This window comes from Dendropsophus ebraccatus, chromosome 12, assembly GCF_027789765.1.
Source record: "Dendropsophus ebraccatus isolate aDenEbr1 chromosome 12, aDenEbr1.pat, whole genome shotgun sequence".
Taxonomy (NCBI): Eukaryota; Metazoa; Chordata; class Amphibia; order Anura; family Hylidae; genus Dendropsophus; species Dendropsophus ebraccatus.
In genome coordinates, this window is record NC_091465.1 from 84975009 (window position 1) to 85119187 (window position 144179).

Sequence of the window (144179 nt, forward strand, 5' to 3'; positions counted from 1 at the left end):
AGAACTCCAACCTACAGCCACCCAACATATAGAGCTCAGACCTACAGCCATCCAACGTATAGATCTCAGACCTTCAGCCATCCAACGTATAGAACTCCAACCTACAGCCACCCAACATATAGAGCTCCAACCTAAAACCACTTAACGTACAGACACTGACCTATGGCCACCCAAAGTATAGAGCTCCGACCAATAGCCACCCAACGTATAGAACTCCGACCTACAGCCAGCCAACATATAGAGCTGTGGCCTACAGGGACCCAACGTACAGAGTTCCAACCTACAGCCTGCTAATGTATAAAGCTCTGACCACATAACATAAAGAGCTCCGACCTACAGCCACCTAAAGTAAAGAGCTCTGACCTACTAACATGCCCAACCAGTAGAGCTCTAACCCGCAGCACACACAGCCAGCGGACTGGATACTAAACACCTGCAAAGCTTTGAGAGGCAGATATTTTACACCTGTGGAACTCAGAGAACCAGGGAACCAAGGACTCTAAAGAGTCCTAAAGACACGCGGAGACTGTGAGGAGCAAACGAGTTCTGTCAGCGCTCGTTTGCTCCTCATTCCCCACTCGCTGCCGCTATTACTTGTGGTGGCAGCAAGCAGCGGAGGCTGCAGGGGATCTGCCTGGGTGATCACTAGATAGTCTGGGCAGCCCATAGAGGATATTCTACGGAGCGACAGCAGCAGATCACTGCTATCATTGTCGTTTGTCTTTCAGCATGTTGAAAGACAAACGACAGCAACAATCAGCCGACATAACAATGTCGGCTGATCGTTGCCTTCCATTACACGGGATGATTATTGGCCGAATACGGCTGATAATCGTTCTGTGTAGTAGGGCCTTTACTCTACATCTGTAGAGCTCTGATGGGTACCTGACATCTGCAGCGAGGAGGATACTCGACACCTGTCTGGAAGGTGAATACTGAACACCTGGTTGAGGAGAAGCAGTTACATGACACCTGTGGAGCTCCGAGAGAGTTGTGCTCCACACCTGCAGCACTCCGAGTGATGAGTATTTCACACCTGTTGAGATCTGAGGCATAAGTACTCCATACCCGTAAACCTATGAGTGATGAGTGCACCGAATAAGTGAAGCCACGAGAGATGAGTACTCCACAATTGCAGAGCGATGACACATAGGTACTTTATGTCTTTATAGCTATTATAAATGAGTACATGACACCCACACAGCTCTGGGAGGACATTATTCTGTAGTGCTCCTGAGAAGCAGGTATTACACACCTACAGAGCATAGCAATAGGTAGTCTATGTTACACCTGGAGAGCTCTGACATCCCACTACTCCTCACCTGTAGAGGTCTGTGGGACAACTACTCCTCACTTGTAGAGATCTGTGGGACAACTACTCCTCACTTGTAGAGATCTGTGGGACAACTACTCCTCACTTGTAGAGATCTGTGGGACAACTACTCCTAACCTGTAGAGATCTGTGGGACAACTACTCCTAACCTGTAGAGATCTGTGGGACAACTACTCCTAACCTGTAGAGGTGTGTTGGGTGACAACTCCTTACCTTCAGTGTTGAGCAGTGGGCACGTCACACCTGTAGAGGTGTGTGGGGTGAATCCTTCTCACCTGCAGAGATTTTTTGGGTGACTACTCCTCACCTGTAGAAATCTGTGGGGTGACTGCTCCTGACCTGTAGAAATCTGTGGGGTGACTGCTCCTGACCTGTACAGATATTTGGGGTGACTGCTCCTCCAGTTATTTGGGGTGACTTCTCACCTGCAGAGAACTTTGGTGTGACTGCTCTTCACCTGCAGAGATATTTGGGGTGACCTCTCACCTGCAGGGATATTTGGGGTGACTCCTCACCTGCAGGGATATTTGGGGTGACTTCTCACCTGCAGAGATATTTGGGGTGACCTCTCACCTGCAGGGATATTTGGGGTGACTCCTCACCTGCAGGGATATTTGGGGTGACTTCTCACCTGCAGAGATATTTGGGGTGACTTCTCACCTGCAGGGATATTTGGGGTGACTTCTTACCTGCAGGGATATTTGGGGTGACTTCTCATCTGCAGGGATCTTTGAGGTGACTGCTCCTCACCTGCAGGGATATTTGGGGTGACTCCTCACCTGCAGGGATATTTGGGGTGACTTCTCACCTGCAGAGATATTTGGGGTGACTTCTCACCTGCAGGGATATTTGGGGTGACTTCTTACCTGCAGGGATCTTTGAGGTGAGTTCTCACCTGCAGGGATCTTTGGGGTGACTGCTCCTTACCTGCAGTGATATTTGGGGTGACTTCTAGCATGCAGAGATCTTTGGGGTGACTGCTCCTCACCTGCAGGGATCTTTGGTGTGACTGCTCACCTGCAGAGATATTTGGGGTGACTTCTCACCTGCAGGGATATTTGCGGCGACTTTTTACCTGCAGCAATATTTGGGGTGACCTCTCACCTGCAGGGATATTTGGAGTGACTTTTCACCTGCAGGGATATTTGGGGTGACTGCTCCTCACCTACAGAGATATTTGGGGTGACTTCTCACCTGCTGGGATATTTGGAGTGACTTTTCACCTGCAGGGATATTTGGGGTGACTGATCCTCACCTGCAGGGATATTTGGGGTGACTGATCCTCACCTGCAGGGATATTTGGGGTGACTTCTCACCTGCAGCGATATTTGCGGTGACTGCTCCTCACCTGCAGGGATTTTTGGGGTGACCTCTCACCTGCAGGGATATTTGGGGTGACTTCTCACCTGCAGGGATATTTGGGGTGACTTCTCACCTGCAGCGATATTTGGGGTGACTGCTCCTCACCTGCAGGGATTTTTGGGGTGACCTCTCACCTGCAGGGATATTCTGGGTGACTTCTCACCTGCAGCGATATTTAGGGTGACTGCTCCTCACCTAAAGGGATATTTGGGGTTACCTCTCACCTGCAGCGATATTTGGGGTGACTTTTCCTCACCTGCAGAGATATTTGGGGTGACTTCTCACCTGCAGGGATCTTTGGGGGTGACTGCTCCTCACATGCAGGGATATTTGGGGTGACTTCTCACCTGCAGGGATATTTGGGGTGACCTCTCACCTGCAGGGATATTTGGGGTGACTTCTCACCTGCAGGGATCTTTGGGGTGACTGCTCCTCACCTGCAGGGATATTTGGGGTGACCTCTTACCTGCAGGGATATTTGGGGTGACTCCTCACCTGCAGAGATATTTGGGGTGACTCCTCACCTGCAGAAATATTTGGGGTGACTTCTCACCTGCAGGGATATTTGGGGTGACTTCTCACCTGCAGGAATATTTGGGATGACTTCTCACCTGCAGGGATATTTGGGGTTACCTTCCACCTGCAGGGATATTTGGGGTGACTCCACCTGCAGAGATATTTGGGGTGACTACTCACCTGCAGGGATATTTGGGGTGACTTCTCACCTGCAGGGATATTTGGGGTTACCTCTCACCTGCAGGGATATTTGGGGTGACTACTCACCTGCAGGGATATTTGGGGTTACCTCTCACCTGCAGGGATATTTGGGGTGACTCCTCCTCACCTGCAGAGATATTTGGGGTGACTTCTCACCTGCAGGGATATTTGGGGTGACTTCTCACCTGCAGGGATATTTGATGTAACTTCTCACCTGCAGGGATATTTGGGGTGACTCCTCCTCACCTGCAAAGATATTTGGGGTGACTCCTCCTCACCTGCAGAAATATTTGGGGTGACTTCTCACCTGCAGGGATATTTGGGGTGACTTCTCACCTGCAGGGATATTTGGGGTGACTTCTCACCTGCAGGGATATTTGGGGTGACTTCTCCTAACGTGCAGGGATATTTGGGGTGACTGATCCTCACCTGCAGGGATATTTGGGGTGACTGATCCTCACCTGCAGAGATATTTGGGGTGACCTCTCACCTGCAGGGATATTTGGGGTGACTTCTCACCTGCAGCGATATTTGGGGTGACTGCTCCTCACCTGCAGGGATTTTTGGGGTGACCTCTCACCTGCAGGGATATTTGGGGTGACTTCTCACCTGCAGGGATATTTGGGGTGACTTCTCACCTGCAGTGATATTTGGGGTGACTGCTCCTCACCTGCAGGGATTTTTGGGGTGACCTCTCACCTGCAGGGATATTTAGGGTGACTGCTCCTCACCTAAAGGGATATTTGGGGTTACCTCTCACCTGCAGAGATATTTGGGGTGACTTCTCACCTGCAGGGATCTTTGGGGGTGACTGCTCCTCACATGCAGGGATATTTGGGGTGACTTCTCACCTGCAGGGATATTTGGGGTGACCTCTCACCTGCAGGGATATTTGGGGTGACTGCTCCTCACCTGCAGGGATATTTGGGGTGACCTCTTACCTGCAGGGATATTTGGGGTGACTTCTCACCTGCAGAGATATTTGGGGTGACTCCTCACCTGCAGAAATATTTGGGGTGACTTCTCACCTGCAGGGATATTTGGGGTGACTTCTCACCTGCAGGAATATTTGGGGTGACTTCTCACCTGCAGGGATATTTGGGGTGACTGCTCCTCAGGTGGTTGGTGGTCCTGCACCCTCTGCTCCTCTATGTGCTGGTCCCTACCACACAGACCCCAGATGAAGGGCCCGTAGTTTGGGGTCCGGACCCCTCTATGCCAGGAAGCAGCTGCTCTATGGGGACACGTTTGGGATTAGATATGTTTGCCAAGTCTTTTCTGCGTCTTGTAAGATTCAGTATTTGTTCTGCAAGATGAAGGAAAATGACATCAAATAAGGTCTGAGCCGAAGAGGGAAGAGAAGAGGGAGATGGGGGCTCCTCCACCGCCTTCCTGGGGCCACAGAGCACGACCTCTGCCCCGCACAGGGGTCCCCGGTGGGCTCACATACTACTTCATCCCACTTCAATGCTGCTGTCAGCCGATTCCCAGGGGTTCACAAACTTCTGACACTCAGAAAATAAAGCAGCAAAATGACTCAAATGTCCCCATAATGTCTCATATCTACAAATTACTAATCCATAAATGTGTAAAAATCCCAAAACGGCGACTATTATAGGTACAAAATACAGGACAGACTGTAACTATGCTGTATAACCTCTTATATATAACACTACGGTACATTATAACCCCATACATATAACACTACAATACATTATATCCTTATATATAACACTACAATACATTATATCCTTATATATAACACTACAGTACATTATAACCTCATATATAACACTACAGTACATTGTATCCTTATATATAACACTACAATATATTATATCCTTATATATAACACTACAGTACATTATAACCTCATATATAACACTACAATACATTGTATCCTTATATATAACACTACAATACATTATATCCTTATATATAACACTACAGTACATTATAACCTCATATATAACACTACAGTACATTGTATCCTTATATATAACACTACAATATATTATATCCTTATATATAACACTACAATATATTATATCCTTATGTATAACACTACAATACATTATATCCTTATATAACACTACAGTACATTATATCCTTATATAACACTACAGTACATTATAACCTCATATATAACACTACAATACATTATATCCTTATCTAACACTACAGTACATTATAACCTCTTATATACAACACTACAGTGCATTCTATATAACACTACAGTACATTATATCCTCTTATATATAACACTACAGTACATGATATCCTTATATAACACTGCAGTACAGTATAACATCCTATATATAACACTGCAGTACATTATATCCTTGTATATAACACTACAATACATTATATCCTTATATATAACACTACAATACATTATATCCTTATGTATAACACTACAGTACATTATATCCTTGTATATAACACTACAATACATTATATCCTTATATATAACACTACAATATATTATATCCTTATATAACACTACAGTACATTATAACCTCATATATAACACTACAATACATTATATCCTTATGTATAACACTACAGTACATTACATCCTTATCTAACACTACAGTACATTATAACCTCTTATATACAACACTACAGTACATTATATCCTTATATAACACTACAATACATTATATCCTTATATAACACTACAGTACATTATAACCTCTTATATACAACACTACAGTGCATTCTATATAACACTACAGTACATTATATCCTCTTATATATAACACTACAGTACATGATATCCTTATATAACACTGCAGTACATTATAACATCCTATATATAACACTGCAGGACATTATAACTTCTTGTATATAACACTACAATACATTATATCCTTATATAACACTGTAGTACATTATAACATCTTATATATAACACTACAATACATTATAATATCTTATATATAACACTACAATACATTATCCTTATATAACAATGCTGTACATTATATCCTTATATATAACACTACATTATATCCTTATATAACACTACAATACATTATAATATCTTATATATAACACTACAATACATTATCCTTATATAACACTACAGTACACTATATCCTCATATATAACAGTACAGTACCAGCAGGTTGGTATCATTAGGCTGGGGAGTCTCCGTTCAGCCAATCAGCAGCTGTAGTAGTGCCCAGCCTCAGTCACTGATCGACTGGTTACAGATGAAAAAAGAAGACACCCCATGCCGAGAGCCCAGGATGGTAAGTACAATCTCCCCCAATGGGTAAGGGCTATGGGAATACATTATGTATTTCCACAGCCATACAGCCTTTTAACAAGCTTTTCCAAAAATGAGAACCAGGGCACCACCAAGTACTCAAGCACTGACCGTGCTCACTCAACCCTAATTATAACCTCTCGTGTATAACAATACATTATAACCTCTGATATATAACATTACTGTACATTATAACCTCCCATATAGAACATATGTACATAATAACAATCCATATTCTATCTCTCCTTTTAGTAATCAGAATTCCTTAATAGAAGAAGAGAAGTGCTTGGTGGCGACTCCTCTCCAGTCACTCAGATGTAGCACAGTGTCCAGCCTGAGGGTGTAGATCCTCAAAATGTGCAGCGTCTAGGCCTGAGGCCTGGCCCAGGGCTGTGAGGTCCTTGTCCACATCTCTGCTTACAGGCCATACAGACATTCTCCAGCGCCTCATTAGTACTGACTAACTTCCTCCTAAAGAGAGGCCAGGCTAGGGCTAAGCTCCGCCTCCCCTCCAGTAGGTTTCCACAGTTGTAATATATACTGCCAATCTATGACTGTGGATGGTGAGCTGTCCTGCTGACTGTCTCCTTCTGCCATAAGAGAAACAACCGCAATGGACAGATAAACCTGTACAGCTGCAAGAGGAGCTTGCAGGAACCTGGGTAGGTAAGTATCACTTTTTATCATATAAAACATTTTTACAGCAGAATACCCCTTTAAATTACACTACATACAACGCATTTTGCCTACAAATTGGATTCTTTGCCTGGTAAATGCATAATAAAAAAAAGAGAAAACAAATCACACAGACAGTAAGCATATTAAAGGAACTGGCTGAGTGATGCCGGGGGTCAAGGGTCGGGGGTCACAGCATTGATTGAGCGTTCATGGTAAGGAATAAACATGATGTGTAACGGATCGATAAATAAATAAAATGGATCATCCATAAATGATGAGAAAACCGCACATGGAGGAGTAACACATTTATAAGTCCTCACAGCGGCGGCAGCCATGAATCCCATTATACAGAGGCGACACTAACATACACCTCTATAAATCATCATCAGAGATTTGGACCCCTATATAATACCTATAGGAATAATTGGGGTCAGCTATGGAGGTGCCGTATGAGATCCAATGGTGGTCAATGCCGGAGGGGGGACCCCCACAGATATAACAGTTATAGAGATGTCAGGGGTTATGAGAAGTCGTCCGTAATACAAGATTATCCGGGGGGAGCACAGACTGCAGTGTCCCATTCCCCGTTACACAGCTGCTGTTGAGTTAAAGGGGTACTCCGGCCGGGGGGGGGGGGCTATTTCCACTATAGTCGGGGAGGGGGTAGATGAAAGAAACAACATTCCAGTGCTGGGTCCCCCAACGCGCTTCTCCGGTCTATGGTCCTACTCTATGAGACATGACGTTTCAAGCCAACTCAGCTATTCGGCGGCAGAGGCGGTGATTTTGGGAGAGGTAATTGTTGGCGTGTATGTATGGGCAGTGATTTCGGGAGAGGTTACTGTTGGCGTGTATGTATGGGCAGTGATTTCGGGAGAGGTTACTGTTGGCGTGTATGTATGGGCAGTGATTTCGGGAGAGGTTACTGTTGGCGTGTATGTATGGGCAGTGATTTCGGGAGAGGTAATTGTTGGCGTGTATGTATGGGCAGTGATTTCGGGAGAGGTTACTGTTGGCGTGTATGTATGAGCAGTGATTTTGGGAGAGGTTACTGTTGGCGTGTATGTATGGGCAGTGATTTCGGGAGAGGTTACTGTTGGCGTGTATGTATAGGCAGTGATTTCGGGAGAGGTAATTGTTGGCGTGTATGTATGGGCAGTGATTTCTGGAGAGGTAACTGTTGGCGTGTATGTATGGGCAGTGATTTCGGGAGAGGTTACTGTTGGCGTGTATGTATGGGCAGTGATTTCTGGAGAGGTAACTGTTGGCGTGTATGTATGGGCAGTGATTTCGGGAGAGGTTACTGTTGGCGAGTTTGTATGGGCAGTAATTTCGGGAGAGGTTACTGTTGGCGTGTATGTATGGGCGGTGATTTCGGGAGAGGTTACTGTTGGCGTGTATGTATGGGCAGTGATTTCGGGAGAGGTAACTGTTGGCGTGTATGTATGGGCAGTGATTTCTGGAGAGGTAACTGTTGGCGTGTATGTATGGGCAGTGATTTCTGGAGAGGTAACTGTTGGTGTCTATGAATGGGCAGTGATTTCGGGAGAGGTTACTGTTGGCGTGTATGTATGGGCAGTGATTTCAGAATGTTTGTTGGCGTGTATGTATAGGCAGTGGTTACTGCACTTATCAAGGTTATTGCCATGTGAAGTTGAACCTCATGCATCTCTGCTTGCTGCCAATAAGTAAAAAGACAATGTGAAATCCCATGCTGGCTTATCTTGCTGAGACAATGGATAGGCTTGGTTCAGTGCATCATGGTGTTGGTCAGGTGTCAGGTGTCGGCCCTCAACATCCAGCACAATGCCTGCCGCTAAGAAGGACAATCAGACGTCCCAGTAACAACCTTCCCTGCCCCCCACAACGACACCTGAAGAGCTGCCGCATTGCCTTTGGCTAATAAAGGATCTCATTTCGGCTTCAGTGACAGAGGAGCCGCCATCTGAAAAGAACTTCTCAGGTTTAGCGGATAAAAGAACATGAATCCCTTTAATATCTGACAATCATTCATGAAATAGCGCCGTCTCTCTGCGCCTCGTTCTAATGAGAAGTGCCCAGACGGTAAAGGGCTGCTTAGCATTTCAATACATTTCATATCCTTGCAGATAAGGGACCCCGGGATAGAACCAAAGTCTTCAAAAACTGAGACTCCTCTTCAGACTGCACCTTGTTGGCTGGACGGGCGCACTGAATTCCAATTCTGAAACATTGTCCTCGTTGTGATAAGACGATGTAAGCAGACCGGCTGCTTCCGATGAAAGGCACTCACTTGGCCACAAGAACTATAAAAATTCTATGGGATCCAAACACTTTCATATAGGCCCACCCTGTAGACTGACATCCGAGGGGGTAGGTAAGGGCTCTTGGGCTTGGGTTCAGCTTCGGCTCCCTCGCCATGAGGCATCTGTAACTTGCTGTATCACTGGGTCTCTTAAAGGCACCTAAACTTTTATATAACTTTTGAAATGTCAGGACATGTGATCAGTGCAGAACAAAGGGACAGAAGCACTTGGCTTTTTTGTCCTTTTATTTTTCCAGAGAGTTGAGTGTGGATGCCATGACAATCTCATATGTATATTAAAGACCTATACACCTTCAATAACTGATGCTCCAACGATTGGTCGGCTGTCAGATATACATCCTGCCCGCCCCCTTTCCTCCCCATAGACAAGAAAGTTCAGCGCAGCCGAGCGTTTCTCTCTTCTCTATGAGGAGGGGTGGAGAGCTCTTACTGTTGCTTATCTCTCTCTGAACAAAGGGGTCAGTTGTGATTTTCCATTACGGCAAACCCCTATCATCATCTGTTGATGGTTATTCAGGACAGCCCCATACCTGCTAGATTGATGGCCGAACCCACCGCGAGCCGCAGGTATCACTGACAATAATCTAAAATGTATGAGGACCTCAAGACTCTCATGGCGTCCAAATTCTATGAGCTTGACTTTCCATGAAGAAGAATCGACAAGGTGTTAGCTGATCACTTCTGCCTCCATCCAATCACAACTTCTGATATATTTAAAGGCCCTATTCCACAGAACGATTATAGGCCATATTTAGCCGATAACCCCGCCTGTGGAATAGAAGGCAATGATCAGCCGACATTGTTCATGTCGGGTGATTGTTGCAGTCGTTTGTCTTTCAATCATATTAAAAAACAAACGACTGTGATAGCAGCAATCTGCTGTCGTCGCTCAGTGGAATAGCAGCGGCAGCAGCAGACCGCCACTATCCTCTATGGGCTGCCCGGATCACCTGGGCAGCCCCCCCGCACTCACTCGCTCGCTGCTGCCGCGTGTGATAGCGGGGGATGCTGACAGAGTTTGTTTGCTCCTCACAGTCGGCCCGTGGAATAGGGCATTAAATGTAGCAGTGTTCACGCATGCTCTGCTGCTCTAACTCACTATGTATCCAGACCCAGATGTCCATGCCAACTTGAGTAAAAACTCCCCATTCCAATGCAATTCCTCATGTGCCCTGAGCAACGATAGAGGACAGGGGTTTTCTATTTGTATATACTGTATATAACATACTATTGAAACTGTAATGTACCAAATATGACCGTATGCTACGTTTACACGGAACGATAATTCGCCTGATCGTACGATTAACGCCTTCGAAGTAACGATTTTTCTTTTATAACGATCAGCGTTTAGACGGAACAATATATTATACAGAAAATTATTTTTTTGATCGTTTTGCGATCGCTTAAGCCTATCTCGCACATAGGTAAAATAGGTGAACTACTGTTTACACGGAACGATCTGCGTTTTTTTTACGAACGACGATTTAAGAACAGGTTCAAAGATTAAAATGAACGTCGTTTGATCGTTGCGTTTACATGTACGATTATCGTTCAAATTCAATCGTTATCGTGCAAATTTGCGCGATAATCGTTCCGTGTAAACGCAGCATTAACCTGTCACACAACTAGGAATCCTTCAAGGGAAGGTCCAACCAAGAGAGGAAGGGAACAGTAAAAGTGCCTACACACCTGATGTGTAAAATCTCCGCCAACAGCAGGTTTGGCTCATGGTATAAGGCATATGGTGGCCTTTCGAAAGGAGAGACCAAGAGACTTTAGTGCAGATCATTCTGTGCCCAGCTCTTTGCAGCAGTTCTTCAGGAAGGGAAACCTGCAGGCCGCTTTGTAGCATTTGACTGTGACAAGGCTGTGATACCACAAAGATCAGCCGAGGAACCTAGTCCTGCAAAATGGTATTCTACCTGAGCTCCATACAGATGGGCTACCTCTCCTCCTCTGAGGTCTCATTGACTCTGGAGTCTGCACCTCCACATCTTTTGTGTCCTACACTCTTGGGTCTCCTGACTCCTCCTCCCTGGTACCATTCATTTTGGGGTCTTCTCCTCCTCTTTTCTCTCCTCCTTTATGGGTTCTTGTTCCTCCTTCTGCCTGGTTTGCTTAACTCTGGAGTCTCCTCCTCCTTCTTATTTCTACTCCATTACACCACTAAACCTAAACACTACTGGTCCGTTTTCAGTAACTTCTGTTATCAGGCTTGTGGACGTGTGCCAAATGAGCAGGGCCCTTCCACACCATGGTTCAATTTGCAAATGGCGAGATGAACAGGACAAACAAATGGGACCCTTCAAAAACATGGACACCCAGTGCTGTCAGCTGTGGGCTTTGCCTTACTCAGCAACAGGCTGGACATATCCAAAAAAAGCATGTGGGAATGATCCCTCAAGAACAAGTGTGGGATAGGCTCTCCTGATGACCATGATGAATGCTTCAGATTGTGTCCTATCACCCTTGGTCCTAGCATGATAGCGACTGGAGTGACAGGACACAATTCTATGCCCCCCTCCCCAACAATGAAGTTCTTACTATTCCTTGTTTATGTCTTTTTTAACCCATGGACTACATACCCTGTAATCAGTGATGCCTTGGGAGGCCGCCTACTCCGCTGAGCCTTCATCCTAGCCTTGAACAACAACGAGGCCTCATGCAAAGTGGTGGAGCGTTCACTTACGATTACAGGGAAGGTTCTGTATGTGGATTACACATGACTTTGGACTTACGCTACGATAATTTCCTTTCACCTGTTGTTGGCCCTCCCAGCCTCTCATCTATAACTAGAGTCAGTGGGATGATTGCAGGGATGCATCCCCTTGGCCTCCTCCGTCTGTGACCTGCATCTTAATGGCTGTTTTCATTTTGCGATGCGTTCCTTTAAGTTATCAGTCAGTGAATTATTCAGAGACAAGATGAGATAATTCCTGTCTGGGAAGCGTCTGCTGCGTCTCATTATGACAATGCTCAGAGGTAACGCTCGCGTGTTCTCCAACCTCCAGCTGCTAATGGACAATCCTCTTTTTAATATCCGGCTAGGCGTTGGATATGACATGGCTACGTGACAAAGGACTGGATCCTCTCTGGAAACCTGGGATTTACATCATGCTGAAAGTTCGTTCTGGAAGTCGGCTGAGAGCCATTGACTGCTGGATGAGAATATAAATGACTGAAAACATCTATAAGTGGAAAATGAAATGTGGATTCAGGCATAGGGCCCTGACCTTCCACCTGAGAAGAGAAGAGGAATGGTACGGTAAAAACCTCCCAAGTGAGTGGAGAAGAAGCCTGGTAGGAGGTCAATCTTTCATCTAAGCAGAAGAGGCCTGGTATGGGGCCAACCACACACCTGAGCAGAAAAGAGGCCGATACAGGACCCTCCCTCACCTCAGAATAAAAGAGGCCTGTATAGGGCCAACCTCCTGAGCAGAGAAGAGGCCTGATATGGGACCCTCCCTCACCTGAGCATTGAAGAGGCCTGGTATGGGGCCAACCACCCACCTGTGCCTCACATCAGCATAGAAGAGACCTGGTATGGGGCCCAAGATCTCCTCAAGATAGAAGAGGCCTGGTATAGGGCCAAAATCCCACCTGAGCAGAGAAGAGGCCTGTAATAGAAACAACTTACCACCTGCATAAAGCAGGTTCTTAATATAGGGGCAACATCCCAACTGCGCAAAGAAGAGGCCACCCTCATCTGAGCATAGAAGAAGCCTGGTATGGGGCCACGTCTCAACTGCGCAGATAATAGTCCACCCTCATCTGAGCATAGAAGACGCCTGGTAGCTTTCCTCTTGAGAAAACAAGAGACCTGATATAGGTTTAACCTCCCAACTTGGCAAAGAAGAAACCTTGTATAGGCTGTGACCTCCCACCTGAAAAAAGAAAAGTCTGGTATGGGCCATGGCCTCCCAGTTAAGCAGAGACAAGGCCCTCTATGAGTAGTCCTGGTATGGGGCCAACTATCCACTAGAGCAGAAAAGAAGCCTAGTAAGGGTCCACCCATCTGAGCACAGAAGAAGCATGGTAAGAGATCACCATAACCTGTTGATACTCCGGATCATGGCACAAAACCCGTTGATACTCCCAAAAAAGGTTTCTTTTTGGATCATTTAGTTCAAAACCCTAACCAAAAAGAGATATGATCTGGACTTTTTAAAAAGTATTTAAAAAAATACCCCGGTTTACTTATCTTGACTGAGATGGTTAAGGCTCCAAGCAAAGGAGGTGATGGAGGTGTCAAGCATGTATAAAGATGGTGGCTACCGGCATGTAAGATGATAGAAGTGTCCAGCACATGAAATGAGGAAAGATCACAGCTCATGGGAAAAAGAAGGTGTCTGGCATATAAAACAGCCGTGTCAAACTCAGGCCCTCCAGCTGGTTTAAAACTACAATTCCCATCATGCCTGGACAGCCAAAGCTAAAGCTTTGGCTGTCCAGGCATAATGGGACTTGTAGTTTTGCAATAATGGTGGCTCCCAGCACATGAGATGAAGGGCCTCTACAGCATATAAAATGATGGTGGCTCCCAGCACATATGATGGGGGTGTTCAGTGTGTAAAGTGAAGGAAGCTCCTGGCACATGAGATGATGGAGGCCTCCAAAACATGGGATGATGGAGGCTCCCAGCACATGAGATGAAGGTTTCCATAATATGAAATGAAGAAAGCTCCCAGCACATGAGATGATGGGGGTGTTCAGTATATGAAGTGAAGGAAACTCCTGGCACATAAGATTATGGGGGCCTCCAGAACGTGGGACGATGGAGGCTGCCAGCACCTGAGATGAGGGTGTCCACAATATGAAGTGACAGAAGCTTCCAGCACATAAGATGATAAAGGTATAAAGAATATGAAGTAAAAGAGGCTCCCAGCACATGAGAAGGAGGTATAATACGGCAAATGAGTAGATGCAGTTTTCCATTAAACAAGATGATAGTGGTTTCTGGTACATTACATGATGGAAGTCTTCAGTATCTTCTCCTTGTATTAGTCTATGGCAGGAGCACATGGACGCATCTGGCTCTGCACATGTATAAGACTTTATTATGGTACTTATACCAAGGCACACAGATGTTATTGTCCTGGAGGCCACCAATCAGTCGCCGCATATTAAGGCCAGCTGGTGGAGAAAGACCTCTGTGGACAATCTTCATGAACCTCTAAGGATCCAATAAAAGGTTCTACAACTTTCTACTATATTATCAGCTGCTGTGACAAAATAGGAACCTTCATTGTATACTCACTGAGGCTCAAACCAACCCTGCCGAGCCAAGACTTATCCAGACCACAGCCCGGACATCAGACTGATCCAGACCACAGCCCGGACATCAGACTAATCCAGACCACAGCCCGGACATCAGACTGATCCAGACCACAGCCAGGACATCAGACTGATCCAGACCACAGCCAGGACATCAGACTGATCCAGACCACAGCCAGGACATCAGACTGATCCAGACCACAGCCAGGACATCAGACTGATCCAGACCAAAGCCAGGACATCACACCGATACAGACCAAAGCCAGGACATCAGACCGATACAGACCACAGCCAGGACATCAGACTGATCCAGACCACAGCCAGGACATCCGACTGATCCAGACCAAAGCCAGGACATCCGACTGATCCAGACCAAAGCCAGGACATCCGACTGATCCAGACCAAAGCCAGGACATCCGACTGATCCAGACCACAGTCCGTACATCCGACTGATCCAGACCAAAGCCAGGACATCAGACTGATCCAGACCACAGCCAGGACGTCAGACTGATCCAGACCACAGCCAGGACATCAGACTGATCCAGACCAAAGCCAGGACATCAGACCGATACAGACCACAGCCAGGACATCAGACCGATACAGACCACAGCCAGGACATCAGACTGATCCAGACCACAGCCAGGACATCAGACTGATCCAGACCAAAGCCAGGACATCCGACTGATCCAGACCAAAGCCAGGACATCAGACTGATCCAGACCACAGCCAGGACATCAGACTGATCCAGACCACAGCCAGGACATCAGACTGATCCAGACCAAAGCCAGGACATCAGACTGATCCAGACCACAGCCAGGACATCAGACTGATCCAGACCACAGCCAGGACATCAGACTGATCCAGACCACAGCCAGGACATCAGACTGATCCAGACCACAGCCAGCACATCAAAGTGATACAGTCCATAGCACATCAGTGTGGTGTCCCAGCAAAGGGTGCTGTCTATGGCACCTTAGTAAGTAACTCCCTCAGGTTCACACAAGTGGGAGATGGTGTGTTGTTGTGTTTTCCCCCACTAGGAGTCACTACTGTTTTAGTTATTCTGTACTATGCACAGTTGAAGGAGTAGAAGGGTTAACTGTTTTGTGTCACGTTATATATTGACCAGTCACAGGTGCGAGTGCTTCTCTGTCCTATCCTATCTTCTCTCTAACACACACACTCTGGTCTGTCTTAACCTAGTCTTTAGTGTGAGAGGAAGTTAGCTGAAGAGTCTTTGGAGAAGTTAAGCCAGGGCCTGGCTTTGGCAAGTCCCCTTACAGGGACGCAGAAACTGAACCGTAAGAACTTTTTCTTGAAACAAGCAACCACTTAACTATGCAGTGCTAAGCTCTACAAGGGGGAGAGAAGCCATACAGGGAACACCTTGCCCATGAACCTCTCTAAAACATGCAGGGCAGTTACATGAAGCAATAGAAACTGACCCAAGTGGGAGAAAGCTACAATACGTCTACGTATCACACTGTGTAGGACGACTGGGTAATCCTGGGAGTCCGCTTTACCCAGATAACCGACGACTGGGACTCGTGTTACCCACCTAGGACAGGTAGCCGGCAACTGGGGGCATAAGGTGGTTTAAGATTAGAACAGACATCTGTGAGTACGAGTATTCTCTTTCACTTCTTCTGTTACTTCACCTGTTCCAGCAGAGCACACTTAATACATTGGGCAAGGACCCTCTGGCTAATCTTCTTCTTTAATCTCTCTACTACAAAGCGCCTACTACTACAAGCACTGGTTCTAACTCAGCCGTCAGCACTAGTGATGAGCGAGTACTAAAATGCTCGGGTGCTCAATACTCAAGTCAAATATTTCCCGATGCTCGGGTTCTCGTTTCGAGTAACTAACCCCATTGAAGTCAATGGGAGACTCAAGCATTTTTGCAGCGGACCCAAGCTCGGCCCAGGGAAGGTTGTGTGAGAACCTGTCAACCTCAGAAAATGATGGAAACACGACAAAAATGGACAGGAAACAGCAGGGGCAGCATGTATGGATGTCTCTGAGGCTGCCTAAATGCACCATTACACCAAATTCTGGGCAACAGCCTGGTGGTCAACCTCAAGACAATAGTGCTGACCCAGACAAAGATGGGCAAGGCACATGCGACCAAGGTCAAAGGCCTGAAGGTCACTTTGAAGGACAAAGGCCTTGGAGAGTGTTCCCCTGCCAGTGCCTGACAAGCTGACTGCTCCCCTCCCCTCCCCCTTAATAACTTGTCTTTTTAATTTACTAGACTGACCAGGGCTGGGGCATGACACCCTCTGACTACTTTAGCAATTGGGGTAATTTTACCAGTATCATGTCACTCACCACTTCTCCCCACTGCTTCTGTTTTGGCGACCGAATTTAAAATATATATATTTTTTTTAAGTTTGAATTATAATTTGATTTTGAGTTTGAATTAAAATTTGAGTTTGAATTCGAATTAGTTTAAATTTTGAGTTTAAAGTTTGATTTTTTTAAAATGAATACACCTTTAATCCTTTAAAGAGTATCTAAGAAAGGGCAAGTGCAGTAGTAGTGGGTGGACTTTTTCCACCATTTTCACTGTGTTCCTTTTAGCTGTGGCGTGTACCTTGGGGATACAATAGATGACCTGACAGCCCTGCAAAATAGCATTTGAATTGAAGTTGATTTGATTTGAAAATTGAAATTTAAGATTTAAAAAACAGGCCATAAAGTGGCCTATACCGAGCTGCTGACTACTGCCTTTGAAACAGCTACAAAATAAAAGGACAGCAGAGGACACCCGCAAGTTTACATCCACCCACCAATTGTTCGGTTCGAAATGGACAACACAAGGATCCAAAATTAGGATCCACTATTTTCACTGTTTGTTCCTTTTAGCTAAGGCATGTATCTTGGAGATACAATAGATGACCTGACAGAACTGCAAAATAGCATTTGAATTGAAGTCGATTTTAATTTGAAAATTGAAATTGAAGATTAAAAAAAACAGGCCATAAAGTGGCCTTTACCAAGATGCTGACTACTGCCTTTGAAACAGCTACAAAATGAAAGGACAGCAGAGGACAACCGCAAGTCATCCACCAATTGTATGGTTCGAAATGGACAACACAAGGATCCTAAATTAGGATCCACCATTTTCAATGTCTGTTCCTTTTAGCTGTGGCATGTATCTTGGAGATACAATAGATGACCTGACAAAATAGCACCTCACTTGAAGTTGATTTGATTTGAAATTTGAAATCGAAGATATTGATTCACTCTCTTACTCGGTTCCTCGGCAAGTTCTGCTTGTACTGAGGGTCCAGGAGGGTGAACAGCCAGTAATTGGTATTGTCAAAAAAACATTTAACCCGAGGGTCACAGGAAAGACAGCCTAACATGAAGTCAGCCATGTGCGCCAGGGTCCCAACACACAAGAATTCCCGCTCCTCAATAGGCTGACTCTCAATTTCTTCCTCCTCCATTAATTCCTCCTCTTCAGGCCATACACGCTCAACAGCTAAGGATTGAGCATGGGTACCCTGGGTGGTGGATAAGTTAGTGGACACATTATCCGCTATCCACATCATCACCTGTTCACACTGCGGCGGTTTCAATAGGGGTGCACCCTGAGACCCCGTAAGTTGCGAGAATATGGTAGGGAAAGAATGTCTGCGGTGTGCCACTGCTCCCTCCTCAATAGGTGCTGTGTCACCCTGCCCAGAACCACGGCCTCTGCTCGCTGCATTGCTTGGAACCCCACGCCCTCGACCCTTTCCCCTGGGCTTCACCATTTTATGGACACTGCACAGTCAAGACTGAGATAGTTGCACTACAGATCACAGCAAGCCAAGAAAATATATTACTCAGACTACTTTTGGAGGTAGTCATATAGAGTTTGTGTGTAAGTGGTGCTCTATGGTGTATGCCACCCTCTTACACAGGACAATGAGCAGTAAGATTAGATATGGCTGCACCTAAAAAGGAAGCAACCCTGCAGACTGGCTGCAGATGACAAAAGATACTGGTCACACTAGTTTTTGGAGGTTGTCGTATAGTCTGTGTATAAGTGGTGCTTTATGGTGTATGCCACCTCTTACACAGGACAATGAGCAGTGAGGTTAGATATGGCTGCACTTAATAAAGAAGCAACCCTGCAGACTGGCTGCAGATGACAAAATATACTGGTCACACTAGTTTTTGGAGGTTGTCGTATAGTCTGTGTGTAAGTGGTGGTATATGGTGTATGCCACATGTTACACAGGACAATGAGCAGTTAGGTTCTATTCAGGTGTACTACGAATCACAGCAATACAATGAACAGCAGCAGCAGCACCAGCCACAAAAAAAAATAATAATATTAAATAATAGTACTGAGGACTTCTTTGGGATCTGAATGCACCACCTGCTGTCCCCTTTCTGCCAGCAGCCAATCACCACAGTGTGCAGCTAAGATCGTGGTAGCTGCACTGCAAGTCCCAGCCAGCAATCAGGAGTACTCCAAAAAAAGATTTTAAGCCCTTACAAGGGCTGTTGGGTTCTGTATATAGTATTCCCTGCCTACAGGAACGCTAATTCCCTTCCTAACATTCTTCCTGACAATCAGCAGCTCTGTCCCTAATCACTTCCAGCATGCATGTTAAAGCAAGATAAACGACCTCCTCTCCAAACCAGGGTACTTACCCTGGTTTGGAGAGGAGCTCGTTTATCTTGCTTTGAAATACCCATCTTGGATGGTTTACCTGGGAGTGGCAGCGGTCTAAGTCCATACGTTTGTTGAGTGTTGTGCCTCTCCATTGCACAACCGCATCAGGTGAGAGTCTTATATACTATCCTCTCACCGCTCGTTCATACCTCCTGATCTGTGCTATGGAGCGCTGTTCTATTTTCTCTTCTTAGCATGCATGTTAGGCGAGCACCGTCGGCCCAGATTCTTATATGCCCGGGTCATCTGATCTGGCCAATCAATCGCTGATATTGACATGTATGGGTCTCCTGCATGTTGATTGGCTGAGAAATTGCGCCAAACTTACAGGAAAAGGTATATGCCATTTTCTCGAGTATCGAGATAAGCTACCCAAGTAACGATCCGAGTAACGAGCACCTTAATACTCGAACGAGTACCAAGCTCAGATGAGCATGCTCGCTCACCACTAGTCAGCACCTCTGTTCTCTGTAAAGATTTGTACTGTTTGTACATAATGTGTATTGTTTGCACTGAGTTACTCTCCAGTAAAGTATTTTATTTTTGCACTAGACTCTGGTTTACACTTTTCTGTAGCGGTGCCAACAGTCCGGTTGGGTCTAACACTACTGTGACAAGTGCCCAAGTGACCCTAAACACCCCTGGCTACTGCCCCCCCCCCCCATTTAGGCATACCACTACCTAGCCCCCTCCCCCCATGTAGGCATCCCCTGTCAGTGACCCTGCTGAAATATCAGCTCATCTGCCTTCCAGCCATACTATAATAGGTGGGACCATTAACAGACAGACAGAAGGGCCACATCCAGTCTTTATGAGGGTCATCCTAGACCGCAACCTACACTTGGGTCCTGTAGTCTCATATTCGCCTTTTATGATGTTGGGTAAGAATCCATTGGCCCTTCATGCACGCATGACATCTGGGCACACAAGACATGGGGCACACAAGACAAGACATGGGGGCACATGAGACAAGACATAGGGCACACAAGACAAGACATAGGACACACAAGGCATTAGGACATAAAAGACATGGGGCACTTATGAAAATGGGGCACACATGAAACCTGGGCACACAAAACAAGACATTGGGGTACAAAAGACATGGGGCACATTTGAAATTGAGGCATACAAGACATCTGGACACAAAAGACATCGGGACACAAAGACATCGGGGCACACAACACTTTGGCACTTATTGCATCACAAAGAATTTTGCTGGTGCTCTCGATTTCTAATGGCCACCAGAAGCTCCTGCATCCTGTCACTGTACTATTCCACACACATGAAGTCAGATGGGACCATAAGAGCAGGCTCTGGTAATGTAGATGACCGGCACCAGCATCGATTCCCCTTCCCAATGTTATCATATACACTCTGGTTTCTGAGAGGTGAGAAAGTGTCTGCTCCGCTGAGCTGTCTGTACGTGGTGGGGGGTGCAGCAGATGTGGGATGGAGAGGGGGGTTTCCGTACAATTGGCTGCTAGGATTTGACAGGCAGCCTGCCCCCTCCTTCTCCTTGCAGCCTGCCTATGTGTATGTGAGAAAATGGGTTTAAAGTGCTCTAGGATTTGCTGGCGTCTATATCGCAGTGATCCTGCGAGCTTCTAAAGAGAGAGACGGCCAAAGATCCAGGCAGGAGTGCTCGCTTCCAATGGCACAGGCACCCCGGATTGCTTGCATGCTGTGTATCGGGTTCTCTGTGGTCTCCTATGTCTCTGCTGGTGGCAGTGAAGGTAAGAGTCACTTTGCTCCGGTCTGACACTTTCATCGCTTTGCCACCACTTTATGTTCTGGTCCATGTAGATTGATTTTATTTTATTTTCTTCTCTTCGGATGAGGGACTCTTCATTTTCTGTATATATCTATTATGCTGCCAAAATCTGTCAGAACCTGCCAGGGGACATGGATAATGCTCTGCCATTCTAAAGTTGCAGCTGTCATTGATCCGAGGTTGCTTTGAAGGTGCATAAAATACTCTGAGGTCCTCCGGATAACGCCGGCTCATTCTTTGCCTGGGGCGACAAGGTGGGACGGGTCCTTTGAAGTGTGGACAATGGCTGGGGAGCTGCCAAACTTGATATCTCTATCAGATGACTGACACCATCACAGCTGTGCCGAGTTACTCCGTTCTCCATGTCGCTCCCTCTCTGTCACATCCAACTTGTCCCAAGTCAGATAGACCTACGTCAGCTAGGTAAAACCGGAGACTGATGGCGTCTACCAAATCCTGTTCTTATATATGATCAGTCCATTCCGCTGCCCGCACTAAACATCACATATCCTACATATAAACGTCCATTTAACCAATTCCCGGCCTTACGCCAAGAGCATTGATGTATATCTCAGTTCTAATGACTGTCTAAGGTGTAGGGTTGCAGCCGACAATCATTTACAATGTTGGGTTCTTGGTATGTCTTTCCCCAGGAGATACGTCAGATCAGAGATGTCCGCAGCCGCTTTTCCCCCTATGGCAGTAAACATGCATGCCTAGCCGCACACACTGTTCATGCCAGAACTGAGAGAGATAGCTGTCGGCCAAACAAGTATTCTGCTGATAGTCATCTACAATGTATGGCCGGCTTTATATACTGTGAACGGGAGACTGTGCAGGAGATCACAACTACCAGGATCCAGTACACAGGATCCAGCTCCAGAAGTGGTGAATGTGACTGATCCCACCACCATACGCATCCAGACCACTAAGGGTTGCCCCTTGTGCCCCATTCATGGTGTGAATAAAGTCCCAAAGATCCCACATGATGGTTGTCACCCACTGGCAGGACTCTTGTATACAGTGTAGAGCAAGTATCAGGGACTTCAGTGTATACCAGCCTTCACCCGGAGCGCCTTACCTACAGGTCCCATCGTGTCACCCCAATGCTAACACTTATTTATTCCTAATTTAGGGAAGTAAATAGTAAAGACTTATGGTTCTCTGTGTACACAATCTCCATGGCCTCACCACCCCTCTACCTGATCACCATGTCTAGCTCTTCAGCTGCCCATACATCTGCGACAGCTCTCAGATGACTGCTCATTCACCTGACAGCTATTCCTCCTATCTCCCCATATAGGAGCGCTCATTCAACGTGTCTGAATATACATTTGTTTTTGATAAGGGACAAGGGCGTAAGCTGCTGCCAGATCCTGCCTGTTCTCCTTCAATACCCTTTGACCTTCTTCCAAACCCCTCTGTTTTCTTCTAGCCTCCTCTGTCCTGACCAGATTTCTCAGATTCCTCTGCTTTATTCAGACCCCTCTGTTCTTCTTCAGATCTATTAGTCTTCTCCAGGCTCCTCCAGACCCCTCTGTTCTCCTCCAGATCCATCAGTCTCCTCCAGACCCCTCTGTTCTCCTCCAAAACCATCAGTCTTCTCCAGTCTCCTCCAGACCCCTCTGTTCTCCTCCAGATCCATCAGTCTCCTCCAGACCAATCTGTTCTCCAGATTCATCAGTCTTCTCCAGTCTTCTTCAGTCTCTTTCAGACCGCTCTGTTCTCCCCCAGATCCCCCAGTTTCCTCCAGAACCCTCTGTTTTCCTCCAGATCCATCAGTCTTCTCCAGTCTCCTCTAGACACCTCTGTTCTTCTCCAGATCCACCAGTTTCCTCCAGTCTCCTCTAGGCCCCTGTAACTTTCTCCAGACTCCCCTTACCCTTCTAGACCCCCTAGTCCTTGTCTGCACTCTTCTGTCACCTCTAAACCACTCTATACTCCACCTAGACTTCTCTGACCTCTCCAAGCCCATGCCCTCTTAGATCCAACTTTGTCCGCTCAAGGCCCATCTGTACTCCTCAAGACTCCTCTGTCCCCCTTTATTCTTTCCTCTGTCCCGCTGCCCTTTCCCATACTGTTGTCACCAGACCCCTGTGTGCCTTCAAGACCTCACTGTCCCATCAAGACTGCTTTGCCTCCTCCAGATAAAATATTTCCTCTCCAGACTATTATTTCTTCCTTCAGTGCCTTCTGTCTCCTCCTCCAGACATAGTTGTACCCTTTAGACCTTACTGCCCTGCACTAGGCCCATCTGTGCCTTCAGACTCCATTGTCCCCATCCAGACCCCTCGATAGCCCTCCACATTCATCAATCCCCCTTTAGACTCCTCTAGCAGTGACTTGTCTACCATGGGAAAAAAATCTGACATGTTTATATCCAACATACCCTATCCTATACTTCACCATCTGTCATCAAGAGAGAGTGAGGATAACCCCATACAAATACGATTTCTTCACTTCCATCTAAAGATTTTGGAAACCAGACATGCTCCAGGCCAAGTGGAGTATATAGATCCTTCAGTATCCTGTGCTATCACAGGATATCACAGTATTTACTATGACCAATATTTGATCGGAATGAATGTAATCCAGTGTGTGGGGGTGTATGTCATACAAAATCCTGTGTGTGTGTGTAATGTCTCCTGAGTGGGGGTCTCGTTATGTTAGGTCCTATGTGTAGAGGTTTCCATCATGTGATGTCCTGTGTGTGCAGCTCCATGTATATAAAGGGTTCAATCGTGTATTATCCCACATGTAGATGTACTGATCATGTAATATCCTATATGTGGAGGTCTCGGCTATGTCCTCTGTGTAGATATAATGCCCATTATGTAGAGGTTTTGGTCATGTAGGACCCCAAGTGTTCCATGTAATTTCCTCTAGGTCGTTTTGTGTACTACCTTGTTTACGGGTGTCTTCATTATGAAAGATCTCATGTTCTTTCCTAAGCGGAGTTCTTGGTCACATTATGTCCTCTGTGTTTAGGCCATGTAAGGCCTTGTGTGCCCATTTAATCTCAGTCATGTAAGGTCTCCTTTAAAGGGGTCTCAGTCATATAATGTGTTATATGTGCAGGTCTCATTCATGTAGTGACCTATGTGTGGAGGCTTTGATCACATAGGAAGGTCCTCCAAGTGGTGGTCCAAGATCATGTAAGGGTAAGGGTAAATGTAGAGGTTATGATCATGTAATAACTCTATATGCAATGGTCTTGGCCATATAACATCCTATATTTAGAGGGTTTTAATGTTATAGTCCATATGTGGCAGTCTAGGTTATAGGTTAAAGGTTATGTTATGTCTTCATTGTAAACGTCTAGATCATGTAATACTTACTTTGTGGTGTTCTTTGGTCATGTAAGGCCTTATGTGTACACTCTTTGCCTATGTAATGTTCTGTGTGTTGGGGTCTTGGTTGTGTAATGTTCTGAGTTTGGAGGTCTCAGCCACGCAATGTCTTATGAGTGGAGGTCTCAGTCACGTATTGTCCTGTGTGTGGAGGTCTCAGCCATGTTATGTCCTATGAGTGGAGGCTCGGTCATGTAATGTTACATGTGTGGAGGTCTCGGTCATGCAATGTCCTGTATCTCAAGGTTTCGGTCACGTGTTATGTAATGTTCCGCGTGTCACATAATGTCCTGTATGTGGAGGTTTCAGTCATGTAATGTCCTCTGTGTGGATGTCATTTAATGTCCTGTGTGTGCGGATTTTGGTCATGTAATGTTCCAAGTGTGGAGGTCACCTTCAAGTAATGTCCTGTGTGTAGAGGACTCTGTCACATAATATCCTGCGTGTGGAGGTCTCGGTCATGTAATATCCTGTATGTGGAGGTCTCGGTCATGTAATGTCCAGTGTGTTTATCTCAGTCATGTAATGTCCCATGTGTGAGGACTCGATCATGTAATGTTCTGTGTGTGGAGGTCTCGGTCAAGTAATGTCCTATATCTGGAGGTTTCAGTCAAGTAATGTCTTGTGTGTGGAGGTTTCGGTCAAGTAATGTCCTATATCTGGAGGTTCAGTCGAGTAATGTCCTGTGTGTGGAGGTGTCGGTCATCTGATGTCCTGTGCTTTGAGGTCTTGGTCATGTAATGTCCTGTGTTGAGGTCTCGGTCATATAATGTCCTATGTGTTGAGGTCTCGGTCATGTAATGTCCTGTGCTTTGATATCTCGGTCACGTAATGTCCTGTATGTGGAGGTCTTGGTCACATAATGTCCTGAGTGTGATGTAATGTCCTCCTGTTACCACATCTTGTCACCTCCACATAGTGCACAGATTTCCAGGTAGTCCCTGATACTTGCTCTCCATCATGCACCGGGCCCTGAGTTACATCAGGCTTAGGTGGAATCTCCTGTAAAGTCATCAGCCAGGACATACTTGGCTCTTGCCACTGGCCGTGTTCAGGTCATGAGCTCCTTGTCTTTTTGGTAGATGTGCCCATGCCCTCCTCCGCACAGTTCTTAGTCATGTAATGTTCTGTGTGTGGAGGTTTTGGCCATGTCATGTCCCCTGTGTGGAGGTCTCTGTCATGTAATGTCCTGTGTGTGGAGGTCTCAGACATAATGTCCTGTGTGGGGAGGTCTTGGTCACATAATGTCCTGTGTGTGGAGGTCTCAGACATAATGTCCTGTGTGGGGAGGTCTTGGTCACATAATGTCCTGTGTGTGGAGGTCTCAGACATAATGTCCTGTGTGGGGAGGTCTTGGTCACATAATGTCCTGTGTGTGGAGGTCTCAGACATAATGTCCTGTGTGGGGAGGTCTTGGTCACATAATGTCCTGTGTGTGGAGGTCTCAGACATAATGTTCCGTGTGTGGAGGTCTCTGTCACGCAATGTCCTCTGTGTTTAAGTTTTGGTCATACAATGTCCCATGTGTGGATGTCTCAATCATATAATGTTCTGTATGTGGAGTTCTTGGTCAAGTAATATTCTGTATGTGGAGGTGTCGGTCACAAAATGTTCTGTGTGTGTGTGTGTGTGTGGGGGGGGGTCTCGTTCACGTAATATTGTCCTGTGTTGTAGGTCTCTGTCATGTTCTGTGTGTGGAGGTTTCGATCATGAAATGTCCTGTGTGTGAAGGTGTTAGGTATGTAATGTCCAGTGTGTGGAAGTCTCTATCATGCAATATACTTTCTGTGGAGGTCTCGGTCATGTAATGTCCTGTGTGTTAAGGTCTCAGTCATGGTCTGTGTGTGGAAGTCTCGGCAATGTAATGTCCTGTGTAAGGAGGTCTCGGTCAAGTAATGTCCTATGTGTGGGGGTCTCAGTCACAATATTTCTTGTGTGTGGAGGTTTCAGCCATGTAAAGCCCTGTATGTGGAGGTGTCAATCATATAATGTCCTGTGTGTGAAGATCTCTGTTGTGTAATATCCTTTGGGTGGAGGTCTCAGTCATGTACTGTGTGTGGAAGTCTTGGCCATGTAATGTCCCGTGTGTTGAGGTCTCGGTCATGTAATGTCCCATGTGTGGACGTCTCGGTCATGTAATGTCCTGTTTGTGTGGAGGTCTCAGTCACGTAAAGCACTGTATGTGGAGGTTTCGGTCACGTAATATCCTGTGTATGGAGATATTGGTCATGTTCTGTGTGTGGAGGCCTCGGTCATGTAATGTCCTGTATGTGAAAGTTTCGGTCATGTTCTGTGTGTGAAGGTCTTGACCACGTAATGTCCTATATATTGAGTTCTCGGTTATGTTCTGTGTGTGGAGGTCTTGGCCACGTAATGTCCTGTGTATGGAGGTCTTGGTCATGTAATGTTCCCTGTATGCATGTTTCAGTCACGTAATGTCCTGTATGTGGAGGCCTCTGTCATGTAATATCCTTTAGTGTAGAGGTCTTTGGTCAAATAATTTTCTGGGTGTTAAGATCGTGGCACCTTCTTTGTGTGAAGGCCTCGGTCACGTAATGTCCTGTGTGTGGAGGTCTCGGTCACGTAATGTCCTGTGTGTTGGAGGTCTCGGTCACGTAATGTCCTGTGTGTTGGAGGTCTTGGTCATCTTCTGTGTGTGGAGGTCTCGGTCACATAATGTCCTGTGTGTGGAGGTCTCAGCCATGTAATGTCCAGTGTGTGAAGGTGTCGGTCACATAATGTCCTGTGTGTGGAGCTCTCGGTCACATAATGTCCTGTGTGTGGAGCTCTCGGTCACGTAATGTCCTGTGTGTGGAGGTCTCGGTCACGTAATATCCTGTGTGTTGGAGGTCTTGGTCATCTTCTGTGTGTGGAGGTCTCGGGCACATAATGTCCTGTGTGTGGAGGTCTCAGCCATGTAATGTCCCATGTGTGGACGTCTCGGTCATGTAATGTCCTGTTTGTGTGGAGGTCTCAGTCACGTAAAGCCCTGTATGTGGAGGTTTCGGTCACGTAATATCCTGTGTATGGAGATATTGGTCATGTTCTGTGTGTGGAGGCCTCGGTCATGTAATGTCCTGTATGTGAAAGTTTCGGTCATGTTCTGTGTGTGGAGGTCTCAGCCATGTAATGTCCAGTGTGTGAAGGTGTCGGTCACATAATGTCCTGTGTGTGGAGATGTTGGTCACATAATATCCTGTGTGTGGAGGTCTCGGTCACATAATGTCCTGTGTGTGGAGGTCTCGGTCACATAATATCCTGTGTGTGGAGGTCTGGGACACATAATGTCCTGTGGGTGGAGGTCTCGGTCACATAATGTCCTGTTTGTGGAGGTCTCGGACACATAATGTCCTGTGGGTGGAGGTCTCAGACACATAATGTACTGTGTGTAAAGGTCTCGGTCACATAATGTCATAACGTCCCTCACATATTGAATAGTTTTCGGGATAGTCCCTGATTCTTGCATCATGCAGCAGCCCTGAGTTACACCCGGTTTAGGGTCCTGTAACATCATCTGGCCGTGTTGTCCGCTAGCATCACATGGACTATAGCGCTATATATCTGAGTAATTTAATAGTGGTCTGCAGCAAAATTTTAACCTATACACCATATGTCTTTTCAAAAATTAATAAAAGTTGAATTTTATTGCCACTGGGGAAAGAAGGATATATAAATAAATGGTGTGTGGCAGTATTATAGAGAAGGGGCACAGTGTGTAGCAGTATTATATAGAAGGGGCAAAGTGCGTGGCACTATTATATTGAGTGTAAACAGTGTGTGGCAGTATTATATTCAAGGGCACAGTGTGTGGCAGTATTATAATCAGAGGGAACAGTGTGTGGCAGTATTACATTCAGGGGTATAGTGTGTGGCAGTATTATATTCAGGGGCTAAGTATATGGCAGTATTATACAGAAGGGGCACAGTGTGTGGCAGTATTATACAGAAGGGGCACAGTGTGTGGCAGTATTATATAGAAAGGGCACAATGTGTGGCAATATTGTATAGAAGAGACACAGTGTGGCAGTATTACATTTAGGGGTATAGTGTGTGGCAGTATTATATTCAGGGACACAGTGTGTAGCAGTATTATATTCAGGGACACTGTGTGTGGCAGTATTATATAGAAGGGGCACAGTGTGTGGCAGTATTATATAGAAGGGGCACAGTGTGTGGCAGTATTATATAGAAGGGGCACAGTGTGTGGCAGTATTATATAGAAGGGGTAAAGTGTGTGGCAGTATTATATTCAAGGGCACAGTGCGTGGCAGTATTATATTCAGAGGGAACAGTGTGTGGCAGTATTATATAGAAGGGACACAGTGTGTGGCAGTATTATATAGAAAGGACTCTGTGTGGCAGTATTATATAGAGGAGGCACAGTGTGCAGCAGTATTATACTCAGAGGGCACAGTGTGTGGCAGTATTATATTTCGGGGCCATAGCATGTGGGAGTATTATATTCACTGCTCTGAACAACCCCCTCCCTGCCCTAGTCATCTGGGTATACTGGGATTTTCTACTACAGTATATTCCCCTAGACCACCATGGACCAATTATTAACCCCATGACCATATGGATCACCAGGGATTTTTAGCCCCTTCACTGCCCTAGACCCCCAGGGATGTCGACCATACCACAATGCTAGACCTATAGCTTATTTGGGTGCTGTATGTTAATATTCATGTGATGATGTTCTGTATTACCCGGAACAGCGACGGTGATGTAGCTGAAAATTATGGCAGGCCACGGCTGGAACAGTGTAATAATACATGGAATAGCGTGTACAATACAGAGATCCTGTGTATAAGAGATAGCAGAGCTGGAGCGGTGTAGAGAGCACCACAGTAATCCATAGAATCAAGTGTATAATACAAAGAACCTGTGTATAAGAGATAGCAGAGCTGGAGCGGTGTAGAGAGCACCACAGTAATCCATAGAATAGTGTGTACAATACAGAGATCCTGTGTATAAGAGATAGCAGAGCTGGAGCGGTGTAGAGAGCACCACAGTAATCCATAGAATCAAGTGTATAATACAAAGAACCTGTGTATAAGAGATAGCAGAGCTGGAGCGGTGTAGAGAGCACCACAGTAATCCATAGAATAGCGTGTACAATACAGAGATCCTGTGTATAAGAGATAGCAGAGCTGGAGCGGTGTAGAGAGCACCACAGTAATCCATAGAATCAAGTGTATAATACAAAGAACCTGTGTATAAGAGATAGCAGAGCTGGAGCGGTGTAGAGAGCACCACAGTAATCCATAGAATAGTGTGTACAATACAGAGATCCTGTGTATAAGAGATAGCAGAGCTGGAGCGGTGTAGAGAGCACCACAGTAATCCATAGAATCAAGTGTATAATACAAAGAACCTGTGTATAAGAGATAGCAGAGCTGGAGCGGTGTAGAAGGCACCACAGTAATCCATAGAATAGTGTGTACAATACAGAGATCCTGTGTATAAGAGATAGCAGAGCTGGAGCGGTGTAGAGAGCACCACAGTAATCCATAGAATCAAGTGTATAATACAAAGAACCTGTGTATAAGAGATAGCAGAGCTGGAGCGGTGTAGAGAGCACCACAGTAATCCATAGAATAGTGTGTACAATACAGAGATCCTGTGTATAAGAGATAGCAGAGCTGGAGCGATGTAGAGAGCACCACAGTAATCCATAGAATCACATGTACAATACAGAGATCTTGTGTATAAGAGATAGCAGAGTTAGCGTTACATCCAGAATTATGGTTGGGTTCGGGTAACCTCTATAAATAAAACCTATATAACCTCTATAACCTATAAATAAAATTAAGGTCGGGGTCTAGTCCCCTTGAGAGTTATATATAAAATAAGGGTCGGGGTATGGTCACCTCTAGGACTACGTATAGTATAATAGTCAGTGTCTGGTCACCTCTAGGACTATGTACATTATAATAGTCAGAGTCTGGTCACCTCTAGGACTATATATAGTATAATAGTCAGTGTCTGGTCACCTCTAGGACTATATATAGTATAATAGTCAGTGTCTGGTCACCTCTAGGACTATATATAGTATAATAGTCAGTGTCTGGTCACCTCTAGGACTATGTACTGTATAATAGTCAGAGTCTGGTCACCTCTAGGACTATATATAGTATAATAGTCAGTGTCTGGTCACCTCTAGGACTATGTACTGTATAATAGTAAGTGTCTGGTCACCTCTAGGACTATATATAGTATAATAGTCAGTGTCTGGTCACCTCTAGGACTATATATAGTATAATAGTCAGTGTCTGGTCACCTCTAGGACTATATATAGTATAATAGTCAGTGTCTGGTCACCTCTAGGACTATATATAGTATAATAGTCAGTGTCTGGTCACCTCTAGGACTATATATAGTATAATAGTCAGTGTCTGGTCACCTCTAGGACTATATATAGTATAATAGTCAGTGTCTGGTCACCTCTAGGACTATATATAGTATAATAGTCAGTGTCTGGTCACCTCTAGGACTATATATAGTATAATAGTCAGTGTCTGGTCACCTCTAGGACTATGTACTGTATAATAGTCAGAGTCTGGTCACCTCTAGGACTATATATAGTATAATAGTCAGTGTCTGGTCACCTCTAGGACTATGTACAGTATAATAGTCAGTGTCTGGTCACCTCTAGGACTATATAGTATAATAGTCAGTGTCTGGTCACCTCTAGGACTATATATAGTATAATAGTCAGTGTCTGGTCACCTCTAGGACTATACTATATAGTATAATAGTCAGTGTCTGGTCACCTCTAGGACTATATATAGTATAATAGTCAGTGTCTGGTCACCTCTAGGACTATATATAGTATAATAGTCAGTGTCTGGTCACCTCTAGGACTATATAGTATAATAGTCAGTGTCTGGTCACCTCTAGGACTATATATAGTATAATAGTCAGTGTCTGGTCACCTCTAGGACTATGTACAGTATAATAGTCAGTGTCTGGTCACCTCTAGGACTATACTATATAGTATAATAGTCAGTGTCTGGTCACCTCTAGGACTATATAGTATAATAGTCAGTGTCTGGTCACCTCTAGGACTATGTACTGTATAATAGTCAGAGTCTGGTCACCTCTAGGACTATATATAGTATAATAGTCAGTGTCTGGTCACCTCTAGGACTATATATAGTATAATAGTCAGTGTCTGGTCACCTCTAGGACTATACACTGTATAATAGTCAGTGTCTGGTCACCTCTAGGACTATGTACAGTATAATAGTCAGTGTCTGGTCACCTCTAGGACTATGTACAGTATAATAGTCAGTGTCTGGTCACCTCTAGGACTATACTATATATAGTATAATAGTCAGTGTCTGGTCACCTCTAGGACTATATATAGTATAATAGTCAGTGTCTGGTCACCTCTAGGACTATGTACAGTATAATAGTCAGTGTCTGCTCGCCTCTAGGACTATATATAGTATAATAGTCAGTGTCTGGTCACCTCTAGGACTATATACTGTATAATAGTCAGTGTCTGGTCACCTCTAGGACTATATATAGTATAATAGTCAGTGTCTGGTCACCTCTAGGACTATATATAGTATAATAGTCAGTGTCTGGTCACCTCTAGGACTATACACTGTATAATAGTCAGTGTCTGGTCACCTCTAGGACTATATACTGTATAATAGTCAGTGTCTGGTCACCTCTAGGACTATATATAGTATAATAGTCAGTGTCTGGTCACCTCTAGGACTATATATAGTATAATAGTCAGTGTCTGGTCACCTCTAGGACTATACACTGTATAATAGTCAGTGTCTGGTCACCTCTAGGACTATACTATATATAGTATAATAGTCAGTGTCTGGTCACCTCTAGGACTATGTACAGTATAATAGTCAGTGTCTGGTCACCTCTAGGACTATATATAGTATAATAGTCAGTGTCTGGTCACCTCTAGGACTATACACTGTATAATAGTCAGTGTCTGGTCACCTCTAGGACTATACTATATACTATACACACAGCACATAACAGACAGGAAGCTGCAAATACTGGAGATGCTACATACAGCACAGAAAACCCCCAGGTCTAGCTCTGCAGCTGATCATTGCATGGGCTCCAGGCTCAGACCAGGCCATGGGGGTCTGGGGAAACCCCTGGTGGGCCCCTGATCTGGAGTGGGCCCCCTCTGCCCCAGCTGTCAGAATCCCTGCTGCAGGTCTAGTCATGTTCTGTATATAGTTTACAGTTATACAGATATACAGGATCTGTACTTACCTTCTGTGTCTCTCCTGCAGCAGCGAGGCCCGTCTCTACGCCCCGCCCCCTGGTCTATCTAGGCCCCACCCATTGTCTCTATCTAGGCCCCGCCCCCTCTGCTCACAGCCCAGGAGCCGCCAGGGATGGGACCAGGCCGCACAGGGACAGTGGAGCTGGATGGGGAGCAGTCTGGTCCCTGAGCTCCTGGGTTTCCTACAGCTGTCTGCAAATGGCCTGGTCAGAGAGGAAGAGGAGGAAACCCAGCAGCCTGCAGAGGAGGCACAGCATGGGATCAGTAGGGATCTGTATCTGCAGAGCTGTGTATGCTGTGTCCCCGCCTGTACATATAACTGTGTTGGTATAAATGTGTGTGTGTGTTGTGTATAAATGTGTCTATTAGTGTGTGTGCTGTATATAAATTTGTATTTAAGTGTGTGTTTGTGTGTGTGTGTGTCTGTATATATATGCTGTGTATAAGTGTGTGTATGTTGTGGATAAGTGTGTGTGTGTGTGGTGTATAAGTATGTGTGTATGCTGTGTAACTGTGTTGGTATAAATGTGTGTGTGTTGTGTATAAATGTGTGTGGTGTATTAGTGTGTGTGCTGTATATAAATGTGTATTTAAGTGTGTGTGTGTATATATATGTATGCTGTGTATAAGTGTGTGTATGTTGTGGATACGTGTGTGTGTGTGTATGTTGTGGATAAGTATGTGTGTATGCTGTGTAACTGTGTTGGTATAAATGTGTGTTGTCTATTAGTATGTGTGCTGTATAGAAATGTGTGTATTTAAGAGTGTGTTTTGTGTATGTGTGTATGTTGTGTATAAGTGTGAGTGTATGTTGTGTATAAGTGTGTTTGTACGTTGTGTATAAGTGTGTGTGTGTGTGTGTGTGTGTAGGCGTAAGGAGTAGCACTCAGTATATTAATTCCAAGTGGAAAGTAGAGGTATTCTTATTAGAACATTATCCACTGTGTAGACAATGATCATAGAAGAAATGCTCATAGTTTTGATGCAAGTGCTCTTGTGCACAATTTTTATTTTGCATAAAGTGTAATCACAGACATAAATCCGACGTTTCGGTGGTGACACCTTTATTAGGGGTCTGTGTAAGTGAACAACTGTATATAGATAGCAGGGTAGTGTCCCGTAGGTCTGCTGGTTGGTAACAGGAGATCCGAATGATGACCTCACAGCTTCACATCACAGCGCGACTCTGCTCCGCCGGATCCCGGATAACGCCTGCCGTGGTTTCACTGTCCGACGCCTGCCTCCACCGAGCCTACTCGGGCCCCAGCCTCATTCGGATCTCCTGTTACCAACCAGCAGACCTACGGGACACTACCCTGCCATCTATATACAGTTGTTCACTTACACAGACCCCTAATAAAGGTGTCACCACCGAAACGTCGGATTTATGTCTGTGATTACACTTTATGCAAAATAAAATGGTGCACAAGAGCACTTGCATCAAAACTATGAGCATTTCTTCTATGATCATTGTCTACACAGTGGATAATGTTCTAATAAGTGTGTGTGTGTGTGTGTGTGTGTAGGGCCCTATTACACCAGAAGATGTCTGATTTTTTTCAGCCAAAGTCAGGAATGGACTATAAACAGAGAAAAGGTCGTAAAGATAAGACCTAATTCACACATCCGTTGAAACCAATGTTATCCTATGGCCTCGTTCACATGTCCGTACGTGTATACGGGCTACGATCCGTGCTGCAAAAAATCGACATGTAATGCGGACCGTTTTTTTTTGCGGCACGGATCGCTGGGGTAATGATGTGTGAACGTAGTGCTCCGTGAAGCACGGAGCACTACGGACTGCACTACGGGTGTGTGAATGTGGCCTAAGACTAAGGGTACTATTACACGGAACGATAATCGGCCGAATCAGCCCGATTCGGCCGATTATCGTTCCGTGTACTAAAGACACCGATCAGCCGATGATCGTTGTCATCGTCTGATCGTTGATATAAGTTCAGACCTATAATCATCGGGCGCCGACCGTGCACCGCTACGTGTAATAGCAGTGCGCGGCCGACGCTGACGATTAGCAAAGAAGAATACATACCTAATCCATGGTCCAGGGTTCCTCTTCCTCAGAACTTCTTACCGGGTCCCGTGCGCTCCGGCTTCTCAGCGGCCTGTGTCAGCCGACAGGCCCCTCGGCCAATCACAGGCCGGAACCGCCGCAGCCAGTGATTGGCCGAGCGGCCTGTCAGCAGAGACAAGCCGCTGTGAAGCTGAAGTGCGCGGACCTGGGGAGAAGTTAAGAAGAAGAGGAACCCTGAACCATGGATTAGGTATGTATACAGTTTAAACAAAGGCTGCAAGGACATCGGTAACGATGTCCCTGCAGCCATTGTTTAACGATTATCGGGCCGTGTAATAGGCCAAGTAAACGAGCAATGATCTAGCAGATCGCTGCTCGTTTACAGGTATTATCGGGCCCCCATCCGTCCGTGTAATAGGACCCTAAGAGATCGCTCCTCTTTTCAAATACATTCCTGGCTTTGGTTGAAAAAATCTGTAAGATAATCTGTCAGATATCTTTTGGTGTAATAGGGACCGACGTGTGTGTACGTTGTGTATAAGTGTGTGTGTGTATGTTGTGTATAAGTGTGTGCTGTGTATAAAGGCCCTATTACACCAACAGATCTGACGACAGATTATCAGCCAAAGATTTGAAGCCAAAGCCAGAAACAGACTATAAACAGAGAACAGGTCATGAAGGAAAGACTGGATTTCTCCTCTTTTTAAATCCATTCCTGGGTTTGGCTTCAAATCTTTGGCAGATAATCTGTCGTCAGATCTGTTTGTGTAATAGGGCCTTTAGTGTGTGTGTGTGTGTGTGTGTGTGTGTATATGTTGTGGATGTGTCTGTGTATGCTGTGTATAAGTGTGTGTGTTTGTGTATGTTGTATATAAGTATGTTTGTGTGTGTTCTGTATAAGTGTGTGTGTGTATGTTATGCATAAGTGTGTGTGTGTGTGTGTGTGTGTGTGTGTGTGTGTATGTTTGGATGTGTCTGTGTATGGTGTGTATAAGTGTGTGTGTGTGTATGTGTATGTTGTGGATAAGTGTGTGTGTGTGTGTGTGTGTGTATGTTGTGCATGTGTCTGTGTATGCTGTGTATAAGTGTGTGTGTTTGTGTATGTTGTATATAAGTATGTTTGTGTATGTTCTGTATAAGTGTGTGTGTGTGTGTGTATGTTCTGTATAAGTGTGTGTGTGTGTGTGTGTTCTGTATAAGTGTGTGTGTGTGTATGTTTGGATGTGTCTCTGTATGGTGTGTATAAGTGTGTGTATGTATGTGTATGTTGTGGATAAGTGTGTGTGTGTGCTGTGTATAAGTGTGTGTGTGTGTGTGTGAATGTTGTGTATTAGTGTGCGTATGTTGTGTATGAGTGTGTGTATGTTGTGAACAAGTGTGTATGTATGCTGTGTATAAGTGTGTGTTGTGTATAGGTATGTGTGTATGCTGTTTAACTTGGTATAAATGTGTGTTGTCTATTAGTGTGTGTGCTGTATATAAATGTGTGTTTTGTGTATGTTGTGTATAATTGTGTATGTATGCTGTGTATAAGTGTGTGTGTGTGTATGCTGTGTATAAATGTCTGTGTATACTGTGTATAAAGGTGTTTGTGTGCATGCTGTGTATAAGTTACATAGTTACATAGTTAATATGGTTAAAAAAAGACACATGCCCATCAAGTGTGTGTGTGTGTGTGTACAAGTACACTGTGTATAAGTGTGTGTGTATGGTGTGTATACATGTCAGTGTATACTGTGTATAAGGGTGTTTGTGTGTGTGTTCTGTATTAGTGTGTGTATACGTGTGTGTGTGTGTGTGTGTGTATATGTTGTGTACATAATTGCCAACATTTGAAATTTTTTTCCAGAGACACTTTAGTGTTGACAACAAGGGGTGTGGGATATTAGGGGTGTAGTAGTACAGGAACAGAAGAGGGGCATGGGTGTAGCTAGGAGTCATGGGGCCCCACAAAACCTTGAAAACTGGGTAGCTGGGGGGGACTGGGGCAGAATGAGGGTGACTGGAGGAGACTGAGGGTGACTGGAGCAGACTGGGGGTGACTGGAGGAGACTGAGGGTGACTGGAGCAGACTGGGGGTGACTGGAGCAGACTGAGGGTGACTGGAGCAGACTGAGGGTGACTGGGGCAGACTGGGGGTGACTGGAGCTATCTGGGGGTGACAAGAGCACACTGAGGGTGACTGGAGCAGACTGGGGGTGACTGGAGCAGACTGGGGGTGACTGGAGCAGACTGAGGGTGACTGGAGCAGACTGGGGGTAGCTGGGGCAGACTGGGGGTGACTGGAGCAGACTGGGGGTGACTAGGGGAGCTTGGGGCAGACTGAGGGTGACTGGAGCAGACTGAGGGTGACTGGGGCAGACTGAGGGTGACTGGGGCAGACTGAGGGTGACTGGGGCAGACTGGGGGTGACTGGAGCAGACTGGGGGTGACTGGAGCAGACTGGGGGTGACTGGAGCAGACTGGGGGTGACTGGAGCAGACTAAGAGTTACTAGGCAGACAGGAGGTGACTGGAGCAGACAAAGGGAAACTTGGGCAGACTGGGGGTAGCTGGGGCAGACTGGGGGGTGACTGGGAGAAACTGGAGGTAACTGGGGGAGATTGGGGAAGACTGGGAGTGGCTGGAGCAGACTGGGGTGACTGGGAGAGATTGGGGGTAACTGGGGCAGACTTGGGGCTGACTGGGAGAGACTGGGGGTAGCTGGAGCAGACTGGGGCTTTATTACCTTTAGCATAATCCTCCATCTGTGGGCCCCTCAGTATAACAGCAGTCTCACAGCACTGTATAATACTGGTGGTATAATGAGGAGCCCTCATGAGGGGTATTATAAACTATACATTGGTGTGAGAGGCTAGTATACTGGAAGACTGGTAAATCAGGGCTGTGACTGTTATACAGTGTATACTGGTCACTGGTATACACTGTATACCAGTCCTTCAGCATAATCCCCCTCATGTGGTTACCCTAATACCTGGCTCCCTGCTGCATACGGCCATCTTGTTCCTTAAAGTGACTGTACCACCAGGCTGAAGCACTGGAGGCGGCCGACCCACCCCCAGTGGGAAGAAACCCCCGCCCCTCCATGACGTGACTCCATTAGAATCAATGTAACCCTATCATAGAGGGGCGGGGGTTTCCTCCCACTAAGGGTGGGTCAGCTGCCTCCAGTGCTTCTGCCTGGGCCTGGTGGTACAGTCACTTTAAGGTTCTTCTATCCCAGAGGCAGGAGTGAGTGACCTTACTGTCAGGTCCTGTAGCTGGGAGGAAAGAGCGGCCTCTGGTGGCTGGAGGCAGAATATACAGCCTCCAGCCAAAAAGCCTATGTGTGTGTGTTATGTATAAGTATGTGTGTATGCTGTGTAACTGTTGGTATAAATGTGTGTTGTCTATTAGTGTGTGTGCTGTATATAAATGTGTGTATTTATGTGTGTGTTTTGTGTATAAGTGTGTATGTTGTGTATAAGTGTTTGTATGTTAGGTATAGGTGTGTGTTTATGCTGTGTATAAGTGTGTATATGTTGTGTATAAGTGTGTGTTTGTGTAGGCTGTGTATAAGTGTGTGTGTGTATGCTCTGTATAAGTGTGTTTGTGTGCATGCTGTGTATAAGTGTGTGTATATGTTGTGTATTAGTGTGTGTGTGTATGTTGTGTATTAGTGTGTGTGTGTGTGTGTGTATGCTGTGTATAAGTGTGTGTGTGTATGCTGTGTATAAGTGTGTGTATATGTTGTGTATTAGTGTGTGTATGCTGTGTATAAGTGTGTGTATATGTTGTGTATTAGTGTGTGTATGCTGTGTGTAAGTGTGTGTATGCTGTGTATAAGTGTGTGTATATGTTGTGTATAAGTGTGTGTTGTATGCTGTGTATAAGTGTGTGTGTGTGTATGCTGTGTATAAGTGTGTGCGTATGCTGTGTATAAGTGTGTGTGTATGCTGTGTATAAGTGTGTGTATATGTTGTGTATAAGTGTGTGTATATGTTGTGTATAAGTGTGTGTTGTATGCTGTGTATAAGTGTGTGTATGCTGTGTATAAGTGTGTGTATGTTGTGTATAAGTGTGTGTATATGTTATGTATAAGTGTGTGTTGTATGCTGTGTATAAGTGTGTGTATGCTGTGTATAAGTGTGTGTATATGTTGTGTATAAGTGTGTGTTGTATGCTGTGTATAAGTGTGTGTGTGTGTGTATGCTGTGTATAAGTGTGTGCGTATGCTGTGTATAAGTGTGTGTGTATGCTGTGTATAAGTGTGTGTATGCTGTGTATAAGTGTGTGTATGTTGTGTATAAGTGTGTGTATATGTTATGTATAAGTGTGTGTTGTATGCTGTGTATAAGTGTGTGTATGCTGTGTATAAGTGTGTGTATATGTTGTGTATAAGTGTGTGTTGTATGCTGTGTATAAGTGTGTGTGTGTGTATGCTGTGTATAAGTGTGTGTGTATGCTGTGTATAAGTGTGTGCGTATGCTGTGTATAAGTGTGTGTGTATGCTGTGTATAAGTGTGTGTGTATGCTGTGTATAAGTGTGTGTATATGTTGTGTATAAGTGTGTGTATGTTGCGTACACCCCCTGATATCTGTTATAATGTACACCATCATGGCCGGATATCCTTTATAATACACACCGTCACCCCCTGATATCCATTATAATACACACCATCATGCCCTGAAATTTACTATAATACACATTGGGACCCTTTGAAATCCATTATAATACACACCATCACCCCCTGAAATCCATTATAACACACACTGTCATCCCCTGATATCCATTATAATACACACCATCATGCCCTGATATCCATTATAATACACACTGTCACCTCTTGAAATCCTTTATAATACACATCATCATGCCCCCAAATTTACTACAATACACATCGTGAACCCCTGAAATCCATTATAATACACCCTGCGATGCCCTGAATTTCATTATATTACACACAATGACCCCTGAAATAGACACTGTGGGGGAGATTTATCACACTTGTGTAAAGTGAAACTGGCCCCGTGGCCCCTAGCAACCAATCAGATTCCTACTTTCATTCCTTACAGACTTTTTACAAAATAAAAGGTGGAATCTGATTGGTTGCCACTAGGCCAGTTTCACTTTACACCATGTTTGATAAATCTCCCCCTGTGTCCCATAATATGAAAAAAAAACCTCTCTCTTCCTGTTGATGACACCGGACGAGCATTCTCATACGTCCTATCCTGGGGCCCGGAAGTGGCCGCACAGCAATATACATCCTGGGGCCCGGAAGTGGCCGCACAGTAATATACATCCTGGGGCCCGGAAGTGGCCGCACAGCAATATACATCCTGGGGCCTGGAAGTGGCCGCACAGCAATATACATCCTGGGGCCCGGAAGTGGCCGCACAGCAATATACATCCTGGGGCCCAGAAGTGGCCGCACAGTAATATACATCCTGGGGACCGGAAGTGGCCGCACAGCAATATACATCCTGGGGCCCGGAAGTGGCCGCACAGTAATATACATCCTGGGGACCGGAAGTGGCCGCACAGCAATATACATCCTGGGGCCCGGAAGTGACCGCACAGCAATATACATCCTGGGGACCGGAAGTGGCCGCACAGCAATATACATCCTGGGGCCCGGAAGTGGCCGCACAGCAATATACATCCTGGGGCCCGGAAGTGGCCGCACAGCAATATACATCCCGGGGCCCAGAAGTGGCCGCACAGCAATATACATCCTGGGGCCCGGAAGTGGCCGCACAGCAATATACATCCTGGGGCCCGGAAGTGGCCGCACAGCAATATACATCCTGGGGCCCGGAAGTGGCCGCAGAGTAATATACATCCTGGGGCCCGGAAGTGGCCGCACAGCAATATACATCCTGGGGCCCGGAAGTGGCCGCACAGCAATATACATCCTGGGGCCCGGAAGTGGCCGCACAACAATATACATCCTGGGGCCCAGAAGTGGCCGCACAGCAATATACATCCTGGGGCCCGGAAGTGGCCGCACAGCAATATACATCCTGGGGCCCGGAAGTGGCCGCACAGCAATATACATCCTGGGGCCCGGAAGTGGCCGCACAGCAATATACATCCTGGGGCCCGGAAGTGGCCGCACAGCAATATACATCCTGGGGCCCGGAAGTGGCCGCACAGCAATATATATCCTGGGGCCCGGAAGTGGCTGCACACCAATATACATCCTGGGGCCCGGAAGTGGCCGCACAGCAATATACATCCTGGGGCCCGGAAGTGGCCGCACAGCAATATATATCCTGGGGCCCGGAAGTGGCCGCACAGCAATATACATCCTGGGGCCCGGAACTGGCCGCTCAGCAATATACATCCTGGGGCCCGGAAGTGGCCGCACAGCAATATACATCCTGGTGTCCGGAAGTGGCCGCACAGCAATATACATCCTGGGGCCCGAAAGTGGCCGCACAGCAATATACATCCCGGGGCCCGGAAGTGGCCGCACAGCAATATACATCCTGGGGCCCGGAAGTGGCCGCACAGCAATATACATCCTGGGGCCCGGAAGTGGCCGCACAGTAACATCCATCCCTCAGTCACTCACCACACTATCCAGGGAATAAGTCCTATTAAGGTTTATGAGATGAAAAAGTGTTAAGGTTATATTATCATGTACAGTAACTGTAAGGTGGCCCCAGAATCCCTTCGACTGGTGGGCCCTAGGCACCCCTATCTGACACTGATGGGCTCACCTACTATATCACTGCTGTCCTGGTCTCTTAGGATAGAAATGATCTCCTTAGCACCACTCAATATATGGAGGCACATAGAGCGGGACAGGGAGGGTTAAGCTTAGTGCGGAGGGGGTCTCAAAGCTGCCAGGAGGGATGTGATAGGTGATTATGTAACCCTGTAGTTCAGAAAAATATAGAAAGACTGATATCCTGCCTACACAGTACAGCATGTACAGTGCTGGGAGAGTGTGAGTGGTGATCACAGTAAAGGCTCAGTATGTATGGATGCTGCCGAGTTGGGATGAAACAAGAGACAATGCAGGAATAATGACGGTTTTATTTGTACAAAATTATTCTTTAAAAAGGTATAAAAAAGGTATATAGGTTTATGGGTTAATAGTAAAAGTAAATGCACCATACTCACCTACCCCAGTCCCTGCATTGATTTCACATTCACAGACTTGTTTCAGCTTTTGAGATCCAGTCGGATCAGCCCATAACTGGTGGCAGCAGCATCTCGTCTCTGTCAGTGACTGGCTGAGCAGGTGTGTGGCCACAATTAGGGAAATGGAAGTTATTGGAATGAAAGTGTGAGAGTCTGGGGTGGGTGAGTATGACTTACAGCTCCCCATATCCTACACTAGAACACCCCTTTAAGCCCATAGTAAGGTGCAGCACAGAGTTCTGGCAGAAACAGGTTTGCCACATTGAGTGTTACATGTTACTTGTCCTGCAGGGGGCGCTCTCATCAGAGTTACCATAATCATAGGACTGCAAAGTGAATAGAAAAAGGAGGGCATTGTGGGAAATCCAGGAACCAGACAACAAGGACCATAAAACAAGAAGCCAAAACTTCCTACTGCCATCCTCTGTGTACATCATTACCACAACCATTAAAGGGGAGATCCAGTGTTAGAAACATGGCCGCTTTTTCCAGAGACAGCACCGCTCTTGTCTCCAGTTGCGGTTTATAATTAAGCTTTATTCACTACAATGGAACTAAATGATAAAACCTGAACCCAACCTGGAGACAAGAGCGGTGCTGTCTCTGGAAGAAAGTGGCCATGTTTTTGTAGATGGATAACCTCTATAGCATCATCACTATCACCACTATTATTATATATCATCACCATAATCATCATCGTCACCCTCATCATTATCACTACTCTCATCATCACCCTCATTATCATCACCACTATCATCATCATCATCAGCCTCATCATTATCACTTCTATCAACATCAGCATCATTGTTATCATTATCTCCATCATTATCATCGCTATCATCATCAGCACCATCATCATCTCTGTTATCATCACCACCCTCATCACTATCACCACTATTATCATCACCACCCTCATCACTATCACCACTATCATCATCACCACCCTCATCACTATCACCACTATCATCATCACCACCCTCATCACTATCACCACTATTATCATCACCACCCTCATCACTATGACCACTATTATCATCACCACCCTCATCACTATCACCACTATCATCATCACCACCCTCATCACTATCACCACCCTCATCACTATCACCACTATCATCATCACTATCACCACTATCATCATCACCACCCTCATCACTATGACCACTATCATCATCACCACCCTCATCACTATCACCACTATTATCATCACCACCCTCATCACTATCACCACTATCATCATCACCACCCTCATCACTATCACCATTATCATCATCACCACTATCATTATCTTCACTATTATCACCACTATCATTATCACCACTGCAAACAGCTATCAGGTGCCTCTGCAAACTTCTCCCAGTTCCCCAGGACTGGATCCAGTTCTTCCAGACACCCGGGGTGGAGCAGCATGGACTTCAAAGGCAGCCGGCTGATAGGCAGATTGCCAAGCTAACAAAGCGTTTTGCTTTGTTTGTACTGTAAATTCCCTTATCTCTAATCACCACCCTGATCATCATCACCAATATTATCATTATCATCTTCATCATCACCATCATTGTCATCATTATCATCATCACCACCATCATCATTATAATCACTCTCATCATCACTATAATAATCATCATCACTTTAATCATCATTATCATCACCATAATCATCACTATAACCATTATCACCCTCATCATTATCATCACTATACTCATCATCAGTATCATCACCATCATCATCTCCATCACTATAATCATCACCACTCTTTTTTCAACCGTATAAACTATCATCATCGCTATAATCATCATCATTTTCATTACCATCATCATCACTATTGTCTCTTTCGTCATCACCACACTTTTACCACTATCAACATCATAATTATCACCACTATCATCATCAACGTCCCCATTATTATCACTTTTATCATCACCACCATCATCATCATTATCACAATCTTCGTCATCACCACTATCATCACCATCATCACCACTTTAATCATTATCACCACTATCATCATCACCCTCATCATCATCACCACTATCATCACCGCCACCCTCATTATTATCACCATCATCCACTTTACTCCTGATAACTGACCTACTGGCACAGACTATGCGGCCGTGTTACATCCAGAATGTTCCCCCTATGATACAATAATGTGGAGCAGGTGAGGGGAGCCGGGGTGGCCCTGAGTGGCGGAGGCCATGAGTGTAGAAGGCCCTGAGTGGAGGAGGCCCTCAGTGGAGGAGGCCCTGAGTGGAGGAGGCCACGAGTGGAGGAGGCCACGAGTGGAGGAGGTCCTGAGTGGAGGAGGCCCTGAGTGGAGGAGGCCATGAGCGGCCCCCTCAGTGTGGTGGGATGGCCTCCTGTACTCACACACATACACACTGCTGACATCACACATGAACCCGCTGTGAACTCGGTCACTGGGAGGGAAAGTTCCGCATTCACATTCTGCATTATTCCTGGAACACGGACCGATAAGGGTTTAATTATCAATGTGAAGGGAATTGTTCCAAAGGAATTGGAGCCGGCCAAGAAATCTCTCGGGAACCCTTTGAAGTTTTAATCGTGAGCAATTGTAGCCGGAGGGGACAGTTCCTACATCATTGACCGGAGAGCTGCGGGTATAAAGATGCTATAATTATACGGACGTGAGATCCGACTACAGCCGCTATTAACCCTTATAGCCAGCACCTAGGGAAGGGTCGGATGGAAGGATAGATAGATAGATAGATAGATAGATAGATAGGAGATAGATAGGATATAGATAGATAGGAGATAGATAGAGACAGATAGATAGATAGGAGATGGATAGATAGGAGATAGATAGATAGATAGATAGATAGATAGATAGATAGATAGATAGGAGATAGATAGATAGATAGGAGATATATAGGAGATAGATAGATAGATAGGAGATAGATAGATAGATAGATAGATAGATAGATAGATAGATAGGAGATAGATAGATAGATAGGAGATAGATAGATAGATAGATAGATATATAGGAGATAGATAGATAGATAGGAGATAGATAGATGATAGATAGATAGATAGATAGATAGATAGATAGATAGATAGATAGATAGATAGATAGGAGATAGATAGATAGATAGGAGATAGATAGATAGATAGATAGGAGATAGATAGATAGATAGATAGATAGATAGATAGATAGGAGATAGATAGATAGATAGATATTAGATAGATAGATAGGAGATAGATAGGAGATAGATAGGAGATAGATAGATAGATAGATAGATAGATAGATAGATAGATAGATAGATAGATAGATAGGAGATAGATAGATAGATAGATATAGATAGGAGATAGATAGATAGATAGATAATAGATAGATAATAGATAGATAGATAGGAGATAGATAGATAGATAGATAGATAGGAGATGGATAGATAGGAGATAGATAGATAGATAGATAGATAGATAATAGATAGATAGATAGATAGATAGATAGATAGATAGATAGATAGATAGATAGGAGATAGATAGATAGATAGATAGATAGATAGATAGGAGATAGTGCAGAACCATACTTGTCTTTGGTGATAATGGTGAAGTTACAGTCACACGTTCAGCAGTTTTTCAGGACCAGATATGACGTCCGGTATCTGCAAATAATTCATCCGCAATCCGATTTTTTTCAGATCAGCAAAAAGGGGGAAGTGGTTAAATAAGTGGGAATGGTTTTAGATGATTACTGATTGGGATCCGCAATTACGGACAATCGCACAGAACGTGTGACTATAGTCGGGTATCTCCAATCAATCGGATGACAATCAGGTGTGAGGGGGCGAGGTGTTGTATATACAGGGGGGATCGCTCCCAGTCTGATCTATCACTATACACGTCTGTGAATCCTGGCGAGAACAGAGGACATATCTGAGGACATCACAATGAGAGGTGTTCATGCTCACCGGGAGGGAAAAAGGCACAACTGAAGGAAACTCCAGACCATTAATACCCTCCCCCGGAGCGGTGGACGAACTAAGACCACCAGCCAGGCAGAGGATTAGTCTAGAGGGTCACCAGCAACCCCAAAGGATTCTCCGAGCATTAAAGGCCCCTCTCACTTTAGTTAATGTTCATGTTGAGCTTTGGGTTCACAAACTTTCAAGCATCACTGTATGTTGGTGACACATCTTCTGCTGACTGATCTTACTGCTTCTCCCTGTCAGTAAATATTCCACCCTTTGTATATGAGAGGTCTTCTGCTGACAGACCCTGATGCTTCTGTCAGGATATATGATGTCCTCTGTAGATGGTGGGTCTTCTGCTGACAGAACCTGATTCATTCCCTCTGAATATTTATCCCTCTGTAGATGGTGGGTCTTCTGCTGACAGATCCTGATTCATTCCCTCTGAATATTTATCCCTCTGTAGATGGTGGGTCTTCTGCTGACAGAACCTGATTCATTCCCTCTGAATATTTATCCCTCTGTAGATGGTGGGTCTTCTGCTGACAGATCCTGATTCATTCCCTCAGAATATTTATCCCTCTGTAGATGGTGGGTCTTCTGCTGACAGAACCTGATTCATTCCCTCTGAATATTTATCCCTCTGTAGATGGTGGGTCTTTTGCTGACAGATGCTGATTCATTCCCTCTGAATATTTATCCCTCTGTAGATGGTGGGTATTCTGCTGACAGATCCTGATTCATTCCCTCTGAATATTTATCCCTCTGTAGATGGTGGGTATTCTGCTGACAGAACCTGATTCATTCCCTCTGAATATTTATCCCTCTGTAGATGGTGGGTCTTCTGCTGACAGATCCTGATTCATTCCCTCTGAATATTTATACCTCTGTAGATGGTGGGTCTTCTGCTGACAGAACCTGATTCATTCCCTCTGAATATTTATCCCTCTGTAGATGGTGGGTCTCTTTTGCTGACAGATGCTGATTCATTCCCTCGAAATATTTATCCCTCTGTAGATGGTGGGGTCTTCTGCTGACAGAACCTGATTCATTCCCTCTGAATATTTATCCCTCTGTAGATGGTGGGTCTTCTGCTGACAGATCCTGATTAATTTCCATCAGCATATTTTGTTCTCTGTAGGCAAATTTTCTTCTGCTGACAGATACTTTTACTTTTTCCTAAATATTTCATCCTCTGTAGGTGTCGAATCCTCTGCTAACATATCCTGATGCTTCTCCTTGCCAGTAATGTTTTGGTGACTTTTCTGCTGACAGATGCCGATCCTTCTCCTTGTGTTCACATGTTTCGTCCTCTGTAGATGTTGATTATTTTGCAGACACATCCTTATGTCAGTAAATGTGACATGGAGAGAAGGGAGCTACTGCACATCATACCTATGGCTGATACTAATGCCGCTCATGTTTTTTCCCATTCTGTCTGTAGCAGTAGCGGTGAGTGTAATACCATATTCATACTTGTGTTGTTTGGGGGCAGCCTTCCCCGCCGGTGGTGCTGGCCGGGTTCTGGTGGGGCTTTTTGGGTCTGGTCCTGTGACATTGGGGTTGCAGGGCCATTCTATGGCCCCCTTCCCTGCATGTGCACACTTTGAGGGGTTGGCAGTCGCTGAGCGACACGGTGTGGAGTTAGTGTAGGGAACCGTGTGAACCAGGAGACCTGCACGTGGTACATGGGGCAATATAGTTTGATCAAATTATATACCAACATCCTGTCATTGGTTTTTAAAATTAGCCGAGCGGCATTAGTATCAGCCATAGGTGTGAGGGGCAGTAGCTCCCTTTTCTCCATGTCAAATTTTATGTCAGTAAATGTTTTGTCCTCTGTAAGGGAGGGGTCTTTGTCACAGGTTCCTGTCAATAAATATATCTCCCCCTGTAGTTAATAAATGTTCTGCTGACAGATCCTGTTGCCTCACTCTAACTATAATTTTGAATGTGATATGGCTACTGCTTACAGATTATTATCCCTGTCAGTAAATATTTCGTTCTCTGTGGGTCTTCTGTCTTCTGCTGACAGATACTGATATTTTTCACTGAAAGTAAAAGTTTTCTTTGTAGTTTTAGTTTTCTGCTGACATATCCCGATAGATCTGTCAGGATAGTTTTGCCCTTTGTAGGCGGTGAGTCTTCTGCAGACACATTCTCCCTGTCAAAATAGTTAACACCATGTGCAGGTGATGTCCTGCAGACAGACTCTGTCCCCTTTGCATCCTCTTTAGCTGACACGTCTACTGCTGACAGATTCTATTGCTTTATCCTTTGTAGGTGATGAATTTTTTGCTTTCCTTTCCTCTCGCTGTTCCCCATCAGTAAATGTTACATGGTCTATAAATGATAAGTGTTCTGCAGACAGATCCCGCATTCTGTACATATTTTGTTCTCTGTAGGTGGTTTTCTGCTGACAGATCCTGTTGCTCTTTCTTATCAGTAAATGTTTCATCCTGTGTAAGTGATGAATTTTTATTGCTTGCCGTTCCTGTTGCTTTTCTCTGTCAGTAAATGTTACATCTTCTATAGGTGACGAATGTTCTGCAGACAGATCCCGCCATCTGTCCCAGCCAGTGTATACTTTGTTCTCTGTAGGTGTTTTTCTGCTGACAGATCCCGTTGCTATCAGTAAATGTTAGCTCCTCTGTATTGCATTGTTTAGCTGATGCTTGGACAGTAATGTTGCCTTTTCTTTCTTTCTAGTGAATTTATTAGACACGGCAACGATTCCTGGGGACTGGGGCTGGCTAACCTACCCCCCTCATGGGGTAAGTACTGCGATCGCAATGATCAGCACATCCGGTGTGTTTCCTGTTTCATGCTCTGATGTGACGGTGGAGCGGTGTGTCGGGGCCGTGTGCAGCCGCGCGGTGTGCACCTGTAATGGACAAGGATTGTGAGCGCTCTGGTGGAATTGCTCATAACACTTCAGGTGTAATTGGTCGTAAAATAAGAGTTTGTGTGAGGAGAGTAATTGTGGTGTCTGTGTGCAGCCTGCAGGATGGAGAGAGGGTCACTGACTATAGGCCTGACCCCTTCAGCCTTCTCCCGGGAGACCCCACACTAAGTCGTCACTAACTCCTCATCACCAGCTAGTGACAGCGAGGAGACCGATCGTTCTCTGGAGTCGATGACCTTGCAGGACCCAGCGGGAAGCACGCTGCAGGCGCAGGGAATCTCGCCGCTTCTAGGATGTCAGGCCTGATGAGCGCAACAGGATTCTAATAGAACCATATATACGTGTCTACGACTATACGATATATGTACTGCGCTGCGTGATGTGCAATGGTGTCCAATGTATGATGTGAGGCTGCTTATCTATCACCTGCTCCCGAATCCCAGCACTGCTAGAACCTCTATGAGTCTGGTTTTCTCTAACTCATCAATGGAAGGGTTAATGGGGTTGCCCAGGAAAGGGGGGAGAATTAAAATGTCTACATTTAAAAAAAATAATACAAAAACTGATTTACCTCGCTCCCCGTGCCGACCCACTGGTCACTCCTTCTTACATGACAACCTCAAAAGAACTGTTTGCACCCCACCCCCCTTAGCCAATCAGTGGCTGCAGCAGCAGTCAGTGATCGGCCAGGCAGGGCAGTTGCTGTGTGGACTAGAAATATCCGTCTGACCCAGCTCCACTAGAGACATCCCGACTGACCCAGCTCCACTAGAGACATCCCGACTGACCCAGCTCCACTAGAGACATCCCGACTGACCCAGCTCCACTAGAGACATCCCGACTGACCCAGCTCCACTAGAGACATCCCATCTGACCCAGCTCCACTAGAGACATCCCGACTGACCCAGCTCCACTAGAGACATCCCATCTGACCCAGCTCCACTAGAGACATCCCGTCTGACCCAGCTCTACTAGAGACATCCCGTCTGACCCAGCTCCACTAGAGACATCCCATCTGACCCAGCTCCACTAGAGACATCCCGACTGACCCAGCTCCACTAGAATCATCCCATCTGACCCAGCTCCACTAGAGACATCCCGACTGACCCAGCTCCACTAGAATCATCCCATCTGACCCAGCTCCACTAGAGACATCCCGTCTGACCCAGCTCCACTAGAGACATCCCATCTGACCCAGCTCCACTAGAGACATCCCGACTGACCCAGCTCCACTAGAATCATCCCATCTGACCCAGCTCCACTAGAGACATCCCGACTGACCCAGCTCCACTAGAGACATCCCATCTGACCCAGCTCCACTAGAGACATCCATCTGACCCAGCTCCACTAGAGACATCCATCTGACCCAGCTCCACTAGAGACATCCCGTCTGACCCAGCTCCACTAGAATCATCCCATCTGACCCAGCTCCACTAGAGACATCCCGACTGACCTAGCTCCACTAGAGACATCCCATCTGACCCAGCTCCACTAGAGACATCCCGTCTGACCCAGCTCCACTAGAGACATCCCATCTGACCCAGCTCCACTAGAGACATCCCATCTGACCCAGCTCCACTAGAGACATCCCATCTGACCCAGCTTCACTAGAGGCATCCCATCTGACCCAGCTCCACTAGAGACATCCCGACTGACCCAGCTCCACTAGAGACATCCCGACTGACCCAGCTCCACTAGAAACATCCCGACTGACCCAGCTCCACTAGAGACATCCCGACTGACCCAGCTCCACTAGAAACATCCCGTCTGACCCAGCTCCACTAGAGACATCCCATCTGACCCAGCTCCACTAGAGACATTCCATCTGACCCAGCTCCACTAGAAACATCCCATCTGACCCAGCTCCACTAGAGACATCCCATCTGACCCAGCTCCACTAGAAACATCCCGCCTGACGCAGCTCCACTAGAAACATCCCATCTGACCCATCTCCACTAGAAACATCCCGTCTGACCCAGCTCCACTAGAAACATCCGGTCTGACCCAGCTCCACTAGAAACATCCCGTCTGACCCAGCTCCACTAGAAACATCTGGCCTGACCCAGCTCCACTAGAAACATCCCGTCTGACCCAGCTCCACTAGAAACATCCAGCCTGACCCAGCTGCCCTGGATCTTTAACTTTCCATCCCAGCAATTTATCTCTGGAGCTCTTTCTCTTTTGCCGCCAAATTGGCACTTCCTTTTAAGAACTTCTCCCCTCTAGACCACTTAAAGGGACCAATGCCTGCTCTGGCTAATGCCACATCTTCTCAAGTGTGTCCGCCCGAGGTCTTAGAAACTTCACCAGTAATGTAACAAGATGGAGAACTGGAAATATACAGAAAGTTCCAAATATGAGTTGTCAGTGTTCTAGAATAGGATATTTTCCTCCAGGTTACAGCAGACATTGGCTCTGTGTATTGCTAATGAATGCTCTGCACAGTTTGGGTTTTAGGATGTTTTGTTCTCATTTACACCAGTGTCGCCTCCCGATCCTCCTAACTCAGCAGTTCTGCTTTTGGATTCAGTTCGGAATCCATCGGGGACATCTTTCCATGGTGACGGCTCAGTGACAGGTGTGGTGGTGCTGAAGGATTCCCTAATGGTAGAGAAATAGAAGCGGGGTATATGGCACATTAGCTGTGTTCACTGTGATCCCCAACATGCATCAGGCACACGGGATTTGGACTGATTTTCGCAGCCTTCACTGTCATGTCGAGGATGACACCGGGTCCCAGCATAATAATAGCTCTAATGAATAATGAAACAGATGCTAGAGAGCTGATGACAGAAACAATAGAGATTGGCTGGATGAAAAGGCGCATCGAGAAGAGACATTGTCTATCTGGAAGAACAGACGTAGCAGTACCAACCTGGAGGAGAGACTGTCTTAGGCCATGTCTACCATTGCAGCCCCTTAATCCTCCCCAGGTCTTCCATTGTGGTCTTCCAACATCTAACCCAGACCCCAGGAGCACCAGTTTCTCCACTTTGGGGGGTCGATATTAATTGAAGCCATAAGGCTCGATGCCGACGGATTTCGAGGCTCCCTCGCTAATTAAGATGTCCTCATTTGCGTCTCGCTGGGGGATGTTATCACGATGGCAGCAGACGAGACAGACTGAACCTCATTTATAAAAAAAAAAAAAAACACACACACACTTCAAACTAACAGTGAGGAATTGTGGATGAAAGAACGCCAGGTATTTGGGCCGGAGATATGAAGCTGATCAAAATCTCCCCTCCTCCGTATATTGGAGAAGATGGCTCATTTCAGCCAAAAGGAAATTCTCGGCGACTCTCCCATCAGGACGTGAAGGGCTTTTTGAAACCCATTAATTAGTTTTTTTTATTATGTTTTATTTTAAAGTGAAGAATAAAACATCAAAAGCCTCTTCTATGCAGTTCCCCGAGTCACCCGATGAGCGCCTGCTCCCTGGGAAATCCACATTTTTATGCTCAGCTGATACTTAAATATTCTACAGAGGTCACACACAGTTTGTTAGATGTCACCTCTCTGGATATAATGGGGAGGGGGGTGCATATTTTCCTTACAATGTATAGGAACAGACGAGATTATCCAGTCCCTCGCAGTCACGACTAATGATTGTCATTCAGTCGCAGGCAGGTAGTGTTTAGTGCAGCCTCAGCCTCCAGTAACTGCGCTGGCATGAATCATTTATGGCGGACAGATCTATGCTGATTGGCATCGCTTCCCATTTCTACTACAGGTTTCATTTAAACCTCTTCAACTTGTCCTTTTCAAGGATTCTCTTAATATTTTACGTCTTTATGCGGAAACCCGAGAAGAAATAATAAGAACAATGATCCTGGAGGCGAAGAAGAGCGTCTCTTCAGCTACGTTCCGGAACTGCCGTAGAGGCTGTGAAACGAAGACAAAATGTCGTAATCAAAGCCAACAAGACGGCGGGCACCGAAGCAGCATCCATCTGATCAGGGTCAGAGGTCCTCTATGGTGGAACTAATTCTTCTTCATTCTACTACATTCCGCAGTGGATCTCAATGTACCATAACAAGCACCATGAAATCTGCTAAAGTGTCTAAGGAACCGGCATGAAAGACGATGGCGGAGGCGGCACTGATGCCACTTGACCTGTCTTTCCTGTTATTCCTACATACGTAATAGTTACCTTATTAGATAAACTAAAGCCAGTTACACATATTAAATGGCCAAACCTTATCATTTCAGTTGGACTTATGTATATGGTTGTCTCAGAAAACATTAGGGATCGCTGCTCCGGGAGGAAACCTACGAGGATTTAGGGAGAACATTGCCCAGAGCCCAGAACCTTAGAGCAGTAATAACCACTGGACCACTGACTTGGAGAACTTGCATAGTGACACATTAGACAAGAGAACATCTACAATCATGGCCCCAATGCCACAGCCACCCCATCACCTGTTATTTATCATCTAGGGGCAGGACATTGGTAATTTCACAAGGGCCCGGTGATTGGATGCAACGTTAACTAAAAGAAGGGAAGCAGTTAGCAGCTAGTTATAGTTACCCAGAATGTGTGAGAACATTTCAGATTCGATACAGAATGTCCTATCTCATGGGGGATACAGGAGAAGCTCGAGAATAAACTATGTGATAGCAGCAATAGTCAATGGCTAGTCATCTAGTACAAGAAATGCCCCCAGTCTTATCTTTGGCCCGCACTTGTTTCATTAGTAATTATTGCCAGCTGGTGGGCCGACAACTGGTCGGACTATATCTACAGAACTGACTCCTACTGTTTTGGTCACCATTCTATCCACCTGGTCTTACAGGGAGCGGTAATTTTCTTCCTCTGGACCAACTGTGGTTTATAAATACTAGAGATTAGCGCAACCCGAGCATGCTCGAGTCCCATCATTCAGAATTTGAATACTGGTGGCTGAAAAAGCTAGGTGTAGCCCTAGAGAGTTGGGGAAAACATAGACACAACCATAGACCGTACGCTATATCCATGTTTTCCAGGACTCACTAGAGCAGTATCTAACTTCTCCAGACACCGGGAGTCAAATGCTGAGTTTTTGTGTTCAGAGAACATTGCCGGACCTAAACAGTTCATCAAATTCCGCTCAATACTACTCTCCGGTCCTTCCACATCGGTATATTAGATGACGTGACACATGGATATGAGGGTTGCCATTGTGTTCAGAACCTTAAGGTCCCAGAAGTTGTAATAATACATAAAGCCTTCAGAGCTGATTTTCCTCAGTTCTCTACCATCAAGTCTTGAGGCCAGTGTGGTTGGGAGGCAAAAATTTGAGTCTAGACCTGAGGCTCCTCCACCTCAAAAAGCTGTTTTCGGTTTTTGAATGTTCCAGTCAAGTCAATGGCTAGTCATCTAGGACAAGAAAGGCGCTCGCGCTGCCCCCAGTCTCATCTTTGGCCCGCACTTGTTTCATTAGTAATTATTGTCGGCTGGTGGCGTGTGAGGAGAATGTCTGGCCGCCCGACGGGACTCGGGATGTGCGGGCTCCACCACTTTCTGTTTGTTTGTGAGTTTGTATTAAATATGTGATTATTTTTCTGCCTGCGGCAATGTGTAACGGTGGAGAATCTTCTCAGCTCCAATTAGCCCCTGTGTCCGGCCGCGCCGCTTCATTTCATAATACATTTTAGGAGAATTCACCTGTAAAATATGTGAATCAAATTAGTTTCATGAATCTAATAACAGCTAAGAACTTTTCTGAGGCCTCGGCACAATATTGCAGCCGCAGATAAATAGGACTGGAGGATTTCCAGACGTCTGCTCTGTGCTTCCAATTCTAATGACATGACCCGTGGTCTGGTGTGCCGCTTAGTGCCCTCTTGTGGTTGGGTGCATTGGGGCCCTATAAGTAGGCCGCCCATCCATCCATTCTATATGTACCCAGACCTAGACTCTAGACCAGGATCCTGACACCTTATATCATTGGGGTCTTGCTGCCCCTTGGAGACTGTCACCAAGTTTGGCTGCCTCTAACATTGGAGAATCAGAACTTAAAGAAGCCATGTACCGGAGCTTGTTAGATTGACATCTATCTGTCCCGATCCGACCAAACACGCCAACATGAAGCGTCATCTTACTGGCAACAAAGGATCAGACAGTTTAGGTTCAATATGTCCTCCTCCCATAATGGCCTCCTCCTGCGTCTAATTATTTTTGATGGTTTTAGTCTGGAAAGAAATGTAAACAATGCAGAAACCAACACCTGCAGCCTCCCCTGATGTCTATATATTACATGTTACCATGCACTACTGGCACAGACAGCTCCCCCAGCGTAATGTCTATTTTAATGGTAACATTTATTATATAGACATCAGGGGAGGCTGCAGCACTAGTGACACAGACAGCTCCCCCCAGTGTAATGTCTATTCTAATTGTAACATGTATTATATAGACATCAGGGGAGGCTGCAGCACTAGTGACACAGACAGCTCCCCCCAGTGTAATGTCTATTCTAATTGTAACATGTATTATATAGACATCAGGGGAGGCTGCAGTACTAGTGACACAGTCAGCTCCCCCCAGTGTAATGTCTATTCTCATGGTAACATGTATTATATATACATCAAAGGAGGCTGCAGCACTAGTGACACAGACAGCTTCCCCAGTGTAATGTCTATTCTAAAGGTAACATGTATTATATAGACATCAGGAGAGGCTCAGTATGTGCATGTAGCAGCTTATGATATGTAACTGTGCAGGGACCAGGGCGTGTGCAGCCCTGCAGTTCCCAACACAGTCATTGGTGGCAGCGCAGAGACTATATTTGTTTTTACTGCTGGTACTCAAAGCAAAAATGTAAAAAATAAATTAAAAAAAAAGTAAATTTCCTAAATAAATTTTTGCAAAGTTTAATGACTTTACAAAAGAAATGTAAAAAAAAATATTGATTTGTTTTCGTTGGAATACCCCTTTAACTTGTCAGAAGTTCTTGGATACTCTACTGGTTCTGTGGGGCTTTTAGAGCTCTCAGACAGTGTTATACATAATGTGCACAATATAAAAGGTACAATACGTAATAAGATTCACTAATTAACAACTCATAATATCACATACAGATAGACAAAAGAGGGCATACCTGTGATTACTACCGAGACCTAGGTGCCGTGCAGTTTAGCAAAGTACAAGAATACATGCACAATCCTACTCATAATAAAGTATTATAAGGAATATTCCCTCAGTGGTCGTGATCAGCGATCCCCTTGGAGGAAGCGCTAAGTGACACCCGTGTTGGGGTAGCTGCGCTGCGGTTTGCTTTACATTTCCCATTTCCCTTGCTTCTTGTCTCGGTGGTTCCCCCTATGCTGTTAGAGGGTTGGATATGTTTTGCACTGTGCACTTTATTTTGTTCGGATGACTCAGCACCTCTGGGAATATTCCCGATATTTTGAGTAAGATTGTACTTTTTTTTTTTTTTTTTTACTTTTAGTAGTTTTGTACTTTACCAAACTGCATTGCGCCTATGTCTTTGTATTATCACATGTATGGCCTCTAATATGTATTGGTATGTGATATTAAGAACTGTGAATGAATAAATCTTATTACTAGTGTGGAGTGAGCACTAAAATGCAGAGTCCAGTATTTTTTAAAACTTGAGTAACAAACCCGATTGAACTCAATGGGAGACTCCAGCATTTAACCAGGTGCCCTGTGCTCACTGGGTGTTTACGCTGTTAACCCTATGGTAACACTGACTTATTCCTGAAGTCAGTATGATAACAACAATATGTTCCTTCTTTAATTTTTTGATTGTTTTTATAATGCCTCTATTCCCCTCCTTGGGCTGCTGTTATTTTTTATTTTTTTTGCAATTAATTATTAATAAAATGGGCCTATTGTGACGCTTATGATGGTTTTTGTTTTTCACCTACGGGGCTGTATGTGGTGTCATTTTTTGCTCCATGATCTCTTCCTTTTATTAATATCATATTTGTGAAGCTCGGACGTTTTGATCACTTTTTATAAATTTTTTGTATATATAATGTAATCAGAAATCTTTAATCCTGGCACTTTTTTCCCTCTTTCCGTTTACGCCGTTCGCAATGGTGATTGTTATATTTTAATAGATCGGACAATCACGCACGCTACAGTATTTGTTTATTTTTATATGTTTTATATATACTATGGTATAGGGGGGTGAATCTTTATTGGGGGGGGGGGGGTATTTATAAAAACATTTAAACTTTTTTTTTTTACACATTTTAAGTCCCCCTAGGAGGCATAGCATTGATCAGTGTAATAGGCAATCTGCTCATTAAGCCTGCCTGTGGCAGACCCAACCAGCAGAGTGCCGATCGGACCGCACGGATGAAGGGAAGAGACCTCCGGCGGTCTGTTAAAACGATTAAGTGTGACTGTGGGGTTCCGATCGGTAAATGACAGAAGCTGCTTAAAGGTGGCAGCAGAGAGCACTGTGTCAGACTGGAAAGAATCCACCACTTCCTGCAGGACTTACAGCAGCTGATAAGTACTGGAAGTAAATTAAAAATCTGTATAACCTTCTGACACCAGCTGATTTTAAAGATTTTTTTTTTTTTTTTTGCTTTAAATTGAACTGCCCTGGTCCAAACCAAACTTTTTGCTGAAGTTCGGAAAACTGTCCAGACTAAATTTCTGAAAAGTCGTCTCTATTTTTGCATAAACCTGTGAATCGTGCTGACCCTTCTCCGGTTCTGCTAGGGTGCGCAGCGTAGCGGCTGTGGCTCCTCCACCCCCGGGGTTATATCCTATGGTGTATGGGGGATCTCTGCAGCCACCACCTTGTCTTCCTGCACGTTCCCCCATCTGGGTCTCCCTAGAACCCTCCCCCACCCCGTCTGCATCCTCGTCCCAGTCCTAGACTTCATCTCCTCCCATAGACGTCGGGGAAGTTGTTTTTTTTTTTTCGGCACTATTTGTTTTTGTAAATGTTCGGAGCTTTTTCTCTTCAAGGATAAAATGTTAATAGGCGTTTTGCTCCAGGCACTACAATTAATGTATTAAACATGTGCAAATCTCTGGCTGCGTCTTCCCCGGCCCGGCTCCGGCAGACAGGCCCATCCTATCTGCATCTCACTTAATAAGGCAGATTGATATCACTAATTCAGCGGTGGGAGACACATAGCGATTTACTGACTGCACAAGCTGCGCTCCAGAAGCCCGGCTGCTCGCTCCCTGTTTATAGGCTTAAGAGACGTACCTGCTGTTCCCGGCTCATTTCATTTCCAAAACAAGGCATTTACAGCCAGGCCGAAGCTTTGAAATAAGCATATCATTATCCGAGGATTGCCGAAACAGCCAGACCATGGTTAATCCGCACAGCCCCGCCACTGTCTGCACACCCACTTAATGGAGCAAGTGACCCAACTGCAAAAGGGACAACCGGCGAGACCGAGGCCTGGGCGTCTGCTCCCCGACACGGCCACGGCTCCCGGCAGGAGGAAGTAAGGGAACCTCCGATTGCTGAAGCTCCTCGTGATCCATTTATTTTCTCCTGAGGTTTCCATGAATATAACAGAAGTGTAAGAAACTAGAAGAAGCACTAGCGTAATCCCTGGACCCGCCCTAGGACCCGTACCTGTTGGTCCTGTGTGACCGGCCTCAGTACCTGCCATAGCGAGATGTGTGTGACCGGCCTTGGTACCTGCCATAGTGAGGAGTATGTGACCGGCCTCAGTACCTGCCATAGTGAGATGTGTGTGACCGGCCTCAGTACCTGCCATAGTGAGATGTATGTGACCGGCCTTGGTACCTGCCATAGTGAGGAGTGTGTGACCGGCCTTGGTACCTGCCATAGTGAGATGTGTGTGACCGGCCTCAGTACCTGCCATAGTGAGATGAGTGTGACCGGCCTTGGTACCTGCCATAGTGAGATGTGTGTGACCGGCCTTGGTACCTGCCATAGTGAGGGGTATGTGACCGGCCTCAGTACCTGCCATAGTGAGGAGTATGTGACCGGCCTTGGTACCTGCCATAGTGAGATGTGTGTGACCGGCCTCAGTACCTGCCATAGTGAGATGTGTGTGACCGGCCTCAGTACCTGCCATAGTGAGGAGTATGTGACCGGCCTCGGTACCTGCCATAGTGAGGAGTATGTGACCGGCCTCAGTACCTGCCATAGCGAGGAGTGTGTGTGACCGGCCTCAGTACCTGCCATAGTGAGGAGTATGTGACCGGCCTTGGTACCTGCCATAGTGAGATGTGTGTGACCGGCCTTGGTACCTGCCATAGTGAGGAGTATGTGACCGGCCTTGGTACCTGCCATAGTGAGATGTGTGTGACCGGCCTCGGTACCTGCCATAGCGAGATGTGTGTGACCGGCCTTGGTACCTGCCATAGTGAGATGTGTGTGACCGGCCTCAGTACCTGCCATAGTGAGATGTGTGTGACCGGCCTTGGTACCTGCCATAGCGAGATGTGTGTGACCGGCCTCAGTACCTGCCATAGTGAGATGTGTGTGACCGGCCTTGGTACCTGCCATAGTGAGGAGTATGTGACCGGCCTTGGTACCTGCCATAGTGAGGAGTATGTGACCGGCCTTGGTACCTGCCATAGTGAGATGAGTGTGACCGGCCTTGGTACCTGCCATAGTGAGATGTGTGTGACCGGCCTTGGTACCTGCCATAGTGAGATGTGTGTGACCGGCCTTGGTACCTGCCATAGTGAGATGTGTGTGACCGGCCTTGGTACCTGCCATAGTGAGATGAGTGTGACCGGCCTTGGTACCTACCATAGTGAGGAGTATGTGACCGGCCTTGGTACCTGCCATAGTGAGGAGTATGTGACCGGCCTTGGTACCTGCCATAGCGAGATGAGTGTGACCGGCCTCAGTACCTGCCATAGTGAGATGTGTGTGACCGGCCTTGGTACCTGCCATAGTGAGATGTGTGTGACCGGCCTTGGTACCTGCCGTAGTGAGATGTGTGTGACCGGCCTTGGTACCTGCCATAGTGAGGAGTATGTGACCGGCCTTGGTACCTGCCATAGTGAGATGTGTGTGACCGGCCTTGGTACCTGCCATAGTGAGATGTGTGTGACCGGCCTCAGTACCTGCCATAGTGAGATGAGTGTGACCGGCCTTGGTACCTGCCATAGTGAGGAGTATGTGACCGGCCTTGGTACCTGCCATAGTGAGGAGTATGTGACCGGCCTCAGTACCTGCCATAGTGAGGTGTGTGTGACCGGCCTCAGTACCTGCCATAGTGAGGAGTATGTGACCGGCCTTGGTACCTGCCATAGTGAGATGTGTGTGACCGGCCTCAGTACCTGCCATAGTGAGGAGTATGTGACCGGCCTTGGTACCTGCCATAGTGAGGAGTGTGTGTGACCGGCCTCAGTACCTGCCATAGTGAGATGTGTGTGACCGGCCTCGGTACCTGCCATAGCGATATGTGTGACCGGCCTTGGTACCTGCCATAGTGAGATGTGTGTGACCGGCCTTGGTACCTGCCATAGTGAGGAGTGTGTGACCGGCCTCGGTACCTGCCATAGTGAGATGTGTGTGACCGGCCTCAGTACCTGCCATAGTGAGATGAGTGTGACCGGCCTTGGTACCTGCCATAGTGAGGAGTATGTGACCGGCCTCAGTACCTGCCATAGTGAGATGAGTGTGACCGGCCTTGGTACCTGCCATAGTGAGATGTGTGTGACCGGCCTCAGTACCTGCCATAGTGAGGAGTATGTGACCGGCCTCAGTACCTGCCGTAGTGAGGAGTATGTGACCGGCCTTGGTACCTGCCGTAGCGAGATGTGTGTTACCGGCCTCGGTACCTGTATAAGTGGGATGTGTGTAACCAGCCGTCCTGGGCTCTGCAGAGGGTGTTGTAGTGCAGGCTAGCTGGGAGTTGTAGTACCGGTGTCACAGCTATGTCACGAGCCAGAGAGGCACTAGTGAGGGATGAGGGCTACCACTTTAGAGGGATGACTTTATAAAGGTCACTTTTAAGATGACTTGATCTAAGATAGACAACTATGTAAGGTCCACATAAAACTATACTCTGCGGCTGGCTGGGTGTTGAGAGAAGAGTTGTAGTTGAGAGAAGAAGATTGTAGTCACACCCGTGGGGCATATGCAGGAGCGTGGAAGCCGATGTGTACTGTCTGTGACATAAAGCCTGAAGGAAGATGCTGAGCCAAGGGGCACATCGGCCAGAAGGCAACTTCTCCAACCCTGGATGAAGACATGAAGATGAAAGAGATTATGGACTGATTCTATGTCATAGGGTAATATTTGGGCCACTCTGATAGGCTTAGAAGAGGGAGGGGACCCAATTTACTGTCTCTTAGGCAGCTGGCACAGTGATAAGGCAGAAAACTACAGTTAACCTTCAGTACATGCTTGCTGTCACTGAATACAACATAGTTGAAAGGAAATATTAAATTGCATCTTTTTCCAGCTAAGACTGGAATAAAGATAATCATGGCCGCCCTTACATTCACATCAGCAGCAGAATCCTGGGGACCGAGCACTGCAGTAGGATGTGTATGATCGGCCTTAGCATCTGTCATTATGGGATGTATGTGACCGGCCTTAGTACCTGTTATCATGGGATGTGTGTGATCGGCCTTAGTACCTGTTATCATGGGATGTGTGTGATCGGCCTTAGTACCTGTTATCATGGGATGTGTGTGATCGGCCTTAGCATCTGTCATTATGGGATGTGTGTGACCGCCTTAGTACCTGTTATTATGGGATGTATGTGACCGGCCTTAGCACCTGTTATCATGGGATGTGTGTGACCGGCCTTAGCACCTGTTATTATGGGATGTATGTGACCGGCCTTAGCACCTGTTATTATGGGATGTATGTGACCGGCCTTAGCACCTGTTATTATGGGATGTATGTGACCGGCCTTAGCACCTGTTGTTATTATGGGATGTGTGTGACCGGCCTTAGCACCTGTCATTATGGGATGTGTGTGACTGGCCTTAGCATCTGGTATTATGGGATGTATGTGACCTGCCTTAGCATCTGTTATTATGGGATGTATGTGACCGGCCTTAGCACCTGTTATTATGGGATGTGTGTGATCGGCCTTAGCACCTGTTATTATGGGATGTGTGTGACTGGCCTTAGCATCTGGTATTATGGGATGTATGTGACCTGCCTTAGCACCTGTTATTATGGGATGTGTGTAACCGGCCTTAACACCTGTTATTATGGGATGTGTGTGACCGGCCTTAGCACCTGTTATTATGGGATGTGTGTGACCGGCCTTAGCCCCTGTTATTATGGGATGTATGTGACCGTCCTTAGCCCCTGTTATTATGGGATGTATGTGACCGGCCTTAGCCCCTGTAATTATGGGATGTCTACCTCTTTGCAGTCATTTGTGCCCCCCAGTTTTGTTACCGCTAAGCGCTAAACCATTAACCACCTTTATATGAGTTTGTAGAAACGACCTTGTCCCTCAGCTCCACATCCTGAGCGGCACGTTCACCACCAAGCTGTGCCCGTGGGACGACTTCTTATCTAATTCATTCTAGACGCATCGTGATAGACACAGAGAAAACTCCATGTTGTGATCAGAAATCACAAGATGCGGAGGAATTAGTAAAATGTTCCAGGAGACAGATGGGAGGGCACAACATGAGATGGCGGCTACTCGGGGACGCCATTCACCGCCGCACAACAGACAATGGAGGCGACTGAAGCTTTTATCCCCAGTCATTTTCATGGTTATTAAATACGTAGTAAATGGAGAGATGATGATTCAGACTGCTGAGCGCGGAGAGGACGCTCCGGAGGAACTCGGCTTCAATAACGTCTCTATACATCCAGGGGGGGGGGGCTTTTTAACCCCTTAATGCCCCACAATGTACAGAAATGTAATCACTGGTGCGGGATCTGAACATCCATATCATGTGTCATCTGCAACAAACAGCCAGCCGCAGGGGCCGGGATCGGAGCAGCTAAGCGACTTCACAAGGGGGGTATTTGTCTATTAGGGTCTAATACTGTACCTGTCAGTAGAATGCTGGTATAGTATTAGAGTATTCAAACAGCTATAAATACAAAAATAAAAAAAAATAATAATATCCCTTTTAAAACAAATAAATAAAGTGAATAAACAAAGGAGTAAAAATTTTAATAATTTATGACTATAATATCTATATAAATTTTTTTTTTAATTAAAAAAATATAGCAAAATCCCTTTTATCCATTAAAATTTCCAATTAGCAAAATAGTAAAATAAAATAAAAAGTAGTATAAATAATAATGGTATAAAATAGTAAAAAAAAAAAATAGTAAATTAAAATAATAGACATATAGACAGACTTGTAGCGTTGGCAAAGGTGCTTAAAATAACCTTAAAATGTTTTATACTATAAGGTGAGAAAGATAAAATCCCACAATAATGGCAGAATTGCTGTTTTTGTCTTATTCTGCCTAAAAAAAATCTAATAATTGCTTATAAAACTAACCTAGGAGGATTTAAAAAGTGTGTAAAAAGGCTGCTTTATTATTTTATATTTACATTTTTTTTAATATGTAACATCGGAAGGGGGAGTGATTTAAATTTTAATCATGGGATCATTTTTTAAAAAATATTTTTTTAAAATTATCCCATGATAAAAATTCAAATAACTTCCCCTTCCGATTTAAACATAAAAAAATGTAAACATAAAATAATCACATATTAGGTGTCTATATATAATATTGTTGATCCTGCGCAGTGAAGGTCATGAAAAAAAAAATACTATATAACTATATAATACTAAATTTTTATTCCACTTTTTATTCAGATAAAACTGAATAAAAAGTGATTGAAAATTCCCAACTCTAGCAAAATGGTAAAAACTAGAAATCATAGTGTAAATTGGACCCCGAAACTGCTCTTTCGATAGATGTTTAAAAAATTTAATAAAAAAAAAAGTTATATAGGGCAGAATGTGCCGAATTTAAGGTATTTTTTACATTGTTTTACTTTGTTTAACCTTAGCAAAACACAACAAACTCTGCTGATTGGGGATCATTGTAATTGTCCTTCCTGAATGGCGTAATCCCTTATCACCAACAACAACAATTTGGGAAATTGCAATTTTTATTTTTATTTTATTTAACATCACACATATTCCCCCCCTATTTTTGCTGTATACTTTATGAGAACATGTAGGGTGTCATTCCGAGTACAATCGGCACCACATATAATGAGCCCCTAAGGTTCTGTAGATGGAAGAATTAAAGAGTTATGTGGGGATGAAAAAACGAAACTGCAGCTGCCAGGGCGACGTTTCCTCTGACTGTGATTGGTGGGATGAGCTCATGTGACAGGCCCAGGTCCTGACCTGTAAAACCTCTGTATGGACCATGGAGACCAGTGTGCCGCACAATTCTCAGAGGTAGTGACTACATTTACTCACCGATAAGAGTAGACAGTCAGAGAGACAGCTGAGGCCTCTGGGAGACAGTCAGGTACCATCTGTGACACTAAGAGCATCTGAGGCAGTGGTGCTGGAGCAGCGCACAACCGTGTTAGCCGGGAATCAGGGGCTTCTGACTGTAATGAAGGGAACTCTCACTGCTCCAGCGCCTTTAATCCTAATGAATGTGATAGAATAGTGAGCGGCGGAATCACAGAGACGGATGACTCTGCGGGGCCCCTGGACAATCACTTTGTCAGGGATGTATAGGGATGCATGTGGAGGGGTCTGCTGTGTGGAATTGTGCGGATATACAGTATATATACAAGCAGATGTATGACACATGAAGCAGAAACCAGGAAAAAGGACTGCGCACTGCTAATTATTAAAAAATGACATATAAATCATGTATCATGAACCAAGAAAAAAAGAAACCTCTGTCATATAGAAGAGCTGGCAAACCACAAGGAGACGGAAGAGTATAAATCAGACAGAATCTTTATTAGAGCAACACAAATGTATATATAACTGACAACACAAATGTATATATAACTGACAACACAAATGTGTATATAAATGACAACACAAATGGATATACAACTGACAACACAAATGGATATACAACTGACAACACAAATGTATATATAACTGACAACACAAATGTGTATATAACTGACAACACAAATGTGTATATAACTGACAACACAAATGGATATACAACTGACAACACAAATGTGTATATAACTGACAACACAAATGTATATATAACTGACAACACAAATGTGTATATAACACAACACAAATGGATATACAACTGACAACACAAATGGATATACAACTGACAACACAAATGTGTATATAACTGACAACACAAATGTATATATAACTGACAACACAAATGTGTATATAACTGACAACACAAATGTATATACAACTGACAACACAAATATATATACAACTGACAACACAAATGTATATACGACTGACAACACAAATGTATATACAACTGACAACGCAAATGTATATACAACTGACAACGCAAATGTATATACAACTGACAACACAAATGTGTATATAACTGACAACACAAATGTATATACAACTGACAACACAAATGTGTATACAACTGACAACACAAATGTGTATATAACTGACAACACAAATGTATATACAACTGAAAACACAAATGTGTATATAACTGACAACACAAATGTGTATACAACTGACAACACAAATGTATATACAACTGACAACACAAATGTGTATACAACTGACAACACAAATGTGTATACAACTGACAACACAAATGTGTATATAACTGACAACACAAATGTATATACAACTTACAACACAAATGTATATATAACTGACAACACAAATGTATATACAATCCTGCAATCCCCACGTGTTTCTTTTCTCTTAGGAACCTTCCTCAGGGGTCCTGCTGTCTTACCTGTTTTTTATGTGTTCTTATTCTTGCTGTCAGTTGTATCTACGTTTGTGTTGTCAGTTGTAAATACATTTGTGTTGTCAGTTGTATATACATTTGTGTTGTCAGTTGTATCTACATTTGTGTTGTCAGTTGTAAATACATTTGTGTTGTCAGTTGTATATACATTTGTGTTGTCAGTTGTATCTACATTTGTGTTGTCAGTTTTACATACATTTGTGTTGTCAGTTGTATATACATTTGTGTTGTCGGTTGTATATACATTTGTGTTGTCAGTTGTATATACATTTGTGTTGTCAGTGGTATATAAATTTGTGTTGTCAGTTGTATATACATTTGTGTTGTCAGTGGTATATAAATTTGTGTTGTCAGTTGTATATACATTTGTGTTATCCGTTGTATATACATTTGTATTGTCAATTGTACATACATTTGTGTTGTCAGTTGTATATACATTTGTGTTATCCGTTGTATATACATTTGTCTTGTCAGTTGTACATAATGTACATTTGTGTTGTCAGTTATATATACATTTGTGTTGTCAGTTGTATATACTTTTGTCTTGTCCATTGTATATACATTTGTGTTGTCCGTTGTATATACATTTGTGTTGTCCGTTGTATATACATTTGTGTTGTCCGTTGTATATACATTCGTGTTGCTCTAAGAAAGATTCTGATTTATACTTTTCCTTTGCCTTTGTGGTGTGCCAGCTCTTCGATATGACATAGCTTTCTTATTTTGGTTCATGATGCATGAAGCAGATAATAGTAGATATTTATAGTCAGACATCATATTATGAAGACGGATCTGTACAGTATACGGCTATGTTCCCATGACATCTTCTTTATGTGAAGAAAAAAAAACATCCAAAGATGAATGTTTTTCACGTAAAAAAAAGACGTGGGGCAAACATAGCCTATTAGTGGTAATAGAAGACTGCGACGTAAAGAGTAAGTATTGCGTAGAGGGAACGTACCCTTGAGGCATCTGTCATATGTATACATACAACGTATATGACAAGGATTCACCCCCCCCCCCCCCCACACACACACACACTTGTATGTTTGATAGACACTGTTAGTGCCAAAGGACCCCAACCCCAACCCTGTCATGATGTAGTTACCATCTGTATTACGTCTATGTGAGCGGTGAAGGAAGAGTGATCTGCTGCTGGTGGTGCCGAGTCTTTGACAGTAACCTTGGACTAACAGTGTGATTCTTGTACTTTCTCACAGTGGGACTCCATCAATGAAATGGACGAGTTTTTCAGCCCTATCCACACCTACCAAGTCTGCAACGTCATGTCACCGAACCAGAACAACTGGCTGCGGACTAACTGGGTGCAAAGAGACGGTGCCCGCCGGGTGTACGCTGAGATAAAGTTCACCCTGAGAGACTGTAACAGTATGCCCGGGGTGCTGGGGACTTGTAAGGAGACTTTTAACTTGTACTACATGGAGAGTGACCGGGACTTGGGCTCCAGCACTCGAGAGAGTCAGTTCATGAAAATCGACACAATAGCCGCGGATGAGAGTTTCACCAGTGTCGACCTGGGAGTACGGAGACTCAAGCTTAATACTGAGGTCCGTGGCGTCGGGCCCCTGAACAGACGTGGATTTTATTTGGCCTTTCAGGACATAGGGGCTTGTATCGCCATTGTATCGGTGCGAGTGTATTATAAGAAGTGTCCTTCCATGGTCCGGAACTTGGCTGCCTTCTCGGAAGCCGTAACTGGTGCTGACTCATCTTCCTTAGTGGAGGTCCAGGGAGAGTGTGTGGGGCACTCGGAAGAGAGGGACACCCCAAAAATGTACTGCAGTGCAGAGGGAGAATGGCTGGTCCCCATTGGGAAGTGTGTGTGCAGCGCCGGCTTCGAGGAACGCAGCGATTCCTGTGTAGGTAAGTCAGAAAATGTGGAGAAAAACTGTCGTAGCATCTTCTGTACGAATGATATAAGGCGTAGGAGGGCAGAGTGCCTCAGTACGGCTCACATTGTTCTAGGCTGATGATGTACACAGTACAGTACTATAGATAGCACATGGGGAGAGAAGGGGTTACTGATGCACTGGATTTGCAAGGTGCTTTGTGAGGAGGAAAAACAACAGCAGCAGGATCAGATGGTGAAATACTGTGTTAAATGGTCAAGCGGGAGAGAAGGACAAAGGGCTGAACACTGCGGCTCTATGGTTATATAGCAGTATTTATGTACAAGGAGTTCATGGAAGGACGACAAGACCCTACTCTACTTACTCTGATGGAGTAACCCTTTTACGGTGCTGACCCCCATAATGATGGAGAGGAGCAAACACCCTTGGCTGACCCTGCTCCGCACCCCAGGAAGCACTGAGCACTAGATTATTACGACTCCCCTTCTTCAGTCCATTGTTTGATTCACAATCTCTGGAGCCTAATGGTGAGCGGTCAGGACAGGGTTAATGCTTCTTTTTGTTTTCCTGTATATGGACTGCGATTATTTCTAATTATCTGAGCTGTTTCTTACTTCCCCCACGACGCACGTTCCGAAAATTCTATTTCTACCCGGACTCCCGTAGGAAGCTGGAGTGAGGGAACATTACATTTCCAGACTCATAAAGCTCATGCCACCCAGGTTCCAACTGTGCAAACGCTGATAGATTGGCGCGCCTGACGGACATCTGACTCCGTGCAGTCATTTTGGAGTAGACTGTTGATATAAATGGACGATGTGGGGTCCCAGGGAGACTCTTTAGAGGGTTATTTGTTTGGTCGGCTCTATAATGGGTACTTAGTGGAAAGGTGTCCTCTTCTTCAAACATGAAAATGATGTTTGCCAGGATCGGCGCTGTTTCCCCGAACGTCTTTCTGCAGAACTTTATTCAAGGTTAAATGCTGACGGCTCTTATCAAACCTTTCATTAATTATTTCAGCACTAATTATCTGGAAAATATTGACTTAATCCAGGAAGTCGGAGCGTGGAACCGGCTGTGTGCTGCCCGCCAGCTGCCGCCCTCATGTCTGTAGTGTCCCTTCACTGGGAAAGACATCAGAGTCTGATGCACGACAGTCATTATCCCGGACAAAGATCCATCAATGCCCACCTGGTGTGAAAGGTGTCAGAGCTAAGGGGGGGGGGGAGGATGGGCATTACCCGCTATATACCTGACAACAGAAGAACAACATTGATGGATGTTCACTACTGATCCACAAATGTTGGGAACCTGACACTGGGAACCCCAAAAAGGGAGAAGTGAATCCATGTCTGGTGTGTAGAGTGTGTAAATCCATTTGGAATTAACTCCCCATTCGAAACATTGACACGATTATTATCAATAGATTTACTTTAATTGGTACACATATACATAAAATTACCAGATTCCATTTGGAATTAATCTAAATAATTTAGAATTTCCCCCCCAAAATTTGGCTTCACTGAATCGGGATTTGTTTTGGGGTGAATTGTTGAAATTCAAACAGACCTTGACCCTACCAATCCTAGCCTAACTTTAAACTGAGCCGAACTCTAGACTAACCCTAACTCTACTGTATCGCTAATCTAACAGTAGCCTAACCCTAACTCTACCCCAACCAAAATCTAACCAAGCCTAACCCTAACTATATGCTAACCACAATCTAACCTAGCCCAGCCCTAACATTACCATAAGCACAATATAACCTAGCCTAACCCTAACTCTACCCTAACCACAATCCATCCTAGCCTAACCCTAACTCTACCCTAACCACAATCCATCCTAGCCTAACCATAACTCTACCCTAACCACAATCTAACCCAGCCTGACCCTAACTCTACCCTTACCGCAATCTAACCATAGCCCTAGCTTAACCCTAACTCTACCCTAACCCCAACCTAGCCCTAGTCTAAACCTAGTCTAACCCTAACCTAACTTTAAGGGCCTTATAATAGAGCAATTGGCTGAACAGACTGACATTGTCCCCTGTAATAGAGCTAGCGATCACATATGAATGAGTAAATGCTTGTCTATTGGCTGATTAGGTTGCCGTGACTTGTTGCCGTTGGCCATAAATATCCCTGTATAATATGATATGTGTGGCCGATGGCTGATTGAAGCAAAGGACCATTCATGTGACCATAGCTGGAGAATTACCGAGCCATGGAATAGTCTCTAGGCGGTCGGCACTTGCTTAATAGAAAGCTTAAGCCATATAAAACGGCCCTAACTTTCAGCTGGGTTAGGGTTAGGCTCGGCCTAGGGTCTTGATGTTAAGGTTGTGCATAATTGGAAGAATCAGGGCAATTGGAAGAATCTGAAGCAAATCTGACAGCTGATAGAATCGACCCAAGATTAATTTCTAGAAAATTCACTGACGTCTTCCTAGTTCCAGTGGTGGGCCCGAAGCCTTGGGGATCCGCACATGGTGACACTTTCCTTATGTCATAATTTCAATATGAACAGATAACAGTGACAACTGTGCGTCCCACCAGGGGGAAGTGCCGGGGGTCATTTCGAGGTTATTCTCTGTATGTGTTCACATGAGATGGGAGCTGCACAAAGACTTCAGTGCCGGAGGAAGCCGGAGATAGTTCTCGCCAGATAGGAAGACTCCAGGCGCAGCACTTTCTACAGAAATGTCATTTTTTCCTAGTAAAAGCCGCTTCACCATAGAGATTTACAAGCCAAAAGGATCTGTTGGAATAAGAAATTAGCGCTTTTAATTGTCAGGCGGAGGAGCCGGGATCCAGCTGCTGTCGCTCATGTCAAGGTTTTATCTGCACGTGGGGAGATAAATCACTTTCTGCAGACTAATAATCTTTCTAAAAATACCTTCAGATTCTCAATGGAAAGAAATAGATACTTAGCTTCAGCAGGATCCAAGCTGTCCGCGGGGGCCGCTCCTGTCTGGTCAAAGGGACGGGTCACGGATAGGCTGGAGGACATAATGACCACAGACTAAAGTCCATGTCATAACTAAGCCGATTATAGTTATAGTGTAGTGGAGCGGTGTATAGAAAGTTATGGTGTAGTGGAGCGGTGTATAGAAAGTTATGGTGTAGTGGAGCGGTGTATAGAAGGTTATGGTATAGTGGAGCAGTGTATAGAAGGTTATGGTATAGTGGAGCAGTGTATAGAAGATTATGGTGTAGTGGAGGGGTGTATAGAAGGTTATGGTATAGTGGAGCGGTGTATAGAAGGTTATGGTATAGTGGAGCAGTGTATAGAAGGTTATGGTATAGTGGAGCAGTGTATAGAAGGTTATGGTGTAGTGGAGAGGTGTATAGAAGGTTATGGTGTAGTGGAGCGGTGTATAGAAGGATATGGTGTAGTGCAGCAGTATATAGAAGATTTTGGTGTAGTGGAGCGGTGTATAGAAGATTATGGTATAGTGGAGCGGTGTATAGAAGGTTATGGTGTAGTGGAGCGGTGTATAGAAGGTTATGGTGTAGTGGAGCGGTGTATAGAAAGTTATGGTATAGTGGAGCGGTGTATAGAAGGTTATGGTGTAGTGGAGCGGTGTATAGAAGGTTATGGTGTAGTGGAGTGGTGTATAGAAGGTTATGGTGTAGTGGAGCGGTGTATAGAAGGTTATGGTGTAGTGGAGCGGTGTATAGAAGGATATGGTGTAGTGCAGCAGTATATAGAAGATTTTGGTGTAGTGGAGTGGTGTATAGAAGGTTATGGTGTAGTGGAGCAGTTTATAGAAGGATATGGTGTAGTGGAGCGGTGTATAGAAGGTTATGGTGTAGTGCAGCAGTATATAGAAGATTTTGGTGTAGTGGAGAGGTGTATAGAAGGTTATGGTGTAGTGGAGCGGTGTATAGAAGGATATGGTGTAGTGCAGCAGTATATAGAAGATTTTGGTGTAGTGGAGAGGTGTATAGAAGGTTATGGTGTAGTGGAGCGGTGTATAGAAGGTTATGGTGTAATTTAGCAGTATATAGAAGGTTATGGTGTAGTGAAGCGGTGTATACAGGGTAATGGTGAGGTGAAGCAGTGTATAGAAGGTTATGGTGTAGTGGAGAGGTGTAAAGAAGGTTATGGTGTAGTACAGTAGTATATAGAAGGTTATAGTGTAGTGGAGCGGTGTATAGAAGGTTATGGTGTAGTGGAGCCGTGTATAGAAGGTTATGGTGTATTGGAGCGGTGTATAGAAGGTTATGGGGTAGTGGAGCGGTATATAGAAGGTTATGGGGTAGGGGAGTGGTATATAGAAGGTTATGGTGTAGTAGAGTAGTATATAGAAGGTTATGGTGTAGTAGAGTAGTATATAGAAGGTTATGGTGTAGTAGAGTAGTATATAGAAGGTTATGGTGTAGTGGAGCGGTGTATAGAAAGTTATGGTATAGTAGAGTAGTATATAGAAGGTTATGGTGTAGTGGAGCGGTGTATAGAAAGTTATGGTATAGTGGAGCGGTGTATAAAAGGTTATGGTGTAGTGGAGCGGTGTATAGAAGGTTATGGGGTAGTGGAGCGGTATATAGAAGGTTATGGGGTAGGGGAGTGGTATATAGAAAGTTATGGGGTAGTGGAGCGGTATATAGAAGGTTATGGTATAGTGGAGCGGTGTATAGAAGGATATGGTGTAGTGGAGCGGTGTATAGAAGGTTATGGTGTAGTGGAGCGGTGTATAGAAGGTTATGGTGTAGTGGAGCGGTGTATAGAAGGTTATGGTGTAGTGCAGCGGTGTATAGAAGGATATGGTGTAGTGCAGCAGTATATAGAAGATTTTGGTGTAGTGGAGCGGTGTATAGAAGGTTATGGTGTAGTGGAGCGGTGTATAGAAGGTTATGGTGTAGTGGAGTGGTGTATAGAAGGTTATGGTGTATTGGAGCGGTGTATAGAAGGTTATGGTATAGTGGAGCGGTGTATAGAAGGTTATGGTATTGTGGAGCAGTGTATAGAAAGTTATGGTGTAGTGGAGCGGTGTATAGAAGGTTATGGTATAGTGGAGTGGTGTATAGAAGGTTATGGTATTGTGGAGCAGTGTATAGAAGGTTATGGTGTAGTGGAGAGGTGTATAGAAAGTTATGGTGTAGTGGAGCGGTGTATAGAATGTTATGGTGTAGTGGAGCGGTGTATAGAAGATTTTGGTATAGTGGAGCGGTGTATAGAAAGTTATGGTGTAGTGGAGAGGTGTATAGAAGATTTTGGTATAGTGGAGAGGTATATAGAAGGTTATGGTATAGTGGAGCGGTGTATAGAAGATTTTGGTATAGTGGAGAGGTGTATAGAAGGTTATGGTATAGTGGAGCGGTGTATAGAAGGTTATGGTGTAGTAGAGCGGTGTATAGAAGATTTTGGTATAGTGGAGCGGTGTATAGAAAGTTATGGTGTAGTGGAGAGGTGTATAGAAGATTTTGGTATAGTGGAGAGGTATATAGAAGGTTATGGTATAGTGGAGCGGTGTATAGAAGATTTTGGTATAGTGGAGAGGTGTATAGAAGGTTATGGTATAGTGGAGCGGTGTATAGAAGGTTATGGTGTAGTGGAGCGGTGTATAGAAGGTTATGGTGTAGTGGAGTGGTGTATAGAAGGTTATGGTGTATTGGAGCGGTGTATAGAAGGTTATGGTGTAGTGGAGTGGTGTATAGAAGGTTATGGTGTAGTGGAGCGGTGTATAGAAGGTTATGGTGTAGTGGAGCGGTGTATAGAAGGATATGGTGTAGTGCAGCAGTATATAGAAGATTTTGGTGTAGTGGAGCGGTGTATAGAAGATTATGGTGTAGTGGAGCGGTGTATAGAAGGTTATGGTGTAGTGGAGAGGTGTATAGAAGGTTATGGTGTAGTGGAGCGGTGTATAGAAGGTTATGGTGTAGTGGAGCAGTTTATAGAAGGATATGGTGTAGTGGAGCGGTGTATAGAAGGTTATGGTGTAGTGGAGCAGTGTATAGAAGGTTATGGTGTAGTGGAGCGGTGTATAGAAGATTCTGGTGTAGTGGAGAGGTGTATAGAAGGTTATGGGGTAGTGGAGCGGTGTATAGAAGGTTATGGTGTAGTAGAGCGGTGTATAGAAGGATATGGTGTAGTGCAGCAGTATATAGAAGATTTTGGTGTAGTGGAGCGGTGTATAGAAGGTTATGGTGTAATTTAGCAGTATATAGAAGGTTATGGTGTAGTGAAGCGGTGTATACAGGGTAATGGTGAGGTGAAGCAGTGTATAGAAGGTTATGGTGTAGTGGAGAGGTGTAAAGAAGGTTATGGTGTAGTACAGTAGTATATAGAAGGTTATAGTGTAGTGGAGCGGTGTATAGAAGGTTATGGTGTAGTGGAGCGGTGTATAGAAGGTTATGGTATAGTGGAGCGGTGTATAGAAGGTTATGGTATTGTGGAGCAGTGTATAGAAGGTTATGGTGTAATGGAGCGGTGTGTAGAAGATTTTGGTATAGTGGAGAGGTGTATAGAAGATTTTGGTATAGTGGAGAGGTGTATAGAAAGTTATGGTGTAGTGGAGAGGTGTATAAAAGATTTTGGTATAGTGGAGCGGTGTTTAGAAAGTTATGGTGTAGTGGAGAGGTGTATAGAAGGTTATGGTGTAGTGGAGCGGTGTATAGAAGGTTATGGTATAGTGGAGCGGTGTATAGAAGGTTATGGTGTAGTGGAGCGGTGTATAGAAGGTTATGGTGTAGTGGAGAGGTGTATAGAAGGTTATGGTGTAGTGGAGCGGTGTATAGAAGGTTATGGTATAGTGGAGCGGTGTATAGAAGGTTATGGTGTAGTGGAGCGGTGTATAGAAGGTTATGGGGTAGTGGAGCGGTGTATAGAAGGTTATGGTGTAGTGGAGCGGTGTATAGAAGGTTATGGTGTAGTGGAGCGGTGTATAGAAGGTTATGGTGTAGTGGAGCAGTGTATAGAAGGTTATGGTGTAGAGGAGCGGTGTATAGAAGGATATGGTGTAGTGCAGCAGTATATAGAAGATTTTGGTGTAGTGGAGCGGTGTATAGAAGATTATGGTGTAGTGGAGCGGTGTATAGAAGGTTATGGTGTAGTGGAGCGGTGTATAGAAGGTTATGGTGTAGTGGAGCAGTGTATAGAAGGTTATGGTGTAGAGGAGCGGTGTATAGAAGGATATGGTGTAGTGCAGCAGTATATAGACGATTTTGGTGTAGTGGAGCGGTGTATAGAAGATTATGGTGTAGTGGAGGGGTGTATAGAAGGTTATGGTATAGTGGAGCGGTGTATAGAAGGTTATGGTGTAGTGGAGCGGTGTATAGAAGGATATGGTGTAGTGGAGTGGTGTATAGAAGGTTATGGTGGAGTGGAGTGGTGTATAGAAGGTTATGGTGTAGTGGAGTGGTGTATAGAAGGTTATGGTGTAGTGGAGCGGTGTATAGAAGGTTATGGTGTAGTGGAGCGGTGTATAGAAGGTTATGGTGTAGTGGAGTGGTGTATAGAAGGTTATGGTGTAGTAGAGTAGTATATAGAAGGTTATGGTGTAGTAGAGTGGTGTATAGAAGATTATGGTGTAGTGGAGCGGTGTATAGAAGGTTATGGTGTAGTGGAGCGGTGTATAGAAGGTTATGGTGTAGTGGAGCAGTGTATAGAAGGTTATGGTGTAATTCAGCAGTATATAGAAGGTTATGGTGTAGTAGAGTAGTATATAGAAGGTTATGGTGTAGTAGAGTAGTATATAGAAGGTTATGGTGTAGTGGAGTGGTGTATAGAAGGTTATGGTGTAGTGGAGCGGTGTATAGAAGGTTATGGTGTAGTAGAGCGGTGTTTAGAAGGTTATGGTGTAGTGGAGTGGTGTATAGAAGGTTATGGTGTAGTAGAGCGGTGTTTAGAAGGTTATGGTGTAGTGGAGTGGTGTATAGAAGGTTATGCTATTGTGGAGCAGTGTGTACACTGTTGTACTGTAGTGGAGCAGTGTATAGAGGGTTATTGTGTAGTGGAGTGGTGTATAGAAGGTTATGGTGTAGTGGAGCGGTGTATAGAAGGTTATGGTATTGTGGAGCAGTGTATAGAAGGTTGTTGTGTAGTGGAGCAGTGTATAGAAGGTTATGGTGTAGTGGAGCGGTGTATAGAAGGTTATGCTATTGTGGAGCAGTGTGTAGACTGTTGTACTGTAGTGGAGCAGTGTATAGAGGGTTATTGTGTAGTGGAGGAGTGTACATTATGGTCAGTAGTCTATCTTAGCGTCAGTATTTAGGAAGATACAAATTCTTTTGCCCCCAGGGTTCCTCTCTAGATTCCTTAGTCCTCCAGACTCTTTTTTATCTTTTCAGACTCCTCTGTCCCTTCTATAGACTCCTCAACCTTGCCTTCCCCATCCCCGAAACTTCTAGACTCTTCTGTCTTCCCCAGACTTCTGTGTCCTCCTCTCATCTCCTCTGTTTTTTTCAGACCCCTCTGTCACTGCTCCAGACTCCCCTTTCTCTCTTCTAGAAACCTCTAGGCTCATTTTCACCCTTTCAGACTCCTCAATCATCCCCAGACTTTTCCTGGCTCTTGTCTCTTCCTGGCCCCTCTGTCCTCCTCTTGACTCCCCCCTCCCCCCCTCCAGACTCCTCTGACCTCCCCAGACTTCAATGTCCCCCTCTAGGCCTTTCTACCCTTCTCTGGGCTCTTTCTTTTATGGACTTCTCTGATCTCTCCAAACTCATCTGTCTTGTCAAGACTCCTATTTCCCTTCCAGACTCAGATTTTCCCACTAGACACCTCCATTCCCTCCAGACTCCTCAGTTCCCCTCCAGACTCCTTTGTCCCCCCTCCAGAATCCCTCTGTCCCCTCCGAACTCCTCTACCACTATTTTATCTCCTTTTAGAAAAACAAAATGTAGAACTTCAACTGCCGGAACCTTTTCTCCTCAACATCTTCCATCAGGGAAGAGCTGGGAGGCCACCAATACAGTGGGTTGGGTTAACTGTAGGGGTTTTCACATGTCCTAGAGACATGATAAAAGTTTTGGTGGGTCTAGGTGTTCAGACCCTCAGTGATTGTTGGAGCTGAGAGAAGAAGGTCACTACTGCGGCCCATGATGGACAGTGATGGACAGAGCTGGGCTGGTCCTGATATGTTGATGCATCACACCCCTTCACCTGGATGATCAGGACGGCAGTTTTGGGGAATCGGAGGAGGGGAGTATGATGTCTTTTTTTTACACCTCAGCCATATTTAAAGTGACTCTGTACCCACAATCTGACCCCCCAAACCTCTTGTACCTTGGGATAGCTGCTTTTAATCCACGATCTGTCCTGGGGTCCGTTCGGCAGGTGATGCAGTTATTGTCCTAAAAAACAACTTTTATACTGGCAGCCCCGTGCCTAACGGCCGTGGCCTAGATTGTGTATGCATTAGGCTGGCACACCCTCTTTCCCTCCTCCCCGCCCTCCTCATCATTAGGAATGCTCCAGGCAGATTGTCTCCTATTCCTCAGCTGTGTGAATACTGAACATGGGCTGGATCGTTAAGCACCTGTGCAATGTTCAACATGGAGAAAATGTTCCAGTAATATTCCTAATGATGAGGAGGGTGGGGAGGAGGGACGGAGGGATAGTGCAAGGTTAGGCCACAGATATTCTAAGCCACGGCCATAGGACACAGGGCTGCAAGTTTAAAAGTTGTTTTTTAGGACAATAACTGCATCACCTGCTGAACGGACCCCAGGACAGATCTTGGATTAAAAGCAGCTATCCGAAGGTACAAGTGGTTTGAGGGGGGTCAGATTGTGAGTACAGAGTCACTTTAAACATTTTTTTTAATTTTTATTCCCAGACACCCCCTTTACTGTATGGCCGGCTGTTACCTCATATACAGTGACTTTCTCCCAGACTCGCCGGCGTGCAGCTGAAAGCGTCGGATACTCAGTGATCAATGATCCGAGGTTTAGTCCTTTCTATCCTGATCTTTGAACGGTTTCAGCAGATGGCCATAGGGGATTGATGTTATCGGGTTGTCATGGCCCCTCACACCTGACACTGTATCAGGCCGGACAGCTGTGAATTGCTGCGCTTCGCCGTTGTCTCCTGTCTCGTATTATAATGGCGCTGACGATAAATGAAGAGAAATCAGCAATTTGCCTTGGTGTCATAATCTTCCGGAACCTTCCATGTTAATGAGCTAATTAACTTCTGCCTTAATTACTTTGGCTTCATTTTAATGACGGAGCTGAGGGAACACCTTCCAATCTGCAGCTTTCTTCTCAGTAACACAGCGACGTAGTTTATAAGATGAAAAGAGACGTGTGTCCATCCAGATCAGTGTATGACCCTGCAGTGTGGATCCAGAAGAAGAAACGCTCCCATGAGGTAGAGGGCAGGGAAAAAATCCTTTCCAAATCCACATGTGTCCCGAGATCCCAGATCCTTCTCCAGAATCTAGTGACTATAACCTGGAATATTAATACACCCCGGAACTGTATCTGGGCCCTTCCTGAGGTCACCATGACACCTTCCTCTGGCAGAGAGCTCCTTAGTCTCAACTCACTTCCAGTAAAGAATCTATAAAGGCCTCCGTAGTCTCACTGCTCTAACAGTAAAGAATCTATAGAGAGCTCCATAGTGTCACTGCTCTTACAGTAAAGAATCTATGGAGAGCTCAATAGTGTCACAGCTCTTACAGTAAAGAATCTATATAGAGCTCCATAGTGTCACAGCTCTTACAGTAAAAAATATATAGAGAGCTCCATAGTGTCACTGATCTTACAGTAAAGAATCTATAGAGACCTCCATAGTGTCACTGCTCTTACAGTAAAGAATCTATAGAGAGCTCCATAGTATTACCGATCTTACAGTAAAGAATATATAGAGAGCTCCATATTCTCACTGCTCTTACAGTAAAGAATCCATACAGAGCTCCATAGTCTCACTGCTCTTACAGTAAGGAATCTATAGAGAGCTCCATAGTATCACTGCTCTTTCAGTAGGGCTAGAAGTGGTCCAGAAGATGACAAAGACCACCTAATGCCCACCAACCCAATTCCATTACAACCAGTGACCTGTGTATTATGTGTTTCATTCTCATGTCTCTACACTATCAGCCAGGTCCAGGTCTATGACTCTACATGCGTACTATTAGGGTGTGTTCATACTATGATTTGTGCCCCCGAGGCACCGAGGCATGGATATCTCAGAATAGCCTGAGAATGTTCCTTTAGCAGTTTTAGCAGTTCCCTGTATTAATGTTCCAGCCTCAGATCGTCTAGGACATAGAACCCTATATCTATACCAGCCATATAGCCCTATATCTATACCAGCCATACAGCCCTATATCTCTGCCAGCCATATAGCCCTATATCTCTGCCAGCCATATAGCCCTATATCTATACCAGCCATATAGCCCTATATCTATACCAGCCATATAGCCCTATATCTATACCAGCCATATAGCCCTATATCTATACCAGCCATATAGCCCTATATCTCTGCCAGCCATATAGCCCTATATCTATACCAGCCATATAGCCCTATATCTATACCAGCCATATAGCCCTATATCTCTGCCAGCCATATAGCCCTATATCTATACCAGCCATACAGCCCTATATCTATACCAGCCATATAGCCCTATATCTATACCTGCCATACAGCCCTATATCTCTGCCAGCCATATAGCCCTATATCTCTGCCAGCCATACAGCCCTATATCTATACCAGCCATATAGCCCTATATCTATACCAGCCATATAGCCCTATATCTATACCAGCCATATAGCCCTATATCTCTGCCAGCCATATAGCCCTATATCTCTGCCAGCCATATAGCCCTATATCTATACCAGCCATATAGCCCTATATCTATACCAGCCATATAGCCCTATATCTATACCAGCCATATAGCCCTATATCTCTACCAACCATATAGCCCTATATCTATACCAGCCATACAGCCCTATATCTCTGCCAGCCATATAGCCCTATATCTCTGCCAGCCATATAGCCCTATATCTATACCAGCCATATAGCCCTATATCTCTGCCAGCCATATAGCCCTATATCTATACCAGCCATACAGCCCTATATCTATACCAGCCATATAGCCCTATATCTCTACCAACCATATAGCCCTATATCTCTGCCAGGCATATAGCCCTATATCTATACCAGCCATATAGCCCTATATCTATACCAGCCATATAGCCCTATATCTATACCAGCCATATAGCCCTATATCTATACCAGCCATACAGCCCTATATCTCTGCCAGCCATATAGCCCTATATCTCTGCCAGCCATATAGCCCTATATCTATACCAGCCATATAGCCCTATATCTATACCAGCCATATAGCCCTATATCTATACCAGCCATATAGCCCTATATCTATACCAGCCATATAGCCCTATATCTATACCAGCAATATAGCCCTATATCTATACCAGCCATATAGCCCTATATCTATACCAGCCATATAGCCCTATATCTCTGCCAGCCATATAGCCCTATATCTATACCAGCCATATAGCCCTATATCTATACCAGCCATATAGTCCTATATCTATACCAGCCATATAGCCCTATATCTATACCAGCCATATAGCCCTATATCTATACCAGCCATATAGCCCTATATCTATACCAGCCATATAGCCCTATATCTATACCAACCATATAGTCCTATATCTATACCAGCCATATAGCCCTATATCTATACCAGCCATATAGCCCTATATCTATACCAGCCATATAGCCCTATATCTATACCAGCCTATAGCCCTATATCTATACCAGCCATATAGCCCTATATCTATACCAGCAATATAGCCCTATATCTATACCAGCCATATAGCCCTATATCTATACCAGCCATATAGCCCTATATCTCTGCCAGCCATATAGCCCTATATCTATACCAGCCTATAGCCCTATATCTATACCAGCCATATAGCCCTATATCTATACCAGCCATATAGCCCTATATCTATACCAGCCATATAGCCCTATATCTATACCAGCCATATAGCCCTATATCTATACCAGCCTATAGCCCTATATCTATACCAGCCATATAGCCCTATATCTATACCAGCCTATAGCCCTATATCTATACCAGCCATACAGCCCTATATCTATACCAGCCATATAGCCCTATATCTATACCAGCCATATAGCCCTATATCTATACCAGCCGTATATCTATACCAGCCATAAAGTCATATATCTATACCAGCCGTATATCTATATCAGCCATATAGCCCTATATCTATACCAGCCATATAACCCTATATCTATACCAGCCTATAGCCCTATATCTATACCAGCCATTTAGCCTTCGGATGGTGACTGTCGGAACCCTCCATGTTACATGTCTGTAAGTATCCAGAACACCAGCGCTGAATGAGATGTACTGTAGTTGTCACCTTCCTCTGAACTCAGCGGGAAGCCGCGGGTCCCTCAGGGGCCACCAGGGCTGAGTCACTATTGCAGCTTCTGAATGTTACAATGACAGTGTAGAGAATCAGGGCACATGGCCGGGATCCAGGGCAAATGTCCAAATGGCGTCCCTGGCACCTTCAGAGAGGCCTGGCATCCTCCCTCTGCTCCTACTACTTCTCTTACTAACCGTCATTGTGACCTCTGCCCGACCACCACTCCTCCTGCCTCCTCCTGTGCATTGTCTATGGGTTCTGCAAAGGTCTGGTGACTGTACGTTATGTATGTTAGAGTTGGGCTGTGCTCTCATAGTTGCAGTTTTGTTGTGTTTCTTTGTTAGAGTCTGATTGATGGGATGTGGGATCTGCAATACTGTCTGTAGTGACCGTCTATGCTTTCCCTTGGGATCAGCATTACCAGGCTTCTTAACACAGGGGTTTCTTGTTATAAATGATCTGATAAAGCCTGGGAATACTGATCACATGATGAAGCCTGGTAATGCTGATCACATGATGAAGCCTGGTAATACTGATCACATGATGAAGCCCGGTAATGCTGATCACATGATGAAGCCCGGTAATGCTGATCACATGATGAAGCCTGGTAATACTGATCACATGATGAAGCCTAATAATACTGATCACATGATGAAGCCCGGTAATGCTGATCACATGATAAAGCCTGGTAATACTTATCACATGATGAAGCCTGGTAATGCTGATCACATGATGAAGCCCGGGAATGCTGATGACATGATGAAGCCTGGTAATGCTGATCACATGATGAAGCCCGGTAATGCTGATCACATGATGAAGCCTGGTAATGCTGATCACATGATGAAGCCTGGTAATACTGATCACATGATGAAGCCTGGTAATGCCGATCACATGATGAAGCCTGGTAATGCTGATCACATGATGAAGCCTGGTAATACTGATCACATGATGAAGCCTGGTAATTCTTATCACATGATGAAGCCTGGTAATACTGATCACATGATGAAGCCTGGTAATACTGATCACATGATGAAGCCCGGGAATGCTGATGACATGATGAAGCCTGGTAATGCTGATCACATGATGAAGCCCGGTAATGCTGATCACATGATGAAGCCTGGTAATACTGATCACATGATGAAGCCCGGTAATGCTGATCACATGATGAAGCCTGGTAATGCTGAACACATGATGAAGCCCGGTAATGCTGATCACATGATGAAGCCTGGTAATACTGATCACATGATGAAGCCCAGACAGTCAATTTAGACAAAATTGCAGAATCCGCAAAATCAATTAGGTTCTAATTATGTAAACAAAGAACTACAAAAAAAACCCTGTAACTACAAATCCCTAACAAGACCACTAAAATAATCAGGTTTTCAGCCAGCTCTCATTGCACTTCTCTGTTATTTTTGTGTTTAAGCAGAAAGCAGCAGCAGCTGAGAACTGGGGGAAGGAGACTGAATAGATAATAACAAGTATGGAAGTAATTGTTAGTTTCACCATGGGCAGCAACATAACAAAGGTTATGTTTGAGTGGAATACCCCTTTAAGAAATCAGACAGTTTAAAATGCCTATTCCTTGAGGAACGAGGAGATAACTTACTTTTAGCTGCAGACATCCTGTATCTTGGAGCTGTATGAGCAAAGCCGAGGAAATTGAGATTAGCATTGTCTTTATTACTAGAGACAGAATGGGCCTGACAACAAGCAGTGAAGAATAAATGTAGTGGTAGTGAGACCTCTGGTGGCTGTACCTTGAGACATGTTTAAAAAAAAACTAACAAGCAGTGGTGCAGATTTATTCATAATGTGTAATTCTTAGACAGTGTAAACTTAGAGCATACAGTCTATGCATACAGTCTATGGATTTATTACAGTATCTCCGACCCTTGTGTGCAGCTTTACATCACACATCACACATCACACATAATTTACACCAGAATGTAGCAAAAAAAAAAAGTGGTGCATTTTAAGCGAAGTCCAAGGCAGTTAGAGTTAAGATGCTGATGTGGGAATTTGTTGCCTTGCAGCCTGTGATCTTGGATATTATAAGTCTTCGCCAGGAGACCAGCTGTGCTCCAAGTGCCCTCCATTCAGTCATTCAGACACCTTGGCTTCCCAGATCTGTGAATGTGACACCAACTATTACCGCTCTGCTAATGATCCAGCGTCTGTGGCCTGCACACGTGAGTATGAGACAAGATGACGTCCTCCAGCAGTGTGTAAGGTGGGGTGTCCTGCTGTACGTTACGAATCCTAAGGCTCTCGGCATACTTAGCTTCAAAGTCTTTCTTGAATTTATAAAGCAAATAACAGCCAGAGGTGAGAGAAGAGAAGGCTAGCTTACTGCATGGAAGACCAAGATATCCTGGTCAATGTGCCCTTCTGGCCATATACCCTCATATCAGCTGAATCTAAGATGTGCCATGTGCCCTCCTATCAGGTGCCATGTGCCCTCCTATCAGCTGAAACCAAGATGTGCAGTATAAGCCTCCTATCAGCTGAATCTAAGATGTGCCATGTGCCCTTCTGCCCATATACCCTCATATCAGCTGAATCTAAGATGTGCCATGTGCCCTCCTATCAGCTGAAACCAAGATGTGTCATGTGCCCGCCTGTCAGCTGAACCTAAGATGTGCCGTATAGCCTCCTATCAGCTGAATCTAAGATGTGCCATGTGCCCTCCTATCAGCTGAAACCAAGATGTGCCATGTGCCCTCCTATCAGCTGAAACCAAGATGTGCCATGTGCCCTCCTATCAGGTGCCATGTGCCCTCCTATCAGCTAAAACCAAGAGGTCCTTCCTTAAAACTATACTATACTATAAAATCCCATAAAATCCCAAATAAAGGTTTAGTATGAGATACAACGTAAAGGGATTGCTTGACATACAAAGAGGGAGCTGCCCTTCATCTGCAACATAAGCCAGAAGAGAAAATAAAACCACAAAAAGCCTTCACCAGTCCTCTTCTTTTGCTGTTGCATGAATGTGGTCACTTCTGACACCAAGTGGAATCGTTTCACTTCTGACACCAAGTGGAATTGTTTCACTTCTGACACCAAGTGGAAACATTTCACTTCTGACACCAAGTGGAAACATTTCACTTCTGACACCAAGTGGAATCAATTCACTTCTGACACCGAGTGGAATCGTTTCACTTCTGACACCAAGTGGAAATATTTCACTCCTGACACCAAGTGGAATCGTTTCACTTCTGGCACCAAGTGGAATCGTTTCACTTCTGACACCAAGTGGAAACATTTCACTTCTAAAACCAAGTGGAATTGTTTCACTTCTGACAACGAGTGGAATCGTTTCACTCCTGACACCGAGTGGAAACATTTCACTTCTGACAATGACACCAAGTAGAATCGTTTCACTTCTGACACCAAGTGGAATCATTTCACTTCTGACACTTAGTGGAATCATTTCACTTTTAACACCAAGTAGAATCATTTCACTGTATAAACTTTCACCTCTAAGAGGCCCCTCCATAAATTTTGCTATAGGGCCCAGTCTTCCTGAATACCAGGATACCTTGAAAGATCTCTAGTATTATTCTAGAGTCAGCACACAAACGTTTGCTGATGCTGTAAAATAAAAGCCGATTGTAAGAATAAGCTGAACGGGTAGCGCCATGATTATGCACACTGTAAGACACTTATAGAAGTGATGAGATCATTGCAAGTACTTGAAGGTGTCCTTAAAGTGAACATGGGAACATAGTACTATCGGTGTCTTGATGAGATCATTGCAAGTACTTGAAGGTGTCCTTAAAGTGAACATGGTAGTTTTTATACACACAGCAGTGGAGATGTTAAGAGGGAGTCTTTATACAGAGATATAAATGGATGGTCCCCCTCCCAATATGATAAAACCAAGTGTACACTGTCCACTGTCTCTTGCAGAAAGCAGCCCCCCTGTGTATTAGTTTCATGGTTGTGAATGTGCTCAGTGCTGACTCTTTTCTGTATTTTCCCTGCTAGGTCCACCTTCCGCTCCAGTCAATCTCATCACCAGTGTTAATGGCACCACAGTTACCTTGGAGTGGAACCCACCAAGGGACACAGGTGGGCGCAGAGATGTCACATACAATGTCATTTGCCGGCGCTGTGCTTGGGATGCGGGTCAGTGTGAGCCCTGCGGGGGAGGTGTGCGTTACACCCCCCAGCAGGTGAGCCTCGCAAAGACCTCCCTTACAGTGGCAAATCTGCAGGCCCACATGAACTATACCTTCTGGGTGGAGGCGGTCAACGGGGTGTCCGACTTTAGCTTGGAGCAACGGATGTTCTCCACAGTGAATATAACCACGAACCAGGCAGGTAGGACTCTATGCAAAACCTGTGTGTTCTGTAACTAGGGACATGATGTTCTCAGTGTGACTGAAGTGTAATAACGTTACTGTGGCTTGTCGATATTCCAAGATGGCTTTATGATATTTCTTGTACTGATATCTTTAGGATTCTTTAAAGTGCACCTGTTGTTTCTAAAGATTTTTTATAAACTTTTACAGTTTTGTTAGATTAACCCCCTCCATGGTGCAGGGCTGTCTCTCGTTCTCTCTATTTCAGGGGATAAGACCAGAGCTGGGGTGTTTGCCAGTAGTACATATACATGGACTTTCTTTCCCTTACTTCTCTGGCTTATCAAATCACATTATCCACTTTGTAATGCCATCACATAAAGCTGTAGAAGGTGCGACGGACTGAACAGGCTACACTGTGCTGATGGATGATTTACACAGAGCAGTACCATGGATGGCATGTAGAGGGAGAAGGGGTTATTCATGCACTGGGTTTGCAATGAGCTTGGGAGCATATGGGAGAAAAACAGCAGCAAAAGGATCACAGTATGGAAGTGTGCTGGCATGGTAAACGGAAGAAGACTGTTACATTGTAGAACTGTGGACATAAAGCAGTAGGGAAAGCTGCCAGAGCTTTATTTGGTGGTAATATATGAGTGTGAAGCCTTAATTTACCTTTGTAGATCATCTTCACCAGGTACACAACTGAGACTTTCTCAGGCTTTTCCTCTCTCCTGCACGGAGCACATGCTAAACCCCACCCACTTCCTCTAATTTGTCCTGATCTAGCTGTTACTAGAGACAGTTTACCCTGACAACAGACAGTAAACAGCAGATTGCAGAGAAGTCAGACATCTAGTGGTTTTTCTAGGGTAAGGGGTCCTTTATGATTAATGAAGTGATTTACAAATGTAAGAAATCAGATTATCTATCACATGGATGGAAAGTGTTTGAAACAAGTGACTATTCAAGTATTTGCATCCATTACCACACCTCTAAAATGAGACCAAGACTGGTATTGGAAATTCAAAGAAAGTGCTTCTATATTGTACTGTTGGGTTAAAATATACAGGAAGGGAACAGAAAAGGGGAGGAGTGTAGTACCATAGGAGAGAAGCTATTGATGGAGTGTGGTCGCCATAGGAGGGGAGTCATTGATGGAGTGTGGTCACCATAGGAGAGGAGTCATTGATGCAGTGTAGTACCATAGGAGAGGAGCCATTGATGGAGTGTGGTCACCATAGGAGAGGAATCATTGATGGAGTGTGGTAGCCATAGGAGAGGCATCATTGATGGAGTGTGGTCGCTATAGAAGAAGAGTCATTGGTAGAGAATGGTCACCATAGAAGAGGAGTCATTAATGGAGCGTGGTCACCAAAAGATAGGAGTCATAGATGGAATGTGGTCACCTTAGGAGAGGAGTGATTGATGGAGTGTGGTACCATAGGAGAGGAGTCATTGATGGAGTGTGGTCACCATAGGAGAGGAGTCATTGATGGAGTGTGGTAGCCATAGGAGAGGCATCATTGATTGAGTGTGGTCGCTATAGAAGAAGAGTCATTGGTAGAGAATGGTCACCATAGAAGAGGAGTCATTAATGGAGCGTGGTCACCAAAAGATAGGAGTCATAGATGGAATGTGGTCACCTTAGGAGAGGAGTGATTGATGGAGTGTGGTCACCTTAGGAGAGGAGTGATTGATGGAGTATGGTCACCTTAGGAGAGGAGTGATTGATGGAGTATAGTCACCTTAGGAGAGGAGTGATTGATGGAGTGTGGTCACCTTAGGAGAGGAGTCATTGATGGAGTGTGGTCACCTTAGGAGAGGAGTGATTGATGGAGTATGGTCACCTTAGGAGAGGAGTGATTGATGGAGTGTAGTCACCTTAGGAGAGGAGTGATTGATGGAGTGTGGTCACCTTAGGAGAGGAGTCATTGATGGAGTGTGGTCACCTTAGGAGAGGAGGGATGGATGGAGTGTGGTCACCATAGGAGGGGAGTCATTGATAGAGTGTTGTCACCATAGAAGAGGAGTCATTGATGGAGTGTGGTAACCAAAGGAGAAGAGCTACTGAAGGAGTGTGGTCACCACAAGAGAGAGGCTACTGATGGAGTGTGGTCACCATAGGAGAGTGGTCATTTATGGAGTGTGGTCACCATAGGAGAGTGGTCATTTATGGAGTGTGGTCACCATAGGTGAGGAGTCATTGATGGAGTGTGGTCACCATAGGAGAGGAGTCATTGATGGAGTGTGGTCACCATAGGTGAGGAGTCATTGATAGATAATGGTCACCATAGGAAAGGAGTCATTAATGGAGTGTGGTAACCAAAGGAGAGGAGCTATTGATGGAGTGTGGTCACAATAGGAGAGGAGTCATTGATAGATAATGGTCACCACAGGAGAGAAGGCATTGATAGAGTTTGGTCACCATAGGAGAGGACCCATTGATAAAGAGTGGTCACCAAAAGAATACAATTAGTGCTGAAGAGGACATACAATGAGTAGCAGAGAGTGCTCACTAAAGGATAGATAGTGGTCCATAATGAAGTTAAGGATTCAACAGAGAAGAATTATATGGACTTTGCTTGCTCAGAGAAAGGAGTCTTTGCGATTATTATACAGGTTTACATGATGAATCATTTTACAGGGAAATGAGTTTAGTAGAGAAAATCAATGGTCAAATAACAGCGGCTTCTCCATCATCCATCAGCCCCGTCTCAGGTTGTGGTGATTCGTAAGGAGAAATCAGAACAGAACAGTGTTACCCTAATATGGCAAGAACCGGACCAGCCCAACGGGATCATCTTGGAGTACGAGATCAAATACTTTGAAAAGGTAACGTATTTTAGCTTTATTACACTACAACCATCCATGAAATGGTGGACATTAGATCACATACCATCCATAAGAGTTACTAATCCCCATGCCTTGTATAGATGGTTGGCTGCCAATAACCAGGAATACCTGGGATCATCTCTGTATTATGTGTATTCTGCTGCTATCGGGTCATTGTTCCATTTGATTATTTTTTTGGCTCTTAGGACAAGGAAATGCAGAGCTACTCTACCCTGAAGGCCAAGGACACCCGGGCTATAGTGACCGGCCTCAAGCCTTCCACCCGATATGTCTTCCAGGTCAGGGCTCGCACCTCAGCTGGCTGCGGCAGGTTTAGCCAGACCATAGAAGTGGAGACTAGTAAAGCAAGTAAGTTATGGTGTAGACCAGGGCACAAATATGCTGAATGACTGACATTATTGCCCCCCTGCCATACAGTAACCTGCTCAAATATCATCATTGTGCCTCATGTCTGCCTGGTCCATAGCTTTACTGCTGCGGGATACCGTATGATCCTGATATATCTAGTCATTGTACTCCATATCTGTCCCGAGCTTTGCCCTCCAAGATATTGGAATGTGTTGATATACAGAGTAGGTATTATACTCTCCATCTGTCCTGAGCTTTGCCCCTCCAAGTTACTGTAACATGTAACATGATATTATTGTACTTCCCATCTATCCTGGGACTTGCCCCTTTCAGGTATTGCGTACCTAAAGGTTGACCACCCATCGCTTTCTACCACACTGTTTCCATTTTTTTAAAGGGGTTATCTAGCACTACAAAAACATGACCACTTTCTTCCAGAGACAGCACCGCTCATCTCCAGTTCAGGTGTAGGGTTTGCCTCATTCACTTTAATGGAACCGAGTAGCAAAACCTGCACCAAAACTGGAGACAAGAGAGGTGCTATCTCTGGAAGAAAGTGGCCATGTCTTTGTGGCACTGGATAACCCCTTTAATATGGCCTCCCATAGAGCAAGACACTGACTAAAATTTCCTCCATAAGATCGCAGTTTGTATAGATTCCACTTTTAGGCCTTAATAATTTTGGTAAATTTACCTCCTTGTCATCTCTGGTTAGGCCTGGTTCACACCAATGTTGTAATTTCCATTGTTCGAATAGAACATTGACAGTGGTTACTGTACACACTGACACCTGGTGGACCCCAATGACTTTAACGCCCCCATACACTTTATAGTAAAAAGGTCGGGTGGGATGGATATCAACCACCTGATGAGTGTTGAGCAGATCTGTCAAAATGTTTGGCTACTGTTCTCAGAATCCGAACGCTGGGATTTCTGGAAAACATGGACACAGCCATAGGCCATAGGATGTATCCATATTTCCCTAGCAGCCCTAGGGCGGCATCCAACTTCTGCAGCCATGGGGGATCCAACACCAAGTGTTTGGATTCTGAGAACATTGCCGAACCCAAACATTTTGACCGATCTGCTCAACCCTTCACCTGACCCTATTGTTCTGAGAGGGATAAGACGCCAGAGCAGTCTGGTCCGGTTTACCCTTCCCCTCCCCGTAGAGAACACAGGAACGTTTGACCATCCCGAATGTATATGGAGAAGACGAGAGAGATAACGTTCAGCCAAATGCTATTAAATATGTACGACCACCTCTAGGCTGCTGTATGTATCTAAATCTCTCCTGATAGTTCTGGAGTGTAAAGCTAATATTAGAGATTAGTCATATAGATCTAACATATACGTTATTGTCGTTATGTCTCAGTAGTCCTACGATACGACACCATGACCATTGTCTGGATCTGCCTGACGCTGATCACCGGTCTTGTCATTCTCCTCACCGTGCTGATCTGCAAAAAAAGGTGAGCTGTGTGCTTGCGGGGGGGCAGTGGTTAGTCGCGTGTGTGTCAGGGACTCTTCACAGCTCTCAGTCTCTATCTGTCTGCTCTTCATATACATTCGAGCCCCTTGGAGTGTTGTCAGATCTGTCTCCTATCTCTGAGTGTCTCTCCACCTTGCAGACACTGTGGATACAGCAAGGCTTTCCAGGACTCCGACGAGGAGAAAATGCATTATCAGAACGGCCAAAGTAAGTCGGAGGGAGGAGAAGATAAATCAGTTAATATCATTAGTCGCTTGTGACGCTGGAAGTTATTATCACGCTGAGGAATTAAAATCACAGAAGCAAAAGATGAAATAATGGAACTCAACGTCTCCTTTAATCTCCAGAACAAGCTAGAAAAATCCTCTGAAATTAAATTGACACCAGTCTGTACTGTGATAATCACGGGGCGGACGTTAACTAGAGGAGGAATCGCAACTATTAAAACTTTATTACAACTCCGGGTTTTCTTAAGGTCTTGGAGGAGGAAGGAGGGGGAGGAGGGAGCGGCGGCTCTTACGTGAATTCATCTATAATACTGGGATGGTGAGGACGTTGCCTGATGAGTGATGGACTCTATGGTGTCTCTGTCTTACAGTTACTCTGGCAGAATCCAAACTCTATGTTGACCCTCACACGTATGAGGATCCCTGCCAGGCCGTCCATGAGTTTGCTCGGGAGATCGAGGCGTCGAGGATCAAGATTGAAAAGATTATTGGATCTGGTTTGTAAATTATGTTTATTTCTCTATTAGAAGGGCCCCTTGTAGAGATGAGCCCAGTTTGAGCATGCTCGATTCCGTTCATTCGGTATTGACATACCAGTGGCTGAAGAAGTTGGATGCAGACCTATGGCTGTATCCCTGCTCTCCCAGACTCCCTAGCGGTGCATCCAACTTCATCAGCCACCAGTATTCATATGCCAAGTGATCCAATTTGAGCATGCTCAAGACACGCTCATCTCTAATGACAAAGTGTTCCCTGCTAGAACCACTAGTGATCATCTCTAATCTATGGAGAAACCTGCCAGTAAGGCTATTGTTTCATTGCAGCACCACCACAGGTCAACTGAAGTATTACACAGCATCCATTCAAATCAATGGGTTGTATCTGTGTAATGCAGCGCAGTGTAGGTCCTCCGGAGTAAGAAACTCTCTCTGTAGCCACTTTCTACTCATAGATGACCATAGATGAGACTACTGAACATATCGGGTGACTTATGCTACCCTATCTAAGAGCAGAATATGACAGAGCTAGAGAAGCCGAGTTATGTGACGTATAGCTTTATGTGATTTGGAGAAGGATTTCTGAATCTAAAGTGGAGTAAATCCTGGGAGGACTCCTAGGAAAGACAGGGAGAGTCCAGCTTATCCTGCTCACTGATTGGCCGGGTCAGCCGGACTCTTCTTGTCTCTCTTAGAAGCCCTAGACCTTTAGCCCTATAGACCTGTATATCGTAGAGCTCAGCTTTTCTCCCTCTATCATCCTCCTCTCATATAGATCAATATATCTCACCTAATAAGTTCCTTTAAAGGGGAAAACCAGTGTCTGACATTTTTTTCAAAAGAACCGGGGAGGAGGTGGCTGAACATAACAACATGCACCTACCTCCTCAGTTTCAGCGCAGGGGTCCGCTGTCCTCTCCGGTTCCTCCAGCCGCTTCCTGGTCTGAACGGGGACCTGGGTCGTGACATGTCAGGCCATAGTGGGGGCGAGACCCCACTATGGCCCCTGAGTGGCTGAGCAAGGCTGATGCATCACGACCCAGGTCCCTGCTAAGACCAGGAAGCGACCAGGGGGACGGGAGCCGGAGCGAAGGAGAGTGGACCCCTGCACTGGAGTCCGGGAGGGAGGTGCATGTAGCCCCCTGCTCCCCGACTCTTTTGGGGGAAAAAATGTCCGACACTGGACTTCCCCTTTAATACACATATTTTATCTATGATGTCTGGGGGCAGATTCTCTCCTGCATTGTCCACCTTTCCAGTCCCCTCCTCATACTGTATCTGTCTCTGCTGCCCGTCCCCTCCTGACACTGTATCTGTCTCTGCTGCCCGTCCCCTCCTGACACTGTATCTGTCTCTGCTGCCAGTCCCCTCCTGACACTGTATCTGTCTCTGCTGCCCGTCCCCTCCTGACACTGTATCTGTCTCTGCTGCCAGTCCCCTCCTGACACTGTATCTGTCTCTGCTGCCAGTCCCCTCCTCATACTGTATCTGTCTCTGCTGCCAGTCCCCTCCTGACACTGTATCTGTCTCTGCTGCCAGTCCCCTCCTGACACTGTATCTGTCTCTGCTGCCAGTCCTCTCCTCATACTGTATCTGTCTCTGCTGCCAGCCCCCTCCTGACACTGTATCTGTCTCTGCTGCCAGTCCCCTCCTCATACTGTATCTGTCTCTGCTGCCAGCCCCCTCCTGACACTGTATCTGTCTCTGCTGCCAGTCCTCTCCTCATACTGTATCTGTCTCTGCTGCCAGTCCCCTCCTCATACTGTATCTGTCTCTGCTGCCAGTCCCCTCCTCATACTGTATCTGTCTCTGCTGCCAGCCCCCTCCTGACACTGTATCTGTCTCTGCTGCCAGTCCTCTCCTCATACTGTATCTGTCTCTGCTGCCAGTCCCCTCCTGACACTGTATCTGTCTCTGCTGCCAGTCCTCTCCTCATACTGTATCTGTCTCTGCTGCCAGTCCCCTCCTCATACTGTATCTGTCTCTGCTGCCAGTCCCCTCCTGACACTGTATCTGTCTCTGCTGCCAGCCCCCTCCTGACACTGTATCTGTCTCTGCTGCCAGTCCTCTCCTCATACTGTATCTGTCTCTGCTGCCAGTCCCCTCCTCATACTGTATCTGTCTCTGCTGCCAGTCCTCTCCTCATACTGTATCTGTCTCTGCTGCCAGTCCCCTCCTCATACTGTATCTGTCTCTGCTGCCAGTCCCCTCCTGACACTGTATCTGTCTCTGCTGCCCGTCCCCTCCTGACACTGTATCTGTCTCTGCTGCCAGTCCCCTCCTGACACTGTATCTGTCTCTGCTGCCAGTCCCCTCCTGACACTGTATCTGTCTCTGCTGCCAGTCCCCTCCTGACACTGTATCTGTCTCTGCTGCCAGTCCCCTCCTGACACTGTATCTGTCTCTGCTGCCAGTCCCCTCCTGACACTGTATCTGTCTCTGCTGCCAGTCCCCTCCTGACACTGTATCTGTCTCTGCTGCCAGTCCCCTCCTCATACTGTATCTGTCTCTGCTGCCAGTCCCCTCCTCATACTGTATCTGTCTCTGCTGCCAGTCCCCTCCTGACACTGTATCTGTCTCTGCTGCCAGTCCCCTCCTGACACTGTATCTGTCTCTGCTGTCAGTCCCCTCCTGACACTGTATCTGTCTCTGCTGCCAGTCCCCTCCTCATACTGTATCTGTCTCTGCTGCCAGTCCCCTCCTAACACTGTATCTGTCTCTGCTGCCAGTCCCCTCCTGACACTGTATCTGTCTCTGCTGCCAGTCCCCTCCTGACACTGTATCTGTCTCTGCTGTCAGTCCCCTCCTGACACTGTATCTGTCTCTGCTGTCAGTCCCCTCCTGACACTGTATCTGTCTCTGCTGTCAGTCCCCTCCTGATACTGTATCTGTCTCTGCTGCCAGTCCCCTCCTGACACTGTATCTGTCTCTGCTGCCAGTCCTCTCCTCATACTGTATCTGTCTCTGCTGCCAGTCCCCTCCTCATACTGTATCTGTCTCTGCTGCCAGTCCTCTCCTCATACTGTATCTGTCTCTGCTGCCAGTCCCCTCCTCATACTGTATCTGTCTCTGCTGCCAGTCCCCTCCTGACACTGTATCTGTCTCTGCTGTCAGTCCCCTCCTGACACCGTATCTGTCTCTGCTGCCAGTCCCCTCCTGACACTGTATCTGTCTCTGCTGCCAGTCCCCTCCTCATACTGTATCTGTCTCTGCTGCCAGTCCCCTCCTCATACTGTATCTGTCTCTGCTGCCAGTCCCCTCCTGACACTGTATCTGTCTCTGCTGTCAGTCCCCTCCTCATACTGTATCTGTCTCTGCTGCCAGTCCCCTCCTCATACTGTATCTGTCTCTGCTGCCAGTCCCCTCCTGATACTGTATCTGTCTCTGCTGCCAGTCCCCTCCTCATACTGTATCTGTCTCTGCTGTCAGTCCCCTCCTGACACTGTATCTGTCTCTGCTGCCAGTCCCCTCCTGACACTGTATCTGTCTCTGCTGCCAGTCCCCTCCTCATACTGTATCTGTCTCTGCTGCCAGTCCTCTCCTCATACTGTATCTGTCTCTGCTGCCCGTCCCCTCCTGACACTGTATCTGTCTCTGCTGTCAGTCCCCTCCTCATACTGTATCTGTCTCTGCTGCCAGTCCTCTCCTCATACTGTATCTGTCTCTGCTGTCAGTCCCCTCCTCATACTGTATCTGTCTCTGCTGCCAGTCCCCTCCTCATACTGTATCTGTCTCTGCTGCCAGTCCCCTCCTGACACTGTATCTGTCTCTGCTGCCAGTCCTCTCCTCATACTGTATCTGTCTCTGCTGCCAGTCCCCTCCTGACACTGTATCTGTCTCTGCTGTCAGTCCCCTCCTGACACTGTATCTGTCTCTGCTGCCAGTCCTCTCCTCATACTGTATCAGTCTCTGCTGTCAGTCCTCTCCTGACACTGTATCTGTCTCTGCTGCCCGTCCCCTCCTGACACTGTATCTGTCTCTGCTGCCAGTCCCCTCCTGACACCGTATCTGTCTCTGCTGCCAGTCCCCTCCTGACACTGTATCTGTCTCTGCTGCCAGTCCCCTCCTGACACCGTATCTGTCTCTGCTGCCAGTCCCCTCCTGACACTGTATCTGTCTCTGCTGTCAGTCCCGTCTCACATCAGCTTCATCATTTTGTCTCTGTATTTTTAGGGGAGTTTGGAGAAGTTTGCTACGGGCGATTGAAGCTTCCAGGAAAACGTGAAATCCCGGTCGCCATCAAGACCTTGAAAGTTGGCTACAATGAGAAGCAGAGACGAGACTTTCTCAGTGAGGCCAGCATTATGGCCCAGTTCGATCACCCGAATGTCATTCACTTGGAGGGTGTGGTGACCAGGGGTACGTAACCCCACACACTGTTACAGAAAATAGCATAGCAATGGCCGCATGATGTGAGGACTATTCTATTGTTATGATGCTTATGATGCTTTTACACTGACTGGCCCCAAATTTTAGAGACCACATGTTATAGTATACGCTCCGGCCAGGATCCCATACGGCGCAGCAAAAAACTGACATGTCAGTTTCTGCGGCGGCAATTCAGTGAATTGCAGCTGCAGAAAGACCTGTCAGTTCACACAATGAAGCGAGCGGCTCCGGACGCTTGCTTCATTGTAAGCTGTGTGAAGTTCTGATGCGGGCGTGCGCTGATTAGAACACTGCGGCCGGAAAGATCATCTGGCAAGGATAATCTTTGCAGAGACCGGCCGTTCCATGACCGGGCCGATCTCTTACGTAGTGTGAACATAGCCTTAATGTACACAAGGTGAAAAATTTGAACACATTTGGCGCGAGCAGAGGAGAGAAAGATCACCTTGTCAGATGGATCCATAACTCTGTGGAGAAACATGACCCCTTCAGCTGGATCCAGATCTCTGTGAAACATTGTTGGTCAGATGGATCCAGATCTCTGTGGAGAAACATGGCCGGTCATGTGGATAAACATCTCTGAAAAGAAACATGGCTCTATCAGGTGGATCCCAATCTCTATGGAGAAACATGTCCGGTCATCTGGATCCCGATCTCTGTGGCATGCTGGGGAGCAGAGTGTCACACAAGCAGCATCAATCTATGAGCCCCTCCTGCCACATGTATCTAAGCATTGTGCGGACCCTGTTCATCCCTCCTATGACATGATGGGGTTAACCCAGATGAATCTAATTCCCCAACTTATGTTACTGATACGTACATCAGCTGTCTGTGTCTGTGATTTTAATGGTGGTTTTACACGGAACGATGTATCGTTCGAATTTGCACGACAACGGTCGAATTTGAACGATAATCGTATGTGTAAACGCAGCGAACGATCAAGCGATGAGTGTATCTAATAATATTACCCTATATACTACTAGTATATGCATTCAGAGGGGAGTTACCCCTTCTACGACCCTTGTCTGTGACTCATTGGCAGATACTTGACCTGAAATGTATGACCCTCCTCCTAAGTCTCCTCTTCTCTTTTCCAGGTAAATTAACTATGATAGTGACGGAATATATGGAGAACGGTTCTCTGGATGCTTTCCTCAGGGTACGTAGGACCTCGGGTCTCTGAAAGCTTCAACTCTAGAGTAAATTCTGGACGTATTCTGGAGACTAGAGCGGAAGATGCTTATGTAGAATAGAGGGGAGGGATTATAATGGAGAGGCCTATGGGGAGATGACAGTACGTATGGTGGAGACAGTAACACAGGTGTTTATTCCAGAGCCGTGATGGCCACTTCACCATAATCCAGCTGGTCGGCCTGTTAAGGGGCATTGCCTCTGGAATGAAGTACCTTTCGGACTTGGGCTATGTGCACCGGGACTTGGCTGCTCGTAACATTCTGGTAAACAGCAACCTGGTGTGTAAAGTGTCGGACTTTGGATTGTCTCGGATACTGGAGGACAACCCTGATGCCGCATATACAACAACGGTGAGAAAGATATCTGCCTGAGCAGCCAGGGGTTGTAGGAAGAACTCCCCGTGTTTCTATATCCACCGTGTATTTACATCACATTTGGGTTGGATCCTTTTATTTATTCTTTGTATTGAATCTCTACTGAATCTTACACTTTTATAAATATGGTAAAGTCACATAGTTCACATGTCCATTGTTCTCTGGTCCATTGTTCTCTGGTCACATAATTTTCTGGTCACATAGATTTCTGGTCTATCGTTCACTAGTCACCTAGTTCTACAGTCCATATGTGGTTAAAACACCCGCGCTGCTCTACATAAAGATATCACCGTATCAAGCTGCGTGCTAACAACTGGTGGCCACCTGTCTGATACCAATAGGTAATCCATAAAAATTATCTAAAAACAATTAGTTGTACCGCGCTATATGTAGGGAACTGTTGTAAAATAAAAATAACACACTAGTCCGCATCAATCACTGTTCTATAAAATGATCTTATAGGTGTAGCCTATACATATACTTCAACTGCTATTCTATGACTTGTAGTCCTTCGTAATAATTCACAATGATAAGCGGGGAGCGACGCCCTCCTGGTAGGTGTCCCACAGAGGCAAAGCTATCCTGGTAGGTATCTCATGGAAGGCAGTTCAACTGGCTGCTATTTGCAAGCTATGTGCCCCGGCCGGCGACACGTATTAAACTTGCACTATAAGTCCCGAGCCTGAGTACTCTGTGACGTCACAGAAGCTACGGATCGGTACTTACAGTGTCATTTTAATATGTGCCGCCCGGCCGGGGCATATAGCTTGCAAATAGCAGCCAATTGAACTGCCTTCCATGAGATACCTACCAGGATAGCTTTGCCTCTGTGGGACACCTACCAGGAGGCCGTCGCTCCCCGCTTATCATTGTAAATTATTATGAAGGACTACAAGTCATAGAATAGCAGTTGAAGAATATGGGTGAGTGAAATTGGCTACACCTATAAGATAATTTTATAGAACAGCAACTGATGCGGACTAGTGTGTTATTTTTATTTTACATCAGTTCCCTACAACTAATTGTTTTTAGTTCTATGGTCCATTGTTCTCTACTTACATAGTTATCTGGTCCAATGTTCACTAGTCACATAGTTCTTTGGTCCATTGTTCTCTAGTCACATAGTTCTCTGGTCAATTATTCTCTAGTTACATATTTTAGGTCCATTGTTTTCTGGTCACATAGTTCTCTGGTCAATTGTTCTCTGATCCATTGTTCTCATTGTTCTCTGGTCACATGGTTCTTTGGTCCTTTGTTCTCTAGTCACATAGTTATTCAGTCCATTGTTTTCTATTTACATAATTCTCTGGTCCATTGTTCTCTTGTCTCATAGTTCTTTGGTCCATTGTTCTCTAGTTACATATTTTAAGTTCCATTATTCTCTGGTCACACAGTTCTCTGGTCCTTTGTTCTCTAGTCACATAGTTATTCAGTACATTGTTCTGTAGTCATATAGTTATCTTGTCCATTGTTCTTTTGTCTCATAGTTCTCAGGTTTATTGTTCTCTAGTCACATAGTTCTTTGGTCCGTTGTTCTAGTCACATAGTTCTCTGGTCCATTGTTCTCTACCTACATACTTATCTGTCCCATTGTTTTCTGGTCACATAGTTCTTTGGTCCATTGTTCTCTAGTTACATATTTATCAGGCCCATTGTTTTCTAGTCACATAGTTATCTGCTTCATTGTTCTCTGATCCATTGTTCTCTTGTCACATAGGACTCTGTCCCTTTGTTCTCTAGTCACATCATTATTTAGTCATTTAGTCCATTGTTGTTCGGTCACATAGTTTTCCAGTCCATTGTTCTCTATTCACATTGCTGTTGTTTGTATTATTTTGTCACATTTTTTTCTCTGTTCACATGGATTTCTATGCACATTGTTTTCTCTCACATTGTTCTTTGTTTATATTGTTATGTGGTCACATGTTTCTCTTCAAATGAATATCTAGTGAAATTGGTTCTTGATCACATCATTTACTAGCCATAGTGTTCTCTGGTCTCATTGTTTTGTGCTGACATTGTTCTCTACTTACACTGATATGTATTCACATTGTTATTTGCTAAAACTGTTATCTAATGCATCGTTCTTTGCCCATATTGTTCTGTGGTAACATTGATTTGTGCTCATATTGTTATCTGGCCCATTGTATTCAGATCACATTGTACTTTAGTCACATTGTTCTCTGGTCCATTGTATTCAGATGACATTGTACTTTAGTCACATTGTTCTCTGGTCCATTGTATTCAGATCACATTGTACTTTAGTCTCATTGTTCTGTGGCCCATTGTATTCAGATCACATTGTACTTTAGTCACATTGTTCTCTGGTCCATTGTATTCAGATCACATTGTAGTTTAGTCCCATTGTTCTCTGGTCCATTGTTATCTGCTCATGTTTTTATCTACTCACATTGTTCTCTGGTCAGATATTATAATCCTCTGTGATGAATAGCATGCAGATAAAATAATGGGAGAAGTGCTTCATGTGCAGGATTGTTCACGCAGGGTGCAGGATGGTGGGAGCTGCAGATGTCGCCCGTTTTGCAGTTTGCAATCAGTGTTAATAGAGAAGAAACTGGATCCTTTTCAGCATCGTCATCAATGACAAACAAGGTTGTGGTTAAATGATGTCAATTAAAATGCCGCTTGGGTTCTTGCTCAAATACTGTCTTTTTACCCGAGGAATGATCACAGGAAGGTCCTACATGGCACAAAAATACAAGAAAATTTTCAACTATAACCTTGTGTGAAGGCCATTGATGATGGTACCGAGAACAATCCAACGTCTAACAGATACTACTTAATGGACCCATTGTTCTCACATTGTTTCCTGCTCACATTGTTCTCCGCTCACATTGTATTTGGTCACATTGTTCTCAGCTCACATTGTTTCTTAGTCACATTGTTCCCTGCTCACATTGTTCATGGTCACATTGTTCTCTGCTCATATTGTTTCATAGTCACATTGTTTCCTGATCACATTGTTCTCCACTCACATTGTATTTGGTCACATTGTTCTCAGCTCACATTGTTTTTTAGTCACATTGTTCTCTGCTCATATTGTTTCATAGTCACATTGTTTCCTGATCACATTGTTCTCCACTCACATTGTATTTGGTCACATTGTTCTCAGCTCACATTGTTTCTTGGTCACATTGTTCTCCACTCACATTGTATTTAGTCACATTGTTCTCAGCTCACATTGTTTCTTGGTCACATTGTTCTCCGCTTACATTGTTTTTGGTCACATTGTTCTTATCTCACATTGTTTTGGCCACATTGTTCTCATCTCACATTGTTTCTTGGTCACATTGTTCTCAGGTCACATTGTTTCTTGGTCACATTGTTCTCCACTCAAATTGGTTCTTGGCCACATTGTTCTCAGCTCACATTGTTTCTTGGTCACATTGTTCTCGGTTTACATTGTTTCTTGGTCACATTGTTCTCCACTTACATTGTATTTAGTCACATTGCTCTCAGCTCACATTGTATCTTGGTCACATTGTTCTCTGCTTACATTGTTTTATGGTCACATTGTTCTTAGCTCACATTGTTTTGGCCACATTGTTCTCAGCTCACATTGGTTCTTGGCCACATTGTTCTCAGCTTACATTGTTTCTTAGTCACATTGTTCTCAGCTCACATTGTTTCTTGGTCCCATTGTTCTCAGCTCACATTGTTTCTTGGTCACATTGTTCTCAGGTCACATTTTTCTCAACTCACATTGTTTTTGGTCACATTGTTCTTAGCTCAAATTGTTTCATGGTCACATTGTTCCCTGCTTACATTGTTTTTTTCGTCACATTGTTCTCCGCTCACATTGTTTTTGGTCCCATTGTTCTCAGCTTACATTGTTTTTGGTCACATTGTTCTTAGCTCACATTGTTTCTTTGTAACATTGTTCCCTGCTCACATTACTATCTATTCACGTTTCCTTTGTTTTCAAATGTATTTGGTCTTCTCACATTGTTCTTTGCTCACAATATTTCTTTTCATGTTATTGCCTGGTCATATTGTTCTTACATTGTTGATTGCTCACATTGTTTTCTTGTCGACTGTATTTTTGCTCATATTTAGTCACTTTATCAACAAACTTTTCCCAACATATAACAGACATGGGGATAAACCCCACCATTGTGTTCTGATCACAATATACTATAGTCAAATTTTTACTTGGTCACTTTGTTTTTTGGTAATGCCTGGTAACAATGTTCTGTGGTTACCCTACCCTCTAGTCAATTTGTTACCTAATCACATTGCTGTTTGGTCACACTACTCTCTACTCCCAATGTTACCTGGTCACATTGCTCTTTGGTCACACCACCCTCTAGTCACATTGCTCTTTGGTCACACCACCCTCTAGTCACATTGTTCTTTGGTCACACCACCCTCTAGTCACATTGCTCTTTGGTCACACCACCCTCTAGTCACATTGTTCTTTGGTCACACCACCCTCTAGTCACATTGTTCTTTGGTCACACCACTCTCTAGTCACATTGTTCTTTGGCCACACCCCTCTCTAATCACATTGATACCTGACTATTGTTTTTTGGTCACACCACTCTCTAGATATAATATACAACAATCTGCCTTTCCAGGGAGGAAAAATCCCCATCCGCTGGACGGCCCCAGAAGCCATCACTTACCGTAAATTCTCTTCTGCCAGTGATGTGTGGAGTTACGGCATTGTAATGTGGGAGGTCTTGGCTTACGGAGAGAGGCCCTACTGGAACATGACCAATCGAGATGTATGTATCCCAACCGCAAGAACCCAAGATTCTTTACAAAGCAACTATTTGTATACGGTGGGAACAGGGAGCCATCTTTAGTGTCATCAAACAATTCTATAGTCAGATCTTAGTAAATATATACTGTATATATGCTGTGTATGTATACATGTGTATATGTATGTATGTACTGTATGTATGTAGGTGTGCACAAAGAAGACAAGGCAACGATCGTTTCACGCTTATTTGCGCTTCATCACAGCCCTGTGGCTGTGACAAAGCGCGAATAAGCGTGAAACGATCGTTTCAACCGATGCAGGAAGATATATTCAGATACTTTCATTGGTTACAGGTGATAAACTCAGTTGAAGAAGGATATCGCTTACCGGCTCCTATGGGCTGCCCGACGGCGCTGCACCAACTCATGCTGGACTGCTGGCAGCGGGATCGCAACGAGAGGCCCAGGTTCTCCCTGATCGTCAGCATTCTGGACAAACTTATCCGTAACCCCGAACACCTGAAGCTGAGCGCCACCGTCAACAGGTAGAATGGAGGCAAAACCCGCTATCCTTTAACAATTCATGGAGTCAGAGAGCTGCCACATACCTCACCCTCCTATAGTCACTCACTATTTTGTGTATAATGTGAGATACTAGCCCTGTTATAAAGCTGAAGGCAGAGAACGCAAGAGCCACAACTCACTATAGATAATGCACACAGCTCACCTCCTCTCCCATTCTTTTCCAAATGACCCTCACAGAGTCTCCTCCTACCTGACCCTGCACAGATCCCAGAGCAGACTAGGAACCTCTGTATGTGGTACACGGCATTACTAGAACACCTGTAAACAGTAGTCAGTAGGTGGTTGTTAGGAAGAGAAGAGAGCATGCTCACTAAACTCTCCCTTTGCCATCAATTGGACACAGAATGCTTAGGGCCCCTGTGTAAAAAATGTGCCTGGGACCCCCATAAGCTAACCACACTCCCTCCCCCACATGTAAAACTATACACATCTGTACATGCTCAAAATTATTTTCACCTTTGTAGTGTTTTGTGCAAACATTTGAGAGTATTGTGTAAACATTTTAACCTTTTTACCATTGGTTATCTGCACTGGTATCACACAGCATGGCTTAGATACACTAGTATTACAAAGGGTGGCATAGATACACTAGTATCCTACAGGGGGGCTTACATACACTAGTATCACACAGGGTGACATACATACACCGGTATCACACAGCATGGCTTAGATACACTGGTATCACACAGCATGGCTTAGATACGCTGGTATCACACAGCATGGCTTAGATACACTGGTATCACACAGTGGCATAGATACACTAGTATCACAAAGGGTGGCATAGATACACTAGTATCACAAAGGGTGGCATAGATACACTAGTATCACACAGGGGGGCTTACATACACTAGTATCACACAGGGTGACATACATACACTGGTATCACACAGCATGGCTTAGATACACTAGCATCAAAGTGCTCCAACTTTTTACAGTCTATGGTGGGAACCAACTTCTGAACACTGTATAAGCTGGGAAGCATTTCCTTTTACTGGTGGGTTCTTATAAGAGTCCAGCATTAATAGAAGCTGCTGCAGAACATCTTTGGGAGCAAAGCTGTCAATCACTTGATACACTGCGGACATACACAAAGATACATACAACACTGTTACAGTCACTACTGGTATATACACACACACACAAAGATAGATACATACGTACATGCATACATAGATACAGCAGATACACACCCACTGATATATACTGTACATATGTACACAGATACACACCCACTGACAAATACATATATACACAGATACACACCCACTGACATATACACAGATACACACCCACTGATATATACTGTACATATGTACACAGATACACACCCACTGACATATACATATATACACAGATACACACCCACTGACATATACACAGATATACACCCACTGACTTATACACAGATACTGGCCCACTGACATATACATATATACACAGATACACACCCACTGACATATACACATATACACACACAACACTTACAGTTCTTAGTCCCCCCCCCCCCCCCCCCCCCCCCCCCCCCCCCCCCCCCGGCCTCCTCCTGTAGTCAGGCTGATCTCCATATGGTAATATTGAGAACCTGCAGGTCATGTGATCCAGGTCCTTCACCACTCTCCTTCCCAGTGTGAAGGACTCTGACAGGTCCTGCTCCTTTATGATGTTCAGCCTGCTCACCATGCTCTACAGTATTACAGCGGTGACCCCTCTTTCTCTCCAGTCCCCTATACAGCCGCACTGACTGTACATGCTGTATGTATGCCAATGGTTGGGGGGTGCTGTAAGTGGCATACCATAAAGGCAGACCAGGCTTCTCTGGGCCCCCTTACTGCATGGGCCCGATAGCAGTTGTGCGATCTGCATTCATGTTTGGTACGCCACTGGTCATGGGTACTGCTCAGCTCCTCGCACAGCCCTTGTGGATTGTACTGAAAATAACTCTCAGTGACTTCAAGTGACTTCTCTTCTGCTTCTAGAATCCCCCAACCACGACTGGATCGGGGTGTGTTTGACTTTGCCAGCTGCGCCACCGTGGATGACTGGCTGGACTCCATCAAGTTGGGGCAATACAAGGACAACTTTTTGATTGGTGGATATCGCTCACTTGGGATGGTCATGAGGATGAATATAGAGTAAGTACACTGTCCCGTAAAGTTGGCATCACCAAGGCATGGAGGGGTCCCCATGATGTCATATGCTCGGAGGCATACATGGCCGTCAATGAAGGGTACCTACTCTAAGGCCTTTTGTGACTTTAGGGCTGGGTTTATACTGTCTTACTTTAGTGCGGCCAGGTATTCATTGGCATCAACTCCAAACAGGTATGGCAATGTGTACCATGGTGTAATTCACCATAATGGCCGGAATATAGTCACATGTTGGAGCAGGCTACTGGAAGTGGCCAAAACATAATCATTTATGGTGATCTTCTTCATCTCCGCAGGGACATCAGGAGGCTGGGCATCTCCCTAATAGGACATCAAAAGAAGATATTAACAAGCATCCAGATCATGAGGGCCCATCTCATCAACACATTAGGACCCAGAATGCACTTGTGATGAAGCCCCCCAGAGGAAAGGACTGACGTGAAGTAACCACAATATAAATGGGGCCGGACCTTCTGCTTGAGACTGGGTCCCTCCGCAGAGGTCCAGACATGAACCAGAACAAGTGGGCTTTTCCTATGGACTCATTCCAGGCATCTTGTTTTGGGTTCCCCGTGTGCTGTGTTTACATAGATATCTCTTAGTGCTGCAGTCTTCTTATAGCAATAGTACAGTGTAATATATACAGGGTGCTTTCTGAATACAGGGTGGACCTGCGCCTCGTACCTCAGCCGTCTGCGTGGGCCTCATAGCTGCCATGGACAAGTCAGAAGAGGTCACAATGATGTCACATTCTGGTTGTTACTCAAAACCTCCGCTCTGTATACAAATCCACACACCAAGATGGGAATCAAGGTGCAAATGGTGAAGAAGATTTGTGATCTGAATGTCTATGAGGAAATAGGGGGTCAGTGACCAAAATGACAAGGAAGAGATCTCAGTATAGTTAGAGGTAGAAGGGGCTATAGAGAAGACTGTGTCGGGCACCATTCTTAGAGGTGCCTCAACATGTAGGAGTGCTCGGTCCTAGAGAAGACTCAAAATGTAGGGATGCTCGCTCTTAGAGAAGACTCAAAATGTAGGGATGCTCGCTCTTAAAGAAGACTACATGTAGGGATGCTCGCTCTTAGAGAAGAGTCTACATGTAGGGATCATCAATCTTATAGAAGACTCTAAATGTAGGGATGCTCGCTCTTAGAGAAGAGTCTACATGTAGGGATCATCAATCTTAAAGAAGACTCTACATGTAGGGACTCTCCCTCTTAAAAAACACTATACATTTAGGAACATTTACTTTTTGAGAAGACACTACATGTACTGTTAGAAAAGATTCCACTTTTAGGGATCATTAATCTTAGAGAAGACTCTACATGTATAGAAATTTTATCTTAGAGGAGACTCTTCATGTTGGGATCATCAACCTTAGAAAAAAAACCCTACATGTAGGGACTCTCTCTCTTTACAAAAAACTCTACATGTAGGAATAATCCTTCTTAGAGAAGCCTCTCCATGTGGGAACACTCACTTTTTTTTAGAAGACTCTACATGTAGGGACCCTCACTGTTAGAGAAGACTACATGTAGGGATGCTCGCTCTTAGAGAAGACTACATGTAGGGATGCTCGCTCTTAGAGAAGACTACATCTAGGGATGCTCGCTCTTAGAGAAGACGCTACATGTAGGGATGCTCGCTCTTAGAGAAGACACTACATGTAGGGATGCTCGCTCCTAGAGAAGACTACATCTAGGGATGCTCGCTCTTAGAGAAGACACTACATGTAGGGATGCTCGCTCTTAGAGAAGACTACATCTAGGGATGCTCGCTCTTAGAGAAGACTACATGTAGGGATGCTCGCTCTTAGAGAAGACTCTACATGTAGGGATGCTCACTGTTAGAGAATACGCTACATGTAGGGATGCTCGCTCCTAGAGAAGACTACATCTAGGGATGCTCGCTCTTAGAGAAGACGCTACATGTAGGGATGCTCGCTCTTAGAGAAGACTACATGTAGGGATGCTCGCTCTTAGAGAAGACTCTACATGTAGGGATGCTCGCTCTTAGAGAATATGCTACATGTAGGGATGCTCGCTCCTAGAGAAGACTACATCTAGGGATGCTCGCTCTTAGAGAAGACGCTACATGTAGGGATGCTCGCTCTTAGAGAAGACTACATGTAGGGATGCTCGCTCTTAGAGAAGACGCTACATGTAGGGATGCTCGCTCTTAGAGAAGACACTACATGAAGGGATGCTCGCTCTTAGAGAAGACACTACATGTAGGGATGCTCGCTCTTAGAGAAGACTACATGTAGGGATGCTCGCTCTTAGAGAAGACACTACATGTAGGGATGCTCACTCTTAGAGAAGACTACATGTAGGGATGCTCGCTCTTAGAGAAGACACGACATGTAGGGATGCTCGCTCTTAGAGAAGACACTACATGTAGGGATGCTTGCTCTTAGAGAAGACACTACATGTAGGGATGCTCGCTCTTAAAGAAGACGCTAGATGTAGGGATGCTCGCTCTTAGAGAAGACTACATGTAGGGATGCTCGCTCTTAGAAAAAACTCTACATGTAGGGATGCTCGCTCTTAGAGAAGACACTACATGTAGGGATGCTCGCTCTTAGAGAAGACGCTACATGTAGGGATGCTCGCTCTTAGAGAAGACACTACATGTAGTGATGCTCGCTCTTAGAGAAGACACTACATGTAGGGATGCTCGCTCTTAGAGAAGACACTACATGTAGGGATGCTCACTCTTAGAGAAGACACTACATGTAGGGATGCTCGCTCTTAGAAAAGACTACATGTAGGGATGCTCGCTTTTAGAGAAGACTACATGTAGGGATGCTCGCTCTTAGAGAAGACTACATGTAGGGATGCTCGCTCTTAGAGAAGACACTACATGTAGGGATGCTCGCTCTTAGAGAAGACAATACATGTAGGGATGCTCGCTCCTAGAGAAGACTTTACATGTAGATATTTTTGCTCTTTGAGAGACTTCTTACCAACACACCGATGAGTTTTGGTGTAGTGATACTTGCATTTGCCAACAATTGGTGGCCAATTGGTCAGATATTGTATGTGTAAAGGTACCCCAAATGTGCAGCTTTCTAGCAGAGGAAGGTTTATAGGCCCCTTTTACACGCCCAAATTAAGTGCACATTACGAGTGCTGATGGACAATATGGGATGATGGGGAGAGCACTGCTAATTGCTGGGATGGTTGCACAGGATATGTGTGTAGTGCGGTCATCCTCTCAGAGGTTGCACTTGACCCCTGATAGAACTGCACGTTTTCTATGGAGGTTTTGACTCCTGTTTTATCGTTCTTAGATGTGGAGGTCTCTTTGAAGTTCTGCTAAGACTGGAGCACAGAGAATCCCTTGAATGATGACCGTAGGGATATCTTCCTATTTCGACTAGAATGTGTGGGTGCTGTATGTATATAGCCCCAACGCTATCAGTACTGTAGAGGGAGGGGGCTCTCCATATTGTGGCTGATAGAGTTTCTGGGACATAGTGACTGTACCGTGGGATTGATCTTTTATGATTACTCTTCTTGGTGCTCCGAGGGCATTATTGCACTTTAAGCCACACATAGTTGTACTTATATGCTGTATATAGTAAGGTCACTATAACCTGGAGCTGAAATTTGGAGCAATATGCACTAGAGAGGCAAGTGTGCAATACTATTGTGTATAGATGTAATAGACAGTGGAATTGGCGACATTAGAGACTTTTAGATAGTTCTGTGTGAAGACACATAGGAGGGTCTCGGGAAGCTTGTAGACCTAACATCATTAAAACTAAGTGTTAACTATTGAGAGGGTTTGTCAAGGGTGTTCTGAGCTGGTCTGCTGGATAACTTCTCTGTAGGGTCAACTACAGAGCATTTCCTCGGTCCAGGAGGAGAATCTTGACAATTCGGTCACTTGGTTTTATTGATGACTGTGAAAGGAACAACTGATATCTAGAGCCTCTAATATCAGTTTAGAGCAGCTGAAGCATTGAGGTCGGAGGCTCAGAGGAGCCTCATCCATTAGAGGCAGTGAACTCCGTTCAGGTAAATGAGTACGCAATTTCTGACAATCACTTTTCTCTAAATCCATGGTCAAACCCGATGACTAGAAGATGAGATGCTGTGGAGCCAGTCTCCTCTCAACATCTCCGATGAAGGCTCAATGACATTGCGCATCAATGAGAGTGGATTATTTATGCTGTAGAACGCACAACGCTGAGCGGAGTCTCCATTTATCTCTCCACACCAAAGCTGCTGCCGGCTGGATAGATGGTGGGAAAATTATGGCCTCGAATGGCGAGGCACCTAATACTACCGGAATACACGGGTCTCATGCACCTCGGACACACAGTCTCCACTGAGTAACAATCATGTGACCGAAGGTGAAATAATTTAAACTGCTGGATATTTCCAACAAGGACTCCTCCGAGGCAATGGACACGCAATGACTCGGTTCTAAAGTCTTTCAATGTGATGATATGTAACGTTCTTTGACGTGTTTCACCTTACATTCATGCTGCTACCAAGAATGGGGAACATTAGAGAGAAGGTTTAGCGACTTCTGGTGCCAGAAAAACAAGAGGAGAGGGATTGGGGGTCCTCGGCTAGGATGATGATGCTGACCTTTGGGTAGTCCTCTTCAGCCTTTACCTTGATAAGCTCATCTCAGCAAATAGGGGGTTAAATATTAAGTGGTGAGGGCGAGGAGCTGGCAGAGCGTTAGATCCGCTGGGCCCCGCGTTACAGATGTGCTTTTGTCTGGGAGGTTTCTGGCACCGGTGACGGACTTTCACGCCAACACTGAGGATCCAGACGGCTCACGAGCTCCAGGCTTTGTCTCCACACACATACATGTGGCTGCTGGAATTCAGCCTCTTGCTGATTATTTTGGGTCTGAATTGTTTTATTTTCACACATTTAATGTCATTTCAACAATTCATGTTAAATGGACAGTCAATCGTTTTGGTCAAAATCCCACATTTTTGGAACTCCTTCAATGAGAGATTGAAGCATTATCGAAAAAAATCCAGAGTCCCGAACATGACCCCCTAATCGGAAGCATCCTCACTGGAGATTATAGATCTTACAGTAATAGATATTATAGCTCTATAATCTCCAGCGGGAAGCATGGATGGGGTCTTGTTCAATGACGGATTTTACGGTGGTTCAAAAATCAGACGCCATGTGTCATAGACTCGGGCCTGATCTTAGGTAAGATCCAAGGATTGGGGAAATGAAGGTCAATAAGGGGGATTACGTCTGCACTGAGGACCAGGAGGTTTAGCTGCTATAACCCGCACCAGGACAATAATCTAGACCTACTGCTCACCATGTACATAGGAGCACGCAATACTCAGAACCACCACACATCCAGCTAAACGTGAGCGTGAATGAAGAGTGAGGGTTTTCTACGCATCAATAACTCTCGATATATTATATATTGGTCATTTCTTCCTATGGAAGCTGTTTTTTGTATAAACAACCTCAATGCCATGTGCTGTTTTACTGTACATCTCTATGTGCTTACCCATCATGACCTTATTACAGATCTTCACATGTTCTCATGAGAATAAATTATTGTCCTAAGGAATCTCCTTGTGTCGTCTCATAACCACGGGTGGGTCTGCGGTTTGGATATTGTCTGTATACCTGTAGCAGTTATATTCACAGCCCTATTATTATAGCCACTAGCTAAGGTATCTGGAGCCATGCTGAGTGTATCCCTCAGCTTCTGGAGGGTCCATTGAGCCAACACCACCATCAATGTCCAACAGACGATCAATTGGGTTCAAGACTGAGGAATTAGGGGTCAAGGGTAGTACTGGGAAGTCTTGGTAACGCTCTTCTGACCAATGTTGGAAATTTCTAGTCATGTGAAATGTTGTATTGTCCTCCTGTAAGATCCCATCCGCCTTAGGTTAGACAATCAGCACATATGGGAGTATGTCATCTGCGGGGAGAACTTCTCACGCCGATGAGTGGCCCAGAGACACAATATTTATCCGTTCCATAAAGCAGAAAACGTGACTCATCGGAAAAGAGACACCTTCACCAACCAGTGAAGAAGACAACCCTTTACCAACCAGTGAAGAAGACAACCCTTTACCAACCAGTGAAGACAACCCTTTACCAACCAGTGAAGACAACCCTTTACCAACCAGTGAAGAAGACAACCCTTTACCAACCAGTGAAGAAGACAACCCTTTACCAACCAGTGAAGAAGACAACCCTTTACCAACCAGTGAAGACAACCCTTTACCAACCAGTGAAGAAGACAACCCTTTACCAACCAGTGAAGACAACCCTTTACCAACCAGTGAAGAAGACAACCCTTTACCAACCAGTGAAGAAGACAACCCTTTACCAACCAGTGAAGACAACCCTTTACCAACCAGTGAAGAAGACAACCCTTTACCAACCAGTGAAGACAACCCTTTACCAACCAGTGAAGAGAACCCTTTACCAACCAGTGAAGAAGACAACCCTTTACCAACCAGTGAAGAAGACAACCCTTTACCAACCAGTGAAGAAGACAACCCTTTACCAACCAGTGAAGACAACCCTTTACCAACCAGTGAAGAAGACAACCCTTTAGCAACCAGTGAAAAAGACAACTCTTTACCAACCAGCAGAGTACAGTCCCGACATTTCCAGGAATACTGAATCTAACTTTCTTAACTGAGAAGCAGTAACCACCCATTTGCTCCAGAGTCCCATATACATTAGGGATCACTGATCTGTTGTGTTAGACACGTCTGGTAGCCCCTGGGTCATTATGGTGGTGAGCAGCTTACCTGTAGAACATCAGTTCACCCTGTACACACTGGGGGAGATTTATCAAACATGGTGTAAAGTGAGACTGGCTCAGTTGCCCCTAGCAACCAATCAGATTCCACCTTTCATTTTCCAAAGAGTCTGTGAGGAATGAAAAGTGGAATCTGATGGGTTGCTAGGGGCAACTGGGCCAAATCTACTTTACACCAGTTTGATAAATCCCCCCCAATGAGTCCACCAGGAGAATAGTGAGTGCAGCTCTGGAGTATAATACAGGATGTAACTCGGGATCAGTACAGGATCAGTAATGTAATGTATGTACACAGTGACCTAATTAGCAGAATAGGGATTGCAGCTCTGGAGTATAATACATGATGTAACTCAGGATCAGTAATGTAATGTATGTACACAGTGACCTCACCAGCAGAACAGTGAGTGCAGCTCTGGAGTATAATACAAGATGTAGCTCAGGATCAGTAATGTATGTACACAGTGACCCCACCAGCAGAATAGTTAGTACAGCTCTGGAGTATAATACAGGATCTAACTCAGGATCAGTAATGTAATGTATGTACACAGTGACCCACCAGCAGAATAGTGAGTGCAGCTCTGGAGTATAATAAAGGATGTGACTCAGGATCAGTAATGTAATGAATGTACGCAGTGATCCCACCAGCAGAATAGTGAGTCCAGCTCTGAAGTATAATACAGGATGGAACTCAGGATCAGTAATGTAATGAATGTACGCAGTGATCCCACCAGCAGAATAGTGAGTGCAGCTCTGAAGTATAATACAGGATGGAACTCAGGATCAGTACAGCTCTTGTGTTTGTGGCTATGAACACTCAGGTGCCTCCACATGGTTACTGTCATGTCTTGAATGACCTGTGACCTGATTGTCCATCGGAGCAGCAGAGCTCGGCCGTACGTGGCGGCATCCTGCGCTCAGTGAAGGCAGCGGCCCCATTCCCAGAGTTTGGTTCTCCTCCTCGGGGGACAGTAATTTGCAGATCTCAGTGACCACATTTCCCGCGACTCTACATGAGCCTGATGATTATCGGATGATAAGTAAACTCTCGCCGTGTGATCAGATTAAACAAATGAAGGGAGGACTGCGGGACCATTATTAGCTGCGCCACGTTCAGTCCCGTAATTTCATGCAAATTACATCAAGAAAAACAGATTTTATCCTGCTGGGAATGAAATTGTCTCCTTATGTGGATGAGAGACTGTGCAGGCAGTAAGGGGTTAAGTGTGGCTGAAAAGTAGGAAATTCCAGACACAAAGATGAAACTTTCAGAAGTTATCAGGTAAAGTTTCCCATAAACATCACCATAGCCATAGCAATACCCACCGTATACACATCACCTTAGCCATAGCAATACCCACCATATACACATCACCATAGCCATAACAATATACACCGGGATACACATCACCATAGCCATAGCAATACCCACCGGATACACATCACCATAGCCATAGCAATACACACCGGGATACACATCACCATAGCCATAGCAATACGCACCGGGATACACATCACCATAGCCATAGCAATACCCACCGGATACACATCACCATAGCCATAGCAATACCCACCGGGATACACATCACCATAGCCATAGCAATACCCACCGTATACACATCACCATAGCCATAGCAATACCCACCGTATACACATCACCATAGCCATAGCAATACCCACCGTATACACATCACCATAGCCATAGCAATACCCACCGTATACACATCACCATAGCCATAGCAATACCCACCGGATACACATCACCATAGCCATAGCAATACCCACCGTATACACATCACCATAGCCATAGCAATACCCACCGGATACACATCACCATAGCCATAGCAATACCCACCGGGATACACATCACCATAGCCATAGCAATACCCACCGTATACACATCACCATAGCCATAGCAATACCCACCGTATACACATCACCATAGCCATAGCAATACCCACCGTATACACATCACCATAGCCATAGCAATACCCACCGTATACACATCACCATAGCCATAGCAATACCCACCGGATACACATCACCATAGCCATAGCAATACCCACCGTATACACATCACCATAGCCATAGCAATACCCACCGGATACACATCACCATAGCCATAGCAATACCCACCGGGATACACATCACCATAGCCATAGCAATACCTACCGGATACACATCACCATAGCCATAGCAATACCCACCGTATACACATCACCATAGCCATAGCAATACCCACCGTATACACATCACCATAGCCATAGCAATACCCACCGGATACACATCACCATAGCCATAGCAATACCCACCGTATACACATCACCATAGCCATAGCAATACCCACCGGATACACATCACCATAGCCATAGCAATACCCACCGGGATACACATCACCATAGCCATAGCAATACCCACCGTATACACATCACCTTAGCCATAGCAATACCCACCATATACACATCACCATAGCCATAACAATATACACCGGGATACACATCACCATAGCCATAACAATATACACCGGGATACACATCACCATAGCCATAGCAATACCTACCGGAAACACATCACCATAGCCATAGCAATACCCACCGTATACACATCACCATAGCCATAGCAATACCCACCGGATACACATCACCATAGCCATAGCAATACCCACCGGATACACATCACCATAGCCATAGCAATACCCACCGTGTACACATCACCATAGCCATAACAATACCCACCGTGTACACATCACCATAGCCATAACAATACCCACCGTATACACATCACCATAGCCATAGCAATACGCATCAGGATACACATCACCATAGCCATAGCAATATGCACCGGGATACACATCACCATAGCCATAGCAATACCCACCGTATACACATCACCATAGCCATAGCAATACCCACCGTATACATATCACCATAGCCAAAACAATACCCACCCGGATACACATCACCATAGCCATAGCAATACCCACCGGGATACACTTCACCATAGCCATAACAATACCCACCGGATACACATCACCATAGCCATAGCAATACCCACCGGATACACATCACCATAGCCATAGCAATACCCACCAGGATACACATCACCATAGCCATAACAATATACACCGTATACACATCACCATAGCCATAGCAATACACACCGGGATACACATCACCATAGCCATAGCAATACACACCGGGATACACATCACCATAGCAATACCCACCGGATATACATCACCATAGCCATAGCAATACCCACCAGGATACACATCACCATAGCCACAGCAATACCCACCGGGATACACATCACCATAGCTATAGCAATACCCACTGTATACACATCACCTTAGCCATAGCAATACCCACCGTATACACATCACCATAGCCATAGCAATACCCACCGGGAAACACATCACCATAGCCATAGCAATACACACCGTATACACATCACCATAGCCATAGCAATACCCACCGTATACACATCACCATAGCCATAGCAATACCCACCGTATACACATCACCATAGCCATAGCAATACCTACCGGATACACATCACCATAGCCATAGCAATACCCACCGTATACACATCACCTTAGCCATAGCAATATACACCGGGATACACATCACCATAGCCATAGCAATACGCACCGGGATACACATCACCATAGCCATAGCAATACACACCGGGATACACATCACCATAGCCATAGCAATACCCACCAGATACACATCACCATAGCCATAACAATACCCACCGTATACACATCACCATAGCCATAGCAATACCCACCGTATACACATCACCATTGCCATAGCAATACCCACCGTATACACATCACCATAGCCATAGCAATACCTACCGGATACACATCACCATAGCCATAGCAATACCCACCGTATACACATCACCTTAGCCATAGCAATATACACCGGGATACACATCACCATAGCCATAACAATATACACCGGGATACACATCACCATAGCCATAGCAATACCCACCGGGAAACACATCACCATAGCCATAGCAATACACACCGTATACACATCACCATAGCCATAGCAATACCCACCGTATACACATCACCATAGCCATAGCAATACCCACCGTATACACATCACCATAGCCATAGCAATACCTACCGGATACACATCACCATAGCCATAGCAATACCCACCGTATACACATCACCTTAGCCATAGCAATATACACCGGGATACACATCACCATAGCCATAGCAATACGCTCCGGGATACACATCACCATAGCCATAGCAATACACACCGGGATACACATCACCATAGCAATACCCACCGGATACACATCACCATAGCCATAACAATACCCACCGTATACACATCACCATAGCCATAGCAATACCCACCGTATACACATCACCATAGCCATAGCAATACCCACCGTATACACATCACCATAGCCATAGCAATACCTACCGGATACACATCACCATAGCCATAGCAATACCCACCGTATACACATCACCTTAGCCATAGCAATATACACCGGGATAAACATCACCATAGCCATAACAATATACACCGGGATACACATCACCATAGCCATAGCAATACCCACCGGATACACATCACCATAGCCATAGCAATACGCACCGGGATACACATCACCATAGCCATAGCAATACACACCGGGATACACATCACCATAGCCATAACAATACCCACCGTATACACATCACCATAGCCATAGCAATACCCACCGGATACACATCACCATAGCCATAGCAATACCCACCGGATACACATCACCATAGCCATAGCAATACCCACCGGATACACATCACCATAGCCATAGCAATACGCACCGGGATACACATCACCATAGCCATAGCAATACACACCGGGATACACATCACCATAGCCATAACAATACCCACCGTATACACATCACCATAGCCATAGCAATACCCACCGGATACACATCACCATAGCCATAGCAATACCCACCGGATACACATCACCATAGCCATAGCAATACCCACCGGATACACATCACCATAGCCATAGCAATACCCACCGGATACACATCACCATAGCCATAGCAATACCCACCGTATACACATCACCATAGCCATAGCAATACGCACCGGGATACATATCACCATAGCCATAGCAATACCCTCTGGGATACACATCACCATAGCCATAGCAATACGCATCAGGATACACATCACCATAGCCATAGCAATACCCACCGGATACACATCACCATAGCCATAGCAATACCCACCGGGATACACATCACCATAGCCATAGCAATACCCACCGGATACACATCACCATAGCCATAGCAATACCCACCGTATACACATCACCATAGCCATAGCAATACGCACCGGGATACATATCACCATAGCCATAGCAATACCCTCTGGGATACACATCACCATAGCCATAGCAATACGCATCAGGATACACATCACCATAGCCATAGCAATACCCACCGGATACACATCACCATAGCCATAGCAATACCCACCGGGATACACAGTACACAGGCCCTGCCCCGGCACTCCGTGAGCAACACATCAGAAACAGTGATCACAATGGTCCATTAGCTCCACCCACTACCACAACGTATCCTCATTCACAATGGACCCTGGTTTGGGGGAAAAGCAATTCTGATCAACAATATTAAAGCGGTACTCTGGCAGAAAAAAACATTCTTTCTGATGTCAGGATGTTATACAGATTTGTAATTCACTTTTATTTAAAAATCTCCAGTTTCCATTACTTATCAGCTGCTGTGTGTCCTGCAGGAAGTGGTGTATTCTTTCCAGTCTGACACAGTGCTCTCTGCTGCCACCTCTGTTCATGTCAGGAACTGTCCAGAGCAGCAGCAAATCCCCATAGAAAACCTCTCCTGCTCTGGACAGTTCCTGACACGGACAGAGGTGTCCTGCAGAAAGTGGAGAGAATACACCACTTCCTGCAGGACATACAGCAGCTGATAAGTACTGGAAGACTGGAGATTTTAAAATAGAATAAAATTAAAACCTGTATAACTTTCTGACGCCAGTTGATTTGAAAGAAAAAAAAATCAACTGAGTTTCCCTTTAAGGTCCAGAAATGCAGCTTCTTTGTTGTTTTTAGGGGATTATTCTGATATTTATATGATACCCATTAAACACTAGTATTATAAAATGTTCAGATAACATGACCTGAAACAAACTATAGCCATGTAGAGCATACATAATACATAACAGAAATAATAAGGCCATACAATAGAAAAGGCCACCATACTTAGTATTTATTACTCTAATAATACTTCAAGAGTTACCATAAATAATACTGTCGTACAAACTATACACAATACCCCCAAACATAATATAAATAATACAGCTAAACAGTATCCAAATAACATAACATATAATATCATAACATATCAAACCTAACCTAAGTAATTCCATATAATCCTGCCATAATCAACATAAATAATAAGGCCATATAGTGCATAATACCTTGAACCATGTTTAACCTTTGTTAGACTACTAATACTTCTATGGTTTCCATAAATAATATTGTCATTCAGTACATATATAATGCCCCTGTCCATCACATTAATAATACTGTCATATAGTACATACATAATGCCCCTGTCCATCACATTAATAATACTGTCATTTAGTAAATATATAATGCATCTGTTCATAACATAAGTAATACTGTCATATAGTACATATATAATGCCTCTGTTCATAACATAAGTAATACTGTCATATAGTACATATATAATGCCTCTGTTCATAACATAAGTAATACTGTCATATAGTACATATATAATGCCCCTGTTCATAACATAAGTAATACTGTCATTCAGTACATATATAATGCCTCTGTTTGTCTCATAAATAATACTGTCATTCAGTACATATATAATACTTCTGGTTGTCACATAAATAATACTGCCATTCAGTACATATATGATGCCCCTGTTTATCACATAAATAATACTGCCATATAGTATATATATAATGCTCCTGTTCGTCACATAAATAATACTGCCACATAGTACATAAATAATAACACCATACATGGTGCCATGTCTTATAAAAAAAAATAAAGCCATGCCTAAAATTAATAGTTCCACCAATGTTAAAATAATACTGCCACACATACCATAAATAATAAAACGATATATAACATAATTAATATTGTCATACATTACATAAATAAGCTTTCCCTAACATAATTGGTTCCACAATACGATGCCTAAATAATACTGTTATATATCAAATAAATTATACCACCATGAACAACTTCAGATAAATAATAACGCCATACTGTGCATACTGTCAAACTTAACATCCATTACTCTAATATTTCCATAAATAATACTTTAATACAAAACATATATAATACCCTTGTACATAACATTGCCACACAATGCATAAATAATACTGTACATAACATAATTAATACTACTATACAAATATAAAGTCATAACTAACATAAATAATTCCACCATACAGTGTCTAAATGAAAGGATCATACTTAACTAAATTGAGCTGCCATATAAAACTAAATTTTACTGTCGTATAACACATACCTCACACCACCGTACATAACATGAATAATAAAGCCGGACGGGATAAAAATAAGTCTGCGATACATCAATCATATCAACACACATAACCAGTTTAACATAAACAGCTCCGCCAGAGACGCAAAATATTACTATACATATAAATAATATAACCAGAAATAACTCAAATAATACTGCCATATCAACAGAAATAATCTAGTCATACATAACATACAAAAGGCAGCCATAAATAAATAATACTGCCATATCAACAGAAATAATCTAGTCATACATAAATTAAAAAAACACAGCCATAAATAAATAATACTGCCATACAGTGCATAATACTAATACTGCAAAATATAAATATACACATACTGTATATTATAATACCATTATAGCAAAATAAATAATACCACCATAAATACATAATACTACCATAAAATGCATAGATGCTTCCATAATATAAAACATGATAATTCTTTTGTATACTGCATATTATAATATCATCTTACAGACATAAATAATACCGCCATAAATAAAAAACGCCTCCATCTATTCATAATGCCATAATACTACCATAAATAAGTAATACTACCGTAAAATGCATAGATCCTACAATAATGTAAAACATAATAATTCTACCATATACTGTATATTTTAGTATCATCATTCAGACATAAATAATACCGCTATATATAATATCCCGCCATACAATAATATAGAACGTAATAATTCTGCCATATACTATATGAATATTATTATACATATATTTTCATACATACAGAGGTAAATAATATCACCACAAATAAATAACACCACCATCTTTGCCTTATACCATTATATATAATACTACCGTAAAATGCATAGGTTCTTCCATAATATAAAACATGATAATTCTTTTGTATACTGCATATTATAATATCATCTTACTGACATAAATAATACCGCCATAAATAAATAACACCTCCATCTATGCATAATACCATAATACTACCATAAATAAGTAATACTACCGTAAAATGCATAGACTCTACCATAATGTAAAACATAATAATTCTACCATACAGACATAAATAATACCGCCATATATAATGGCTGATAACCATAAATTCTACAATAATATAGAACGTAATAATTCTGCCATATACTATATTAATATTATTATACATATATTTTCATACATACAGAGGTAAATAATACCACCATAAATAATACCACCATCTTTGCCTAATACCATTATATATAATACTACAATAAAGTGCATAGATTCTACCGCTATGTAAACATAGTAAAGCTCCCATATACTGTATATTATTGGTGTCAGAGGGGACATATTAGGCAGAAAGAAAAATTTAAAAATGGCCGGATGTGTAAACGCTGGGGTGACAGCATCTCCAAAGCGTCCAGTCATTTGGGGTCCCCGGTATGTAATGCGTCCAAGGGGACCAGGGACATGGTGATGGGGCCCACGGCTCAGTGATGAGTGGGGGAGTAAAGACTAGCCACCTGTCCAGTCCCACAGAAGAGCTGCTGTAAAGCAAACTGCTGAAAAACTTCCTGCTGACCCTGGGGCACATAGTGAAACACTGGACAGCAGTGGTCCCTCCTGACCCCCAGCAGCAGGGGGCGCCCTCACAGGAGGTCACCCTGGCTGCCGGTTCCAGCTGACAGCTGCTCGCTCAGGCACACACACACTTTCTTCTTTCCATTCCACTTCTGTCTAAGCAAATTACTCTATTTTATTTTCATTTCGGAGTTTTTTTTCCCTGTAATGTCCAATTTTCTTCTCAGTTTTCATTACCAGCAACTAAGTCTGTCCAGAGTGGAAAATCAATGGATGCAGAGCAGAGCGCGGCCGAGATTGGAGGCGCTGATGGCGCCGCGTCTAATGATGGGGCTGGGGGAAAGTCATTACAATTTGCCTGACAATAGCTGCCGCTGAACACCAGGCGCCTGACAGCGCTGCCTCATACAAAGTGCCAGCACTGCCAGAGGCTTAAAGGGAATCTACCAACAGGTCGGGGCATTTAGAACGGGGGATCAGGGCTCTCCGGCGCGCCATTGTTATGTAGTAGATGTTTTACTGTTATATCGTTCACCCCTTAGTGCCACAAAACAGCTGCCCGCACTTATAGTGACATCCCATAATGGATACTGGGCTGTGCCTCTTCAGTAATGGCTGCCTGTCCCTCTAGTGACATCCCATAATGGATACTGGGCTGCCCCTCTTCAGTAATGGCCGCCCGGACGCTCCTCTAGTGACATTCTATAGTGGATACTGGGCTGCCCCCGTTCAGTAATGGCTGCCTGTCCCTCTAGTGACATCCCATAATGGATACTGAGCTGCCCCTCTTCAGTAATGGCTGCCTGTCCCTCTAGTGACATCCCATAATGGATACTGAGCTGCCCCTCTTCAGTAATGGCCGCCCGCACCTATAGTGACATCCCATAATGGATATTGGGCTGTGCCTCTTCAGTAATGGCCGCCCGCACCTATAGTGACATCCCATAATGGATACTGGGCTGCCCCTCTTCAGTAATGGCTGCCCGCACCTATAGTGACATCCCATAATGGATACTGAGCTGCCCCTCTTCAGTAATGGCCGCCCGCACCTATAGTGACATCCCATAATGGATACTGGGCTGCCCCTCTTCAGTAATGGCCGCCCGGACGCTCCTCTAGTGACATCCCATAATGGATATTGGGCTGTGCCTCTTCAGTAATGGCCGCCCGCACCTATAGTGACATCCCATAATGGATACTGGGCTGCCCCTCTTCAGTAATGGCCGCCCGCACCTATAGTGACATCCCATAATGGATATTGGGCTGTGCCTCTTCAGTAATGGCCGCCCGCACCTATAGTGACATCCCATAATGGATACTGGGCTGCCCCTCTTCAGTAACGGCCGCCCGGACGCTCCTCTAGTGACATTCTATAGTGGATACTCAGTATACGTTAGGGAGCTTATCCTGAGGGGTAAAGGACCGCCCTCCCCCTCTGACACGCGCCAAATTAGTGGAGCAACTTTTACATTTATTATTTCCATGCAGTTACTTCATTGTTCATCGATATCACACAGTGACTTGAAGACCAAAGTAAAATTAATTTTTGACATGTTGAGGCTTAGCTAGTGCACATACACAGGAACTGGGCGTGGTTTAGCTAGTGCACATACACAGGAACTGGGCGTGGCTTAGCTAGTGCACATACACAGGAACTGGGCGTGGTTTAGTGAGTGCACATACACAGGAACTGGGCGTGGCTTAGCTAGTGCACATACACAGGAACTGGGCGTGGTTTAGTGAGTGCACATACACAGGAACTGGGCGTGGTTTAGCTAGTGCACATACACAGGAACTGGGTGCGGTTTAGTTAGTGCACATACAGAACACGTGAAGTGAGGTCAATGTCTGGCATTGTGCATGCTGATCTTTGGCCGATGTCTTACTTTCTGCACGCTGATCTTTGGGTGACATCTGGCTTTGTGCGCACTGATCCTTGGGTGATGTCTGGCATGGTGTGTGCTGATTCTTGGGCGATGTTTGGCATTGTGTGTGCTGATCTTTGGGTGACGTCTGGCATTGTGCATGCTGATCTTTGGGTGACGTCTGGCTTTGTGCATGCTGATCTTTGGGTGACGTCTGGCTTTGTGCACGCTGATCTTTGAATGACGTCTGGCATTGTGCACGCTGATCTTTGGGTGACGTCTGGCTTTGTGCATGCTGATCTTTGGGTGACGTCTGGCATTGTGCATGCTGATCTTTGAATGACGTCTGGCATGGTGTGTGCTGATCTTTGGGTGACATCTGGCTTTGTGCGCACTGATCCTTGGGTGATGTCTGGCATTCTGTGTGCTGATTCTTGGGCGATGTTTGGCATGGTGTGTGCTGATCTTTGGGTGATGTCTGGCATTGTGCATGCTGATCTTTGGGTGACGTCTGGCTTTGTGCGCGCTGATCTTTGGGTGACGTCTGGCATTGTGCACACTGATCTTCAGCTTGTGTGCAGCTGCTCCACTGTGGAAACCCATTTCATGACGTGCTCAGCGTGACACTTTCTGTGCTCCCAGACCTGCAGTTCTGCGGTGAGCGATGCAGCAGAGGATGGGGGATTTTTTACGCTCCACGCGTTTCAGCACTTATTGCCATCGCTCTGAGAGTTCGCCTGCTCTAACGCTTTGTGGCTGAGCTGCTGTTACTCCACAATACAAGCACTTACAGAAGACCATGGCCGATTCGACACTTTGGGTACTGGTGGTATGGGGGCAGGCTGGGATCGCCCCAGGTGTAGAGTCACTGCCCTCAGTACATCCAGCACTACCCTCAGTGAGGGTCTATAGAGATGACATTGCTGTAAGCAGGATTGTATGTACTGTATGTGATGGGAAGCACCTGGACCCTGGGCCGAGGACGCTGTACATACATCTGGTTATGCGATACGTATCCCTCAGTCATTTTATGTTGCAGATGCACTGTGGATTTTTCCAACCAACTTCAATGGGGGCATCTGTAGGTGCCTGGAGAAGTTGGATGCCGTCTTAGTCCTGGAAACATGGATACAGCCATAGGACTTTCGCTATGTTTTCCTGGCAGATGAAGGGTGGCATCCAACTTCTCCAGACACTGGGAGTCAAGTGCAAAGCCATTGGGCTTGGAGAAAGTTGCCGAACCCAAACATTTTGTAAAGTCCACTTAACGCTGCAACCAATTAAAAGAAAATTTAGCAGATTGCTCCTTATGTTTCGGCGTTGACCGCAGCAATTGACTATTTGTTGCTACGGATAATCCATAGAAAACGTTTGATAGCTGTAACTTTTATACCATGTGTGACCCGACCCATACGAGGGCACTGTATGGCACTATTATATACTGAAGGGATTATACAGCATCACATGGGTTTCGCTCACTGCTATCAGGAGCCGGGATGGAGATTTGTAGGTTTCTGTGCGGCCCATGACCCCCCCACCCCCCTTGCGCCCGCGTCCGCTGATGGATTTGTGCTTTTCCCATATTCTTATCTCCAAAGACTTTTAATCATCCTTCAGTCTCCCCAGAGAGTCCGGGGCGCAGAAGATCAATGGGTATACCAGGTCAATGAGCTTACACGACTCTGCCACCTACAAGTCAACAAACATCCCCCCCACCGCCGTCCCATTCATCTCCCTTCTGCTTCCAAGTCACTGAGATCCCAGCACGCCATCATCGTCATGTCAACTCTCGCAAGGTTGACAGGAATAGAATAAATGCCACACGCCATCCAGGCACGAAAATCCTGTCACGGAAACATGCAAACAGATCAATGCTCTGCACGGTGCGATCCTCTCAGCGGCACAGCAGGCAGCGAGTACCAGCAGCTCTTTACCAGCCCCACCAAGAAGCGTAAGCTTAACCCTAACAGCGCCTGAGCCGTGGGACCCACTGACCGGGGCGAGGACCTCACTCGGCGGGAACGAGGCCAGAGAAGCGTCACGATATGGACTTCTAGAGAGACACGGGCTAACTGTATGTGACGGCAAGGGTCAGGGGGCACCGGGCTAATGAGACGCCGTGCCTCTCATCTCTGGACTACTATAGGGCTGGTGCTGTGCACAGTGTGGCGGTGACCTCTGTCGTCCTGTGATGGCGATGGGTGAATGACCTTCCATGACGCAGGTGTCACCCGATGCAATGTCCTCCCCTCGAATAATTGGACCAGCCCGGAATCTACTTTGTAAATGAGGGTCCTGGCTGTAACTATACACAGCTGGTGGGGGCCCGTATTTTGCCCTTGATATCGGCCACATGGTCCATGTTGTCCGCCCAGCTACCTCACCAAACCCACCATCAGAGACCACGTCCATTTAGCACTTCTTTCTAGACCCGCACCATAATCCAGAAGATTCCTGATTATCCAGACAAGATGGCGTAAGAGGTAATAAGAGCTGTGCAGGATCCCATGGAGATTCCCTATAGGCTGACGTAAGGTTGGGGGCAGGGTGGGTGGCGGTACGTGGCGTCCTCACGGCGCTCTTGCCTTCCCAGCCGTCTCTCCCTGGCTCTGTATAAAGTATACATGAGGTAGCGTGCGGCTGCCATGCTACTTCTGATTCAATTAACACTGATGTTTCTTTCATGAGGAGACGCTCCCCTCCGCCGCAGCGTTTAACCCATCTGCCAGCAGCGCCGCACAGTCACGGAATTTCCTGCACATCAGCCGTCCATGGGACAGGGGGTCCGATATAGTCACCGCACCACCTCATAAACATGGGGGGGGGGGGGGGGGGAAGAAGTGACAGCTATGGGTGTGATGGTATACTTTACCCTACGCCCCTCATACCTTTCTATATACCTGACATATACTACCCTATACCCCCCAATACCTTCCTATATACCTCATACCTGACATATATCACCCTTTAGCCCTTATACCTTCCTATATACCTGACATGTACTAACCTATACCCCCGATACCTCCCTATATACCTCATACCTGACATATACTACCCTATACCCCCGATACCTCCCTATATACCTTATACCTGACATATACTACCCTATACCCCCGATACCTCCCTATATACCTTATACCTGACATATACTACCCTATACCCCCGATACCTCCCTATATACCTTATACCTGACATATACTACCCTATACCCCCGATACCTCCCTATATACCTTATACCTGACATATACTACCCTATACCCCCGATACCTCCCTATATACCTTATACCTGACATATACTACTCTATACCCTTGATACCTTCCTATGTACCTTATACCTGACATATACTACCCTATACCCCCGATACCTCCCTATATACCTTATACCTGACATATACTACTCTATACCCTTGATACCTTCCTATGTACCTTATACCTGACATATACTACCCTATACCCTCGATACCTTCCTATATACCTGACATATACTACCCTATACCCCCGATACCTCCCTATATACCTTATACCTGACATATACTACCCTATACCCCCGATACCTCCCTATATACCTTATACCTGACATATACTACCCTATACCCCCGATACCTCCCTATATACCTTATACCTGACATATACTACCCTATACCCCCGATACCTCCCTATATACCTTATACCTGACATATACTACCCTATACCCCCGATACCTCCCTATATACCTTATACCTGACATATACTACTCTATACCCTTGATACCTTCCTATGTACCTTATACCTGACATATACTACCCTATACCCCCGATACCTCCCTATATACCTTATACCTGACATATACTACTCTATACCCTTGATACCTTCCTATGTACCTTATACCTGACATATACTACCCTATACCCTCGATACCTTCCTATATACCTGACATATACTACCCTATACCCCCGATACCTCCCTATATACCTTATACCTGACATATACTACCCTATACCCCCGATACCTCCCTATATACCTTATACCTGACATATACTACCCTATACCCCCGATACCTCCCTATATACCTTATACCTGACATATACTACCCTATACCCCCTATACGTTCCTATATACCTGACATATACTACCCTCCCTATACCCCTAATACCTTTCTATATACCTCATACCTGACATATACCACCCTTTATCCCTTATACCTTCCTATATACCTGACATGTACTAACCTATACCCCCGATACCTCCCTATATACCTTATACCTGACATATACTACCCTATACCCCCCAATACCTTCCTATATACCTCATACCTGACATATATCACCCTTTAGCCCTTATACCTTCCTATATACCTGACATATACTACCCTATACCCCCGATACCTCCCTATATACCTTATACCTGACATATACTACTGCGATGCCCTGGCCCCTGGGGGCCACTTCCGCAGTGCTGGTGTTATGAGCGGGCAATGACCGGGGCAGCTGCAGGGGTTATACTTGTCACGGTATAGGCCTGAGGGCAGCACAGCTGTAGGGCCGGTCTGAGGAATCTGCGGGTGATGATGGGCATGCGATTCTTCGCTGCACTTAGTCAGGGCACCAGTTAGTGGACACCAATGCCAGGGTTCAGTAACAGCGGTTTTATTATAGAAAAGATAACTAGTAGCAACAGTTCTGTCCGGATGCAACCGGGTATATAGCAGGCTTTGACAAATAAAGCAGGAGTGGTGCTGCATAGGCTGTGAGAATACGTGCCGGATGATGGGAGTAGGAGTATGAGAGGAATAGCGTTGCTGGGTGGATTAACTTGAGAATAATACTTGCTGTGAATCCTTGCAGCGATGAGGAGAGATATCGGAATGACACCCAGATGAGAGAGAAGAATCCGGTCACTTGAGCAGGCAGATACAGCCGAAGACTGGTATATAGCAGCAGACTTAGTCACTCTTCTGTGGGAGAGGATAGAACCACACAACCTCCTTGCTTGGAAGCAGGGTAAGACTCACTTGTTAGGAGGAAGTGGGAGGTCACATGGTTGCTCCTGGCCAGAGCTAGTCGGCCATTGGAGGAACCATGGTTACAGGTCACGTGATCAACAGCCTTGCATACCACTGTACACTGTAATAATACACAGGAATACATGAGAATACACATGAGAATGCACATTACCAGAGAATACTAGGGGAAAACCAGCAGCAGTTGCAGTGCAAACACTTACCAGAACAGGCATTGACACAGCAAGAGAAATGGCCATAATAGGAGTAGTAGTCTGCATGTTCTGGGACACTGCATACCTCCCTAGCAAATTTGAGCCGACCTCGGCGAATCTAGAAGGCAGCAAACATGAATAGACTGGACAATCAAACAACAGGAATGAATGATGAGAGTGAGTGTGATGAGGTGTGTGTTTCCCACGCCCAAGGGACAGGTGAGAAGAGAGAGAGAATGAGAAACCCTAGTGGCAGGACTTCACCTAGGGGTGCCTAACGTACTCTGGCGACCAGGTAGCTAGTGCGTGAACCATCTGACGTGTAAGCCAGGACAACTTAACTGCTGGCGGGGGACCCTCAATATTCCAGCCAGTTAGACAGTAGGTTTTCTGTTAAATGTGTTACCCTACTGGAAAAGAGAACTGTGAAGACCTGTGTACTACCTTGGCGTGTCTGTGAAATGTCTTGGATACCTGGAAGAGAAAAGAGCAAAATAATAAAAGCAAACATACATGGGGAGCTCCCTTTCATACCACTCAATCACACACACAAGCACTCCGCAGGCCAAACACACGAAAAGATATCCAAGGTGCGATATGTATGGACAAGTGTGAAGGTTAGGTATGACTATGTGTGATAACTACTGTGTTGAGACAAGACAGAGGAGAACAAATACTGGAAACAAAAAGGAAGGGAAACACAAAAGACAACAAATACTGCGAGGTCTTGAGGAGAACTGGCTCACATGAATCTAAATGAAACCTGAGAGAAATCTGAATGAAAATCTGAGAAAAATCTGCATACAAACTGGCTCAACTAAATCTTTCCAGCTATGGAGATAATATAGACAATAATGAGACTGGATGAGAAAATACACTCCTACATAACCTGGGCTTTCTCTGAGGTATATGTAAACTGACTTCTCTTACTCAGAGGAGGAGCTATCTGACTTAGACACTGGAAAATATACTGTTTTACAAAAGAGGCGCTCTACTCTGAGGCTATCTATGTAACCTTGTGCTTACTCAGAGGAGGAAATACAAAGACTGATAACACTGGAATGCAATAGTAGAAAAAAATGCAATAATGAAATGAGTGCAATAATACCCTGTGTGGAACACACAATCACAGGAAAGTGCATTAGGAAGGAATGGGTTAAGTGTCTCTGTTAGGTAGAGTCTCTTTTAGGCAATTAGACACCGTCCATGTAAAAGGCTCTGGGCCAGGCACTGGAGAACCTTTTGTTATGGTAAGTGTCCATCAGCTCATGGCTGGTTAGTACAGGGAACTTGGTCAGGAGGACCAGGCACGAACCTTGAACGTTGCATAGCAGGAACCTGAAACAATTAAACAGTTAGACCACAGAAACAGTTTAGGACTCATCTCTGTATGGATACTTAGCAGAAATGTCCTGGAGGACCCTGAGTGGGCTTCTTCTTTTTCTTCTTCTTTTTCTTCTCCCAGGGATAATAGAAGCGTGGAGGGCCCGGAGCAGCAGCATCGCTGGGTGCAGTAGTGACCACAACACTAGGGGTTACCGTGGTGACCGGAGAAATGATGGGGGCCACATGATAGGTAACCATAGTGGTGGAGCAGGCAGCTTTAGCCACGGCTGTAGAAGCGGCAGTGTTAGCTGCTGTGGACTGCCCCGCTGTAGTGGGAGCTTCGGGAACAATGGTGGTCATGGCAGTCGCAGCTTTAGTGGCAGGCGGCAGGGCAGAGAGGGCCTGCTGAATCTCCTCTATCAGCGGCAGGATCTTTGGCTCACACCCGAACACCCGTTGTGGAAAGGGCGGCGACTCACGCCCGGGAGGCTGCCACAAGCCCGGAGATATGGAGGCTTTGGCCGAGTTCTTCCCCTTAGGGTCGGGGACAGAAAACAATGGCGTCGGTCCACTTACGATCGCAGCGACCTCCGGTGATGTGGACCCTGCTGCGGAGGAGGCGGAATCAGAGGAGCGGGATCGGCCAGGTCCCGGTGAGATACTGGTGTCAGATGCGGGAGGATCCGGTGGCACTGGTACAGCAGAGGCAGGTACGCACCCCCTGCAGGACGCCATCTTGCTACGCACTGGCCGGAACTTGTAGCAGGAAGGGGAGGAGCGCCAGGCTGGAGGATCAGGCTCCAAAGTCTGCCCAGCAACAATGACGTCAGTGGAAGCGGCCGGCCAATCAGGAGAGACACAGTCATTATCAATGGCACCAAGCAATTCCTGCTTCTCGGCCGCATGGCAGTTAACCCCCTCGTCACCGGGGGATGGCGCAGGTAGAAATAACAGCAAGAAGCGGCCATTTTGTGTACAGTCCCGGCCGTGCAGCGACTCAGTTATCAGAACTCCCATGGCAATTTTAGCACAGTCTCTGGAGACGATATTAAACTGTAGACCTGGTACACCGCGTGGCGGGTATATCCTGTTCGTGACGCCAAAAATGCGATGCCCTGGCCCCTGGGGGCCACTTCCGCAGTGCTGGTGTTATGAGCGGGCAATGACCGGGGCAGCTGCAGGGGTTATACTTGTCACGGTATAGGCCTGAGGGCAGCACAGCTGTAGGGCCGGTCTGAGGAATCTGCGGGTGATGATGGGCATGCGATTCTTCGCTGCACTTAGTCAGGGCACCAGTTAGTGGACACCAATGCCAGGGTTCAGTAACAGCGGTTTTATTATAGAAAAGATAACTAGTAGCAACAGTTCTGTCCGGATGCAACCGGGTATATAGCAGGCTTTGACAAATAAAGCAGGAGTGGTGCTGCATAGGCTGTGAGAATACGTGCCGGATGATGGGAGTAGGAGTATGAGAGGAATAGCGTTGCTGGGTGGATTAACTTGAGAATAATACTTGCTGTGAATCCTTGCAGCGATGAGGAGAGATATCGGAATGACACCCAGATGAGAGAGAAGAATCCGGTCACTTGAGCAGGCAGATACAGCCGAAGACTGGTATATAGCAGCAGACTTAGTCACTCTTCTGTGGGAGAGGATAGAACCACACAACCTCCTTGCTTGGAAGCAGGGTAAGACTCACTTGTTAGGAGGAAGTGGGAGGTCACATGGTTGCTCCTGGCCAGAGCTAGTCGGCCATTGGAGGAACCATGGTTACAGGTCACGTGATCAACAGCCTTGCATACCACTGTACACTGTAATAATACACAGGAATACATGAGAATACACATGAGAATGCACATTACCAGAGAATACTAGGGGAAAACCAGCAGCAGTTGCAGTGCAAACACTTACCAGAACAGGCATTGACACAGCAAGAGAAATGGCCATAATAGGAGTAGTAGTCTGCATGTTCTGGGACACTGCACTACCCTATACCCCCGATACCTCCCTATATACCTTATACCTGACATATACTACCCTATTCCCCCGATACCTTCCTATATACCTTATACCTGACATATACTACCCTATACCCCCGATACCTTCCTATATACCTTATACCTGACATATACTACCCTATACCCCCCGATACCTTCCTATATACCTTATACCTGACATATACCACCCTTTAGCCCTTATACCTTCCTATATACCTGACATGTACTAACCTATACCCCCGATACCTCCCTATATACCTTATACCTGACATATACTACCTCCCTATATACCTTATACCTGACATATACTACCCTATACCCCCGATACCTTCCTATGTACCTTATACCTGACATATACTACCCTATACCCCCTATACGTTCCTATATACCTAACATATACTACCCTCCCTATACCCCTAATACCTTTCTATATACCTTATACCTGACATATACCACCCTTTAGCCCTCATACATTCCTATATACCTGACATTTACCACGCTATACCTCTCATACCTTCCTATGTACCTTATACCTGACATATACTACCCTATACCCCCTATACGTTCCTATATACCTAACATATACTACCCTCCCTATACCCCTAATACCTTTCTATATACCTTATACCTGACATATACCACCCTTTAGCCCTCATACATTCCTATATACCTGACATTTACCACGCTATACCTCTCATACCTTTCTATATACCTTATACCTGACATATACTACCCTATACCCCTGATTCTTTCCTATATAGCTTATACCTGACATATACTACCAATACCTCTCATACCTTCCTATATACCTTATACCTGACATATACTACCAATACCTCTCATACCTTCCTATATACATTATACCTGACATATGCTACTGTATACCCCTCATACCTTCCTATATACCGGACATATTCCACGCTATACCTCTCATACCTCCCTATATACCTTATACCTGACATATACTAACCTACGCCCCTCATACCTTCCTATATACCTGACATATACTACCCTGTACCCCTCATACCTTCCTATATACCTTATACCTGACATATACTACCCTGTACCCCCAATACCTTCCTATATACCTTATACCTGACATATACTACCCTGTACCCCCGATACCTTCCTATATACCTTATACCTGACATATACCACCCTATAACCTGATACCTCCCTATATACCTTATACCTGACATATACTAACCTACGCCCCTCATACCTTCCTATATACCTGACATATACCACGCTATACCTCTCATACCTTCCTATATACCTTACATCTGACATATACTACCCAAAAAGGCCCTATAGCATACAATATACTGCTGCATTACACCAAACATTATACATTGCACTACATATACATATTGTGTTTCCTATACATTATACACTGTGCTATACATGATACACTGCACTACGCTATATACTATACATTGCTCTGCCCATTATACACTGCACCTCCCCTTGCTGCTGCTGCTGGTAGTCAGGACACAGGAGGAGGGGAGGGGGAGGGGGTGCTATCTGACTGGACTTACAGCACCTGGAGCTTAAGATGTCACAGTGTGCGGACCCTTCACTTAAATAACACACATTACAACTTTGTATAACTTTGTAATGTGTGTTATTTAGTAAAAAAAAAATTTTAGACTTCACTACCCCTTTAAACTGATGGACAGTGGTAAATTGAACCTATTCCTAGTGTACAAGCATTTTTGTAAATCTGTTTGCGAGATGTACACTTATCAACTCCATGTGCCTGCTTTGCTTTCCCCTGTTGCTTTCGGCTACAACCATCTTAGGGCTTGTACAGAGATGGTCAAGCATGCTCAGTTCAGCTGCAAATCCCTGGTCTGTTCTAGAAGTATTGGCAGTTAGTCTTCACTGTGCATGGAAGCGAGGAGGATTGTGGGGAAGTGTGTGCACTACTGTTCGAGACACCAGAGTGACCATGGAGGAGGAGAACTGTACAGTAGTGTACGTCACTTTACTAGAAAAAGGTCACATAGATAGACCTTGTAAAGTCACATGTTTCCTTGTGTAATACGGCAGAGACACCCACCAGAAGACTCACAGGGCTCATTCTATGGCTGTGTTCACATTACGTGAAGTACGTTACACCAGTATACCCGGAGCCCTTGGCTTGGAAAACCTTGTGAAAGTCCCCACTTACTGTAATGTCCCAAACTAGGGTAGTACCAGGTGTATCGGGAAAAGCTGTCCCACTTCACCTTATCTAGCTACTTCTACAGGTGTAGGAGATGAGGCAGGATGTGGCTGGGGCCTCCACACCACCCTCAGACTGCAGGCAATCAGTAGTGGCTCCTGGCCAGTTGGCAATGTCAAGGGGTCCATTCCCATTCCGATGGGGCTCCGTATAACCATCCATTTCACTCTGTCCAAGTTGGAGCCCCAAAAACATCAAAAGACAGTGCAGGTATCAGCCCGGTGACTGGTGACATAGGAGGGTAAGCGAGAGCCTCTCCATTGGTGGACAGTCTGGGTCCTCTGAACTAGAAGGCCTGGTAAGTGTCAGGGACTCACACCATAAGAGCCTGCCCGTGCTCCACCATTTGTATACACTTCTGTCCAAGCATCCACCAGAGCTCAGAGGGATGAAAACCCTAAGGGACCCCCCCCCCCCCCCGGCCTCCTAGACCCTATATGAAAACCACATCTTGAGTAAACCAATTAAAAAAAACAAGCATACAAATGTAAGCACACGGCGAAAGAATAAAAGCGGTAGTATACCAAAAAAAATCTTTCGGTACACCTCCGGTGTGGAGGCGACATGGCTGGTAACTTGCTAGATGGTGAAGCGTGACGCCAGATCTATGGTGGTTGGCTGAGTTATAGCCGGGCCCAGTGATGTTACAGTATGTCGTGTCTCCAGTGCCGGTTGGGCACACAGGTATGGTGGCACACCTGCTTTTAAGGGCAGGTTGTACCTTGTTCCCCTGTGGACAGTGACCTGCCGGGTTGTTGTGGGGTCCCTTGGGCTGCTATCACGGTGGGCCAGAGTGGAGTGATGACCCACCCGGACTACTGGTACCGTCACCCACAGAGAGGGGAGATGACCCAAGGATGTGTGTGTGTACTGTGTTGGTGCTTGACGAGCAATCATAGAGTCTCTTTATCATAAATAAGATCTGTTGTACTCCGAGGAAACTTGTATGCAGCAGATCATAGAGCTTTGCATTGATATAAGACGTTCACTTGATAAGACACTTGTCAGTTTAGGATCCAGATCTGTAGTGAGAGTATAGAGAGTGGTACAGTCGTGCTGACTGAGTTGCGTGCTGAGAGATATATAGAAGAATCAGAAGAATAGAGAGAAGGATGTCACGAGAGTCCCAACCCAAGTAGCACTGTGCTCTGCCGGGATTTTGGAGGAAGAAATAGAAGAATACTTGAGAAGAATAAGAGAGAATACTTGTGCCTGTGCTTTGACTCTTTGGTTTTCGCACTACCTATTGCCCTATCAGCGCCGGGGGACCCGTCCTAGTGGGTGACACAAGCCCCAGACCTTGTTACCTGGGATAAGCGGAATGCTGAGGGCTCCCTGCTTACACCCACGCTGCGAGTTCACAGGCTTCAAGCAACTTTTCTCTATCCGGATCAGTTCCTAGCCTTCTGCTTTGTGGATACTGTCCTGCATTGTGTCTCTTCTTGTCCACGGCGTGGGTTGAGATGATCTCTGACTTGCCCTCTCTAGTGAAGGGTTTAACACTGCATAGTGCTGAGTGGAGTTACTTGAGAAGAATCTGTGCCTGGGTCTGCTTCTAGACTGCACACTGAGACTGGGACCTGGCAGAGGGCCAGGGCCTGAATGGACCACTGTAGAGAGCGTTCTGACTTGTGTCCTTCCTCTACAGAGTCTAGCGACAAAAGACACTACACTTCCTCTACCCATGTGACTTCCTACCTACAGCCCCTGTAAGGTGTGCTGTGAATGGGTAAAGAGTGCATAAGTGAGAAGTAAAGAGAGAAATGATAGGATAGAAGAAAGTACTCCCATTGGTCTACAGATCCATATGATATACAAATAAACAATAACCCCTTCAATACTACAGCTGTGCAACAGCTAAGTACATATACTTACAATAGTGACATCTTGTGGCGAAACTTTAACACTACTACATCACCACTTACATCCAAAAAGTACATGCTTTTACGAAGGGTGTAACTAATAGCAACATGTGGGACACCACAAACTGGTGCCAGAAAGTGCCAGAGATTTATAAGTTACTTCTATTAAAAAAACTCTAGTCTTCTAGTACTTATCAGCTGTTGTATGTCCTGCAGGAAGTGGTGTATTCTTTTTGGTCTGGAGAGAAGGAGAGGTTTTCTATGGGGATTTGCTGCTGCTCTGGACAGAGGTGGCAGCAGAGAGCACTGTGTTACACTGGAAATAATACACCACTTCCTGCAGGACACACAGCAGCTGATAAGTACTGGCAGACTGGAGATTTTGTAATAGAAGTAATTTACAAATCTGTTTATTTGAAAGAATTTTTTTTGTTAGTGAACTACCCCTTTAACCCTTCCTCTACACTCACAATAAAGAGCCATAATGGTCTTCACTCCTACAAGGGAAGGGTTAAGGGCTCCCTTCGACCTATAGAAGCCCCCGATGGTGTACCCCCCTCTGTGTTCCGGAAATATCCCCACCTGCGGCACTCACTGGAAAGTGAGCGCCATGCGCAGGTGACGGTGGGTAATAACGGGCCTGTCAGCCATTAGGAAGCTGCTGGAGACGCCTGCGGTGTTCCTGTAATAAGTGAGCAGCAATCTATGTCAGTGTTATGTGCACTTGATTTGGCTGACCTGAGAGGACTGGCAGAGGAAGCTTCAGCTAATGGAGTGCTCCGCTGTGTGTGTGCGAAGAGAGAAGTAACCAGACATGATACCGGGGCCCTGGGGGAAGCTTGACACGCTATTCCTCTTGCATGGGCGACGCTTTACACGCAACTGTTGGCACAACATAGAGAACAGCCAGGGATTTGTGCCTCCCCCTCCTGCACTTGTGAAAATGCTGCCGCTCGCTCTCCATCAGTGAATCTCTGCTTCTGGGACTGACCTTAATCCTGGCGCACATCTGCTAATACCGGGGCGGACTCTGCGCGCCCCACTGCCCCAGCACTATACCCTCACTGCAAAGATGGCCGCACTTCTGCCAGTCTCAGTATGCAGATGGTGCGATGTCATATACTGTAATATCGTACAATCCTTCACAGCTCCATCCAAAACACCCGCTGTATATGGAGGAACTCTGGAGGATCGGTATATGGAGGAACTCTGGAGGATCGGTATATACAAGAGCTCTGGAGGATCGGTGTATGGAGGAACTCTGGAGGATCGGTATATGGAGGAACTCTGGAGGATCGGTGTATGGAGGAGCTCTGGAGGATCGGTGTATGGAGGAGACCTGGAGGATCGGTGTATGGAGGAGCTCTGGAGGATCGGTGTTTATGGAGGAGCTCTGGAGGATCGGTGTATGGAGGAGACCTGGAGGATCGGTGTATGGAGGAGCTCTGGAGGATCGGTGTTTATGGAGGAGACCTGGAGGATCGGTGTATGGAGGAGCTCTGGAGGATCGGTGTATGGAGGAGACCTGGAGGATCGGTGTATATGGAGGAACTTTGGAGGATCGGTGTATGGAGGAGCTCTGGAGGATCGGTGTATACAGGAGCGCTGGAGGATCGGTGTATGGAGGAACTCTGGAGGATCGGTGTATGGAGGAGCTCTGGAGGATCGGTGTATACAGGAGCGCTGGAGGATCGGTGTATGGAGGAGCTCTGGAGGATCGGTGTATGGAGGAGCTCTGGAGGATCGGTGTATGGAGGAGCTCTGGAGGATCGGTGTATGGAGGAGACCTGGAGGATCGGTGTATGGAGGAGCTCTGGAGGATCGGTGTATGGACGAGACCTGGAGGATCGGTGTATGGAGGAGCTCTGGAGGATCGGTGTATACAGGAGCTCTGGAGGATCGGTGTATGGAGGAGCTCTGGAGGCTCGGTGTATGGAGGTGCTCTGGAGGCTCTGTGTATGGAGGTGCTCTGGAGGCTCGGTGTATACAGGAGCTCTGGAGGATCGGTGTATGGAGGAGCTCTGGAGGCTCGGTGTATGGAGGTGCTCTGGAGGATCGGTATATACAGGAGCGCTGGAGGATCGGTGTATGGAGGTGCTCTGGAGGCTCGGTGTATGGAGGTGCTCTGGAGGCTCAGTGTATGGAGGTGCTCTGGAGGCTCGGTGTATGGAGGTGCTCTGGAGGATCGGTATATACAGGAGCGCTGGAGGCTCGGTGTATGGAGGTGCTCTGGAGGCTCGGTGTATGGAGGTGCTCTGGAGGCTCAGTGTATGGAGGTGCTCTGGAGGCTCAGTGTATGGAGGTGCTCTGGAGGCTCGGTGTATGGAGGTGCTCTGGAGGATCGGTATATACAGGAGCGCTGGAGGATCGGTGTATGGAGGTGCTCTGGAGGCTCGGTGTATGGAGGTGCTCTGGAGGCTCGGTGTATGGAGGTGCTCTGGAGGCTCGGTGTATGGAGGTGCTCTGGAGGCTCGGTGTATGGAGGTGCTCTGGAGGCTCGGTGTATGGAGGTGCTCTGGAGGCTCGGTGTATGCCCTGCTTCAGTTCTGATGGTGCACAGGTCTTGCTGCTGTTGCTGTGGTTTTGATGGTGCACAGGTCCAGTCGTTCACCACTTCCTGGTCATGTGTCGGCATGCAGGAAATACCCACTCAATCAGGGAGATCAGACTCTATAATGGCTAAACTAGAATTTCCTGCTTCTCAACCAGACATAAGAAAAAAAAAAGACAAATTTGGTCAGCTCTCCTAGAACACCATTCACACTAGGCAGGAGCACGTTGCTATGGCTGAAGTTGCAAACACACAAAAACACAGAAAAATGCAACAGCTCACCACAGACCCACTACAGACACAGACCCACTACAGACACAGACCCACTACAGACACAGACCCACTAAAGCCACCCCCCCCCCCTCCCACTTGTTCATGGAACTTGCTTGATGTCAGACGGTTTTCTCGGCAACTATACCGCTGAGCTGTACCTCCCCTTGTCAATATTTTCAGAACAGGTGGTAGATGACTCGCACTTTAAGGTGCCCATACATTTTTAATACATTTCGGCCAAAAGATTGTTTGGCTGACAGATTAGTGTTAAGCAAGCACTTAAATGTACAAGTGTCTTGCAGAAACCTGTTACATTTTTCCGTTCTAATTTTTTTCCGTTTCATTTAAACAAAAAAAAAATAGGAAGCCATACTTACCTGTCTGCACTCCTCCTGATGCCCATCAGCCTCGGTTCCCCACTCACTAACAGCCCGCTCAGCCAATGACTGCGCTATCCCACCGCAGCCAGTGATTGTCACTGAATGGAGGACTGGAGCATCAGGAAGAGCAAGGACAGGTAGGTATGGCTCCTTTATTGTTTTTAATTCTTTTTAATCAGAGCTCCAGCATCTTAAGGAATGATGATACTGGGAGCTTTAAAAAGTAAAAAACAATAAAGCAGCCATACTTACCTGTCCACACTCTTCCCAAAGCTCAACTGCTTCGGTTCCTCACTCACTGACAGCTTGCTCAGCCAATCATTGCACTTTCCCGCCACTGTCAGTGATTGGTTGAGCGGACTGTTACTGTGGAGCACTGGACCCGGCAGGCATCGGGAGGAGCACAGACAGGTAAGTACGACTGCTTTATTGTTTTTTTAATTGTTTTTAACCCACAAACAGTTTCAGAGCTCCCAGCATTATAATGAATGATGATGTTGGGAGCTTTGAACTCAGTTCCATAGCAGATCTCCAGTATTTACAGACCGGTCGCGAAACGTGGGAATGATCCCTTAAACATCATCATCCCTAACTTGGTATATAATATAGAGTAGTAATCATGTATCTGACATGTGAGTCTACATGAACCCCTCTCGGTGGAGCGGCTGCCATGTGCAGCTTTCTCTCCTTCCCCAGGGATGTTGTATCTCAATCATCTCTGAGAACTGGGTCACATCTAGAGTAGATCTGGAATATTCACTTATCGCTCAGATGTCATAGGGCGTCCATTATATACAAATCACAGTAACGGGTAATCTCTCAGCCGACCAGCAGGGAAAAAAACTCACGGAAATGCAGACTTAACTTTTGTTAATTAGCCTTTAAAAATTCATGAGAAAAGCCGCACATATGTCCATCAATATAATTCCTGCCCCCAGGCGAAAAGCTGGCAATTCCCTATAGCCAATGATAATGGTGCTGGACTTTTGTGGAAATAAGTACAGAATGGTATACAGATCCCTGCCTGGGTACGCGGTCCCCAATCCACGGTAACAAAGGAAACAGTCATCCAATTTCTGATGCGGTAACGATAGTGTCGCCAATGAAAAAAATGCAGATGAGTCACGGCCTAAATTGGCTGTTGCCTCAAACGGCATGAAAATAAGTATAAATAACTTGGAGGAGTAGGGGGAGGGGGATAACTAGGGCTTCCTGGGCAAACATGGGGGGGGGGGGCAGTTGTAGCCCAATTTCTATATAACAACTCCTTTCTATCCCTACCTCCAGTCCTCAGTCCTCAGGCCCAGTCCTAGGTGGTGTACTGGTCCTGCAAAAGTACCTACCCCTGAGTCTCCAGTAAGGCCCTAAAGGCTCTGTTATACTGAACAGTTACCAGCCTTGCTTGGCCGATTACAAACCATTGAGGTCGATAATCACACATTATGAAAGGCAACGATAAGCGGCATACATGATGGCTGATCGTGGTCTTTCGACATGTTGACAGATCACGATGTTGAAAGCGATGGTCTGCAACGTGGTCCGTGCGATAGGAGCGTAGACCACCTAACGGACAATAAGTATTTGGTTTACATTATGTCCTTATCTCTGATGTTGGTCATCAGGGAGATGCAGTATATAGCTACATTGTGGTTTCATTTATTTAGACAATTCTTTATTTAAGGGCTGCATTACATGGGCCGGACCCGCACTATAAGCGATCGATGATCTGCTAGATTGGTGCCTAACTATAACCGGCTTGATAATCGTGTGCTAGAGCTGCACAGACATTGTTAGCAATTTCCGTGTGGCCCTTGCTTTGGTGTAAAAAAAAAAAAAAAAGAGGTATACTTACCTGTCCAGGCTTCCCCGGTGTTCTGCTGTCTTGTTCCTGTGTTCCCTGCTTAACATGGCTGCTTTGATGTCCAAGACGGGACTGTCACTGCCACTTTAAGGATGGGTTTGGAAGTGCTGGAGTTGGCTGTGTTGAACAGAGAACTCGGGAATAAGCCAGCATGACAGGGAAGCCTGGACAGGTAAGTATAATTTTATTTCTTTACCATAGGATAATCTGTTGGCTGCACATTTCTATTACATGTAGCGATGTCTGGCTGGTTAATGATGGCTTTTAAATATGTTAAAAGGCAATGGTCAGCTAATGATCGTTTCTTCGGCTCATCATTGTCTTTATTAAAGAGAACATTATTTGCCCGAAGCGGCCTGATTTGGCAGAATATCAGTACATGTAACAGAGTCCTAAGGGCTTTAGTTAGGTTCCTGGGAGGGGCTGCCCTTGTGGTGACCCCTGGTGTGGAGGTACGGCCGGTCACTTGCCAGATGTTTAAGCGTGACGCCACTTATATGGTGGTTGGCAGAGATATAGCCATGTGATGTCATGTTGTGACGCCAGAGCCAGTTGGGCCCACTGGTATGGTGGCACACCTGCTTTTATTTTAAAGGGCTGGCTATACCTTGTTTCCCTGTGGACAGTTACCTGCCAGGTTGTTGCAGGGTCCCTTGGGTTTTTATTACAGTGGTCCAGAGTGAAGTAGTGACCCACCCGGACTATTGGCACTGCCACCCATGAAAGTGGAGATAACCCAAGGAGTGTGTGTACTGTGTTGGAGCTTGACAAGGATCACAGAGTCTCTTTAAGATAAATAAATTCTTGTTTACTCTGAAGTTACTGGAAGCAGGCAGAAGATTATACAGCTTTGCTTTGATGCAATACTTTACACTTGATAAGACACTTAAAGGGAAGCCCCAAGTGGAGATCCTTATACTAACCCCGTGCATGAAGTCCCGCTCCTGGACCCATTGCCGAGATATCGCCGTCGGAAGCCCAGTGGACGCTCATCAGAGATGAGTCCGACGCTCATAGAGAATGACGGCTCCATTCATTCTCTATGAGCATCGGACTCATCTCTAATGAGCGCGCGCTGGGCTTCCGACGGCAATATCTCGGCAATGGGTCCAGGAGCGGGACTATAAGGGCGGGAGTATAAGAGTCTCCACCTGGGGGTCGGCTGGGCTCTGCCCCGGCATGGGGGGTGACAGGTCCTCTTTAGGATCTTTAACTGTGCTGAGAGTAGAGAGTGGTACAGTCGTTCTGACTGAGTTGCGTGCTGAGAAGTGAAAGAGAAGATCAGAGAAGTAGAGAGGAGGATGTCGAGATGTCGATACCCAACCTAATGTAGTACTGTGCTTTGCCAGAACTTCAGAGCTAGAAGTAGAGGAATACTTGAGAAGAGGGAAAGAAAACTTGTGCCTGTGTTTTGACTCTTTGGTCTTTGCACCACCTATTGCCCACCAGTGTCAAGTGACCCGTCCTAGAGGGTGACACAAGCCCCAGACCTTGTTACCTGGGATAAGCGGAATGCTGAGGGTTCCCTGCTTACACCCGCGCTGCAAGATAGAGTTCATAGGCTTCTAGCAACTTTGCTCTATCCGGATCAGTTCCTTTACTTTCTTTATGGATACTGTCCTGCACTGTGTCTCTCCTTGTCCATGGTGTGGGTAAGGTGATCCCTGACTTGTCCTCTCTAGTGAAGGTCTAAAGGCCCTACTCTACGGAACGATTATCGGCTGTATTCGGCCGATAATCGTCCCGTGCAATAGGAGGCAACGATCAGCCGACATTGTTCATGTCGGCTGATCATTGAAGTCGTTTGTCTTTCAAGATGTTGAAAGACAAACGACTTATATAGCAACGATCTGCTGTCGTCACCTCCTGGAACAGGAGCGGCGGCAGCAGACCGCCACTATATCCTATGGGCTGCCCCCACAATCAGCGATCACCCGGGGAGCCCCCCCACAGCTCCCCCTGGCCCTCCCCGGACTCACCCGCTCGCTGCTGCCATATGGAATAGCGGCGGCAGCGAGTGGGGAACGAGGAGCAAACAAGACCTCACAGCGCTCGTTTGCTCCTCACTGTCGGCCAGTGGAATAGGGCCTTACTGCATAGTGTTGAGTGAGGTTACTTGAGAAGAGAAGGTGTTCAACTGACTGGGGACCTTCCAGGATCCAGGGCCCAACTGAACTGCTGTAGAGAGCGTTCTAGCTTGTGTCCTTCCTCTACAGAGTCTAACAGCAAAAGACAACTACACTTCCTCTACCCATGATTTCCTTCCTACAGCTCCTGTAAGGTGTGCTGTGAGTGGGTGAGGAGTGCGTATGTGAGAAGTAAAGATAGAGATGATTGGTGAAAAGAAGAAAGAACTCTCATTGGTACAAAGATCCATGTGACACAAATAAACAATAACCCTTTAATTCCTACAGCCGTGCAATAACTGAGCATATACATCTACAACAACGACATCTTGTGGCAAAACTCTGGTACTACTACATCACCACTTATACTTGAAAGTACAAGGGTGTAACCAATAGCAACACCAGTGGTGGGACACCACACCCTTGTTAGGGCAATAACTTTACCTAGTATGAGGTAGGGACGGAGGAATTGTCACCTCCACCCTCCATCTGCTCCTCCCTTCCATGTTCCCACCACCTTCCCTTACTCCTCCAAGTTACTTACGTTTTCAGGTAAGGACGCGGTATTCATGCTGTCTGAGGTGATAGCTATTCTAGGCGGTGACTCGTCTGAGTTTTTTCTGTTGGTGCCATTATGGGTCCTGCATCACAAATGAGACAAGTGTTTCCTTTGTTGTAGTGGGTTTGGGGGTTTTATCTATGATTCTGTATTTATTTCCAGTCCAGTGCCATTGTCGTTGGCTATAGAGGATCGCTATCATCTTGCCTGGGGGCAGGAATCATATTGATGGACATACGTGTGGCGATTTCTTATGAATTTTTAAAGGCCAATTTAAAAAAGTGAAGTTTTAGTCTGTTAGGTTACAGCACATCAGAGTTTTCCGTGACTCTGGGGGGAACGCTCGAGGGGGACACGCGGGGGTGGGGGTTTGTTCATTAACAGCTACGGAGATCATCACCAGTCCAGTCCATTAACAAGTCAACATTCTATTAGAATTCTCTATGTTATGTTTAACCTTGGTATCATCCCGAAGCGCGGTGACCTCCTCACGGCCAGTCATCCATCACAGTCTCTCATAAAAATCAATGAACCCAGCGGGAATCAGGGCAGGGATCCTCTATAGCAAGCAGTCTCTTCTATAGAAGCACAGTCTTCTCTTTAGTGTAGCAGTCTCTTTTATAGAAGCACAGTCTTTTCTTTAATGTGGCAGTCTCGTCAGTGGGATAGTCTCCTCTATATTGGGACAGTCTCCTCTTTATTGGAGCAGTCTCCTCTGTATTGGCACAGTCTTCTCTTTATTGGGACAGTCTCCTCTTTATTGGGGCAGTCTCCACTTTATTAGAACAGTCTCCTCTTTATTGGAGCAGTCTCCTCTCTATTGGGACAGTCTTCTCTTTAATGGGACAGTCTACTCTTTATTGGCACAGTCTCCTCTTTATTGGGACAGTCGACTCCTTATTGGAACAGTCTACTCTTTATAGGCACAGTCTCCTCTTTATCCGCACAGTCTCCTCTTTATTAGGACAGTTTCCTCTGTATTGGCACAGTCTCTTCTTTCTTGGGACAGTCTGCTCTATATTAGCGCAGTCTCCTCTTTATTAGCACAGTCTCCTCTTTATTAGCACAGTCTCCTCTATATTAGCACAGTCTCTTCTTTATTAGCACAGTCTGCTCTATATTAGCACAGTCTCCTCTATATTAGCGCAGTCTCCTCTTTATTAGGACAGTCTGCTCTGTATTGGCACAGTCTCCTCTGTATTGGCACAGTCTCCTCTTTATTAGCGCAGTCTCCTCTATATTAGCGCAGTCTCCTCTTTATTAGGACAGTCTCCTCTGTATTGGCACAGTCTCCTCTGTATTGGCACAGTCTCCTCTTTATTAGCGCAGTCTCCTCCTTATTAGCTCAGTCTCCTCTTTATTAGCACAGTCTCCTCTATATTAGCGCAGTCTCCTCTGTATTGGCACAGTCTCCTCTATATTAGCACAGTCTCCTCCTTATTAGCACAGTCTCCTCTATATTAGCGCAGTCTCCTCTGTATTAGCACAGTCTCCTCTATATTAGCGCAGTCTCCTCTTTATTAGGACAGTCTCCTCTGTATTGGCACAGTCTCCTCTGTATTGGCACAGTCTCCTCTGTATTGGCACAGTCTCTTCTTTAGCAGCACTCTCTTATTCCTCCTCTCATCTCTGGAGTCGCACTCATGACTGGATAGGGTTAAGCACTGTAAGATTCCTCACTCCACAATCATGGATCACATTTACACTTCTGAGGGGGAATTCATAGACATGATTGGCTCTTTGTGTATCTGAAGAGACGTTGCTATCAGCGGCAGCATGGCAGTCTTTACACAGTCGTGTAGCAGGTATGACTCCTGCTCTACAATAGAATAA

At 45.3% G+C, this 144179-nt stretch overlaps 1 protein-coding gene across 4 annotated transcripts; it reads left to right on the top strand.

Annotated features, from left to right (window-relative positions):
* Nucleotides 1-21282: 21282 nt before the first annotated feature.
* Nucleotides 21283-104812, top strand: EPHA8 (EPH receptor A8). 4 transcript variants are annotated; one of them, XM_069948361.1, is made up of 17 exons: nucleotides 21283-21351; nucleotides 48813-48877; nucleotides 67043-67706; nucleotides 83103-83258; nucleotides 85060-85395; nucleotides 88087-88211; nucleotides 88418-88580; nucleotides 89956-90052; nucleotides 90212-90279; nucleotides 90671-90796; nucleotides 94970-95155; nucleotides 96283-96344; nucleotides 96520-96729; nucleotides 101352-101501; nucleotides 101833-102023; nucleotides 104040-104195; nucleotides 104507-104812. In XM_069948361.1, the coding sequence occupies exons 1-17, from the start codon at nucleotides 21297-21299 to the stop codon at nucleotides 104619-104621; spliced, it is 2925 nt and encodes a 974-aa protein (XP_069804462.1). In that variant the 5' UTR covers nucleotides 21283-21296; the 3' UTR covers nucleotides 104622-104812. The 4 variants fall into 4 exon arrangements, with proteins under 4 accessions (XP_069804462.1, XP_069804463.1, XP_069804467.1 ...); XM_069948362.1 differs by having other exon boundaries at nucleotides 89959-90052; XM_069948366.1 differs by having other exon boundaries at nucleotides 85060-85143.
* Nucleotides 104813-144179: the final 39367 nt, after the last annotated feature.

What these genes read in the sequence shown, in the direction of transcription:
- EPHA8 (XM_069948361.1), top strand. Translation starts at nt 21,297, where the DNA reads ATGCTGTGTATCGGGTTCTCTGTGGTCTCCTATGTCTCTGCTGGTGGC. An exon ending in GTGCTGATCTGCAAAAAAAG is followed by an intron (nt 90,053 to 90,211) that starts GTGAGCTGTGTG and finishes TCCACCTTGCAG; the next exon opens with ACACTGTGGATACAGCAAGG. An exon ending in CTGAGCGCCACCGTCAACAG is followed by an intron (nt 102,024 to 104,039) that starts GTAGAATGGAGG and finishes TTCTGCTTCTAG; the next exon opens with AATCCCCCAACCACGACTGG.